The sequence below is a fragment of the Micromys minutus genome (assembly GCF_963924665.1).
Source record: "Micromys minutus genome assembly, chromosome: 8".
Classification (NCBI taxonomy): domain Eukaryota; kingdom Metazoa; phylum Chordata; class Mammalia; order Rodentia; family Muridae; genus Micromys; species Micromys minutus.
Window position 1 is genome coordinate 19431039 of NC_137977.1, and position 121714 is coordinate 19552752.

The 121714-nt window shown below is 42.9% G+C and overlaps 2 protein-coding genes and 2 pseudogenes across 4 annotated transcripts; 3 read left to right on the forward strand and 1 right to left on the reverse strand.

Annotated features, from left to right (window-relative positions):
* The first annotated feature begins 22803 nt into the window (after positions 1-22803).
* Positions 22804-92377, forward strand: SAP130 (Sin3A associated protein 130). Its single transcript, XM_080920329.1, has 21 exons — positions 22804-22875; positions 23312-23429; positions 30893-31125; positions 31965-32123; positions 33486-33597; positions 35780-35904; positions 37368-37492; positions 49507-49654; positions 49789-49879; positions 50069-50173; positions 51014-51155; positions 54673-54794; positions 56847-57149; positions 58475-58652; positions 64674-64778; positions 72827-73185; positions 85086-85334; positions 85480-85605; positions 88609-88712; positions 90375-90488; positions 91535-92377. The coding sequence occupies exons 1-21, from the start codon at positions 22822-22824 to the stop codon at positions 91691-91693; spliced, it is 3231 nt and encodes a 1076-aa protein (XP_080776455.1). The 5' UTR covers positions 22804-22821; the 3' UTR covers positions 91694-92377.
* Positions 38192-38700, reverse strand: LOC308423555 (large ribosomal subunit protein eL21-like; annotated as a pseudogene). The gene has a single exon. The product of its transcript is annotated as a large ribosomal subunit protein eL21-like (transcript).
* A 3640-nt stretch (positions 92378-96017) lies between the features above and the next one.
* On the forward strand, positions 96018-96244 carry LOC308423756 (small ribosomal subunit protein uS14-like; annotated as a pseudogene). Its single transcript has one exon. The product of its transcript is annotated as a small ribosomal subunit protein uS14-like (transcript).
* A 7459-nt stretch (positions 96245-103703) lies between these two features.
* LOC308423792 (alpha- and gamma-adaptin-binding protein p34-like) lies at positions 103704-104464 on the forward strand (the record flags this gene model as incomplete). Its single annotated transcript, XM_080920558.1, has 2 exons — positions 103704-103904; positions 104024-104464. The coding sequence occupies 2 exons, from the start codon at positions 103704-103706 to the stop codon at positions 104462-104464; spliced, it is 642 nt and encodes a 213-aa protein (XP_080776684.1).
* Positions 104465-121714: the final 17250 nt, after the last annotated feature.

Consider the following 121714-nt stretch of genomic DNA (forward strand, 5'->3'; position numbering starts at 1 on the left):
CATCTACTTGGGCTTTATTCCGGCCCTGTTGAGACAAACGCTTGCCCTCACTCTTGCACAGCAAGTGCTTTATCCCATGAGTCCCTCCCATGATCCCTGCACCAGATACTCTTAAGCAACTGGGATACAGTGTTAAATAAGCTAGACCTATGTTTAAAGAGACAAATAGCAGGCATTGTACACATGCATACACAAAGTGTCAAATAATGGAGTAAATAAAGGTAATGCCAAATGATGCTTTAAAAAACAAAAAAGAGCAGTAATTTAGCCTTTATAAATTAGTTGTTCTAGAAGATAGTCCTCTCTGAAGAACTGGCCTTTGACCTGGGGATTGAATGAAGCAATGGAGTGAACCATGTTTAATTATCTGGAAGGAAAAATTCTAGGCCAAACTAGGAATGTGGTACCAAGCTAGGTAACAAAATGAGCAGAGCCAAAGGGATTTTTTTTCAAAAAAGAGGGATGACAGTAAAAATAATCAGAGGACGCATTAATGTATTGTAGGCTGGCACTTTATTTCCTTATTTCTAGAAAACATTGGTGTGTAAGAATGAGGGATTTGTTGGAAGATGAAAAAAACAGGGCTGATGGAACTAAAGCCAGGTTTCACAGGAAAGATGGATAAAACGGATTACACTGAGGTTTTCCAGAGAGTGGAAGAGTGATGTGGCCTTGGTGGTATTTAGGACCTAGTATTCGTATGGGGTGGGAGTGAATGCTTTCTGTGTTTAGTTACTAAGCATGTGCTGCTGTGAAAATGTACCAGTAGCTTTATCTACTGTGATGAAGGCAGCATGAGAAAAGATGAGATTTAAGGTGTTTAAAGGCCATCATAAAATAAATATTAACTGGCATTAGAATTATATGTTAAGTATCTACCATATGATTTCACATTTTAATAATATATTAATAAAAATACAATAAAATGGTAGGCGTCAAAATGTTATGGTTATATCTGGGTGTGGGTAAGCAAGATTTTATCTTTTTACTTGCATATTCTAGTTGCTTTAAAAAGCTTGGGCAGTTTTCCAAAGAAAAAAATTATTTTAGTAAAAGTGAAATTAATACAGCAGATCCAATTGTAAACAGGCACAGCAAAAAAAAAAATCCTCTTGGATAATAATGTTTGCATTAGTTAATCAACACACTCCATGGTATTATCAAGGTTCTGTTGTTCTATATTTAATCACAATATTTGTTAATGCTGAGATGACCCAAGTTTTATAAATTCAATACATTGGGAAGCTCATAATACAAACCAGAAACATGCGTTTTAGAAATTGTCCAATATACATTATATGAAATTACTAGTAAATTTATTTTTATTAGTTACCCAGGGAAACATGAAAATTCATTTCTATAACTGACCAGCTCAAAACAACACTAATTACCACATACTGCATAAATGAAGGATTTGGAAGTGACTCGGACTTCTGATGATTGATGGAGCCATTCCAAATTTGTCTGGGTTTGACTGGAACTGGACAATCCATCCTCAGACATCTCCCCCAGGTAGCAGAGAAAAGGATCTTCTATTTCGTAATGATCAACTGATCTCAATTTCTTACTATACAGATCTCTTCATAGACATCCTTCAATGACCTTATGTTATGGACTACTTCCAGAGTGAAAAATGAGGGAGAAGGAGAGACAGAGAGAGACAGAGAGACAGAGAGACAGAGAGAAAACACAGTGTCATTTTATGACCTAGCTGGTTCTGCTACATTATTTTATTTTGAAGAGAGGAAGTAAATCTAATCCCACACTGAAAGGGAAAAGGATTCAACTCTCTTTTGAAAGGAGGAAGTTTTTTTTTAATTTCTTTATGTTTTAAAAGCACCAAAACATTAAACTATCATAATAACTAATGAATAAAAGATAGTTATAGGCACCCAAAATATTATATTAATATTTTAATAGGAAATATTAATAGGAAAATCCTCATTTAATTACTAACAATGGTGCATTAGGGCTTTCTAGAGAAACAGAACTTACACAGTGAATCCATATAGAGGGTGGGAAGGATTTGTTAAAATGACTTATAAGTTGTGGTAAAACTCGTCCAACAATTGCTGCCCACCAATGGAAAGTCAAAGAATCGAGTAGTTGTTCAGTGCATAAGGCTAGATGTCTGAGCTGGTCTTCAGGACCAGCCAGAATCCTGAAGATGCAGGCTCCAATGCCAGCGAAAGAATAGGCTGACATTCACAGGCTAGCACCAAACATCCCAAGCCAGGAGGAGAGACATGTGGGCCAGACTGGTGGAGGATCAAGATGCTTCAGGAAGAATGATTTGTTTGACTATAAATTATTACTGACTATAAATTATTAAAGGCCCTGCAGTGCATAGTGATATGTAATTATCTTGGCCTTAGGTTTATAGAAAAGAAAGAATCTAAGGGCTGGTATTGATTTCCAGTATGGAATACCAGTTTTCAAGTGGAATAAAAACATGTGGTTTCCTGTGCTAGTTTTGTGTGGGTGCTATTGAGGTATATACATGACACGTAAGCATCACCTTTTTTTTTTAATTACTACTTCATTTATTTTATGTGTAGGAGGTGTTTTGATTGCATGTAAGTATGGACTTCTTGGAAATCTGTTTACCACTTGTGTGTAGTACCCTCCCCCGGCTGGGGCCCAAAGAAGGCATCGGGTCCCCTGGGACTGGAGTTACTGCCTATTGTGAGTCTCTTTATGAGTGCTTGGACTTGAACCCTGGTTCTCTGAAAGACCACCTAGTGTATTTAACTGGTGAACCATCTCTCCAGCCTTCTAAACTTCATATTTGGGTGGAATCAGCAGCAATGCTACATGTGGAAAGGCCCATCAGAGATAACAGACATTCTTAGCTTATATTTCGTACGCTTCAATTGACTTATCTTAGGGTTTTTGTTGCTGTAAAGAGATACCATGAACACAGAAACTCTTTAAAAAGAAAAGCTTTTAATTGGGGCTGGCTTACAGTTCAGAGGTTTAGTTTATTGTTAAGGTGGGAAGTATGGCAGCGCGCAGGCAGACATGGTGCTGGAGAAGGACCTGAGAGTTCTACATCTGGATCTGCAGGCAGCAGATACTGTGTGCTACACTAGGCTCATGTAGCTTGAGCATCTAAGACCTCGAAATTGGTAATTTTTGCCAACTTGTCACAAACTAGAGTCACCTGGGAAGAGGGACTCTGTGGTGGAATTGCCTTTGTCAGATTGGCCAATGGGCAAGTCTCTTGGGTGTTTTCTTGCTTGCTGACTAATGTGGGAGGGCCCACAGCAATGTGGGTGGTCCTGGGATACCTAAGAAAGCCTGCTGGGAAAACATACCTAGCAAGGCAGTCAGCAGTGTTGCCCATGGTCTTTGCTTCAGTTCCTCCCTAGAGCTCCTGCCTGAGCTTCTCTTGATGATGGACTGTGTGGCCTGTGACATGAAACAAACCCCCCTCCCCACCCCACCCTTCTTTGCTTTTGGTCAGTGTTTTCTCACAATGGAGAAGCAAAGTGATAAATGGATTTGAGCATCGGGTGGGTCTCAGTGTGATAGGAACTTCAGCTCCTACTGTCTCAGCCACCCGAGACCTGGGACTCCATGTCTCTACCACTGTGGTATACCTGTTTTTAAATTATAAAATGCCTTTACTCTTGAGTTTCATACATATGAACAACAATCATTGTCCTGTCTAGCTACACCCCTTTACCCTAATTTCCCCCAAAGGACCACAACGCAGACCCTCCCAAACTTCCTCCCTTTTGGCATGTCCACTTTATGCTCACCCAGCAATGCAGCTACTGTGTCTGCATTCCGGTGCTTGGTGCACAGTAGAGCCTCAGGCTGGAAGAACTCAACCCACTAACGCTGCTCCTTAAGCCTCTTGCCTGTTCTGCTTGATAAATAAAATACACGGCGAAGGAGAGATGTTTGGGCGCGTGTGGACACTCACCTTCTGTAGGCACTTGCTTTGCACTGTGGGCCAGGACCCTTATGGAAACTGTTAGTAAACAGGTTTTCGAAGAACATGATCTCAGAATTAAGAATTTTCCTAGTGCTGTCAATGCAGGATTTAAAGTGCACAAAGGTGTCAACCTCTGTACAATCTGATGTTGTGTATGTGGTGTGATTTGTGGGAACAGTCCTTTGTTTTATCTTTTATTTATGCAGATGTGAGGCTAAGTAGCTGTCTCTGTAATTCTCTGTAATGGGTTAAGCAGCTGACAGACTGGAGTTGGCTATTAATAAACACAGTACTGCACAGACTGTGTGCAGGTTCACAGATCAAATGCAGCTTTTAAAGGTTGGTGTTTAGTGTTTAGCAACAGTAGTTCCATTTCCCCTGACTAGTGACAGTGGTTTTGTTTTTTGAAAAAAAAATCTTTAAATTAGTGTTAAGTGTAAATTTTAGTTTACCAGAATCAGTATATTTTGTTTCTCTTTTCTTTCTTCCTTCCTTCCTTCCTTTCTTTCTTTCTTTCTTTCTTTCTTTCTTCTTTCCTTCCTTCCTTCCTTTCTTTCTTTCTTTCTTCTTTCCTTCCTTCCTTCCTTCCTTCCTCCCTTCCTTTCTTTCTTTCTTTCTTTTTTCCCAATCAAGAACAAATGCCTGAAAGTCCCAGGCAGTGTCTGAAGAGTGATCTAATAAATACCCATTTTGGAAGAATGCCCAAGAAATGACGCATGTAGGGAGCATGAGTTAAGCCCACCCTCGAGTGATTTCTCTCTAACGCAGCCATATAAGTATGAATTTCTGGAAACCACATAAACAAAGTACAAGCAAATGGCATGGTTCCCTTTTGGACATACACATGGAGAATAAAAGTGATGGACAGGAATCACCTGAAATGCTTTCCACTTGGGACACATTGGCACGTTGTCTTCTGGTCTCTGAAATCCCTGGTGGCAGATCCCCTCCTTCTCCCGCTGATGTTCTCCACCCTTCTCCTTCTGCACTCAAGAGTCACTCTTAACCTAGGCGTGATGGCACAAACTTGTGTCCCAAGCACTGAGGAGCGTAAACCAAAACCACTACAAGATTTTGTCTAACCTGAGCTAAACAGCAAGTCCCCATCTCAGAACAACAAAGATTCTCTGTTATCCCCCATCCAAGCTTTGATTTAAAGGGTAGCAGGGTAGGCATGAGTTTTATTTTGGAATTCCTTAAGATTTTTGCTTACCTATATTAATAATAAAAGATGTTATTAGGATACTAGCCCCAGAAAGCTCTGAATACCCAAGAAACAATTCATAGACCTTATGAAGCTCAAAAGGAAGAAAGGCCAAAATAGGGATGCCTCAGTCCTTCTTAGAAGAGAGAACAAAACACAGGATGAAATACAAGGTCAAATAGAGGATCAGGGATTGAAGAAAATATCATTCAGAGGCTGCCTCACCTTGGGATCCGCCCCATATGCAGCCACCAAACCTATTGCTGATGCCAAGAAGCACTTATTGGCAAGAACCAGATAGGGATGCCTCTTCAGGGACTCTACCAGAGTCATACAGATGCAGCTGAGCGTGCTTGCAGCTAACCATTGGACTGAACACAGAGACCACAATAAAGGTGCTAAAGAAAGGACTGAAGGAGATGAAAGGGGTTGCAACCTCATGGGAAGAACAATATTGTTGACCAACCAAACCCTCCACAACTCCCATGGACTAAAACACCAACCGTTGAACACACATTGAGAGACCTATGGCTCTAGTTGCATATGTAACAGAAGATAACATCATCTGACATCAATGTGAAAAGAGGCCTTTGGTCCATTGAGGGAACATTTTCCCAATGTGGGGGAATGCCAAGGCAATGGAGTGGAGATGGCGATTTAGGAGGGAGTGCACCTTTGTGGAGACAAGTAGATGGGGAGGGAGAATGGGAGTGGGATGGGGGAAGGGAATAACATTTCAAATGTAAATACAGAGAATATCTAATAAAAATATATTATTAAAAATTCAATTTTCAGATATAATTTTCTCAAATATCCTCTCTGTCCCTTTCCTCCTCACTTGATTTCTACTGTACATATTTTATATTGCTAGTGCCCTGATGTTTCTCCATCAATTATTATTCTCTAATAAGTATTTTGTAAAAAGTTTGGTAAAAAATATTTTACAGAAATATTTTCATTGCGTGTCTCTGTGTAGATATTTTCATGTGAGGGCAGGTGACTGCAAAGGACAGAGTTGGAGTTGGGATCCCCCTGGAGTTGGCATTATAGGGGTTACGGTCTGCCTAGTGTAGGTGCTGGGAAGCAGACTCAGTTTCTCTAGAAGTGTTTGGTCTTAAATGCTGAGCCATCTCTCTAGAACTGCCAGGAGTGCAGGCAACTTAAGGTTTTCCCTGACTAGCTTACAAATAAAGGAGACTCAGATGATGGGTATTTTATTTGGCTTTGACAATTACTTGGGGGTCACCTCTAATCTACTCTTCTACCTGCAGGTCTGGGTACCTCCCCAGTGGTGTACCCCAGATACTTGTTGTTTCTCCTGGCCCTGTTTCATCCATCTCCCCTCATGGAGGCTTCTTCTCTCTCCTCCTTTCTTCCTCCTTCTTCTCTTGTCTCTCTTCCTCCAACCAGGTCACTCCAAACCCACCTACCTCTGATCCCTCCAGTAACTGGCTGTAGCTGATTTAATTTAACCAATGGTTTTAACTCAAGAGCAAGGATTGCACAAGAGCTTGTAAACAGGAGAAGTCACTTGTAGGCCCAGATCTTTGTGTATAGAATATAGCATTACAATATATATCATGAACCAAACCTCAACAGCTGCCCATTAATTATAGATAGTCTGGAGGCACACAAATCAGCAATAAAAATCAACCAGGATTTAGATATGGCTACAAGGGACATGTTCTTTCCTGAGGTCGCTGAGAGACAAGATACTCTGATGGGGTTCGAGAGGTGAGTTCATTGTTAAAAGCACTGGCTGCTTTTGTAGAGGAACCAGGTTTGGTTCTGAGCACTCATACCTCGTAGCTCACAAATCTCTAAGAAGCTGCGACTCACCTGGCCTCTGAGGGCACCTCTATGCATGTGGTACATACACTGAGCCTCGGACCCGTATACAAAAATAAAATAAGGTCATTTTAGGGAAACCAGAGTGTCATAGAAAAGAAAACATTTAGATAAAAATAAAGGTGTTGTTGGAGTGTCATACTTGGCATTTAGATTGGAGTGGTGGCTCAGTGAAGTGTCAGAGTCTCTGGCCTTTGGCTCCCAGGCTGGTAGAGGGCTGGTGTTTACCTTGGACTTTGACGTTTGATTTGAGGAGCTTGTGTGTGGAGAATAGGAGCAGCTTTCTGCTTTACCGTCTTCCTACAGCCAGAGGGCGATCCCGCTGAGAAAAGGCAGGAGCCTTGTGCATCTGAGCTTCTCAGGCCATACAGAAAAAGTGTTTGAAGTGTGGTGAAGCTGTCCCCCGCCTCATGCCATACTCTGTGCACAGTAGAGAGCTAGACTCCTTTGGGTAGGAGCAGGGTAACCGGTCAAGCCAAAGTCTGCTTTAGTGAGACCCTGGTGACCATTTGATGCTGTCTCTGCTTGCTCTGGTGTGGAGAGAGAGCCTGTCACGTGTGTGTGCTGCTACTGTTTGTAGAATCACATCCTGTAGGAAGAGCTGAGTACCATAACTGAGTAGCACATTCGCTGGAGGCATGTGGCCATCTTGATGCAATGCCATCTCAAACACTTATTGTCTGACTGGAAAGTTGTTTGATTTCTTCACATCTGCTTTCTGTCATCTATAACAATGGGGATAATGGTTAATGTCACAGAAAGCCTCACTGAGGATAGCGCCAGGCTTGGCTTGGCTGCAGTTCTGGCAGCTGCCGTTGTTGCTACCATGGGATAGTTTATGGCTGAGTTATGCTCAGGGTGGTACTTGAGAGAGTTTTCAGTGCCCGGTGGCTTATGTAGTCAATGTTTATCATTTTTCTATTGTGTGTGTATAGACAACATGTTATAAATGTTTGTAACATGTGCATGTGATTTGTGTGTGCATGTTTGTAACCGTGGCAGGTGAATGAATACCCAGGCTGAGTAGGATTTTTTGTTTTCTTCCCTGAAAGTTACCTAGTAGTAGATGTTATGAATATATATATACATATATATATATACATATTTGTTCACAAACTAAGATGGGTGTATATGCTGAAAATAAGTGCTATGGTTTGGAGTTTGGAATGGAGACTTGTACATAGGGAAGCAGGTGGGTTGTGTCCCACAGTCGTGTGGAAGGATGTCGTGTGCAGGAGCAGCTAATGCTCATCTCCTCCCAGTTCTGTGTTCAGTGGCATCAGGTTGGTGGGTTGAACGTCAGCCCTGATAGCATTATATGAGTAAATATTGAGGCTCACCTCTCTTCCCTGTAGGATGTCTTAATATTTACTGGCATGCATGTGTGTTTATTCATTTATGTGAGAAATTTATGTGCCCACATATTTTGTGGAGAACATTTAGGCAGTAATGAGTTGAGACGTATTGGAGGTCTACGTGAATTGTTAATGATCCTCCAGGATATTGATCCCAGTCATTCTGAGCTCTTTAAGGTCAAAGAGTTCTCTTTGGTGTTGACTTTGGACTCTTCTTAATGCTGATAGGTTGAGAGATGTCTGTATCTCAGGTGCTGTCTTACGTGCTCTTTAAACTTTCGGTTGTAAGATGTGTCAAATTGCTTACATGATGGCTTGTAGAGTTTATAGCATTCATGGTGTGTTGTCTGTCTGATGGGAAACAGTCACAAAACTGTTCTGCAACAGAGATTTGAATGAACTAAGTCCTCTTAAATATCTGTCCTCTTTGAGAATCATCCAAGTAGCCAAAGTCCTCTTGACTCCTCTGTGACAGAGATGTGTTTCCCAAAGTGTAGCCATTGTAAGCCTTTAGACCTCTATTCCCAGTGATAGCTGCCTCTTTCATGTTGAGTCAGAACTGCAGGGTATCTCAAAGCCATCTGTGCCTTTAGCTTTGAACCAGCATGTCTCCAAGGAACCTGACACTTCAGAAGTTAGACACAACCTCTGAGAGTCCCTTATCCTGAGAAGAGTTGGCTTGTTGGGGAAGTCTATTTTCATTGTTCATGCTTAAAGGAAATGTTCTCACCTCTGCTGTCTCAGAGTCCCGTTAGCTCTGGGAGGCTCCGCTCATCTTGTGCATCCCTGATCTGTATTCCATGTTTCTTTATTGTCTCAGTTTTAGAGAGTCATTGACCTTAGAAGAGTGTTGTATCTCAGAGTCACCCTCAGCTTACCCCTTGATGCCTCCCACTTACATTTTATAAGTCTAGTGCTTTGATGCTAGGTTCCTTTAGGTTGAGTGCCCTTCTGAAGCATACATAGCTAGTCCTAGCAGGCAGACATAGAGAAGTCAATTGGTGAGCTCTGTCTCCCATATCTCCTCAAGAGCCACATAAAGGCATAGCTATTTTTAAAGTTCTTTTTTGTATGATGTGAGTGTGTGTGTGCGTCTTCTCCATTGTGTAATTCAATTGCATGCAGCTGGGGTCAGAGGACAACTGCAGACATCAGTCTTTACTCCAACATTATTTGAGGCTGGTATCCTGGTGATTTTTCCACTAGCTGTCTCGGAAAGGGATTGACCTTTCTTTCCCTCTGTAGGTCCATGGAGATGCCAGAATTAGAAATATTTATGTTCCTGTACCTGTCTTTGCTGTTGGTTTTGTGTCCCAGTTTTCTTCACTTTTCTCACTCCAGAGACTTGTTGACCCCCGAAGGGTGCTGTATCTAGGGTGGTTTCATATGACCTCCTGCGTCTAGCATGTTGATGCTAGGGTTTTCTATTGGTTTTTTCAACCTGTCTGGTTTCTGGGGCAAATGCTTTACTCCCAGTGCCATCCCCTAGCCTGTGTATAGGATTTTGTCCCCATCTAGTGGCCTTATTAGAAGGATTAAGAGTGGGTTTATAGTGGGCTAGGATTAGCATTAGGGCTTGGGGTCACAGGGTTAGAGTTAGGTGGTTAGGGCTAGAGGTTAGGGTTGTAGGGTTAGTATTAGAGCGCTATTGTTATAGGGTTGTGGTTAGGCCTGGAGGGTTGGGATTAACAGTTAGACTAAGTTAGAGATGAGGTTAGTGTTAGAGGTTTAGGGTAAGGTTAGAGTAAGAATTAGGTTTAGAAGGTTAGGTTTAGGGGTTAGGATTGGAGATAGAGTGTTAGGATTAGTGTTTGAGAGGTATAGTTAGATTTAGCATTAGTGTTAGGGTCAGAATTAGACAAGGTAGGGTTCAACTGAGGATTAGAGTTTGGGTTAGATGGTTAGTTGATGAGATTAGTTATAGTATTAAGGTTAAGGTTATATGGTTAGAATTTGTGTTAGATGGCTAGAGTACTGGGGTTAGAGTTTTAAGGTTAGAGGACTAGTATTAATATGTTAGAGTCGGAAATAGGAGTTAGGGGTTAGTGTCTTGGTTAGGGGATTAATATTAGGGTTAAGGTAAAAAGTTAGGGGATTAAGGTTAGCAATGAGTTGGGTTAGAGTGAGAGCTTTGGTCTTAGATGGAGTGTTAGGTTTATGCTTATGGTTAGATGCAGTGTTAGGTTTATGTTTATGGTCAGGGGAGAAAGCAAGTTGGTGGGAAAGAAGGAAAGAGACAGAGTGCAAACTTGTACAACCACTCTACAAATCAATTTGGCAGTTTCTCAGAAAACTGGGACTAGTTCTACCTCAAGACCCAGCTATACCACTCCTGGGCATATACCCAAAAGATGCTCAAACATCCCACAGACTATATTCACAGCCACTTTATTCATAATAGCCAGAAACTGGAAGCAACCTAGATGTCCCTCAAATGAAGAATAGATGAAGAAAAAGTGGTACATTTTCAAATGGAATACTATTCAGCTATTAAAAACAAAAACATCAAGAAGTGTGCAGTCAAGTGGATGGAACTTGAGAATATCATCCTGAGTGAAGTAACCCAGTCCTAAAGGGACATGCATGCTATGAATTCATTTGTAAGTTGATATTAGCCATAAAATACAGCTACCATATTGTGCTCCACAAACCCAACTAAACAAGAAGGAACTAAAGAAGAAGGAAGGCCCAGGTGAGGAAGCTTGAATCTCACTTAGAAGGGGGAATAAAATAGTCATAAGAGACAGATAGAGGGAGGGAACTTGGAATTCGAAAGTATGGGGGATGGGAGGGGAATAAGAGTTCGGGATCAGGTGAGGGAAGAACTGGCGAAATGGCTCGATGGCCATAAAAACAATGGAAGTCTGCAACTGACAGAGGTGAAGAGTGGGGAACATCTCCAGGATGAGACAGAGACCTGGGATTAGGGAGGTGCCCAATGGTGGTGACCTTAGCTGTGACTCACTACACTGAGGATATGGAACCTGAAGAGGCCACCTGTTGAAGCAGGAACCCCAATGGAGCAATAGAAACACCAACACATCCACAAAACTTTCAACCCAAAATGTATCCTGTCTACAAGAAATGGAGGCACAGCAGAGACTGGGGGAATAGCCAACCAACAACTGGCCCAAGTTGAGACCCATCCATTGGCAAGCACCTAATGCTATTAATGATCCTCTGTTATACTTGCAGACAGGAGCATGTTGTCCTCTGAGAGGTTCAACCCAGCAGCAGCTGACTCAGACAGATCCAAACACTCACTGCCAAACCATGAATGGAGCTTGGAGACTCATGGGAGAATATGAGAAAGAATTGTGGGCCCCAAATGGGGATAGAAACTCCACGGGAAAACCAACAGAGTCAACTAACCTGGGCTCTTAGGGATCTCAGAGACTGAACTACCAACCTAAGAACATACTTGAGCTGGACATGTAACAGATGTGTAGCTTGATCTTCATGTGGGTCCTGAACACCTGGAATGGGGGAGAGGGGTTTTCTCAAAGCTGTTGCCCAGATGTGAAATATGTTTTATTAGCTGGACTGCATTATCTGGCCTCAGTGGGAGAAGAAATTTCTAGCCTCAAAGAAACTTGATGTGCCAGAATGGGGGATACCCAGAGGAGTCCTCAACCCACTGAGAGAAGAGGGAATAGGTAGTGTATTGTGGGAGGAGTGGCTGAAGTGGGAAGGAATATTGAGTGAGATGTAAAGTGGATAAGTAAAAACATAAAATTAAATTTTGGTAAAAGGAGAGAAAACGGGGGTGAGATATGAGAAAGAGGTGCCGGAAGAAGGAAGAAAGAGCAGATAGAGGGAAAGAAGATAGAGGAGAAAGACACAGAGCAGTTGACTAGAGAATAGTAACCATGGGGGAGGGAGTTAGAAAGAGATAGAGAATAAAGGTAGTGAGGGAGGGGAAAAGAGAGAGACCAGAGAGTGGGGAAGCAATGGATGGGAGAGGGGGAGAATGAACAGGAGGAGAGGAGCACAAAGATAGAGACATGTGAGGAGTTTGTGTGAGTAGAAAGAGGACAGAGAGAAGTGAGCAGGACACAAAAGTGAGAAGGTGAAAGGAGGTAGATGGGAGGGAGATAAGAGAGGAGCAAATGAGAGAAAGAAGAGAGTGTTGTAAGAGAGAAGAGAGATGCATGGCAAGGGGGAGAGGGAAAGAGATGAGAGAAAGACGGGAGATAAGTGAAGGAAGTGGAGCAGAGGGTGAGAGGCAATAGAGAGAGAGCTAAGAGATAAGGGAATGAGTGAGGAACAGGGATGTAGAGAGAGCTGAGAGTGAGGTACAACAGAGACAGGAGAGGAAGAAGAAAGAGGGGTGAAGGGAGAGATAAGAATGAAAAGGAGGGAGAAGAGAGGGGAGACAGATAAGAAAGAAGAAGAGGACGGGAGACAGGAGAGTGGAGAAAGGAGAGAGAGGACAGAAAGAGAGTGGCTGATGAGTGAGGAGAGAGTGTGAGAGAAGAGGCAGAGAGAGGAAAGATAGAAGAGAAGATACATGGAGGGGGAGGCATGGGAGAGAGAGCAGGGACGTAGGAGAGGGTGGATGGAGAGAGATGAGAGACACAGGACAAAAAGTCACACAATACAGCTCAGTGAGAAAAAGTTGGCAAGGAGGGAAAAGAGATATATGGAGAGAGAGCACAAGCTAGGAGAGAGAAGAGTGTAGCGAGAAGAGAGAGGAAGAAGTGAGTGCGTGTGAAATTGAAGGAGAGAATGTGAAGGAAGAGGAATGAGAGGGATGAAAGAAGGAGATTGTGGAAAGTGTACAAGAAAGGAAAATAGAGAGGAAATAGAGAGGCAGGGGAGTAAGAGAAAAAACAGGACAGAAGAGAGAGAACCAAGAGACCAGGTGAGAGGAAGGGGCTTCCACTTCTCTCAGCTCAGAGGCCCCATTGGATCCAGACCCCCACAGGCCCTGTGCCTTCTGCCACAGTCTCTGAGTTCATATGTGCACCAGCCCTATTGTGTCTAGGAGACCTTGATTCCTTGGTGTCCTCCATTCCCCTCTGGCTGTTAGACTTTTTCTCCTCCTCCTCCTCCTCCTCCTCCTCCTCCTCCTCCTCCTCCTCCTCCTCCTCCTCCTCTTTCTGCAGAGTCATGAGAGGAAGGATTTGATGGAGATATCCTGTTTAGGTTCCAAGGTCTCCCTCTCTGTGTGTAGTCTGCCTGTGGGTCTCTATATTTGTTGCAAGAAAAAAAATTCTTTGATGATGGCTGAGCAAGGCTCTGGTGAGTAAAACAAAATGTCATTAGTAGTCATTTTATTGTTTGGGTTTCCCCTGGTCCTTGGCCATTCAAGCAGTGTCAGGCATTAGTTTTACCTCTTAAGTCATGTCTTGGTTGGTTACTCCCAACATTTTGTGCCACAATTGCACTATTGTTTCTTAAAGCAAGTCGTTAATATAGTACAAAGGTTTTGTATACTACTGCAAGAGCACAGAGACTAGATCTCGTTGGTGGAACATGAAAGGCAGGAATATCTTAAGTAATATGCATTATCAAATTTCAGCTGGACAGATGATGGAGAAAGGACATGAGAATGAGCAAAACTGAGAGGTGAAAGAGAGGAGAGAGGAGAGAAAGGAGAACAAGAGAAAGGAGCAGAAAATGGGAGTGAGGAGAGAGGAAAGAGAGAAGAGGTGAGAGAAAGACGGGAAAGAGAACAGTGAAAGAAATAGAAGAGAGAAGGCATGGGGGGAGTAAGAGAAAGTAGAGAAAGGGACAGAAAGAGAGGAGCAAGGGGTCAATTGGCATGAATGAATCTGTGGAAGTGGCAAGAAGCAGAAAGAATACTGCTAGATCTTTAAAGTATTTCTCTAATGACAAGATAAAATTAGCAAAGGCCAGCAAAGCGTGGCAAGGTGTACCAATGCGGGAGCATCAGCAGCCAAGACCAGTGAAGTGTTGCAAGGTGAACCAATGCAAGAGTGTCATTAGGGTCTACTTCTACTCTCTAAACTCCACTCTTTACAAACATCACATCCTTTCAAGTGTCTGCTTCAACAAAACAGACATCCTCTCATGAAACAGCTTCCAGAAAAACATCACATGACACAACCGAGTCTCCAAAGAAACCAGAAATTTCCACTCCACTCCTCCTCTGCTTTCTCCCTCCTGCTTCCTCTCCTCTCCCCTTCACTATCTAGGTATGCTGCTCTAATATTGTAATGTGCTGATTTCTAGTAAGTCTGTGGTCGGTGCTGTTCCATGACAAGTTTATATGGTACACTAGTGGTACAAGCATTCTTGCTGCTGAACATTTCCTTCCATTGCACTGCGCACTTGTCCATCTCGGTACACAGCTTCACTCCTCAGAAGGTGTGCTTTCCTATTCCAGTTCAGGCATGTGGGAAGTGGTACAGATATATCCCCATGCTTTGGTATCCATACACATCATTTTATGCTGCACTAAAAATACATCTAGATTTGCAAAGGCACTGTTGTGTGGTGCTTCTGTAATGAATGCTTGTGACCTGCTTAATAATATATTCAAATGGGGTAATGAATTAGTATTTTTTTGTGTGCTCCTTCCTTTTCTTTTCTTTTCTTTCTTTTTTTTTTTTTTTTTTTTTTTTTTAAGATTTATTTATTATGTTTACAGTGGTTGGTCTGCCTGCATATATGTCTGGGAACCAGAAGAGGGCACCAGATCTCATTATATATGGTTGTGAGCCACCATGTGGGTGCTGGGAATTGAACTCAGGACCTCTGGGAGAGCAGCCAATGCTCTTAACCTCTGAACCACCTCTTCAGCTCGTGTGTGCTCCTTTCTAAGACTATCAGGTATGCTAATATCATATACCCATGAGTCCTGTTGTAGTATTACATTTCTGTCCTAGTACATATGTGTAAACCTATCCACAGACATACATGTTTGCTGTACTACTACAATATGCATGATCACTCCTATAATACTGAATCTGGTGTACTCCTTCACTTGTATTCCATGTATAGAGTTCTACTAGTTAACCTGTGTAGACTGCTGCCAGTTAATATCCATGTGCTCCAATGTAAATAGTAAATACGTAGACACACCACACATAGGACATCAGTGTGTAGTGCTCTAACCTCCTGGTGCACTGCTAGTATATAATCTCATGTGTGCTTTTCTTTCAGTGAATCTGTGGCCACATCCATTTCTGTACACCAAGGGGTGTTGTCTTGGCAGTATAACCATTCTTGTTTTGTATCATTACTTCCAGTAATGCTTACTTGTCTATCCCATGGCACTGCTGTTATCGGTCACACGTGTCCATACCCATCCATCTGCTTTATTGTAAGTGTCCATCAGTTGATGCTGTGGTAGTAGTGTAGCCATTTTTCAAGGATGCCATTGTGTAGTGCATTAGTAGTCATAGCATATATGCTGCGCTACTAGTACAGTAATGTGCAGTGATGTAGCTGTATATCCGAGTGCACTCCTGTCTAGTGCATCCATGAATGCTGACACTCATTCATCCATGAGACCTGCCGAACTACTACATTTTTTTTTTGTGGATACTCATGTTTTCTAATAAGTATATGGACACTAAAAGATCAGTGTATACTACTCTATTTCTGCCTGAATGCATCTGTATCTGTGGTGGCTTGAATTCAATTGGTCTAGGGAGTGGCATTATTTGGAGGTGTGGCCTTATTGGAGTGGGTGTGGCCTTGTGGAGGAAGTGTGTCATTGTGGGCACGGGCTTTAAGATACCAGGTGGGAGTCAGTCTTCTCCTAGAAGCCTTCAGATGAGGATGTAGAACTCTCAGCTCTTTCTGTACCATGCCTGCCTGGATGCTGCCATGTTCCCACCTTGATGATAATGGACTGCACCTCTGAACCTGTAAGTCAGCCCCCATTAAATGTTGTCCTTATAAGAGTTGCCTTGGTCATGTTCTGAGTCTTGCTGTGTCTGTTTACAGCAGTAAAACCCTAAGACAGTGTCCTGTGCAGTACAATAATAGTATCTCCTTTTAGTAGAGAATGTTTGTACACTGCTGCTCCAGTAGGTTCATGTGTGGTACAGTCCTAGCACATCCACGATTGTTGCTGTGCTAATAAGTACATTGTGGTGTACCAATCTACTCTACAAAGGTGTGCACTGATGTTCTAGCACAGACACGTGCATTGCTGTGCCGGTACATCTGTGTGCTCTACTGGATTAACAAGTGCACATCTGTCTATGCTGCAATAATGGCATATCAGTTTTTGCTAAGACACCAATGTGTGTAGTGTAGTAGTTAGTGATAAATGTGCATGTACCAGCAACATCACATTGCCACACAAGCATGCCTGTTTATGTGTGTTCCATGTCCTAGCACCATCCTGTCATGATGTAGGCTCACTGATTTGCACACATGTTGTGTTCCAACACTGTCACATGGTGAAACCAGCATTTCTGTTTATGCATGTGCCATGTCCCAGTTCAATTCCTTGGTGGCATTTGTGTGCTTATACACACACATACCATATTCCAGCGCCATCACTTAGCAATTGTCTTAGGGTTTTATTGCTGTGAACAGATACCATGACCAATGCAAGTCTTATAAAAAACATTTAATTGGGGCAGGCTTACAGGTTCAGAGGTTCAGTCCAGTCAGTATCAAGGCAGGAGCATGGCAGCATCCAGGAAAGCATGGTGCAGGAAGAGCTGAGAGTTCTACGTCTTCATTCAAAGGAAGCCAGGAACCAACTGAGCATCCTCAGGCAGCTAGGAGGAATGTCTCCAAGCCCACCCCCAGAGTGACACACTTCCTCCAACAAGGCCACACCTTCTAATAGTGCCACTCCCTGGGCCAAGCGTATACAAACCATCACAGCAATATAGGCATGCCTATTTACATTCGTATGGTTTCTTGGTGCTTTCTCATGGTGGCTTGGGCACCTGTATTCACACACATACCATGTACTAGAGGTGTCACATGGAAGCATGGACACACCTGTTCACACAGTGCCATGTCCCACCACCATCATGTGTTGGCACAGGTATGCCTTTTTACATGTATGTTGTATCTCAGATCCATCCTGTGGGGACATGGGCGTGCCTTTTCTCATGTGTGTTGTAGCCCAGATCCGTTTTGTAGTCACATGCACGCTGTACCCCGGGACAATCCCACGGCACTGTGGGCATGCCTGATGGTATGCATGCTGTGTTGCACTGTCATCGACGACAAACTCATCTGCACACTCACGTGCTGTGCCCCAGCACCATCGCATGTCTTCACAGTCATGCAAGCTGTCTCCCAGTGCTGTCATATGTTGGAGTGATCATCCATGTTCACATGGATACCATTTCCCAGTCTTGTCATGTGGTTGCTGAGGCATGCCTTTTCACAGATATGCCCGGCACCATTCCATGGTTATTTGGGCACACCTGTTCATGCATGCCATGTCCCAGCACGATGACACAGCAACTCAGGCATGAGTGTTCATAATGTGTCATGTCCCATCACTGATATGTAGTGGCATGTACGTGACTGTTCATATACATGTCGTATCCAGTGTTATCCTGTGACAGTGTGGGCACTATGTCCCTTGACTGTCAGGTGGTAGTCTGGGCATGCCTGCTCACACACACATGTGCTGTGTCACATTGTTGTATATGTAACTTTGTTCTCGTGTGATGTGTAGCAGTAAATTAATTAAACTGCTGCACCTACCCAAAAGCTCTCTGGATTCTCGAATGAAAGTCATACATACGCGCACGTGAGCACAAGCTAATTTTGAGATGCCTTGACTAGCTCAGTGGGTGGACACTTCCAAACCTCCCCACCTGCCTTAACACCTTCTAAATCTGTATTTTATCTTTGCTGCCCTGTTACCTCTGGGCAGCCTCCCAGCCCCAGTAAGGGCTACATTCCCTTTCCACCTATATATATCGTAGGATGCTTTCTCTCCTGCAGCTGTTAAATCTGAACCTTCTCCCTCCAAGTCAAGGCTGCCTTTCAGTTCCTCGTCTGTGCAATCTAAAAGTCCCGCCCTGAATCCCTGCCCAGCCAATTGCTGTACAGCCACTTTTTATTATCAGTTAAAGGCAGCTGTGGGCAGGGATCCTCAGGTCTGGACGAGCAGCTTTTGGGAACCAAAATAAGACAAAGCATTACAACCAATTGCCAACAATCCATATCTCTGCAACATTGTGTACCAGTCTGTTCACATCTGTCATATCCCAGCAGTCAGTGTTGCACACACATGCTGTGGCCCAGCATCATCACATAGCATAGGAACACTTGCTCACATGTGTTCTGTGTTCCAGAAGCCTCAGTGGTGGAATTGAACATGACTGTTTACACACATGCCATGTCCCAGCACCATCATACGGTGTCAGCATGTTGGTTAATGTGACATTACATGTGACATGTCCAGAGTGGTCCCATGGTGGTGTTGTGTATATACATCCCTGTTGGCACATGCCATGTGCCAGTACCCTCCATTAATGGTGTGGGGCATACCTGTTCATTAAATGCCATGTCCCAGCAGCACCATGTGATGCTGTGGGCATGTCTGATCACATACTACCTATTTCCCAGCACTGTGTCACGGTGGTTGGAACATACATGTTCACAAATAAAGCAATACTAGTATTATTATGTGGTAGTATTTGCTTGCCTGCTCACACATATGTCATAACCCAGCACCATCAGTGGCACCATATGCCATATTCCTGTGCCACCAAGTGTTGCACCGGGCATACCTGTTCCCACACATGCCATGCCATGGTATTGCATTTCATCATGGACTCGTCTGTTTACACAAACTCCTTGTCCCAATGCAATCTTGTGGCAGCAAATATACATGCCTGTTCACACATAAGCAGTGTCCTAGTTCGTCCATTTGGCAGCATGGGCATGTGTGTTCTCATGTGAGCTGTGTCCACCATGATGTGGTAGCTTGATCATGCATGCTCATACAGAAGCCACGTTCCAGTGTAGACATATAGCGTCACAGGCACATATGGCCACACACGTACTGTTTCTTTAAACCATTGTGTACCTGTCACAGTGCCATGACAAAATAATCTGAACATACGTGTTCATGCATGTACCAGGTCCCAGTACCATCATATTTCATCATAAGCTAACCTGTTCACAGAATGCCGTGTTCCAGTTCCGTCATGTGACAATGATGGTATACCTATCTGTATGCCGTGCCCCAGCTCTGTCACGTGGTGGTGTGGGCACACCTGTTTACACACAGCAGTGTACCAGCTCCATGACATGATGGCTCAGAGACACATCTTCACATGTACGGTGTACCCCCACGTCCGTTGTGGGGATGGCATGGGCATACCTATTTACAGGCATGCTATGTCTCATCCCCGTCATGTGGCAATGTAGGCACACCTTTTCCACACCAGTGCTATCGCATGGTGATGTTCACATACATGCTGTTTCACACACCATCCCTTGACAGTGTGAGAACCACTGTTTACACGCATGCCAAGAAGTCCTAGCACCCTTCTGTGGTGATGTGCACATGCCTGTTGGCATGCACGTGGTTTCCTAGTGCCGTCCTCTGATGGCATGGGCATGTGTGTTGACATACAAGCTGTGGCCACGTGCCATTCCATGACAGTGTGGCTGTGCACACCTGTTGATACACAAGTGCCATGTGCCTGTAACATCCCAATGCCACACAGGCACGTCTGTTCACAGATGTCCTGTGCCCCTGCACCATCACATCATGGTGTCGGCACGCCTATTCACATGCATGTCATGTCTCAGCACCACTGCTGTGGAAGCATAAGCATGCCTGTACACACACATGCCATATCCCAGCCCCATCCCATGTCTACAAGGGCATTCCTGTTCACACGAATGTGGTGGCTCAGCACCATTCTGTGGTGGCATGGGTATATGTGTACACACAAAAGCTCTCATGCAGGTATACCTGTTCACACATATTCCGTGTACCCCACCATCACATCATACTGTGGACATGCCTATTCATACATATGCCATGTTCCAGTATTATTAGGTGGTGGCACAGTAATGGCTATTCATATGTATGTGGTACCCCAACACCATCCCCTGGTGGTGTGGGCATACCTACACAACTGTGTGATTCTAAGAGCCCACTTTGGGTGCTAGGAACTGGTTTGGGTCCTCTGCAAGAGCCATACGCTCTTAACCACCTCTCCAGTTTTTGATTTTTTTTTTAACTTTCATTACATATTTATTTTGTGTGCAAGTGCCTTTACTTGCTGAACTATCTCATCAGCTCCTTGAGTAGGTATTAGTAACCTTAAAGGAGTAGTTTGAGACCAGACCTCAACAAGATGTAGACACTAGTCAGGGGCAATGGTACAAGCCTGCAATCCCAGTTATTCTGGAGACTGGGGCAGAGGAAATGCAAGTTCAAGGCCTAATAGAGATACAGATTAATTTCAAGGCAGTCTGGCCAATTGAATGAACACCAATGAAAATTAAAAATTAACAAAAAGTATGAGCTCAGAAACCACCTAAATAGAGAGCAGGCTGAAGTATGTCAGTTACTTAGAAACCAGAGAGTTAAAGGATGACGAGAGAAAGGAAAATAGCAGGAGGAAGGGCACTTCAAACTCGGGTAGCAAGGAACTACTCTCTGCTTCCCACGCCTGTCACAAAGAATCGATTATGATCTTCATTTATTTTCTAACAAATCACAAAACTCTAGTTCTAAGTGTCCTTCTGAGAAGAAGGGTCCGTAATCTATTAGCAGACAAAAATTTTATAGCACCATCTCTGGCAAAGACATAAATTCTATAAACTTCCACCATAAGCAAAACAACACCCCACCCCTCTCTTTGTAATCCGGAAGACTTCAGCGAGAGTAGAGCTGCCTTATCCAATCGTGTGCACTGAGCACGATCCAGGCGGATGTTTGGTTCCAGCGGGGTCCAGCCACCCTGGTGATCGATCCCACGATGCTAAGACCCAATCCTACGTGCATGCAGCAAGGGGAGACGGGCCCAATGGGGATACGGCTGGGGGCAGCCACAATCATCCTCCTTCGCTCTTTACGCGTCCCAATGCTTCCACCACCGGGGTAACGTTCAACCGAGTGCTTTCTCGCTGAGGCGAAAGCGTGGAAACCTTTATCGTCCAGGTCCCCAAAAGAAATGGCAGAACAGTTAGTTAGTTTTCAGACTCGACTGCGGAAGGACAGAGAGTGAAGCCCGCGTCCAGTCGCCCAGGCCCCGCCCTCTTAAAGCTGATGACTACATTTCCTAGAGGGCTCTGCGGCTCCAAGAGGCGGGACCGACTCCTCTATAGGCGAGGAGTGGCTGCCTGGGCGAGGGGCGGGGTTTGTCGCAGCCAGTGAGCGAAAGTCTCGTTACGGCGGCGGAAGCAGCCCCGCTGGAGTGAGGGGTGGGGGACAGAGTGCTTTCGGCCCGGCTGCGGGTCCGTAGCAAGAGGACATTAGCCCTAAAGGCGGAGAGCACACAAGAGCAAGCTATAGACGGCGTGGCCGCGCCCAGGTAATGGCGGAACGAGAGCGGAGAGGGAGAGGAGGAGTCGAGGGGGCGGGACTGCATGGCCAGTCCTGGTGCTCGTCCCTGGGGAAGGACAGAACCGCCACTGCTCTTGCGGTCCTTATTCCAGCTCTTTAGAAAGCTAGGCAGAGCGGTTGAGTCTGCAGCAGGGTCTGGATGACCGGTGCGAAGGAGGACGAGAAACACCGAGGGGTAGGCAGCTCCAGGCGTGGGGGCGTGGCGGACGCGGGCCTCCGCAGGGAAGTCAGCGGGAAGGAGGACGGCCTAGGGAGTTTGGCTTCTAGAGCAGTTTAAAGTGACTCTCCACATCCGGGCCCTGCGCCCGCCGCTTTCAGACCCTTGCCGGGGCGGGGCCTCCCGCATCCCCGCCCTCCTTGCCAGGGATCGCCTATCTCTCCCTTCTATTGGCCCAGCCAAGGAGTTTAGGCTGCTCCCCGCCCCCAGCATGACTGGCGTCTTATTGGCTGGCGGCCGGCGGGAGGGCGGGGCGGGCCTAGAACGCGCAGGCAGCTGCGGATTGGTGCTGTATACAGTGATGCACCCCACGCCTAGCCAATGAGCGGGCGGGGGAGGCAGGGGTAGGTTGGGTGGTAAGAGGACTAGGAGCGGAGCCTCGGCTGGCCGTACGGTGAGTGTGGCTGGCGGGCTGGCTGAACTGGGGTTGGCCGGAGACGCTTTCCGAATTGCGTTCCCTCTGTGCCTGCAGAGCCCCTCGATCCCTTCGTGGCGGCTACATATAAAAGGGCACACTGCTTATCTTGCCGAGAGGGACGTTTTCCCCTGGAGACAGAGCCTCGACACCCGGAGTGTCTGGAAACGTGTGTGTCCTGGGATCTCGGAGAGTAAATGGGGATAACCGGGGTAGACGGGAAATCGGCGAAGCCTGACTCCGAAGGAAAAAGTGGAAGACAATTTTAGAGACCGTGGTTCTAGAATCCTACCCGTGTCTCGGGTTGGGGAGGGGGGTTATCCGTGATGAGGAAGAAAGGAAATCCTTAAATGGAGGCCTTTACGGAAAAGGATTTGAGGATTCCACAAGCATCGGGTCTTAATGTAAGATTTCCAATCCTTTCTTGGGGCTGGGCATTATGACATACTAATTATGGTTCTATTTACCTTGGTGTGAGGCTTTAGTATTTAAAGGAGCCATACTATTTTCCATAAAAATTTTACATTGATAGCCTATGGTTATGGTAATAACTTCCATTTGGCGGCTATATAACATTCAGTATCTTTTTAAATGTAGCAATCTATAAGCATTTTGGGAGGTTATAGTAGCCTCCAACATTTGTATAAAGTCTGTCATTTTTAATTTAGCCTTGGAACATAAAAAGACCTCAAGAGTCTGTGCCATTGATCATTACTGTTTTAGATACTTGGAGATGTATTTGTTTTTCTGAGAGATGTCACTGGTACTAAAGATACTTTGATCTCTCCATGTTGGTTCTAATTTCAGAATCTGGTAATCATAGCCTGACTTGTTTTGCAGGTGGAAATGAGTTCTCAGCAGTTTCCACGTTTAGGAACCCCTTCCCCTGGGCTTAACCAGGCACCGTCACAGATAGCAAGCAGTGGTTCCACAGGATTGATAAACCAAGTTGCCACAGGTAAGCGATGTTTTTTTGTATTGCTTACTGTTTAAAGAATGTCACTATCTTTAAATTAGCAAATTCCTTCTCATAATTACTATGTTATTGACTTTGAGGAAAGGATGTGTGGATACACTTTTAAAATAAGGCATTTCCCTCTTTTTTTAAAATCATTTATATATGCTAGGATAAGTGTACAACTTTAGTAAACTGTGCTTATAAAAACCTTTCTTTTATTTAATTTATTTTATGTATATGGGTATACTGTAGCTGTCTTGAGACACACCAGAAGAGGGCATCAGATCCCATTACAGATGGTTATGAGCCACCATGTGGTTGCTGTTAATTGAACTCAGGACCTTTGGAAGAGCAGTCAGTGCTCTTAACCACTGAGCCATCTCTCCAGCCCATAAAAACCATTTTTAAATGTATTTGTATGTTGCATTTAATTCTCTCTTGGGGTATAGGTACGTTGATGGTGCCGTGAGAGAACCCAGCAGTGAGTGTGAAGATGTTCTGTGTGTGTGTGTTAATGCGTTCATGCAAGTGTGTTTTTGAAGGCCAGAGGTCAACCTCAGATGTGCTTCCCCAGGAACTGTCCTTGTTTTTTGACACAAGGTGGCTCACTGGAACTCTGAGGAAGCTAGGCTGATGGGCACATTATTGAGTGAGCTACTACTGCCCCAGCCCTGGAAAGGAGGGTTAAAAGGTGTATATATACACTTGGTTTTTATTCGTAACATATCCTTTGAGTGCTGTAGATTGTGATTCTCAGTGATAGTCTATAATAATCGGCAGTGTCTAGAGACACTTGTGATTGTCACAAGTGAAGTACTAGACATCCTCAAATGCACCAGATAAACCCCTTCCACCCTCAAAGAATTATCAAGGCAGTGAGCAGTCCTCAGGTTTATTTTCACGCCATATTAAGCCTACATTGGAAGCCGACGTGAAGTCCTTCCTCATCTGTTTCTTATTTCCTGATGGCAAGCGCTGCTGTTCACTCAAGGCTCAAGCCAAGGCTGAGGCTAGGCGTCTCTAGTTGTCATTGTTTGTATTCTGTCTCTCACTCCACCCCCACCTTGGCTCATACTGTAGCTCAGGCTGGCCTCAGGATCCTCCTACCTCAGGACAGCTCTGGGATCACCTTCATCCCACCATACCTGCTGGTTTTATCCGCCAGTGAGATACCACTGTGGCCCTTAGATACCACTTTGGGCTCATTCCTGCTGCTTTGACTACTTCATGCTAACTTAGTTTTTAATTATAGATTTATTTGTTACTTTAAGCTACTACACCTGCTGCTGGACTGGTTTTTCTGCATATGGTGTTTCTAGTATCCATGGTCTCAGGATTTTCCCTATGGCACAGCATTTTTTCCTGTCCAGATTTTTCTTCCTTGAGGATTGATCCTCTCATTTTCTGGATGTCTTTGCTGACTTTATCTTCTATAACATTACAGATCCTGTGCATCTCTTGAACCCTTGTATGCATCCACTTGCCATAGTGGGTCGCACACACTGTAGTCAACTTCTCAAGTTCTTTATTTCTAGTTATACATAGTGAACTCGGCCTATAATCCTAGCACTTGGGTAGTTGAAAGCTAACCAGTTTAAAGATGTGTAGCTCAAGTTTGGCTACCAAGCAAGTTCAAGGCCATGGGCTATGTGAGTGAGACAATTCTTCCCCCAAGTTTGTGACAGTATTTTGACTTTGGCAAATGCACACAATTGTAATTTTAAAAGATGGAGTTAAGAATATTGGTTTCTGAAGGAAAAGAAATGAGAGTTCATTATGGAAAAAAAGAACGGGAGATCATTGTTGGAGCTTTGCTGTGAAGGTCTTGACACTAGTCAAGCCTGATCTCTTCTTTCCTAGACAGTTTTCATAGTTTGCTCCCACGCTCCTCTACTCTCTACAGAGTTCAAGACCCAGCTCAGATCTTAATAATTTTTTGAAAGTTTTCATGAACAGTCTACCTCTTCATTTTTAACATCAGTATTTTTTGTCTTATTTTTTCCTTTTTATTTACTTAAGTAAATCAAATTTATTCTCCAAAAAATATGAAATCCGGAACTAACCAGTCCAACAGTGTGAAGTCTAGGACTGGCTAGTCCGACCCGGTGTGAGAGCTGTATGACCATCAGAGATGCAGCTCCCTTCTTCCTGCAGAAGCTGACAGTGCACACTCACTTGTCAGCGTGCTCTCCGAACATACTGATGCACTGGCTTCCATCCCTAGCACCACATGAATGGAATAAGGTGGTACATGCTTATAACACAACTCTTAGAAAGCAGAAGAGCTGGAGTCCAAGAGCATCCCTTAGTGCCCAGCATCTTCTCAGCCATCCTGGAGTACATAAGACTCTCAGCACAATGAAATAGGAGGCAGGAGGAAGAGAGGAGGTTTTCACCTAAGTAGTCACATAGGGCTTTGTTTCACAAGAGATAATTTGGGGTCCTAAGCATGCCAGGAATTAAAGTGTATGTTCAAAGGTAAGGAGTAGAAATAGCTAATGCTTCAAGATTCTGTTTTGTTGAAGATGTGAAAGCATGGTTGGAGATGAGCTCAGTGGTGTGGTGCTCATCTTGAATGTTCAGATCTCTAGGTTGGATCTTCAGCATCCCCACTCTACCCACCACCACAATGATTCCCAAAGAGCCTAATAGGAAATGATTGATACATTTTAGTTTAATAGTGTTGTTAAAAATTAATCTACCTGGGCCAGATGGACTTTGGAAAGCTTAAAAAATTGTCTGGTTTCTTAAATTTTTTTACTAGGGATAACCAGGATAACAATCAATAGAAAGTAGAAAGGCAGAAATTTAACAGCCCTTATTCATAAACAATGCCATCAGTATATATATATAGAAAATCTTAATCCTTTTTTGAAAAGTTGTCAGAGTAAGTGACATTAGTAAACATAGTCTATAAGATCAATGTGCAAAACTTCATTATATGACTAAAACTAGCAATAAACAATGAATTTTTAAAATAATGTATGTGTTTCTGTGGGTGATATGTGTGCCAAAAATCAATGTCAGGTGTCTTTTTTGGTCAGTTTTCATCTAATTTTTGAGAAAGGGTTTCTCACAGAACCTGGAACACATTGATTTAGCTACGCTGGCCAGCCACTGGCCTTCAGGAATCTTTTTCTGCAAACCCCATGCCCACCAAGTGTAGGGGTTACAGGTGTGTGCTATCATGCTCAGCTTTTTTTGGGCACTGGGCATCCACACTCGGGTCCCATACTTACATAGCAAGTAATCTACCGACTGACCCATCTTCCCAGCTTAGACATGAGATTTTTTATGTTAATGTTCAATTATAATAGCTACAAAAAAATCGAAGTAGGATATGCACTTAAGAACATGTAAGACTTAGTGAGGCGGCACAACGTTTGATCCCAGCACTCAGGAGGCAGAGATAGGCAGATCTCTAAGTTCAAGTCCAGCCTAGTCTACATAGCTAGTCCCAGGCTAGCTAAGACTGTATAGTAAGACCCTGTCTCAACAAAAAGAGGGTTGCGGGGGAGGAGAAAGTTTGGTTAAGATGTGAAGTAGAAGTGAAGACCAAAGAAAGACTTGTGACATTGGCGAGAGGTCAGAGAACTAGGTAAGTGGAAGATCCTGATGGTCACAGGCTGAAGAACTTGGTCTTCTCAGCACTGAAGCTTCTTCCCTACGTGATGAATATATGTAGAGAAATCATAGTTAACACCATTAGGCACTTTTTTTTTTTTTAGAATTGATAGCCCAATTCTAAAATTTACTTCAAAATCCAAGAGTTTAAGGATTTCTAAAGCAATTATGACCAGAGAGAGGAAAATCATCAGTGCCTTACTTCACAACTTATCACAAAACTTCATAATCAAGACAGTGTGGGTATTGGCATACTATAAATGAATAGAATAAAGCAAACTCCTGGAATAGCTTTACTCCTAGATGGATAGATGGCCAGGCTTTTTTGGTTTTGTTTTAACAGAAGTGTGTGATTAGATATGGAAATTAACTTCAGTAAACATACTAATATGGGTGTAGGAAAATAACTTTTTGGGTTCTTTTGGTTCTTGTTGTCTGGGATTTTTTTTTGTTGTTGTTGTTACTTTTCCTCCTACCCTGGGACCTGGAGATGAAGCTCTCAAGTCATCAGACTTGCATATCAAGTGCTTTTACACACAGAGCCACCTTGCTAGCCTCAGTGCAGAATGTGGGGGAAAATAGACTTTGACCATTACTTTCTTCTTAGGTAAAAAAATTAATTCAACAAGTACCATGGAACTAAATATAAGTTTTTTTAATTTCTAAAAGAAAACATAAAAGAAACAGTTTGCATCTGCGGTAAGCAAAAATTTCTTAGGTCAAAAGAAATGTATATATGTATGTATGTATGTGTATATATATGTGTGTGTGTATATATATATATACTAATTATGAAAGAAACAGTTGGGCCGGGTGGTGGCGGTGCACGCCTTTAATCCCAGCACTTGGGAAGAAGTTTCTAGTTAGTCTGGTTTACATAGTAAATTCCAGGACAATCAAGTTTACACAGAGAAACCCTGTCTCGAGAAAACAAAATAAATAATAGTTGATATAAATTAAAAACCTTATTTCAAAAGACATCATTACCAGTATCAAAGGGAATGCCCCAAACAAAGGATATAAGGGTATTTTTTAATAACTGTATCTGTAGCGACTCATATCCTAGATGTAGAAGAACGCCTATAACTAAATAATAGAAAGATAAACAGCCTACTTTTTTTTTAATTGTTAGAAACAAATGCTGTCTACTTAATAGATATCCAACTAATAAAAACTGTTAAAAGAAGTACATGAACAGCTTTCATCCTCAAGACAATAAAAATTCAAGCCATGTATATCCCCTAGAAGAACTAAACGGAGAATGGAGAGCATTCTGCCTTGGTGTGACTGTGAAGCAGTAGAGCTCTTAGCAGTCTAGTCAGTTTGGAAAACAGTTTGGCAGAATCTTAAAAAATTAAACACAACTACTCAAAACTGACCAGTCTTGCTCTTTCAGCATTTAATCAAGTGAAATGAAAGTGTATGCTTATCCAGAGATTTGCACTCAGATGTTTATAGAGGCTTTGTTCCTAATAGCCAAAGCCTGGGGAAATGCAAACGTTTGTCAGATGGTGACTAGATAAGCAAACACTGTTCAGTGGACTGCTCTCATGCAATGCCAGAGCTCTAGTGGAACGGCAGCACACTTGCACAGAGAGCACAGAGGAAAATTTTCTGGCTCACGCAGTAGTGTACATCAGTCATGTGTGTAGGTAATGAAAGTAATGAAAGTAAGATATGTTTGTCATAAGTTTGGTTATATAAAGCTCAAAGTAGTAGCCAGTGGTGTGTTGGTCTTTAACTGGGTGTTGAGTGACTTCAGTTTGGGAAAGTTCATTGAACTGTATCATTAACAGTTGCTTTCTTCCAGTGACTTAGCTCCTGAGAATGCCTCTCAACTTTGTACTTGAGGAGGAGGGGTCTGTGAATCTCCTCAATTCCAGGGAATTCCTAAAACTTTTGAATTGTTTACTTCCTGAACTTAATAAGATGCAGGGTGGAATGTTTCACCTCCCATAAAACATCCTATGTCTTAAGAGCATCTCTTAAAGATGAAAGGTTTGTCTATAGGAAATTACTACACAACATTGAGTTAAACATTTTTGACTAAACAAATGAAGTTCATCTTTTATGTGTAATATTGAATTTGTCAATCTTGTCAGCAGAATAAATTTACATTTAATGATGCATTAAAATGTTGTATTGAAAAAACAGATGTAGGGGCTGGAGAGATGGCTCTGAGTTCAATTCCCAGCAGCCACATAGCAGCTCACAACCATCTATGATGTGATCTGATGCCCTCTTCTGGCATGCCGGGAGAGCACTCAGATATATTTTTTTAAAACAAAACAGTCTTTTATAGGAAAATATGTCAAAAACAGTGTTTTTCAGAGTTCACAGGATTTGTTTTTCCCTTTATCAAAATGAATTTTTTTTTCATCAATGGATTCTGATTACAGTCCTGCTACTCCTCCCAGTTTCTCCCCACCTACCCTTCCCTCCCTTCCAGATTCATAGCCTTTCTGTCAAGTTTTTAGAAAACAGAAATCTGAGGAATAATAATAAAATAAATATGAAACAACCAAAGAAACAGAGTCAAAGTAAAAGTACAAGAAATGCATATAGATGCAGAGAAACATTCACACACACACACACACACACACACACACACACCCACGCACTCACGAATCATCAAAACCTGCATACTTTATATCCGCAGGTGTCAGGAGCGGGGGAAGCCTTGACTTAATATTATGAGACAGCCTATAAAGAGGCAATTGAGTCTCTGTCGGCCATTTACTGTTGGACATAGAGCCTAGGCTCAGGAGTGGCTTGTTTTCCAAGTAAGACTACCTTGAAGAAAACTTGCAAGTATCTTTCAATTGGAGACAGCTTCTGGGTTAGGGGTGTATGTGTGTGTGTGTGTGTGTGTGTCCACTTCTTTCAGCGGTAGAACCCCATCTGGTGCAGAGCCATGAAGGCTCTGTGCATGTCCGTGCATATGCCCGCCACAGTCTTTGTGAGTTCGTATGAGTACCAGGCCTTGGTTCCTTGGTGTCCTCCATCCCCTCCGGCTTTGACACACTCCCTGCCTCTATGTCCATAGGTTTCTTTATTCATCGGGTACGTGTTACTCCAATGTAGGTATTATGAAATGGTTAGATGTCTATTGAATGTAAATATAAAATATCCAAGATTTTATTAGATGCATTTTAAGGAGGTTTTTTTTCTGCTTCTCAGCCTTAGGGGAGCGGTTTGATGGTTTTATCTTATTTAGAATTCAGTATTGTAAGGTCTCATTCTTTATACTGTGGCCATGGGTCTCTGTCTTTGTTCCCATCTACTGCAGAAGCTTCTCTTATGATGTTCTATGAGTTTAGCAGAATGTCATTAGGAGTCATTTTATTGCTATGTTCCTTTAGCAGGGCAGTCGTATTTGATCTTCCCTTAGTCCCTGACTATCTACCTAGTCTCAGGTTCTCGGCCACCCAGGCAGTTGTCATCTAATGGAGTGAGCTTTAGCTTAAACAAGCTCTTGATTGGTTCCTTCCACAAGCTCTGTGCCATTGTTGTACTAGCATATTTTCAGGCAAGGAACTCTTAAGATTGAAGGTTAAACATCTCTTTTTACTGCCAAATATATATAACTTTTGACAAGCATGGTGGTACATACTTGTAATCTCAACACTCAGAAGGCTGAGACAGGAAGATCATAAATTAGAGGCTTGTCTGGACTTCAGTAGTGAGACCCTTTCTCCATTTAAAAAAAAAAAAAACAGTGTCACAAGGATTTGGTCACTTTCAACTCTAAGCTTAACAGCAAGGGCTACTCTGTTTTCTACTGATTAACCTTAGAAAAAAACTGTAATATTCCTTTCTCATCTTGATGTCTTCACTAGTTAACGATGAGGCTGGCCGAGATGCTGATGTTGGTACCAGGGAGCACGTGGGCCCTAGCAGCTCCCTGCCGCCCCGGGAAGAGAAGCAGGAGCCAGTTGTGGTAAGGCCCTATCCACAGGTACAGATGCTGCCCGCACACCATGCTGTCGCCTCAGCCACTCCTGTCGCAGTGACAGCCCCGCCAGCACACCTGACACCAGCAGTACCTCTCTCTTTTTCGGAAGGACTTAAGGTAACAGAGTTCAGAGTTCACAGTGAAGCACAGCTGAAGACAGCCTGCCCTTGAACAAAGCTAACCGAGTCTTGGGTTGTGTCCTGGGGCGGTCATCAGCTTTCCCCCGGCGGTCAGTTCAGTCTTCACTGTAATGTAGAGGTTATTATTCTGCAATGATAGGACTGTCCTGGGCACTTGGCATCACAGGAGTTTTCTGTTACCCTTTTTTGTTGATTTATTCTTATCGATTTGCGTATTTGTTTTAAAATGAAGTTTAGTCCAGGCTAGCCTGGAATTCCCCATGTAGACCAAGCTAGCCTCAAACTTGGGACAGTCTTCTTGGGTCTGCCTCCCACTTACTGGGATTGTAGGTGTATACCACCGTATGTGATATAACCTGTTGATAATTGTTCAGCTTACATACATGCTAAGTGACTTTTATCTTGGAACTCTTCTCCATGGTTTGCTTTACTAGCTGACTCAGTTGGGGGTGTCTGGGCATCTAATTCTCTGTGTTACTTGGGTTAATGTTTTAGTTACTGAGAGTTCTGTTTACTTCTGCGCAGATGTGAGAGGCAGAATTGTGTAGAAGACAAGGCATATAGTGTGAACAGTACAAGTCCAGGCTTTATTCCCAGTTCTGCTTTGTACTTTCTGTGTGTCTATGAGTAAGACATTTAGCTTGTTTGTACATTTCGTCCTCTGTACTATAAAACCAGTCGTTCTGCAGAAAATGAGCCATATGATGCCTGTCTCATTTCGTATGCCACTCTGCGACTGGACTTGTGTGCTGTTAAAGTAAAACGCACCTCTAGAGCAAAGCTATTGACATGTCTCCTGTCCTTTTCTGTTTGCAGCCACTCCCGAAGCCCACCATGCCGAGCCGTCCCATTGCTCCTGCACCCCCTTCTACCATGTCACTTCCCCCAAAAGTTCCAGGACAGGTTACTGTTACCATGGAGAGCAGCATCCCTCAAGCTTCAGCCATTCCTGTGGCAACAATCAGTGGACAACAGGTCATTTTCTCCTCCCAACTTGTTAGTTTTCTAACAGCAGCTGTTTGATCATTATGTATTTAACTGTAGGGATGCATAGCAGTGTCCTAAGTAATCCAATGGCTACTGATGCCCATAGCACTGAAGTCAAAAGGAGCAGCGCCCAGGCCGCTTAGTTCCTAGGCTGTGTCTGCTGAAAATGTCTGTCCACCACTGTACTACCTTCCTGGTAAAATCACAGAGTTACAAAGAGTTACATTCCACATGTGCCTGATTAAAAGGAGGCTGTACTGAGGAGGCGAGACTGCCTCGTATTGTTGGGAGCAGCCTAGGTTTTCTTGGAGGATAGTAGATGTGTAGCAGGTTTTCTCTGCCCTCTGTTTGTGAACATTTACATTAAAAGCTCCTGCTTACGCCCTGTGGTTGCTGGAAGCTGTTGTGCAGGTACAGCTTTCTAGTGGATACAAGGGGCAAGAGAAGTCCTTTGATTTATGCATGGGAGCTGTGTCTTCTCAGCAGCTGCCATAGCCCGGTCATTGGCACATTATTTTTTTTTTTTAAAAAGGTCCTGTTTTAACTTAGAATTTTAATTGTATTCCATTATTTATAGTTGATTTATTTAGCACTTTGAATTATAACACGTATTTGTGAAGAAACAAAAATTTTTAAATTCTTTTCCTTTGTGTTTTCAAGAGAAATTAATATTTAAAAAAAGATGGTGCCATGTCTTGTTCTCAGTTTCACACCATGCTAAGTAGTTTCCAGAAGTCTAGAAATGTCAACTGAGATGCACTTACCTCAGTGCGCTGGAATACTTACGGAGTGAGCTGAAGGCCTTAAAGACAGTGTCTGTTGGATTAACTCACATGTATTTAGGAACTTTCAGAAATAAAATAAAGAGTAATGAATATAAAGATCTGTTTTTTAAAAAAAGAAATGGAGGTGGGGTGAATGAGCCTGTGGAAAGGGAGAACAAGTGTAGGAAAGTCTGGTACAGATTGGGGTTACTGCAAACAGACAGATGTTTATCTGGTACTGGGGTCTAGTAACTAGTTGAAGTCTACTTACTTCTGACCTGCTCGTTTACAGGGGTCATAAGTGTAACACAGTAGGTGAAAAGACTCCACTCCCTGGGATACTCCTAGTTGAGATTGGGTGTGTGCGGGGTAGTATAGCTGTGGACAGTAGACAGTACCTGACTCAAGGCTGTACATTAATTAGTCTTGAATCATACATGCTTTTGCCCTGGAAATTCCCAAAACAGCAAAAAGGAAGGGGGATATTTTCAAGAGCAACCTGACCCAGTTTGAAGGAAACTGACTTTCTGTAGGCAGTAGCTAAGACCAACCTCATAAAAATTGTCTTCTCTCCTGTTTCCTCCAGGGGCATCCCAGTAACCTGCATCACATTATGACCACAAACGTTCAGATGTCCATTATCCGCAGCAATGCTCCTGGGCCCCCTCTTCATATTGGAGCTTCTCACTTACCTCGAGGTAACAAATGCACATTGCCCCAGTTCTGGAAATACAATAGCAAATAGACATTGGCTGGAGGACAGGCGGACAGTGTATACACAATCAACCTAAAGTTACAGGGCAGTGGAGATAAACCTATAGCAATACCGACTTTCAGCATGCTGTGTTGAGTGCTTCCTACATTAGAACAAGGAAGAGAGTTTCTTGTCATTTTGAGGCCATCTTCCTAGGTAACCCTGGCTGGTCTCAGACTTGGGCTTCTCCTGCAGCTTCCTCTTAAATGCTGATTGCAGGTACACAACACCCTCCTGGCTAGTTGTTCTGTGTTGTGTTTGTGACAGTGTATTGCAGTGCAGGCATGATGTACCTGGAACTCGATGGCATGCTGTCCTCCAACTCTCAGAACTGTTCTACCTCTTCCTTCCCATTTCTGTGATTACAGGGTTGCACCCACACCTGCCTTCTAGTGATACATTCACTGATAATGTTTATTAAATGCTTATATCCATTGCAATAAAACTGACTTATTCTTCTAAGTTAAAATAAGTTGTAATAAATTTAAGGAGTCTTAATCATCAGTTAGAAGGCAAAACAGTTGAAAATGGTTGAAAAAAAAAAACAAACAAACAAATAGAACCAGGTTTCCTCAGAGTTCTACAACCTAACCTAACAGCTCATAGCGATGGTTCATTGACTCTTAGGAGTCTGGGATATCAAGGCTGCCTTGCTAGAAATGCTAAGACACCATTTGCCTTTTTACACTGAAGATGTCTGCACTGAGATCAGAAAGGCAGCATGAGAAGCTGACATGTTACTAATGATTGATGTGTTTACAGCTTAGACACAGTCTAGGCATCGACACCATACTGTGCTGCTCTTGAGGCAGCAACCCAAATTATTTGTGTACTAATCTAAAATGCATAGGAACAAATTTAAAAACAAAACACATGTTCCTTGAATACACATTTTCTTAATTTTCTTCATGATAAAGTGAGTTTAGGTATGTAGTGTACTGGAGCTGATGGAGTCAGTGTGTGTGGTATACTGGAGCTGATGGAGTCAGTGTGCAGTATACTGGAGCTGATGGAGGCAGTGTGTGCAGTGTACTGGAGCTGATGGAGGCAATGTGTGCAGTGTACTGGAGCTGATGGAGTCAGTGTGTGCAGTGTACTGGAGCTGATGGCGTCAGTGTGTGCAGTATACTGGAGCTGATGGATTCAGTGTGTGCAGTATACTGGAGCTGATGGAGTCAGTGTGCAGTGTACTGGAGCTGATGGAGGCAGTGTGTGCAGTGTACTGGAGCTGATGGCGTCAGTGTGTGCAGTATACTGGAGCTGATGGAGTCAGTGTGCGGTATACTGGAGCTGATGGAGTCAGTGTGCGGTATACTGGAGCTGATGGAGTCAGTGTCTTCAGTATACTGGAGCTGATGGAGTCAGTGTGTGCAGTATACTGGAGCTGATGGAGTCAGTGTGTGCAGTGTACTGGAGCTGACGGAGTCAGTGTGTGCAGTGTACTGGAGCTGACGGAGTCAGTGTGTGCAGTGTACTGGAGCTGATGGAGTCAGTGTGCAGTGTACTGGAGCTGATGGAGTCAGTGTGTGCAGTGTACTGGAGCTGATGGAGTCAGTGTGTGCAGTGTACTGGAGCTGATGGAGGCAGTGTGCGGTATACTGGAGCTGATGGAGGCAGTGTGTGTAGTATACTGGAGCTGATGGATTCAGTGTGTGCAGTGTACTGGAGCTGACGGAGGCAGTGTGTCCAGTGTACTGGAGCTGATGGAGTCAGTGTGCAGTGTACTGGAGCTGATGGAGTCAGTGTGTGCAGTGTACTGGAGCTGATGGAGGCAGTGTGCGGTATACTGGAGCTGATGGAGGCAGTGTGTGTAGTATACTGGAGCTGATGGATTCAGTGTGTGCAGTGTACTGGAGCTGATGGAGTCAGTGTGTGCAGTGTACTGGAGCTGACGGAGGCAGTGTGTGCAGTGTACTGGAGCTGATGGAGTCAGTGTGTACAGTGTGCTGGAGTTGATGGAGGCAGTGTGCGGTATACTGGAGCTGATGGAGTCAGTGTGTGCAGTGTACTGGAGCTGAAATCCACATGCAGACCGGGCTTTGGTAGATATGCCTTTCTCAGGAAACGTAATTGACTTTATTAAGTAATGCTTCTGTAGGCCATACTGATTATTTTTGTCTTTTCAGGTGCAGCTGCTGCTGCTGTGATGTCCAGCTCTAAAGTAACCACAGTCCTGAGGCCAACTTCACAGCTGCCAAATCCTGCTACAGCACAGCCAGCAGTGCAGCACCTCATTCACCAGCCAATCCAGGCATGTTGGGGTCAGGGATGCTCAGCCAGCCTGGCTTCAGTGCCTTCCCTTCATGCACTCTGCCAGAGGCCGAGGCGGGTTCACAACCTCGGTTACTTCTCTCGGTCGAGTTCTTAAAGCTTTGAAAAGTTTGGAGGATGCCCTTTGAGCAGTGCAAGTGTGGAAGGAGGACAATAAGAGTTTGTTGGGAAAGTGACAAGTAAGACAGCTGATGGTAGAGAAGTGAACGGACACAAGGATGACAGTGGTGGCTACAGTGCTGAGGAGAGGCTAGCCAGAGTAGAGCGGGATTGTACCTCGGGTAGAGCTCTGTGAGCACATTTTATACACAGAAATAGATGTGTCCCTTTTCAGTTAGCTTTCAGCTACTAAATACGTCTCTGGTAGTCCTCCTCCCATCCCCCCACCACACACACACACACACACACACACACACACACACACACCTTCCATATTGAGAATCAAACTCAAGACCTCTTGCATGCCAGGTAAGCACTGTAGTAGCCGAGCTTGAACTTGTTTATTTTTATTCAAGGAATTCTGTAGTCTCGGTACTAATAGTTACGCTGTGTCAAAGGAGATGCAAGTTCAGAAGAGATGGCTGGGCATTTTATGAGAGGATCCCGTCTGTTCTCAGTACCCACATGGTGGCTTCACACAACTACAGTGTACTCATATACATAAAGTTAATAAAGAGCTGTTTAAAATATTTATTTATTATGTATACACTGTAGCTGTCTTCAGACACACCAGAAGAGGGCATCAGACTCCATCATAGATGGTTGTGAGCCACCATGTGGTTGCTGGGAATTGAACTCAGGACCTCTGGAAGAGCAGTCAGTGCTCTTAACCACTGAGCTATCTCTCTATCCCTAAAAAAAATTTAAAATAAAATAAATTAATTATTTCTTAAATTTCATGGGCTATCTAAACAAGATAGGAAAGTGTGTGTGTGTTGAGACAGTCTCATTATGTAGCCTGGGCTGGCCTGCGGTGCACACAGACCCGCCTGCCTCTCCTTTCTGAGGGCTGTGACAAAGACTTGTACCTCTATGCCTGCTATAACAAGGGTTTTCCCTGCCTGCTTGGCAGTGCTGGGATTGAACCGGAACCTTGTAAGTGCAGCGCCGCTTTCCTCCGCTCAGCTGTGTGTCCTGCTCTGGTGTCCCTGCTCTCTCCCACTGTCACCCCCACTACGTGTTTGGTTTCTGAGACAGTTTAAGTTGTCCAGATAGACACGGTTCCTGTCTGAGCCGCGCAGGTGCTAGGGTTATAGGCACACGCCACAGGTCCTGGCAAGGTCTTAGAGTAACGTACCTAGGAATAAGTTAGACGATATCCTTTCTTCCAGGCATGGACGCCCGCATGTGGAGACCGAGTTTCAAAGCTGAGCTTTAGTATTTGGCTTGCTGTATTCTCTTTTGCCTTCTACTTGAAGTGAAGTATGTTTCCTCTCTCCACAGTCTCGTCCACCCGTGACCACCTCCAGTACGATCCCTCCTGCTGTCGTGGCCACAGTGTCGGCCACCAGAGCACAGTCTCCCGTCATCACTACCACGGCAGCACATGTGGCTGACTCGGCGCTCAGGTACAGGCGCCTCGTGTCGGCTCTCTCTCCTTTCGCTTTGCTGAAAAGTGTGCTTTCTAAATTGTACTCTAGATCGGGGCTTCTTAAACAAGTGCACAAACCAAACATTTACTGATAATAAATCAAAGGTACTGGCAAGATAGTTCAGCAGTTACAAGTACTTGTTGTGAATGAATGAATGAATGAATGAATACTTGTTACTCTTTCAGAGGACTCAGTCTAGTTCCCAGCACCCACATCGGACAGTTCACAACCACCTGTAACTCCAACTGTTGGGTACCTAATCTCTTCCTTTGATTCTCAAGAGGAACACACACACACACACTAAAAATACATCTTTAAAAAACGTGAAATGTATTTTAAAGCAACTCTTTAGTATGGACATAATAGTTTTCCATTTATTAAGATAAATGCATTTTCCACACAGCAGTGAGGTGCATATGCTATTTATTTTACCTAAGGAATTACCTCTTGGCTCGGTACTCTTTCAGCTGACACTGAGCCTCTTCAGCACTTCACAGAGCTGGTTGCTGTTTTGATTTTATATTGTCAGCACATATTTATATAATGTGTATTACAGAGTGCCTAAATTTTTAGGACTATTTGCAAAATTGTTGGAAGTTCTATTCTAATTTCATAATTTTTTTTTTTTTTTTTTTTTTTTTTTTGTAGTCCGGGTCCTTTATTTCTGTTTGTACATTAGGCCATGAATTCATAGGGAATGGGCTCCAGCAGCTCAGGCTCTTTTCCATTAGTCCTCACAAAGTGGGCTTCTCTGGGTGGTGCAGGCTGGCACTTCAGCTGAACCCAGGTGCCCTTCTCCTTGGCTTTCTTTTTCTTCTGATCGTTCTCCTTCACCGCTTCAGGAAGCCGTCTCTGCTCTTTGAGTGCTTGATGTGCTCAATCCCCACATTGATCCTCTTAGCCAGAATCTTGCCCTTAACTTGCTTGTTTACAATGATGCCCACAGCATGCTGGGTGACATTGTAGACTCTTCCAGTTTTTCCATGGTAACACTTATGGGGCATTCCTTTTTGAACAGTGCCCATTCCCTTGATGTCTACAATATCACCCTTCTTGTAGATTCGCATGTATGTAGCCAAAGGAACAACTCCATGTTTCCTAAAAGGCCTAGAGAACATATAGCGAGTGCCTCTCCTCTTTCCTTTTGTGTTCGTCATGTTGGCGAGTTAACTGGAAGATGGCTGCCGGGGCCCTAATTTCATAATTCTTAACTATAATTCATTTAATTATTTTTATCATGAAATTCAAATTAGAAACAAACAGATTTTTATATTTGTTTGGTTTTGTAGATTTTTCTGCTTGTTTTGTGGAATATGTTTTGCCCACATGTATGTATGTGTATCACATGCATTCCTAATGCTTGTGGTAGTCAGAAGAGGGCATTGGGTTCCCTGGGACTAGAGTTGTGGATGGTTGTGAGCTACCCCTTGGGTCCTGGGAACTGAACCTTTGCAAAAGTAGGCAGTGTTCATAACTGCTGAGCCACTTTTCCAGCCCTTTTATTTGTTTTTAATTAGCATACAAGGTGGTGGGTTTCCATATGGCTTTTTCCACACACAGTGCCTGTGTATCTGAATGGATAAGCATACACCACAGCATATGGAGCTCAGAGGGCAACCTCAGTGTCTGTCCTAACCTTCTATCTTGTCCTGGACAAGGGCTTTTTTGTTCTCAGCATATCCCAGACTAGCCCATGATCTTCCAGGCATCCTCCTGCCTCCGCCTCCCATTTCTGTGGAAGCACTGGATTCCAGTCCTCACACTTCATCTTCTGCTTTTATGTGGGTTCTAAGGATTCAACCTTGGCTCCTTGTGCTTGCACAGCAAGTGCTTTCACCCCAGCGATCTCCGTAGCCTTTGCTTGGTTGTAGGGACCTTCCTCTTCTCTCTCCCCGTCCTCCCTCCTCCTGCCTACCACTGGCCTCCTCCAGCCTGATTAGTTTCCATTCCACATTAAGTCACATGTGTTCCATTGTCCCTCCTTACTCTAGTTTCAAGGTCTGCACACGCGTGTACACACACACACACACACACACACACACACAAATGAAAAGCAAGGATTTGCAATTGAGAATTTACCTGTTGGTTGAGTCTAGGTTACCTCACTTAATGATTTCCAGATCCATGCAGTGTCTTGAAGATTTCATTTTTATTACTAAATAAAACTCCATGTGTACGTGTACCACATTTTTGTTGCCCATTTTTCTGTTGATGGGCATCAAAGCTAAGTCTTGGCTCCTTACTACTGTGAATAGAACAGTAATAAACATGAGCATACAAGTGCCTCTGTGTAGGATAGGGGTCATGGGAATATGCCCAGGGGAGCTTTGCCTGGGTCTCATAGTAGTTGTACATTTAGTTTTTTGAGAAACTTCTACTCTCTGTTACTCGAGTTTACTTGTCCATCTTTGGTGAATGGGGGTTTCCCTTTACCCACATCTTCATTAACAGTTGTTCTCTTTCTTTATGTATGACTTATTTATGTGGCTGTATACATGCCAAGATAGACTTGATACAATCAGAAGGTAGCTCTGGGGAGTCTCCTGTCTCCTCCATGAAGGTCCCAGAAATGGAATTCAGGCCATGAGGCTTGGCAGCAAGCACATTTACTCCTGAGCTGTCTTGCTTGTCTGTTTTCTTGACAATGATCATTGTGTCTGGGATGAAATGGAATCTGCAAAGTTTTAATTTGTATTTCCTTGATAGTCATTTCTGTCTCTTCTGAGAACTGTCTGTTCATTCATTAGGCCATTTATATATTAGAAGTTTCATTCTGTTTGCTGTTTACTATTTGTAATTCCTTATATATTTTTTTATATTATCACCATGTTAATGTATAACTGACAAAGGTTATACATACAATATATAAATATAGATATAGTATAAAAATATAAATTATTTATATATAGTCATATATAAATAAAATATATAAGCATAATATATAAATGTATACCTGACAAAAATTTCTGCTCTTTCCCATCTGACAAATGTTCCTTATGCTATATAGAAACTTTTTAATATTATATAATGCCTTTGGGCAAGTCTTGAGGTCATCAAACTGCAGTTTTCAAATCAGGCACTTCACACAGTATACTAAAGAGACATCCTCATTTGATACTTAGATGCTAAGGAATGGTAAGAAAGTATTTAAAATCTTCACTTTTTATAATTAAAGTATGTTTCTGTAAGACTAGAACAGTAGGGTTCTCAGCATGCTTCCTTGTATGTAAACCAAGGTATTTCAGGCCTTGTTCATGGTTGTTGCCTGGGAGTAACCACACAGCAGTGCAGAGTGCAGTGCTGTGGTTCAGAGAGGCTGAGGAGGAGTACATGGGGGGTGAGCATCCATCTACACTGCAGGGAGTATAAACTCCAGAAAAAGATGGAAGATGCAATGCAAGTCTTTTGCTGCAGACAAATAACAAGTTCAGTGGGTACAATGGGATGATAAGGTGTTGGAAAGGGGATGCTAATAGAATGAAGAAATGTGTAGAAAAGCTAGGTGTTGTAGTGTACGCCTGTTGTCTCAGATAGCCATGAGATTAAAATAGGGATCACTTGAGTTCAGGGGTTTGCGTCTAATCTGGGTAACAAACTACCAAGCCATAGAGGTTAAGTCTGGTTGGTAAGGGATAGCTGTAGAGCCTTTCTGTTAGTGAATTTTGCTTATTTTACATTTATTTTTAATATTTCTCAATATGTGTGTCTGTATATAGGTGTGTGCCCATGAGTGTAGTTACTTGCAGCGGCCAGTGGGGTCAAGTACCCCTGGAGGTGGAGTTAGAGCCGGTGTAACCCACATGATGCTAAGACCTGAGACCCGGAAGAGCATCATTTGCTCTTAGCCACTGAGCCATGACTTCAGTCCTGAATGTGGCTTTTATCTGTGAAGCAACTGAAATTGTTGTCAGTGGGTGGTTGAAGAGACCCCTGTGCTAGAAGTCATGTACTTAGAATTTATTAACATGTGGACTATGTCTTGAGTATATCTAAGATGGATAAAATGAAGAGGCCTAGAATAAAACTCCTGAGGAATTTTCAATTGAGATGCAGTGCTTAGGACTTAAGTTTCCTACTGTCTGGGTCACTGTTCTCTTGCTGTGAAGAAACAGCATAACCAAGGTGACCCTTAGAAAGAGCACATTTGATGACAGTCCTCGTAGCAGGAAACATGGCAGCACACATGCAGAACTGGTTCTGGCAATGCCAGGAGAGAAACTCTGGGCTGGGCGTGGGCTTGTGAAACCTCCCATTCTTAGTTCCCCTGCTAAGACAGATATTTAGTGATGGTAAAAATAGATTGTCTAAAGGACAGAAACAAGTGCCCAGCATAAACTTTTGTTGTTTTAATTTTATATTACCTATAAATTTTTATTACATTCAAATGATAGGATGAAATTTGATTTGAATATACCAAGGATAACTAGGTTTAGGGCCTTTTTTAAAAATCAAGTTATTAGAGTATCTTTTCCTGTGTGTTTCTGAGTATTGCAGTAAAATGGCCCTTGGTTTTGCCAAATGAATGTTGAATATTCACACAGGCTTTTGAGTGCTTCCTCTATATTAGGCACTGCTCTTGGCATGAGAGATACACTGGCAAATTACACAGGCAAAAACTTAATTATCAGGGGTTTTTTCTACTTGCATCTGTAATTATAATAAATTCCTAATACCCAGTTTCTTTGTAATCTGGAGATAGCAAGTATAAACAGACCAATTTCTATGAAAGAAGTAGAAGAAAAGATTCAATGCACTGTCTCTCAGACAACAACAGGCCTGTGTGGTTCCATAGAATTTCCTGAACTCTCAAAGAAGATAAAATATAATGTACATAGTTCAGAGTAAACAGGACATAAGACTCCAGAGACAAGAGGTGGGGAGGCTTCCTCCTGTTAAGTACCCCTCCTGTTAAGTACTCCTCCTATTAAGTACCCCTCCTGTTAAGTACATTCATTACTTTATCTCCATCCTTTGACCAGTTTCTTTCCTCTAACGTGTCCCTTGATTGATAAAATGTTTTTCTTCACAAAGCAACCTTATGTGTGTGTGTGTGTGTGTGTGTGTGTGTGTGCACTCACACCTGAGACTGAGTCCAGGCCTTGAAACATGTCTTACATACTCTCCTAGTGACTGGTTCTCCAGCTCCAAAGGACTTCTTCTCATGGAGGAGCAATATTGTGACTTTCATATGCTCAGATTCATCTCCTAGATACCTAAGCCTTGGTTTAGTTGCTATATTTTTTCTGTATTCTGGCTGGCTTTCTGTATTTTTGTTCCCTGTTTCTATATTGTCTCTCTGAGTACTTCCTAGGTACTTGTCTTCTAAAGCCGAATGGTGGCTCTAGAGAAGTCTGGGGCTAAGCTTGGTCTATCTTCTAACCTCTCTAAAGACTTTAATTACACATGTGACTTATTACACTTGTCACTTTATGGAGCTCAGCAACTTTTTTTTCCAGTATTGATCTTCGAGCCTAGGGCCTCAGGCATACAAGGAAAGCACTCTACCACTGAGCAGTAACACCATCCCTAAGATATGAGTTGTTGTGACAGTTACCTATAGTTCATTTTCAATCTGTAACATACAGTGCTGTTTATAAAAAGTTTTCTTAGTTAGGCATGGTGGTGGTGGTGCACACCTTTAGTCCCAGCACTCGACGCAGAGGCAGGAAGATCTCTAAATTTGAGGCTAGCCTGGTCTACAGATCAAGATCCAGGACAGCCAGAGCTGCACAGCTCTCTTGGGAAGAAAAAAGATGTTATTTTTTTAAAATGCTTTCTACATTATTTTTACTGCATTTTATTTAGGAAGTGGTACCCAGTTATTTCTATATTGGCTCTTCTTAAATAGCTTTTTCTCTAAGTTTTGCTCGTAATCCTCTTTGGTTTAGTTTGGTTTTTAAGGCAAAAGTTTCAATGTGTAGCTTTGGCTAGTCTGAAACTCAACAAGGGTCTGCCTGCCCTGCTTCCTGAGTGCTGGGAATAAGGGCATTGACCACCAGACGGCCCTCCTTCGTTTCTTAACTGGTTTGAGATACTGTCTTGCTTTTTTGCCCAGGCTGATCTCAAACTTCTCAGGTCAAGTGTTTCTAATTCAGCCCAAAGCAGCTCAGACCACAAGCATGCAGAATTGCTCTGTACTTCTGTCTGTATTTACTGCAGCATTCGTTCCCACGTTTACCTCTTAAGCGTGTCATCGTTCCTGAAATAGCGGAGCAGGTGCTTCTGTCTTGACCTCTGAGCATTGATGCTTGTCTCCTTCCTGTGGGCGTGTATTTGTCTTGTTTTTGTTTTATGGATGCAGTTACTTCCATGAGTTTCAGTAGATTTCAATTTCCTAGACTCTCTCTCTCTCTCTCTCTCTCTCTCTCACACTCTCTCACTCTTCTGATCCTCCCCCAGCCATCCCTCCCTCTCCTCATTCTGTAGGATCCAGACTAACCTGGAATTTATTTTGCTACTGTCCTAGCCTGGAACTCGGCAATCCCTGTGCTTAAGCCTTTCAACTGCAAGGATCTTAGGTGTGAGCCGCCATGTCTGGCTTTGAGTTTTCACTTTGATTTAATTTTGTTTATTCTAAATGAACTATCTATAATTTGTTCTTTTTATAGCCAAGGCAATACACTGAGTTAAGACCCAGTGTCCTATGTTCATTTTCTTGGCCACTACTATCCTGCAGTTGAATAGAAATAGAAAAATAGGACCACCGCAGCTTATTACATGTGGGACTCGCTGACCCATTTCTCAATTCCTTGTTTAGCCCTATATCCTTGGCTTCTAGCCCTCAGAACTATTCTGCCTCTGATTTTTTGAGCACCGAGAAGTCAGGAGGCTGAGGCAGGAGGAAAGTAATTCCAGAGCTGGCTTAGGTTATATAACATGCTTGAAAGCAAGCTGAGCTGCAGTTAGACCCTGTCTCAAAACAAAAGAAATTTTGCTTTCCTATGGAACTTGGGAGGAAGAGAGAAGTCGACCACTTTACTATTTAATAATAAAATATCAGAGAACTTAGCACGTTATGGAGCAGTTTCTGGCTGGAAGGACTGCCTGTCGAGAACTCTGCACCTCTCCTCTGCCCTCTTTTTCTCCCCCACTGTCCTTTTGGTAACTATTCATCTTTGGGCACTTCTTTTTGATATACAATACCACAAGCTCACTTACTTTATCTGCTTCTCTGGTTTTGAAAATAGCAGTCTTTCCAGACATGCTGTGTGTAGTGAAAAGACGCATCGGCACCTAAGGACCAGGTTCTGAGGTGCTGGTCATTCTAGGGTGGCATTCCTTTGAGTCTCTTTCTGTGAACCAAGATTTTCCTTTCTTAGATTTAAAAAGCTAGAATAAGAAGGTGTATGTCTGGGCGTAGGCGCCCACATACAGAGAGTGTAGGACAGACAATCTTGATTGTCAGGTACCGTCCATCTTTCCTTTGAAACAGAGTCTCTTGTTAGCCAGCAACTGTGACATAGGCCAGGCTAGCTGGCCTTTCATGCTTCCGGGGATCTACCTGTCTGCCTCCAGCCATCACCTGGGTCACTGGGACGTGAACTCATGTCCTCGTGTTTGTAAGGCAAACCAGCTGAACCATTTCCTGGTTTGCTTTCCTAGATTTCATGTCTATGTATCTTTTCCTTACACTAAAAATGTTGCTTCCTTAAAATACTGACCCTTGTTACTTGCTGTTCGTCATCATACAATAATCTATGATCTACTAAATCACAGCTGTGACTCTTGTGGTAACCTAGTCCTTCATAGATTATTGCAGCCAACAGATCGCTGAATGATCACTCTTTGCTCAGACTGCATTCCACTAACCAGAGGTAGAAGTGTTCAGAAGTCACTTAACAGTGATTCTTTTCTCTGTGAGATGCAGGACCAGTATCTTTTTAAAATTATTACTACATTTTATTTGGATGTTCATACATGTGTGCTCACCTACATGTCATGGCAGACATGCGAGTCAGAGGACAACTTGCAGGAGTTCTCCCTCATTCTACCATGGGAATCCGTGTATCTAACTCAGATCCCGGGCTCTCCTGGGCCATCCTTCACTCAACTGGCTTCTCTCCTAATTCCTACTTGCATTTTTATAAACCAAAATACAAAGGTTTAGGATGGTATACGGGGAACAGTGCCACTCTTTGTCTGATACGTGTTTGCAGGTTCCTTGTGTTTCTTTCCTTTTGCAATGCAAGGCAACCTAATTTCGTAGTGCATTCTTGCAGTTTATTATAATTTAACATAAAGCTAGATTTGCTTATCTGAAATTGTTCAAGGACAAAGTTTCACAAACATGATGTACTGGCTGGTTTTGTGTGTCAACAAGCTGGAGTTATCACAGAGAAAGGAGCCTCAGCTGGGGAAATGCCTCCATGAGATCCAGCTGTAAGGCATTTTCTCAACTAGTGATCAAGGGAGAGGGCCCAGCCCATTGTGGGTGGAGCCATCCCTGGGCTGGTAGACCTGGGTTCTATAAGAAAGCAGGCTGAGCAAGCCAGGGGAAGCAAGCCAGTAAGTAACATCCCTCCATGGCCTCTGCATCAGCTCCTGCTTCCTGACCTGCTTGAGTTCCAGTCCTGACTTCCTCTGGTGATGAACAGCGATGTGGAAGTGTGAGCTGAATAAACCCTTTCCTCCCCAACTTGCTTCTTGGTCATGATGTTTGTGCAGGAATAGAACCCTGACTGGGACACATGGCCTTATAAATTTTGTTTGCTCCACATTTTGTGTGCTCTTGGCAGGGTCCCTCACTGTCCTCACTGATACTCGGAGGTTCCAAATGTAAAGACATAAAAAGGTCCATAAGAAGCATTAGCTGTCCTCAGCTCTCATCTACCCACTTGCTTCACTTCTTTCTCCTTACCTTTTTTTTAAACTTTTATTTTTAGTATGAGTTCTATTTTATTTTATCCCCTGGATGGCAGTTTTCAGTGCTTAAGAAATGGGGCAGTACCAGCAGGTCTAACTTGGGATGTGACTGTTCACACTTTGAGCTTCATAAAATTGATTCCCAACCACATGGTTGTGAATAGCACAATTCATACAACACTGTCTGTTCAAACAGGTTGGGAAGCTCGTGGGATTGCGTATGCTCACTCCGGAGATGATACTGGCACCAAACACTGGTGTTTTTCATCGTGGACGTCCTTTTTTCCCTCCTTAAAGACTGGTTTATTTTTTCTGGCCTCTGCTGGGCACGCATGCATGTGGTGTACAGATATACATGCAGTGCTAATACACATAAAATAAAATCTAAAACACACACACACACACACACACACAAAACAACAACAGAGCACTTACTGTATTTTGCTAGACACAGTGGACATTCCGGCAGTCGGGAAGCAGTGGCAAATCTCTGAAGTCTACATAGTTCCAGGACAGCCAAGGTTAAGTCGAAAGACCCTATCTCAAAAAGATCCTTCATGTATGTAGGTGTTTGTATTTGGGGAGTGGGAGGGATGGTGTAGCAGTTAATAAGACACAGGTTTACTTATTTCTACTTTGAGTATTTTTAATACAGAATTCCTCAAAATTTGCATGGTGTCTTATTCTCTTTTTTGTTCCAATTTCCCTAAATGTGCTGCAGAAGCAGATGTGTATGAATATAGCGTGTGTGTGTGTGTGTGTGTGTGTGTGTGTGTGTGTGTGTGTGTGTGTGTAACTACAGTTGAGAGACAGTTGTGAGATGCCATGTAGGTGCAAGAAACCAACCCAGAGTTCTCTGTAAGAACAGCAATTGCTCTTAACCACTGAGCCATCTTTCTAGCTCCTCTTTGGGGGGGGTTGATTTGTTTTTTTGAAGGTGAGGGCTCATATACAAAGTTGGGTTATAAATGTAGCCGAGGATGACCTCGAATTTGTAATCCTCTAGTCCAGACATGCACCACCACACCATGCATACCGTTTGTGCAGTGCTAGTTACTGAGCCGGGAGCTTCGGGCACACCGTGCCACCTAAGCTGATCCTCAGCCGTGTTCTTTCTAGACAGCCTTTCACAGCTTCTAACGCAGTCTTCCGGTGTTTGTGCGGCTCATACATTCAAATTCGAATAGGTTTTTATTTTATCCCTTTTACCCCTAAGAATATTTACTTCTTTCTCCTGCTTCACGTTGAAAGCTTTTCATTTCAACACCTACTATTCTATCACAGTTAGCAGCACTATACCAGGCCTTTGTAAGTGATTCAGGGTGTCTCATCCCATACTATCATAGATGATGTCATAGTGTATGTGTGTACATTTTATACTGTGCCATTTTTCATTTGTACAAATACATCTAACATAAATTGCAAAAATTAATCAGAGAACTAGGTACTTAGAATTGTCTATAGCTAACATCTGATTACCTGTCTTAGTTTATACCAGTTTATACCTCATACTTTTAAATATTTGATAAATGAGCAGTAATAACTGTTGCTTGAGATGGGATCTCCCCTTCTGCAGCTACAGCTGCCTGGAGAGTTATGATCCTCCTCCCTCAGCATCCCAAGTGCTGGGACTATAACCATGAGTCACCGCTTCTGTCTCTGAATGGTAAATATTTATGTGATAGACTTTGTTTCTGTACACTTCAAGGCTATCTTCAAAGACGGTCCTCCTGCCCTTGCCTCCTCAGTTGCCGGGTTGTAAACATGCTTACCCATAATCGTGCATTCCTTCTTGTTTTCTTTGTATGTTTGTTTAACCCAAATGACCGAATACTTAAAATGGCTTGAACTCCTGCTCTTCATGCCTGACCTTCCAAGTGCTAGGTTTGCACATGTGTGCTACCACAGCCTGCTTCCTTTTTATTCTCTCCTCCCACTATGTGGGTCCCTCATGCAGACTCAGGAAAGAGCTCGCCCATCTTTTCTTTATGTATATTTTTAGTTGCCAAGAGTTTTTGATTCTTTCAGTATTTGTCCTGGTAGACCATGAGGTACAAGATCCAAATTTTTCTTCTCAAATAGTTAGTCTCCAAATATGCTTGCTTGTTTGGTTGGTTCTTTTATGAAGCAAGGTCTTAGTATACTGTTTCTCAGGCTGGTCTGGAACTCCTGGGCACAGACGGTCCTTGTGAATCCTGTGCCTCAGTTCTTGAGGCATAGAACTATGGTGTGCCCCACGCCACCACTCAGTGCATTCTATGTAACCTCCCCTTTCTTTGAGAAGCCAGTGAGTCTAGCGTGCCCTGTGTGCTTGAATCCCTTTCACTAGTCAGTCATAACCACAAGTGTATATTTCAGTGAGGTTCTTCCACTGAGTACAGATGTTATAAAACTAGGGGAGCGGTCAGGACGTCAAGTGTCTCCGAAGACCAGTCATAGTTACTTGTAATCTTTCTTTAGGAAACTTATCAAAAATTCATAACAAGAAAACTTTATTGTCTGTCTTTGGAATTTTCCACAACAAACTGATTGTTATAAGTATGTTCTTTCAAATGTCATCAAGTACAATAGAGTGCACCCAAAATCCTTGAACTTTAAAGGCAACGATCTCAAGTTCAAGGTCAGTCTGGGTAACTAAGTAGAACCTGTCTCAAAAGGCCAAGGACCTCAAATATAAATAGTGGTAAAGCCCTTGTTAGCATATTCAAGACTCCCTTGGGTTCCTTCTTTAGCACTGGGGCAATAATGGTGGGCCAGAAAAGTGGTTCAGAATGTGAAGTTTCCTCTAAACCCTGAGCTTAATCCCAGAACCCACGTGGTAGAAGAAGAAAAACAACTACAAATTTTCCTCTGATCTTCACATATGCTCTGTAGCACGTGTGTGTCTATATACACAGATAAAAATTTCTTAGTGTTAACTACATCATGATTACAAGCTAATTTATACATTTTTGAAGCAAGATGGCAGCCAGCCACAAGAGAAAAAGCCAAGGGCCATTTATTTCAATATTGTTTTAACTAAAAATTAAGGTAAAATTTGTATGATCATAAGGACAAGATGCCTTCCTTGATTACCTTTGTTGTGTCGTGGAAAACTTACAAGTCACATGGTACCTTCTTCTTCACAGTCGGCCCACATTGTCTATCCAGCATCCGCCATCTGCGGCCATTAGTATCCAGCGTCCTGCACAGTCTCGAGATGTGACAACGAGAATCACACTGCCTTCTCACCCTGCATTAGGGACGCCAAAACAGCAGCTCCATACAATGGCTCAGGTAAAAACAAGTGAAGCCACCTATGGGGTAAATTAGAATCGTGCTGACAAGGGCCAGTGAGATTTGTCAGCACTTTAGACCAGCTAGAATGGGAAATATTGTTGTGTCTAACTGTGTTGTGGGTGCCCTCACAGAAAACCATCTTCAGTACTGGCACACCAGTGGCTGCAGCTACAGTAGCACCTATCCTGGCAACCAACACGCTTCCATCAGCAACCACAGCTGGTAAGTCAGTCAGTGACCCTGCTCTTCAGTGCACCACACAGAAGGAAGGCAAGTGCTGAGCTCACTTTCCATTATCCACCTTCAGAGGAAAACTTTTATCTTTCCCCAAAAGCTTCCCCAGGTTTTTAAGAGTCTGCAATGTGTGCAGGGAAACTGCTGTTAAGGATTTTTTTTTAACCCTCTTTTCAGGATCTGTGTCGCACACACAAGCTCCCACAAGTACAATTGTTACCATGACAATGCCCTCCCATTCATCCCATGCTACTGCTGTGACCACTTCAAATATACCAGTTGGTAAGTGTTGGACATTTCGCACAAAAGTCTTTGAGGAATTTGCAGTCCATATGACCAGGCCTTCATGTCAAAGGTGATAGAATTGTTTCCTTATTGTTGATTTTCAAAGCAACTCTGAATTTGACTTTTGTTTATTCAAGTGTGTGTGTCTGTGTGTCTGCATTCATTATGCATGCATACCACCTCAGTTTTTTGAAATCGTGTCAGTCACTGAACCTGGAGCTTTCTATTTTGACTAGGCTAATTGGCCAGTAAGCCCCAGGAATTTGCCCATCTCTGTCTGTTGGAATTACAGGCACACAATGCTGTGCCCACCCCTTTTCCATGGTTTCTAAACCAAAACTCAGGTCTGCATCCGTCACAGTGAACCCTTTACCAAGTGAACGAACCATCTCCCAGGCTCCAGAATTAGACTTTTATTTTATTGTTTATCTGTTTGAGTTTATTCAAATCACTGATATGGCTTAGCCTTTCTTTCCACAGCATCATAACCATTCGCACTTGCTTCTGCATCATCTGTTTTTAATAATTTTTAATGTTTTGAGACTAAAATACATCATTTATTTTTTCCTTCCCTTTCCTCCTTCCAACCCCTACCAGGTACCCTCCCCTTCCTCTTTGAAATTCATGGCCTCTTTTTAAATTATAAATTCTGTTATGTGGTTATTAACGCTCACCCTTATGAAGAGCATTTCAATGAAAAGGAGCAAGTTAAGAAAAGCCAGGCTGAAAGTAAAGGCCTGGTGGGTGACAGCCAAGTGTAGGCATTTATAAGAATACTACTCACTGTGACTGGCTCGCCCATGAGTAGTAATGAAATTGATTCTTTATTGTCTTTAGCTAAGGTGGTGCCCCAGCAGATCACACACACTTCCCCTCGGATCCAGCCTGATTACCCTTCGGAGAGGAGTAGCCTGATTCCCATTTCCGGTCATCGGGCTTCTCCAAATCCTGTGGCCATGGAAACCCGAAATGACAACAGGTAGGAGGCAAAGTCTTAGTCACCCTCATCTCTCGTGGTATTGTTTTTGCTTTCCCCTCTGAAAATATCTGAAAAACACTGTCGTGTATAATGAAAGTGCACAATTGTTATTAAGCCATTATTATTCTGGTGGATATCCTCCTATTGTCAACTTCTTGACTGTGTTAAGTTTTGTTTTATTTCTGGGTTTGTTGCTTTTTAAAACATTTTTTTCCTCTTTCAACTTTATTTTTAAAAAAAGAAAGACATGTACAGATTTTTAAAGGCATAACACTATATGAATATATTTTTGTCAGTACTTAATTCTTTTAGAAATTTGATAGTATTTGTTGAAATCTTACTAGTTACCATAAGCATAAAGTACATGTAGAACAGAACGTAACATGGAAACAGTCAGTTTTCTTGGTGTGTATAGATTAAACATAATGATTTTTGAAAACCAAAAATTGCCACAAAGCTATATTTTTAGTTCTTGAATTATTAATGATTTAAGGTCCAGGTGTACTACACTCTGAGAGGGTGCTATACACTTATTTTTCTTCCTCAGAAGGACTGAGGTTTTCACTTTTTGGCCTTTGTTTTTCTTGAGCTTCGTATGGCTTGTGAGTTGTTTCTGGGGTGTTCAGAGCTTTCTGGGGTTAGTATCCAATTATCAGTGACTGCATATTTTGTCTGTTCTTTTGTGACTGGGTTACCTCACTCAGGATGATATTCTTTAGATGCATCCATTTTCTTAAGAATTTCATAAAGTCATTGTTTCTGATGGCTGAGTAGTACTCCATTGTGTAAATATACTACAATTTTTGTATCCATTCATCTACTGAAGGACATCTGGGTTCTTTCCAGCTTCTGGCTATTATAAATAGGGCTGCTAGGAACATTGTGGTACATGTGTCTTTATTGTATGTTGGAGCATCTCTGGGGTATATGCTCAGAAGTGGAATAACTGGGTCTTCAGGTAGCACTATGTCTAATTTTCTGAGGAACCACCAGACTGATTTCCAGAGTGGTTGTACCAGCTTACAACCCCAGCAACAGTGTTAAAACATTTTTAGAATATGAGTTGCAGGATCATAACTTTATCCATGCATATTTAGTTGCGATAATTGTGTAGCTATTCATTCTCCTTTGTACACCTTCACTGTAGCACTGACAAGCCAGTTAGATTGTAGAATAGCAGTTTGGTATGGTCATATTGTGTCCTCACCATTATTAGATCGAGGCAGTTTTAGAGTGGTTCTTCCTCACCATTAGAAAGTATGTGCTGGCTATTCGTCCTGTGATTCCAGCTTCATTGTGGTTAATGAGGGTGATGCTATTCATCAGTCATTTGCTAGCATGGAGGTGGTTGGGTTTGTTTGTTTTGGTTTGGTTTTGGGTTTTTTGGTTTTTGTGAACCCACTGAAGAAGTACTAGTTGGTTGTTGTTGCTGCCGTCATTGATTTACTATTCAGAACTGGGTAAGCAGAGTCGATATGCTACAAGGAAACAATGGACTCGGGCAAGATGCTTTAGAGCCTGTGGAAATACTGAGAAGGCTGGGTGTGGTGGCACACCTGTAACCCAGAACTTGGGAGACATAGACAATCAAACCAGCCTGGTCTACATAAAGAATTCCAGGACAGCCAGGAAGACATAGTGAAACCCTCTGTCAATAACAAAACAACAACAGCTTTGAGACTTTGACTTCTTATTCAGTCTGTATTTTCTGATAATTCATGGCTGTATTAGTTGTGATATTTGCAAAGGACTGACTTTTTCTGTTGCTTCTTCCATATCATGGTTGGCTTTCTGAGGTGAAGAAACTTTCCTGTATATATTTATTTATTTGAGTTTTTGTTTGTTTGATTTTTAATCAGTCTGAGCCTATGAATTCAGTTTTATTAACTAGCAGTGTAGGGACTTAGTTTTATTTATTGCTGCCCTTTGTTTGGAGTTAAAATAGTCCCCTGTGGGATACCCTAAGACCATACTTGTGGGATTCACCGTCTCTCTGCACCAGCCCTTCCTTTATGTCCTACGACACATATATCCTTTGAGCCCAGGAATCTGCTGTTTTCCAGGGGCCTGTGGATCCTTTGAAGACCTGCATTTCAGCCTTTGCTTGGCTTTTGCTATAGATTGTTGGTCCTGCATGCCTTTGCTGCAGGCAAAGGTCAGAAATGTGAAGACATGCTGACACCTCCAGTTTAAACCATTCCACATCTGGATTCCTTTCCCCACAGTGTAAATCTTTTAGAAATACTTACGGTTTTACTTAGTATCTTGCTTTAATGTGCATCTAAATGTTCTTCTTAGTTCTAAAACTCTATATGTTCTCTTAGATTTCTAATGCAAGCATTCACATTTCATCTCCAAATGGGCAGGACAGTTGTTTGTTTGCTTTTTTTGCATATAGACAATATCTTTTCCTTTTTATTTATTTTAGGAAGTAGCCAGAGTTTTCAATATGATGTTTGTTGCTGGGGTGGCTCGGAAGTTAGGGGCTGGCTGCTCTTCAGAGGATCTGAGTTCAGTTCCCAGCACCCACATGGCAGCCTTCAACCATCTCTAACTGCACTTCCAGGGAATCTAAGACCCACTCTGGCCTCTAAGGACACTGTACACAGGGTACACTTATATACGTGCAGACCAAACACCCATACACATGAAGCAAATAATAAAATTTAAATACAGTGTTAGTGGAGATCGTGAGCATCCTTGTCTTATTCCTGCCTTAAATGGCATTCTTTGATAGATTTCTTCCCATCCTATCTGCAGTGTGATGAATAAAAGTTCCTTTTCTATTTTAAGACTTTATTTCATGAAGGGTAGTGTACCATGTTATTGAAATTTTTAAAACTGCTTCAAATAGTGCTTTCTTTGAATTTTTAAATATGTAAAGCATGAATAGAAACTATGACTGAGTTACTCTTTTCTTCCTTGACAAACTTTGATTGTAATGGACTGTTTCTCTGGGTAATTCAGTTTTGTGTACAATTCTGTGGTCTAAGTAGAGAGTAAAATTTGTCGTCTTTTCTCATACTGCCCCGATCATTTTTGATATCAAAAAAGTATTAAGTTCAGAAAAACAAAGTAAATCTCATTTTTTATTTTCTGGTCTCTGAATTAGTTTCTATAACTTAGGGGGCTTTATACATATTTGACTAAATTTTCTAACAAAAAGATATTAACTGTGTTTCAAGTGGAGTAGTTGATTGGCTAGAGAAGGGAGCTTGCTGTGGTGCCATGGTTGTCTCAGACTCTTGGACTCAAGTGAACTCAATCATCTCCTGGGGTTTTGTCATTTGTTTTGGTAATTGTGTTTCTCAGAAAACATCCATAAAGTTTTTAAAAAGTCATCTGTAGAGACTGTTAACATTGATTGACGTGGGCACTAACAGTAACCACATACTTGTTTACAGTTTCTTCATTTTGTCCTTTGATGTACGGTGGGGACATAGTTGGGAGGATCTGTATGGTGATGTGCAGGATGAAGGAAAGAACTCTGGCTCATGTCTCTGTGCTGTATTTACAGACCTTCAGTTCCTGTTCAGTTCCAGTACTTCTTGCCAACCTACCCACCCTCTGCCTACCCACTGGCTGCTCACACCTACACCCCCATCACCAGTTCTGTGTCCACGATCCGGCAGTACCCAGGTATGAGCGCATGCTGAAGCTTTTACACATTCTCAGTTTTGTCAGCAACAAGAAAGGAACTGATCAGAGTATTTCAGTAAGAGATGTTATATTTCTAGCTTCTTGCCAGATTCAGATCATGTAAGACTTGCAAACACCTTTAATCAACGTGTTTATGATCTATGAAGGATAGTTTATTTGTGATATTTAAGTAGTTTTAGCCTACCCTGAGTATAATCGTGTGCCTTAAAATGATATCATAATTTCTATAAATAAAGCTATATTTTACAGGTTGGTTTTAAGTCTTGGTATGTTTTAATTCGCCAACCTGATTTGTAAATACTGATTTATCAGATAGTCCTGTGGACTTATTTGTTTGGGGTTTTGCATTTTGGGGATGTTCAGGAGGTTGTTTTTGGTATTTTGGCTTTTCAGTCAGAGTTTCTCTTTGTAACAGCCTGGCTGTCTAGAACTCAAGATCATCTTGGGTAGACCAGGCTACCCTTGAACTCAGAGATCTGTCTGCCTGTGTTTCCCAAGTACTGGGCTGACATGCTGTGGGATAGGAGATGACCCTCAGCTTTCGACCCTCCCCCTTCGGTGTGTTGGGATTGAAGACATGAACCAATGCACTGGGTGTCTGGTCTATTTATTTTATTGATTTAGTCAGTGAGAGATGGTATTTTTAAATGTGTATTTCGTTATTTACTTGCATATTTGGACATTATATGTATGTGAGCACAGGTACCCAGGGAAGCCAGAGGTGGCTTCAGCTCTTCTAAAATTGCAGTTACAGATGGTTTGAGTCACCAAACATGGAACTGGGACCAAACTGCTGAGCTGTCTCCCCAGCCCCCTTTCCTATTAGTATTTTTATTTTTAATGATGGGAAGTGAGGTGGCTGTGTTCCTGTGTGAGTGCTGGTACCCAAGAAGTCCAAATCAGGGCATCGAGTGCACTGGAGTTTTATTAGAAGGGGACTGTGAGCCAAGTCCCATGGATGCTAGGAAGCAAACTCAGGTCCTCTTCAAGAGCAGTGTGTCCTGTTCACCATCTCTGCAGCTACTAGAAAACTGAAAGTTGTATGTGACCTTATTCCAGTTTGAACAGTACTGGTTTCAGATTTCAAGCGCTAAAAATACTTAATAACCTTGGAAATAGATTCTTCCCTTTCATGGTTATTCCAATAATAACAATTCTCTTGGGATGGAGAAGTGGCTCAGCAGTTAAAAGCACTGACTGCTCTTCCAGAGAGATCCAGAGTTCAAATCCCAGCAACAACATCATGCCTCAAGCCAACTGTAATGGGATCTGATGCCCTCTTCTGGTGTGTCTGAAGACAGCTACATGTACTCATATACATTAAATGAATAAATAAAACTTAAAAAAAATTCTCTGGAGCAGTGGCTCAGTAGTTGAGTGTTTACTGCTCTTGACCGAGGACCCAAGTTTCATTCCCACAGCCACGTCAGGCAGGCAGCTCATGTCTACCTGTAACTCTAGCTCCAGGGAATCGGGTGCTTTGGCCTCCAAGAGCACCCACACATATGTGCACATACCCACACAGACACACATAATTACAGTGCCTTTGGCAGTGCTTCTGTCAGTTAACTCAGATTTTTGGCCTGGTCAGCCTGTGGGTTTATTTTACAAGTTTTATGTTATCCTTTTAGCACTCTTGTTTAGCTAATATCTGTAATTCTTAAGACTGACTCCTAAAATGTAGCCCAGGATGGCCTAGAATTCACTGTGTAACTTAGACTCACCTAGAACTTATAATAGTCCTCCTGTCTCATCCTCCTAAGTACTAAGATCCCAATTATAAGCCCAACTTTCTAATTTTATTGTATTCCTGATAATTTTGCAAAAAGAAGTTGGTAGGTAATGAAAAGAAAAACAATTGGTAGTAGAGAGTTTCCTGTAAGGAGTATAATAGCAGCTGAGGACTGAACCCTGAGCCTTGTTCTCTGCTAGGTCTGACACACCCCACCCCCCAACCCCTTCGCAGTGAAGAACCTGTTCGCTTTTCTCTTATCTCTGTGTGGATCTGGAGCTGACCTGTGTTATCTTCAGTTTCAGCTCAGGCCCCAAACTCTGCCATCACAGCTCAGACTGGCGTTGGTGTAGCATCTACAGTCCACTTGAACCCTATGCAGCTGATGACAGTGGATGCCTCACATGCCCGTCATATTCAGGGGATCCAGCCAGCACCCATCAGCACGCAGGGAATCCAGCCAGCCCCCATTGGGACATCAGGGATCCAGCCAGCACCAATTGGCACCCAAGGAATCCACTCAGCAGCCCCAATCAACACTCAGGGGCTTCAGCCAGCAACAATGGGTAATCAGCAGCCACAGCCTGAAGGAAAAGCCTCAGGTAAATGTAACTCTTTGTTGGAAAAAGGTGTGGGGGGTAGGGGCTGTACAGATAGAGGAGCTAATCAAAAGCCAGCTACACAACCTGGAATCCGTCCTCAGCAGAGTGAGAAAACCACATGAGCACTGATGTTTTGTATGAACACACAAAGAGAAGTGGGTTTTAAAACACGTGGATGAAAGAAGTATGCCTGGGTTTTAATCTTGACCCGACACTGTCAGGCTTTGTAACCTCAGGTAATTCTTTTTAGTTTCACCTTTGTAAGATGAGTTGCTTAGACCTTACCTATAACTTCATGTTAAAAAGTAGTATGTGTGAGTCCCAAAAGACGGTGCACACCTTTAAACCCAGGACTTGGGAGGCAGAGGCAGGTAGATTTATTTCTGTGAGATCAAAGACAGCCTGGTCTACATAGTGAATTCCAGGACAGCCAGAGCTACATAGTGAGATCCTGTTTTGTTTTGTTTTGTTTTTTTTAAAAAAAAAAAAAACACTGAGAGATGGCTCCGCAGTTCAAGCATTGCTTGCTCTTCCAGAAACCCGGGCTTGTTACCCAGCCCCTGTGAGGCAACTAACAGCCCTCTGTAACTTCAGCTCCAGGGGATCCCACTCCAGCCTCTTAGCTTTGGTGGGCAGTGCACACACGGTTTATATACACACAAAACACCTACACAGGTAAAGTGAAGATAGGAAGAAATCTTAGAAATAGCATGTGTCAACGTCCTAATTCGCATTTGCACTCAGCCAGGAGCGCTCTATCAAAAGCTCAAGTTAAAAGAGCAAAATACCTTACAGTGTTCTCATTTAATTTTTCAGTTTCTTCAGAGTTGTATTTAAGCAACAAAACCTTAATGTTATCTTAACATTCATGACAAAATACTAGTAGAATCATCATAAAACATCATTGTGCTTAAAGTATTGGTTAGTTGGGTTTATCTTTTTTAATGTATTTTCAAAAAGATAAGAGTATAGTACTATATACCAGTCATAACAGTAGCTGTAGGACTAAAGCAGTCATACCTACAGGCTAAAGGTCCATACACATGAAAAAACAACACATGATGTTATCATCTGCATTGGTAGACTTGGTGACTTTTCCCAGTGTGCCCTGTAAGCAAATGAGCCTAGTGCTGTTTCTTATCTCTTGAGAATAGGGGTTTTCTAAGGATCAAACACGAGACTTCATATGCGAAGCTCCCTTACTTCTTGAATCGGGGCATTTGGGGCGTGAATACCTAATAGCAGGTGTCTCCATGGTGTCTGTGTCTCATGTGGCATTTAGATAAATGTTCTGCTTCTCTCTCCTGTCCTCACTTCTCTTTCAGCTGTGGTGTTGGCAGATGGAGCTACCATTGTAGCCAACCCTATTAGCAATCCATTCAGTGCTGCTCCAGCAGCAACCACAGTGGTCCAGACTCACAGTCAGAGTGCTAGCACCAGCACACCAGCCCAGGGCTCATCTCCCCGGCCAAGCATACTGCGGAAGAAACCTGCTACAGATGGGTGAGTAGGCTCAGATGTGTACTTGGCATAACAGTAGATTCTTACATCCAGTGCAGGAAAGAACCTAATTTCATCTCTTACACTTCTAAGTTTTCTCCAGGGTTGAGAGAGAAGGCACTGCAAGTCACAAGCATGTCTATTCTTATAGAGGGCCTTGGAGAACGCACCCATACGGCGTAGCCACAGTGACAGCCACAGTTCTGTGGGATCTGCTTCTCTCTTCTAGACACAGGCATGCATGTGGTGCACATGCATACAAGCAAGAAAAACACTCGCAGACATTAATTTTATTTTAAATAAAAAAGGTCTCCAAAACAATTAAAGTTAGTAAACTGCATCCTCCTCAGACTAGGACATTAAGACTCTTCGGGTCAGTAGATGACTATCCCAAACATATATTGTGTACTTTACACTTTAGGGGTTCTCTCTAGCTCTAGAGGTTCCAGTTTGCTTCTGTTGCTATGGCAAAGACCATAACTAAATCAGCTGGGAAGAAAGGATTCCCTTGGCTTACACATCACAGCCCGTCTCGAAGGAAGTCAGGGCAGGAACACAGGCTGGAGCCTGGCGGCAGGAACTGAAGCAGGCCGTGGAGAAGTGCGGCTCCTGCTTGCTCAGCCTGCTCTTACACAACCAAGAAAATGCAGACTTGCTTATAGGTGATTATTACACAAGGTTTTTACAACTGAGGTTTCCTCTTTGTAAGTGACTCCAACTTTTACCAAGTTCACAAAAACACCTCCCTCCCCCCCACCCCAAAATAAAAGCACAAAGTCTAATCCTGGAGCTGTTAATATAGCCTGTAATTAACTCTTTGGATGTATCTTGGGGTTCTCTCTAATGTGAACCTTTTATATTTTATCTCATCAAACATATTGTTGCTAAGGACAAGCACTTTTCAAGCATATTAAGATTCCTTTTTAGTGACAAGAGTATTGTGCGCTCTAGATGCCCTCCCGTGTAGGGGAAGCCTGTACTGCAGAATTCAGTGGGACGTGAGCACTCCTGTTTGCCACGACGGTGCCAGCAGCACTGGGAAAGTAAAGTTCAGAGCAGGCTTGAATGACTGCAGTGAGGGTCAGTGAGGGCTTTAAGCTCTAGTTGTTTGCACAGACCAGAGTTACTGGCTTTGGTTATTATGAATGCTTTGTAAAGATCTTTTTAAAAGCTCAGATCAGCCCATCCTGAGTAACCATAATAAAAACAAAAGACAGGTGGAGAGAGATGGCTCTTGCTGAACTTGCTCTTTACTTTGAGAAAATGGAATTGGTTAAGAGAATACCCTGCTGGGTGTGGTGGCACATGCTGCCTACAATGGCAGTCATGAGAACCCACGCATGCCACAGCATTCAGATTTTTACAAAGGATCAAGGGATCTTAGGGGGTCAGGTGGCGACAGCAGTAAGAGTGTGTGTGGGGGAACCATACATCAGTCTCAGTTAAACAAGAATAGTTTATTGAACAAACACCATAATACTGGATGTCCAGGTCCACAAGAAGGAGAAACCTAATTGTGGCACCAGTCTGTCCTCAGGGGCAGGCTTTTTGTAGGAAAAACCAGGCTTAAAAGTTCAAAGGCAAGCAGTGAAGTGGTAGAGCATTTTTGGCTAACTAGAGAAAGTATTATCAGCCAACCTTTAAGCTGATTGGTCCTGAGGGAGGTAAGAAGGATGGTGGACAGGTGGTAAACGGGGATTTCAGAAGATTAAGATAACAGGGTACAGGTGATTCAACCTAACTTTTTGCTTATTGTTAACATTTTTTAGTGTCAGCTATTGATAATTATTTCTGGAAAGTAAAGTCTAAGAATCTGAACTTAATTTCACCTTTTGAACAGAGCAGAGACCGAATACAAAATGGCTACAGTTATGTTAAAGTAGCAGGCCTCAAACATCTGCCACCCACAATATCTAGTGCTCCTCTGCCCTAATTTTTACTCCAGAGAACACTCATGTCTCCTTTCTGGTGTGCCCACTCCCCTCCTTTGTTGCCTGTAAAGAGTAGGGCTATACAAGGGCTCTTCCTCACTCGTAAATCATTTGTTTTTATTTCTGAGGGGAAGGTGCCCGGACAAGGGGCCTTTCAAGTCCTAGAAGTGTTCCAACTCTGAGCTGTATCCCAGCAATTGTGTGTGCTTGCATTGCTTTGTTTTTTTAAAAATCTGCTGATGGGAGTTGGGTAGTGGTGGCTCACACCTTTAATCCCAGCACTGTGACAGCCAAGGCGGGTGGATCTCTGAGCCTGAGGACAGCCAGGACTACACACTGAAACCTTATCTCAAAAACACAAAAGCAAACAAAAACTCCTCTTGAACCTGTGCTGACTCACTGCCTGCCTGGTCCCTTTTCACTCCATGTAAAGTAAATGAGGGCCATCTGTGTTTGCTAGCCACTTCTATGTGAACATTTTCATTGAGTAGAAAAGACCCACAGAGACAGCCTTCATATCAGCTGCATATCAGAACGAACAAAGCTGCTCCCCGCAAAGGGAGCAAACATTATTTCAAGTTTTGACCCAGTAAATAGAATCATACTCAATACTGTTTGTTTTTATGGGAATCTATTCTGTTTGGCCAGTTTTCTATAATGTGTGCACGGGTATTTATGACTTTCTTATTGCTGTCTAAAATACCATTGCAGTGCTGGGATTAGTTCACCACTAGAATTCTGTCTGACATTCATGAAGCCTTAGGTTCATTCCCTAGCAACACAAAAACAAATATTTAAAAAATATATATATATCATAAAAGTTCCATGGTTTGTCTAGGTGTCTAGATATGTGTCCTGGCCCATTTTCTGTTGCTCTAATTAAACCGTGACTAAAAGCAGCTTGGGAAAGAAAGGGTTTATTTTACCTCAGAGATTAGTCTATCGTCATGAGCGGTCTGAGCTGGGAACTCCCTGCAGGAAGTAGAGCTGGTGAGAAACTGCTTCTTACAGGCTTGTTACTCATGGCTTCCTCAGCCTGCCTCCTTGTACCACCCAGGACTACGTAGCCAGGGGTGGCACCACGCACTGTGAGCTGGCCCTTCCCAATCAAGAAAATGCCCTGAACGCTTGCCACCTACGGTGGAGCATTTTCAAAATTGGGATTCTCTCCCCACATTACTGTGTTTGGGTCACACTGACAGCCACAGAACAGGACAACTGGCCCCTTGGCAGCTTGACACAAGAAACAGGCAACCTTTCCTTTCTTGTTCATTCCCAAGATCTCCTAATAATGTAACACTGTGAAACCTAAAAACCTTTAAAGGGCCCACAGTCTTTAAACATTCACTTTGAAAGTTGTCTCTTTAAAGTATCTAAGTTTCTCAAATGTGGGCTCATAATAAGTATCTTCACGCTTTCTTACTCCTAGAGGGAAAAACCAAGGCACAGGTACAGTCAAATGAAAACAAACCAAAGTCCAACTGTCAGAGACTCTTACTACAAATTTGAGAACATGAGGTTCAACTCTGGCCACTTTGGGAACACAGCTTCTGTGTGCTGGCCCTGATGAAACTCTTTCCAAAGGATTTTCCCCAGAGTCTTACGTATCCCAGGCTGGCTTCAGACGAGCAAAGAATGACCTTGCACTTCTGCTTCCTGGTCAGGAGTGCTGGGAAGACAGGCATACACCACCATTTGATGTATGCGTGCTGGAGATTATCTATATCCCCAACTGTCCTATTCCCCCAGTTTCCTTGGTGCTCTTTTGTGTCCCTAACTTCAAAGTCCCTATGTAGCCAAGGACAGCCTTGAACCCTAGACCTGCTTTCACCTCCCATGTGCTAGGCATATGTCAGCATACTGAGCTGTTTGGTTAGCTCGTTGGATTAATTGAATATTGTGGTCTATGTATTAAATCTAGAACCTTGTGTATACTAGGCCAGGGCTATATCATTAGGCTGTCCCCAACCCTTGACCAACTATCTTCTACCATATTAGTTTGAAGTAAATTTTAGTCAGCACATTGCTTTATTTGTATGTATTTTGCAAGTGTCTTTTAGGATACTTATACTTAAAATTAGGGGAGGGGAAAACAACTTAGTAACATTATCCAGTTGTTCAAATTTCTACTGGCTTTAAGTATCAAAATTTTTATTTCATTTGTATGATTTTTTAAAATCAATGTCAGCTCTTGTTTATTTTGTTATTTGGGGTGTTTTGTTATTTTGTGTAATGGTTTTGGTTTTGTTGTTTTTTAGAATCAGTCTCTAGCTTCAGGTTGGCCTTGAACTAACCTCCTGCCTTAGTCCCCCAAGAGCTGGAGTTATAGATGTGTGCTGCCGCACCCATCTGTCTTATAGTTGACTTATCAGAGAAATCTGGTTTCTAATCCTCGCTGTGGGTGTTTCTTAGAGACTGTCACTGTTCCATAATAGCCACAAATTGCACTTTCACACTGGGCTCAATGGTTAAGAGCACTGACTGCTTTTCTAGAGGCCCCAGGTTCAATTCCTAGCACGGACCTATTGACTCACAGCCATCTGTAAATCCAGTTTCAGGGGATCTGATGCCCTCTTCTGGCCTCCCAGGGCACTAGACACAAATGTGGTTCACAGACACACGCAAACAAAACACTCATGCACAAAATAATAACACTAAGAACCTGTTCTCAAGTAAAGTTAAATTTACATGTAGAAAGATTAAGGATTATGTATACGTGATCTTTATTAGTTCAACTGAACACACGTAATCATGTTTTGTTTGTTTTGCCCCTATGCCTATCATGGAAGTTGTTACTTTTATCTAAAAGTTTGGCAAGGACCAGATAGATGGCTCAGCAGTTAAAGGCACAACTAATGATATTAGTTTTATCGTTGGAACAAATGCATATGGTAGAAGGACACACGCTCCATGGTACATATATGTGTATACACACACATAATATATTTTTTTAAACCACAATAGTATAAAAATAAAAGGTGTTTTAGATGCAATTTTTATATAGTTAGTACTTTTTTCAGGAAGAGTACTTCCTATGCAGATAATTAGTCTCTTCCCGGGAACAGGCTGATGGTTACCCTTTGTGAGATGGCAGTGGCTCAGTGACCAGGTACTGGAAAGGATAGACTCAGATTCTAGCCTTCTCACTCCTTTTATTTCTCACATCCACTCTGATCTGGCACTTGGTCCCACCACTGTTTTCAAACTAAATGTATTAAAGTCACTTCTGACATCCATACCACTGAAGCCCAGGATATATTCTCAGCCAGAGCCTTATGTGGCCTCTTTTATTTGTCTTATGTGAGCACACTGTAGTTGTCTCCAGACATACCAGAAGAGGGCATCAGATCCCATTACAGATGGTTCTGAGCCACCATGTGGTTGCTGGGAATTGAACTCAGGACCTCTGGAAGAGCAGTCAATGCTCTTAACCACTGAGCCATCTCTGCAGCTCCTTATGTGGCTTCTGTTGCACAACACAGGAGCTCTCTGATTCTTTCATGGTCAGGTTCTTTATGGGGCCTCCAAAAATTTGCTCTCATCTCTCTCAGCATAGAAGACATAATAATGATTCCGAAAACCTTAAAGTGGGTTTTAATAATTACAAACGAGAAAAGAGCCGTCACATGGTAGAAGTGACATGTTCGCTATGTGGGTGCCCTTTGGAGTTTATAGCAGGAAGTGAGTAGGGGAAAGGAACTTGATACATATTTTGGTGACACACATCTGTGACCTCATTTTCTTGGTTAAGACGGGAGGATCCAGAGTCCAGGGCCACCCTAAACCACCTAACAAGACTATCAAGAGGGAAAAAACTGAAAAAAAAACAAGGCAATTGAAACATAGTTGATGGGTGTGATGACCTGCATGTGTAATCCTGTTATTCAGAAGACAAAGCAGGAGGATCAAAGCAAATTTGGGGCTACCCTGGTCTACATAGTGATGCCCAGGCCTGCCAGGGTCACATATAGAGACCTTGTCATTGTACCGTTTAGTGGATGTGCTGGGCAAGTTCATTCTTGCGCTTTCAGAAGGTGTGTTTGGCAAATGTTTCTTGGACTGCTATTTTCTGGATTTTTCTCATTTCTTTCAGAATGGCAGTTCGGAAAACTCTCCTCCCTCCTCAGCCTCCTGAAGTGGCTAGTCCTCGAGTAGAAAGCTCTATGCGGAGTGCTTCTGGGTCACCTAGGCCTGCAGGGTAAGCTCATCTCTTATCATCACTCTTACTTTAAATCACACATCATTGTATAGCAAAGAGTTAAGTATGAGCAACTCTATATGGGTTTGGGGGTTTTGGTGCCTTTTTCTTTTTCTTTTTTTTCTTTTAATTATTTTATGTATATAAGTACACTATTGCTGTCTTCAGACACACCAGAAGAAGGTGCCAGATTCCATTGCAAATAGCTGTGAGCCACCATGTGGTTGCTGGGATTTGAACTCAGGACCTCTGGAAGAACAGTCAGTGCTCTTAACCACTGAGGCATTTCTCCAGCCCCCTTTGGTACCTCTTTATAATAACGTTTCTAGTTTCATGACCTGGATACTTCCTCAACCTCACCAGTTACCATTTTTAGTATTTATAAAGTGAACACACTCCAAATAGTTAACATCTACCCTAGAGCATTCTAAGTGTTTAAGTGAAATGTGTAAAGCACCTAACACAGAGCCTGCCTCATAATAAACACCCAGTTGTTTTTTTTCTTTTTCTTTTCTTTTTTTTTTTTTTAATTGCATCACTGACTGAGTTCTGATCCTCAGCAACCGTGTAAAAGCAGGCACTGGGTAATAGATAGGTGGATCCCTGAGGCTTCTAGCCACCAGTGAGCTTCAGGTTCTGTGGAAAAAAAACTGTATTATTTGTCTCAAAAAAAAAAAAAAAAAAAAAAGAATTTCAATTGCTCACTAGCTAAATGCTGATGTTGCTCTTGCAAAAAACCTGAGTTTGAGTCTCGGCCCCCATTTAAGGTCACTTGCAACCTCCTATAACTTCAGGAGGCTCCAAGTAGCAGTTCCACTCAGATGCATACACTCCCACAGAGAAAAAGCAAATCCAAAACAAAGTATGGCTGAGTTTCCTGGGGCACACCTTTAATCCCAGCACATGGCAGGCAGGTGGATGAGTTGAAAGCCATATATAAAAAGTCTCAGACCAGCCAAGACTAACTACACAGTGTCGCCCAAAAAAAATTTTTTTTTTAAACCTGAAAGTTGGGATCAGGATGGTGCTGGAGGGATTTTTTAACATGTAAGAGCATTTGCTGTTCTTGAAAAGGACCTAGGTTTAGTTCCCAGCATCCACATGGTGGTTCATGTCCATCTGTAACCAGGTTCAGAGGATCCAGTGCCTTCCTCCCGCCTCTTTGGATACTCACCAGCCAATCAATATGGTACATTCACATATATGCTGGCAAATATTTATACACAAAAAAATAAAGTTTTTCTTAAGATTTATTTATTAAATTTTATTTATAAGAATGCTCTATCTGCATGTATGCCTGCCTGTATGCCAGAAGAGGGCATCAGATTCCTGTATAGGTTGTGAGCCACCATGTGGTTACTGGGAATTGAGCTCAGGACCTCTGGAAGGGTATACAGTGCTCTTAACTGCTCGGCCATCCCTCCAGCCCCAAGGAAAATATTTGTTAAGTAAAAAGATAAGAGATGGCAAGTGATCAGAAAGGACACCTGATGTCAGCCTCTGTCCTCCACATGCTCATGTGCTCATACTGTCACATACATGTATGTGTACCCTAAGCATAGACCACACAAAAGATGGCATCATAAGCCACACACACCTCTAATCTCACACTCACAGTGTGACAGGAGACTCCCCACCTTAACATAATTCTAAAAGCAATAATTGAATTTTGGGACAAAATAATCAGACAAAAGAAAAATAGTTAAAATATTAAAGAAAATCAGGTACAGTTCCAGACTTAGTTGAGACCATGAGTTTTAGACCAGTATGGACAGCCTAGTCACACTGTATTATTTATTATTAGACCAGCATGGACAGTGTAGTCACACTGTATTATTATTAGACCAGCATGGACAGTGTAGTCACACTGTATTATTATTAGACCAGCATGGACAGTATAGTCACACTGTATTATTATTAGACCAGCATGGACAGTGTAGTCACACTGTATTATTATTAGACCACCATGGACAGTGTAGTCACACTGTATTATTATTAGACCAGCATGGACAGTGTAGTCACACTGTGTTATTACTAGACCAGCATGGACAGTGTAGTCACACTGTATTATTTATTATTAGACCAATATAGACAGTCTAGTCACACTGTATTATTTATTGTTAGACCAGTATAGACAGTGTAGTCACACTGTATTATTTATTATTAGACCAGCATGGACCGTATAGTCACACTGTATTGTTTATTATTAGACCAGCATGGACAGTGTAGTCACACTGTATTATTTATTATTAGACCAGCATGGACAGTGTAGTCACACTGTATTATTTATTATTAGACCAGCATGGATAGTGTAGTCACACTGTGTTATTACTAGACCAGCATGGACAGTGTAGTCACACTGTATTATTTATTATTAGACCAATATAGACAGTCTAGTCACACTGTATTATTTATTGTTAGACCAGTATAGACAGTGTAGTCACACTGTATTATTTATTATTAGACCAGCATGGACCGTATAGTCACACTGTATTGTTTATTATTAGACCAGCATGGACAGTGTAGTCACACTGTATTATTTATTATTAGACCAGCATGGACAGTGTAGTCACACTGTATTATTTATTATTAGACCAGCATGGATAGTGTAGTCACACTGTATTATTATTAGACCAGCATGGACAGTGTAGTCACACTGTATTGTTATTAGACCAGCATGGACAGCCTAGTCACACTGTATTATTTTAGGGTAGGATTTATTTTTCCTCTTGTACTGATGGTAAAGCTTTATAGTTGAGTGCTTTCCTGTTATAAATGAAGGCCTGACTTTGACCCCCAAATCTCTCAAAAGTTAAGTTAATAAAACCCTAAAAAATAAAAGCAGGGTCAGGGAGGAGTCTCTCTGAGTAAAGGTACTTGCCGTCACAGCCGATGGCCCACATTGTTGCAGGTTGTCTTCTGATGCCACATGTGCACCATGACACACGGTGTGCCATCTCCCATAATAATAAATGAAGTTTAAAAAAAAATATAGGTTCTGGAGAGATGGCTCAGGGGCTAGGAATACTTGCAACTCTGCCAGAAGTCTGTTTGCGTTTGACACTTTTTGGCACACAAACACATGCACAAATAAAAAATAAAAATTTTTTAAGTTAAAAGTAAAAGCAAATTAATTGAAATTTCAAGATGAAAAGTTGGGGGTAATGATTTTTTATTTATGTCTCTGTATGTATGTATTTAAAGTATAAAGCCAAAATCATTATCTGGTTCCTCACCCACTTGCCAGTCCCATCCTACAGTGATGCTAATTAATAGCTTCTAATGAGTGATTTTTCTGTCCATGCATATAAATAAATTGGTTTTAAGTTGGGGTCTTGATATGTCTCCCAAGCTGGTCTCCAATGGATGGCTTTAAATGATCTCCCTACCTTAGCCTCCCAAGGAGCTGGGCTACACACATCTACTACCTCTTGCAGACATTTCATAGGTTTTTAAAACCAAAGTTATCTCATTAGACTGTTGGGTATTTACTCTAATAATAACATGCCATGTTTCTGAATTCAGATATGCTACTTAAACCTCATTTAGTAATAAACGCCTTGTTTATGACTTTTATAAAGCATGGTCTACTAGCTAAAATAGATGTGCTTACTTTCCCTCAGCCTTATCTCTATTGCCTATGAAAGATATGAGGACCCTACCTCTCCCTAACACCCTAAAAGCAGCAGTTAAAATGGAGACAAGGTGGTAGAATGAGTAGACTTACAGAATGGTTTACAGAAAGGTTTCTGGAGCACAGAATTTAACAAGTAAATAATAATACCTATATGCTCCCTGGTTTTGAATGTATCGGGAAGAAGAAAAGGTAGGGCCAAGATCGGAGGGGATTCTAACAGTTGTCATTGTGTGCCTTTGTCCGGATTATAAACATGTCTAGGTCAGAAGAGAGGATTTTGTCCCCTAGAACTGCAACTACAGACAGATAGAAGCTATCTTGTGGGTGCTGAAAACAACCCAGATCCTCTCTAAAAGCAAAGTACTCTTTTACCACTAAGCCATCTCTCCAGCCCCTTTTTCCTTTTTTTTAAAAACACATCTTTCAGGGCTGGAGAGATGGCTCAGTGGTTAAGAGCACTGACTGCTCTCTCCCAGAGGTCCTGAGTTCAATTCCCAGCAGCCACATGGTGACTCACAACCATCTGTAATGAGATCTGATGCCCTCTTCTGGTGTGTCTGAAGACAGATACAGTGAACTCAATACCAAATATAATAAATCTTTTTTAAAAAACACATTTTTCATTGTCTAAGTATATATACATATTTTTTAAGTAATGTGGCTATTAGGCTTTTGTTGCTGTTGGAGTTTTGTGGGTAGTTGTGCGTGTGTGTGTTTGTGTGTGTGTACGGTTGGTTCTTTCCCTTTGTTTTATGACAGGATTAGGGATTAAACCTATGGTCTCAAACAGCACAAGCCCAGACTCAGCTATAGCCCTAGACATAGTTTTAAAGTCCTGAAAGTCTGTCTAGTTCTCAGAAGTGACGTGCCCTGAAGAGCAGACAGAGAGGTCTGTGTGACATCTGTCTTGTACTAAGCATGGTGTGGAAGTTGTGGAAGTGAAGCCCCATAGAGGCATGCAGAATGGGTTCTTGGTTGGTTTTGGTTTTTACTGGTTTGATTTGGATTGGTTTTTGTTTTGGTTTTGGGGTTGTTGTTGTGTTGTGTTGTGTTTTGCAATCATCAGTCTGGTTCTGTGAGGTTTGCCAAGAAGAGAGCAGTTTAGATGATGGAAAAACAGCTGGAGAAGCAGGCTGCCCACACTCACACACTGAAGCAAAGGGAACGTCTGTAAGTGGATGGCTTAGGGATACATAAATATGTGAAAGAGATGATAAAGATGACTACATTCTGAGGACACGGAAATGAATGGCACACCTGGGACAGGTGCTTGGCAACAAGCCTAACAACCTGACCCTCATCTAGAATTCACATGATTGAAAGAAAAGAAAAGCAACACACACATACACACACACAAAATAAGCAAGTACATTATAACTAAAATATTTCATTAAACAAAAATATTTAATAATTTTCTAATCACTACAAACACCCACAGAAGAACAATTAAATTTGTAACAGAACACTCAGGGCTGGTAGGCTGGCTCAGTTGGTAAAGCACTTGCTTTCATTTCAAGTCCCAAATCCATGTTTTCAAAAACCTGGGTGCTGTAATGCCAGCCAGCGTACCTAATAGGTAGCTCCAAGCCAGTGAGAGACCCTGCCTCACAGGACAGTGACACTCAAGACTGTCCTCTGGCTTACACACACACACACACACACACACACACACACACACACACACACACAGACACACTACCATACCCTATTTTATTCCTGCCTTGTTTCTGTTTTCTGTATTGAGGTTTGGTTTGTTTGTTTTTGAAATCCACTCTTGTTTGGAGACCAAGGGTTGGTTATTTATTTATATATATGAATAAACCAAACAAGCTCTCCTCCCCAGGTTGAGTTCAGTCAGTATTTTATTGTACAGGTGCAGATGAGGTCACTTACTCTAGCCAGTTTTCTTCCCCTTGTACTTCTCACTTTATTTGGGCAAAGGCGTGTGGTGCACGTGTCACGGCATGTATGTGGAGGTCACAGCTCATGGCTTCCACCATGTGGGACTGAGAGATAAATTTCAGATCATCAGACACCCCAGCATCATACCAGACCAACATCCGATTGTGTTTTACCAGTTTCATGGTGGCATTATGTGCTTTCCCAAGTGTTAAGATTACAGAATTCTTTATGTATTCTGACAATGACTTACTTGTCAGATATCCTTCCATTTTTAAAAAAAAAAACCTCCTGAGCCAATTATTGAGCCTGTTTGACAGTAGTTACCAGTATTAGTCTTATGCCTAATATTAAATACACAAACATCTTCACAAACTAAAACTCTATATTCATTACATGCTAATTCCTCCTCTTTTCTGGCTGTAATCCTTGACAGCCATTTCTATGAATTACTAATACAAATTTTGACTACTTAGAAAATTATATAATCAGAATTATATAGTGTTTGGTTTTTTTAATTTTTTTGAGATTATGATATAACATTCCCTTTCTTTGTGTGTGTGTGTGTGTGTGTGTGTGTGTGTGTGTGTGTGTGTGTGTGTGTGTGTGTATGTGTGTGTGTGTTCCTAGATATATAAATATATATATCCTGATTGGTCTATATAATTTTACTTGTATATTTTTCAGGGCTCACTGTTTTATATTGGTTAACTAGTTGGTGTGCTCTTCCATGGGAAAGACATTCTCCTGCTTTGAGCATCCCTTAGTTGCCTGTAGTTCTCCTTCTAGAGTTGAGGCCTCATGAACTATCCTTCCACATTAGTTTGTCTATTAGTGTTCTCTTTAATCAGGGCATATTTAGGGAGCCATGTTGGTGAGACTTTATGGTGAATGGAGCTTCTCTAACATTTTTGGGAGATATAATCTCACAGTAAACTTTGTGTGTCTCTGGCTCTTACAGTTTCTCTCACCTCTTCTGTAATGATTCCTGAGCCTGAATGCAAGAGTTGTGATGTAGGTGTATCATTTGGAACTACAACTCTACATTTGATCATTTTCCTATAATGGTCTCCATGTATTGGGGAAAAAAAAAAAAACAAAACAAAACAAAAAAAACTCTCCTTGATTTGGATGCAGGTTAAGAACTACATTTATCTTTGGGTAGAAGGATAAATATTTAAAATATAGTTAGGGATTATGCAAAAAATTGAATTCAGGTTCGCTGAAAAAGCAGCTATTCCCCAAATATGACCTCTTTTTTGTAATTGAATTTTACTTACATGTAATGTCCCCAAGGTTAATCTTGTTAAATAGTATTTTTTTGACCTGTCATAACCTTATTTACAAAGCAAAATCTAGGGATCTGAATTTGGATCCTCAAACTTGTACAGCCAGTTCTTTATACACTGAGCCATCTTCCTGCCTTCTTCCTTTCTTGCTTTTAAAGTAGGGTTTCATTATGCAGTTCCAGCCAACCTTGAACTCACGGTCTTCCCAGCCTCAGTTTCTCTGATACTATGATTACAGGCCAGAGCAGCAGTGCCCAGTGCCTTGGACTTTGTTTATCTGCAACTACTAATTGATCCCAGGACCTTGAACACTCTGTCTTCTTTTGTATCTTTTTGGAACTTTGCCACCTCTTTATAAAACCATATAAGAAACTTATGAGGGCTTGAGAGAGAGCCCAGTGGTCAAAAGCACTTAATGCTTTTAAACAACCCAAGATCAGTTCCTAGTACCCAGGTTAGGTGGCTCACAACTGTCTAATGCCAGTTCTGAGGGATCTAGTGCCCTCTTCCAGCCTCTGCAGACACTGGCACACATGTGCATAGACATACAGGCACACACTTAAATGAATAACAATAAATCATTTAAAAATATCGATTACCCATGAAATGTCAGTATAATTGTACCTTAACGGTAAAAACTCCCTTTTTGATTGCACAGTACTAGGGAGACAGATGCAGCAGCGTCTCTACTTTGGAAGCCAGGCACAAGTACATAGCGAGATCCTGTCTCAAAGAAATAAAAGCTGCAACAACATACATATTAAAAATTTATAGTCCAGGTTCAGTGACATGACTGCAGGAATTTCTTTTTGGATGTTTAATTAAGTTGAATTGTTGCATATAAAACTTGGCAGGATGGGAAATTTTTTTAAATTTCTTTATTTGTTTTTGTTGTATAGGGATTGAACCTAGGCCTTGTAACATGCTAGACAAGCACTTTAGCTCTCAGCTGTATTCCTAGCTTTATAACACAGGCTGGAGTACAGCTCAGTGCTACAACGTACGCCTAGCATTCCTAAGGCCCTGTATTCAGTCAATGGCATAAGCAAATAAAGAGTTGATTTTCTTTCAAAGTGAACTTGAAGATGAACATGTAAGATTAAAGAATAGACTATTCATTGTGTATATTCTTGAACAAGAATTGAACAGCCCTCCTTGGAGATGTTTCACAGTACAGCAGTTTCATCTTAATTGCTACATAATGCTCTCTTTTTGTGTTTCAGTGCCAAACCTAAATCCGAAGTGCACGTGTCCATAGCCACTCCAGTCACAGTGTCCTTGGAGACCATATCCAATCAAAATGCCGAGCAGCCTACTGTTGCTGTCCCTCCAACTGCCCAGCAACCTCCACCAACCATTCCCAGCATGATCACGGCCGCCAGCCCTCCATCCCAGCCAGCCATTGCTCTGTCTACCATTCCCGGAGCTGTGCCCATTACTCCACCCGTCACCACCATAGCTGCTGCACCAACACCATCAGCCCCTGTGGGCGGCACTCCTTCCACCGTCCTGGGGCCTCCTGTTCCTGAGATCAAAGTGAAAGAAGAAGTGGAGCCAGTGGACATCAGCAGGCCTGTCTCCAGTAAGTTCATCCCCAGGTCGTAGTGGCCCTCCCTTTCTAGTTCTCTCTGACTATCAGCCCGGAAATCCACCTCCGCTGCCGAGGTGCTCCGGACCTATCAGGTATGTGTGCCACACCTGCCTTCTCTTCATTTCTAAGAAATAGAAGTCTACTTTTAAAAAATACTTCTTTGTCTTACTCATTTCTGCATCTGTGTATGTGGGTATACCCGTACCATGGCACGCTTAGTAATGGCAAAGAAAACTCATGGGGGACCCAGGAACCGAACTCAGGTCTTCAGGCGTGGCTGCAGCCATTGACCCGTCTCATAGATGACTTGAAAATCAAAGGCATTTTAATGCCTCTTGTACTTTTAATTCCTGGCTATAATCATAAATTTCACCATGCTTCTCTTTCATATAGCTTCCTTGTTCTGATTAAGCAAGTTATTTTATTACACAATATACAGCCAAACCTGATAGAAAGTATATTATACATTAACAATACTTAGCTAGAATTGCTTTTAAAAGTACTGTTTTAAAATACTCTGTTCGTACAAAACATGATTAGTAAAGTCTTAAAACTGTTCCCATCCCTTCCCTCTTCCTAGCTTAAAGTTTCCAGTTGTGAAAGTCTGGTCCCTTTTTTATTCTAAGTGGATGGATGTTTTGGCTGCACGTATGTCTGTGCACTGCATCTGTGCCTGGTGCCCTCAGAGGCCAGGAAAGGGCATCGATCGTCTGGGACTGTTGTAAGCTGCCATGTTGGTGCTAGAAATTGAATCCCAGGTCCTCTGAAAGAAAGCCAGTGCTCTTACCCACAGAGCCACCTCTCCACCCTTTAAAGCTTTCCTAGTTTGGGGTGTGTGTATATATGTGTGTGGTTTGTTTTTTAATCATTTACTCTGGGATCCTGTGTTTTCTGACTTAAAGTAACTTCAGAAGATGTGTAACATTAAAAATAGAAACTTTGTTAAAGGCGGGCAGAGTGCTGCTTGCCTTTAATGCCTGCACTGGGGAGGCAGAGGCAGGGAGGTCTCTGAGTTCAAGGCCAGCTTGGCCTACAAAATGAGTCCAGGGCTACACCGAGAAACCCTGTTTCAAAAACAAAAAGAGACTCTGGTGTGAAGTGAATGCTGTGGTAGCCTGGGTGTGGAAAACGCCTCTTATCACATTCTCTGCAGTAATACCGGTGCTTGTGCTGTCTATAATAGTTTCTCAGACTTGCTGCTTAGCCAAGCAACCTCACACTCATGACTCAGAAGCTAAAGCAGGAGGATTGCCATGAGTTTACGGCTCACCTATCATATCAGTAAGTTCCAGACTACCCTGGGTTACAGAGTAAAACATCATCTCATAAATAAGAAAGGGGGGTGCCTCAGTACACCAATTATAGATGTTCTGGCTAACCCTAAGAGAAAATAAAATGGTCTCAATTCTGTCACCTGACTGTTGACACGCTTGCATAGTTCCTGCCACAGTCCTGCATCAACCTGTTAGATTCTGGGAATTATTCTCAAACCAATAGTGCAACTTGATAAAATAAACATCTCCACGCTGTCCTCTAGCTTCCGTGCTGGTGAATAGGACAGAGTGTAAAAACACAAGATAAATACTAGACTTTGTTCAGAGGCATTCTGAGTGCTCTGGAAAAACAAAACAGCATCCAGAAGTCAATGTGTGGGTCATCACTGGGACCAAATTCCCTCCCAAGACAAACAGTTTGAAGGGGGTTTGCTCTGGCTTCTGGTCTCAGATGGTTCATCCGTAATAGGAGGGAGCGTATGCACAGCTTGTGCCATGGCAGTCCGGAGACAAATGCCTGCCTTAATGAGATTTGTCCTTTCCCTCCTTCCTTTCCCCATCCTGGCCCACCAGCTGATGGGACAGTGCCATCCATATCCAGGCAAATCTTACCTCTTAGCCCTCTCTGCTTCCTGGCTTCTGTATCACCATACTTGTGACCTATATATAATGTAGAAACAGTGGGGCTTGCTATACAATTGTGAGTCAAAATAAAGCCCATGGGGTGAAAGTGTGACTTAGGGGTAAAGCATTTTGCTTAGTGTGCACAAGGCCCTGGATTCTGAACCTACACAACCAATAATAATAACAGTAACAGTAATAACACCTGCCCCCTTAGGTGTTTTGTCATAGCAGTGAAACTAACACAGGAAGTTAGAAAGGATGTTAGGAGCCTCACTGTGGGGCTGGTAAGATGACTCAGCTGGTAGCGTGCTTTCTGCCTGTCCTCATGACCTAAATTTAATCTCCCAGACCCACCAGTAGGTAGTAAGAGAAAACTGTGCCCTAGCACATGCATGCACACAGAAATAAGTAAGGGAAGAGGAAGCCTCGTTCTGGAGGTGACCCTTGAATCATGTGAAAGAGCTAACGTGCTGGCCCCGATGAATCCTGGTGAAAGGGCACTCCAGGCATAGAAAGCAATAACAGCCTGGGATGTACCAGATATGCTTAAAATCCGGGAAGAAATGGGGAGTGGGAGCCAAGTGGGTCGTGACTGGTGAATCTCAGACTCTATGACTGGCTCTGCAGTTCATAACCCCCACCTTCATGTCTCACATGTTGCAGTCACATACATGCATCACCCTAACCATAAGTTCCCTTCTCCTTGCAGTGTAGCCCAGGCTAGCCTCAAATTCACCATCCTCCAGCCTCAGAGTTCCATGTCTGAGGTAAGAGTCACATTCCACAATAGCTAGCATTATGTGGTTTTTACATTTTTACTTTTGAGATGGTCACATTGTGACTCAAGCTGGCCTTAAACTCACTGTTTAAGGATGATCTTGAGTTTCCTGATCCCTTACCACACATCCCCCAAGTGCTAGGATTCCTGCTTACCAATCGGCACCTGTTCTGTTTTGTTGTTTTGTTTATGCCCTTCGGGGGAATTCAGCCTTGGGCTTCTTTCACGGTAGACAAGGACCCTATAGACTGAGTAATGTCTCCAGCCCTTAGACTGTTTTGTTTTCAGGCAAGTCTTGTTGTGTGACTCCAGCTGGTTTTAAACCATCTGCCGGCCCAGGCCAAGCAAGGCTTTGGAGAAGTTTGTCATAAAGGGTACTGCTGTTCTCTCACACAAGACACAGGAGAATGCCACCCATCGGAGGCCAGATACAGCCCTCTGTTCTCCCGCAGACTAATGCCATATAGCAGGGTGTTTATAGACCCCCAAAACAAAATTACATCTGTGGGGTGGCGGGTTGCAAAGTCTCAGTTTGATTCATTAAAGCTAATTGTTTTATGTTGTAAAGCATTGGACCTGAGAAGCTGCAGGTGCAGCTGAAGGAGAAGGTTGTACTCAGTAGGTTTCACTGAGCGTGGCCTGGGGAATAGCTGGGTGAAGTACAGGCGTTCGACTTAGGAAAGAGCCAAAGCACTGACTCTTTACACAGATACATAAATTTAACATAGTCAGCTAGTAAGCCAGAGACTGTTGGCCTCTTTCTCAGCAGTTAATAGATGCAGGCCTTTTACAAAGTTGTAAAGCTCTTTTTTTTTTAAATATTTACATTATCTTCAAGGACTAAGTATTATTTGGATGCATAGATGAACATAACTCATTAAAGAAATCAGATAATTTTTTCAGTCCTATTATTTCTAGATATAGTAGACTAATAAAATCCTTTATGTCAGAATACAGTCCTGGGGAAATGCTGTGGCTAGCCCTATAAGAAGCATTATGGCTGATATTACCATGAGTCCAGAGGAGGACAGGCCACCATAAACTCTGTCTCCAAATGTCCAATATTGAATTCTTCAGGCTTAGGCCTGTTACCTTCCAGGTTTGCAACAGGCTGAAGAGCTGGTCACCTGTCTTCTCTGGGAAGTGCCCCGAGCAGCTGCTCTGAGTGACCCTTGTAGGCCAGGACTCTTAGCACCACAGGCACTGTTGCTTTCTTCCCGTGGGTGTAGTGGGTCCACACCTGCAGCTTAGTGTTTAAATGAGTGTCCACACTGCTGGCTGACCCTCCAGCAGAGCCTTGTCTTAGATTATTTAAAACTGTCTTGAGGGCTCCTTACACAATCAGGTATTGACTTCCTGGCTCTGGAATTAGTTTTGCTAAGAGAAGAGGAGAATTGGGAGCCAGGGTAAAGGTCATGGCATGTTGAGCCAGCAGAGATACCATATTAAGTGATAGGCGTGTGTGCCAGGTTCTCTGTTCACAACACCCTCATATGTCAGGTCAGGACCCAGTGAGTGCAGAGTAATTGCTGTGTGCCTCTTTTTTGTTGAGACATCAAGGATGTGGGTACAGAGCACTGAGATTCTCCACTGGACAAGAGAATCCATCGCTTGTCATGTAAGACTCATCCTCCCTATAGATAAGGAGGTGTCCTGGTCTGACCTGCACAGCCAGAGAGAAGAACAGCAGACTCTATCCTGTAAGGGCTAGCCTGCAATTTACTCTGATGGGGTCAGTGTCCTGTCCAAGGGGAACAGGATTACTTGGGCCTGGGGAGGACTAGCTCTAAAGTGTATTATAAATTTAACCCAGTTTACTCAACTGTTGAATCTCCATGACCATTTTTAATAGAACTGATTTTGAATATTACATTAAAAAAAACTTCAGGTTTGCTTTTAAGGTTGTTTTGAGTTGCCTGCTTTAGGCCTGACTTCAACAATATATGTAAAAGATGCCTTAATCGTCTTTGTTTCTCAATAGTTTACAATAAATTAATAAATCTCACAAGATTAGGGCTTTATAAGCTAGGATAACTTATCTCTACTAAGATTTTGAACCTTGGAACTGGAGAGATGTCTTACCAGTTAAGAGCACTGACTGCTCTTCCAGAGGTCCTGAGTTCAATTCCCAGCAACCACATGGTGCTCACAACCATCTGTAATGGGATCCAGTGCCTTCTTCTGGTGTGTCTGAAGACAGATACAGTGTACTCAACATAAAATAAATAAATCTTTTTTAAAAATGTTTTGAACCTTAAAATTTGCAATTATTGAATTGAAAACTCTTAATACCAAAGTAATATTTATTTTTTAATGGTTTATTTTTTTAATTTTATGTGCATTGCTGTTTTGCCTACTTGTGTGGGGGGATGGGTTGGAACCTCTGTGTCAGGTTAACTCTCTGGAGCTAGATATATACATATAGTTGTGAGCTGCCATGTAGGTGCTGGGAATTGAACCTGGATCCTCTGGAAGATGCTCTTAACCATTGAGCCATCTCTCCAGCCCCCAAACTAAACTTTAAAATATAAAAACAGACTATTGAAAAATTGGGAACCTCAGTTTCCTGAGTCTGTGTAGTGTACCTTTACAAAATCAAGTTTTGTAAAATCCATTTATAAGAAGATATGTGGAGCAAAACAGTGTGTAAATGGTCTTCTTAGGACTCAGCATCTGCTAAAGCATTACAAGGCTAGCAAAGACATAATGACTAGATACGCATCTTTATATCAGTCAGCATGAGTTACAACTGTTACAGCCTTAGGAAATGGTAATGAGTATTTATATTAAAGCTTCATCCTCCATGGCCCTGTGTGATATATATTCAGACTTCTTGTGACTTGGCCGCAAGGTTTTATGGTTTCATTTTTATTTTTACTTACATAATTTATTGTACCTAAAGTAATTTAACCCATAAATAAATTTGTACAGTATATTCTGCTTATGTTTACTCCCCCAGGTCTCTCCGCCTTCCCTCTCACCCAAATTTACATCCTTGTCTCATAAACAAATGAGCAGCTAAAAAAGAAGAAAGAAAATAATAATAAAATAGGACTTTAAAAAAAAATAAACAAGCAAAGTTGAATAGGGCAAAACAAAGAAACAAGAAAAGCCAAAGAAAAAGAATAAGAAATGTGTATAGATACAAACACAAAAGTCTCATAAAAACAAAATTAGAAACCACAGTGTATGAACAAAAGACCTGTTGGGGGTTGGTGCGAAATTACTGTTGAGTTAGTTTTGTGTTAGTCATCTACTGCTGGGCCTTGTTCTTAAAAATGGCTTATATGCCCAGTGAGAATATGTTGGAGAAAACTAATTTTTTTTCTTTGCAGAAGTCACTAGCTTCTGGGTTGGGGATGGGGGCTTGAGCTTAGACATGGGCATGCTGCCTTGGTCTCTGAGGCCCCTTGGGCATCTGTCCTGTTGTGCTGAGAAGGTATTTACATGATGGAGACATCCCATTTCTAAGGCCTCTTACTCTCCCATCTCTACAGGAGGAAGCTTTTCTGATGATAAAGACATCAGAAAAGGTGTGAGAATAGCAGAACACCTTTAGGAGTTATTTTATGGCTGCATTGCCTTTACCCAGTGTCAATCATAGCTTTCCCATAGCTGCATAGGTGGACACACACTCCTTAGCTTCCACCCTCCTTCTTCGCCTGTAGTTTCTACGGAAAATCTTGAGACCTTATATGGTTAAAGCCTAATCAAATATAAGCTGGGAGTTGAGGGACAGACTACTCAAGTTAGGGGCCAGACCTTGCCTGTCTTCCTGCTTTCCTAAAGGAATATTAACATTCAGCAGGCCCAGCTGGAGTTACAAAGATGGAAGTTGGTTCTGCCTCAAACAATTATCAGCCTGCAACTGCTTACAGCCAGGGGGCTGGATAGTTAGAGCTGCTGCATCACAGGGCAGCAATTCAATTAAATTCTGGAGAACTGGGTCAGAGGTTAAGATCTTCAGGAGGAGCAGTGGTCCATTCCCAGCATCTCCAGCGGTGGCTCACAACTGCCTCTTAAGCCCAGCCACTGGGCTTTTACATCCTTTTCTAGCCCCCATGATGTACTGGGTGCATACACACAACATGCATCCAAATACTCACACATATAAGAATGGAACCTTTTAAAAAATAATTCTGGGCTTTTTATATTGTCTCTGAGACAAGATTTCCTGTAGCCTCGAACTTATGTGGCCAAAGATGACCTTGAACTCCCCAGCCTCCTGTTTCCACCACCCAGGCAATGAGTACAGGTTTGCACCATGACTGGCAAAGTTAAATGCTGAGACACTCCAGTACTCCAGGAGACTAGTTTAGGCTAACTCACAGCCATCCTCTTGCCTCAGCTGAGTAGCAGAGATCACAGATGTGGGGCACCACCTTAAACAGTGAACATGCTTTTTTCCAGCGTAAAAACAGATTCAGATCACCAGTCATGTGAATCTAAGTAATCGCCAGTGGTCAAGGAGTGCTGAGGTGGCATTTCCCATCGGTGTGAAAAGCTGAACACTGGAAGTAGCCCAGGCTGGCCTTAAACTCCTGATTTTCCTCTCTCCGGAGGGCTGAGATTACAGGCCTAACCTGGACCTCCCAGTTAGCTGGGATGATAGCTCACCCACTCACCTCCGAAGTCAGTCTGTGTGTCATGAAGAAGGCTCCCTCCTCCTGTACTTTTTGTTTCACTGAGATGACGTCTCGGCAGTGACCAGTTCTGTCTTGTGAAGAGCCTGCCTGGCCTTTCATGGGCAATGCATCTTAATGAAAGAGGGATGGGTCCAAATTATACATGTAGGGTGATGTAACAAATTAATATTATATGGACATACTAATAAACCATCTGGCCTTATAAGTGTCTGGGTAAAACTTACAGAAAACATAAGGCAGTGTTGATGATGTATATAGCATGTAGAGTTATAATTTGCACTAAATTGATGTTTACAGCATCTTAACAGAATTTAGCTGACTATGATACTGGAGATATTATTGAGAGATTTTAGGCAGAGGGTCCCTTTAATCCTTTTCATGTGTGAGTAGCTCATTAGTTATTTTTATTGTAGACATCTGTATACTATAGATAAATAATAGCATCCTCTTGTGGAAATAGTTTACCTCTTGGCTGTTCTCAAGAGTGCAGCACCTTCTTTCTGAATTGTGTTCCTCTCCTGATCACAGAGCCAGGGAGCCTGCCTAACCCAGCACAGGCTTTGGAGGAAGCTTTGAGACCATCATGCTTGGATCTGAGCTTGGCTTTGTTTGTATTTTGTTGTTGTTTTTATTTTACTTTGTAAACAAAGGCAAGAGTATCCAGCCTCAGTGGGACAGAAACAAAGGCAGATCACAGGCAGTGATTCAAAGAATACAAAGACTTATCTCAGTTAGAAGAGGCTGGCTTGGAATTCAGTAAGAACCCGCATGGCTTCTGTCTCTAGTCCCCACCCAAGCAGTGGGGTCTCCAACATGCCTTTGGCCACTCTGAGATATGCACCTGAACTTAAGCAAGACTTCCAGGATGACTGGGGTCTCTGCATGGTTAAAAGAGAAAATACTGATCCCCTCTTGTCTGCATACACTACAACTCCTCTGCTGACCCATGCAGCCAGACAAAAATATTAAACTAACTCCTAAGACAGTGGTTCTCAGCCTATGGGACATGGCCCCTTTTGGGGTGACATCTCAGATATCCTGCATATGAGATGTTTGCATTACAATTCATAAAAGCAAAATTAAGTTACAAAGTAATCTTATGGTTTGGGGGGGGGGAGTCACTACAACATGAGGAACTTTACCAAAGGTTCACAGCACTGGGAAGGTTGAGGACCAGAAGGACTCAGTTTTGTGTTAGGAAACAGCAGTCTTTCCAGGACTCTAGGCCTGGTGTAAGAATCATAGGACACTGGAGTATCTTGGGGAGCATCTTGAATGTCACAATCCGCCAAGCAGGAAAGGCCCAGAGCCAGTCTAAGCCCCTTGTGGGACAGAAATCTCTCTGGAGCCTTGAAATCTCGTTCCTACTCAATACAGAGAATCCCGCCCAATGAAGGTCAAATTGGGAGTCTATTTTTTTTTTTGCTGGGGGTGGGGGGGAGGAAGAGCAAGGGTTTTCAACTCAAGGAAAGGTTAGGTAGTGTTTATAATTAGTTCAGTTGATTGAAACAGTTTTGTTTTCTGCTGTAAGACAATGGACCTGCTGAAGCTGCAGGTTCAGTCAGATAAGAACGGGCTGCCCGGTATGGCGTCCTCAGCAGGGGCTGGGGAGCAGTTGAGTGAAGCCTGAGGTACTTACCTAAAACTAGGACAGAATGGAGTGACTTTGGGCAGTTCGGTAGGTAAAGGAATGATATCCCAGAGAAAGGTTCTGGGTTTGTGGGTCTAAGAATTAACTTCAGAGCCTAGCGTGTATGCTCTAGGCTAGCAGCCTACTGCTGAGCCATGACTTTTCTTAAGTTGTTTTCAGTGAGGTGGTAGAGGCTGCTTGACCTCATTTTGTTGTACTTACAATGAGGCAGTAAATCATGACAGGAAGGTTTAGTGGACGAAATCGTTAAATCTGTTTGGCCATGAAGCAGAGGAAGACCTTCCCAAGGAGTTATACTTTGGAACCTGCAGAGGGTTGGAGTTGGGCAATTTCTGGGATACTGGCGCAGCATTTTTATGTTGGCCTTATGCAGTGTTTTTTCCTGGAGTTTATTAAAAGATTTTGATGTATTTTAAATATCAGATTAACAGAGAAAGTAGCTAAGAAAAAAAATATTGTATCTTCTGCCAAGTGTGGGGTTCCAAACATGTCAGGCTTAAGTGACTTTATCATAACTTCAAAGTAATAGGAGATGAAGTTATGTCAGGAAGTGGCTAAGTAACTAAATGATAGTATGTTGGTTTCTGTGCCTTAGATAGGATAACAGCTAATGAGGTAAAACCCTTGATGTGGGGGGCGGGGGCGTTTAGACTAGGTTTGGTTTGGTTTTTGCTGGGTTGGTTGGTTGGTTGGTTTAAGACAGTATCTCACTATATGGCTCTGCTGTCCTAGAGCTCACTGAACCTCTGCCTCCCACATGCTGGGATAAAGATGCACACGACCACCCCTTCTAAGATCTATTTTCATTAATGTCTTTGCTACTGATATGGGGGACACAGGTCCTGCCTATCGAGAGGGAAATCTCAACCCTTCTAATCTGAGTGGTAAGAAGCTGCAGTTTGGAAAAAGGCCCATTCCGCGCTGGTCTAAGCATCTAACCATATAGACACAATTGCTGTGGCTGATCCAAACTGTAACCCGGTTAATATAGCAGAGCTTCTCAGCCGTGAGATCCCTAAAATATGTGTCAGTAATACCAACACTCAAGAGGCAAGGGCAGAAAGATCTCTTAAATTTGAGCTAGCCCGGTCCATATAGTGACATACAAGTCAGCCTATACATCAGGCTAAACATTGAGACCTGTTTTGTTTTATGTTGGTTTTTTTAACTTTATATACATACTGTGTGTGTGTGTGTGTGTGTGTGTGTGTGTGTGTGTGTGTGTGTGTGTGTGTAGAACAAGCAGAACGAATCTATACCTGTAGGAAAACACCAAAGAACAATTTTAAGAATCTAATGATGATGAGCACTGACTGATCTTCCAGAGGTCCTGAGTTCAAATCCCAGCAGCCACATGGTGGCTCACAACTGTCTTAGTTGGGGTTTCTGTTCCTGCACAAACATCATGACCAAGAAGCAAGTTGGGGAGGAAAAGGTTTATTCAGCTTACACTTCCATATCGCTGTTCATCACCAAAGGAAGTCAGGACTGGAACTCAAGCAGGTCAGGAAGCAGGAGCTGATGCAGAGCCATGGAGGGATGTTGCTTACTGGCTGGCTTCCTCTGACTTGCTCAACTTGCCTTTTTATTGAAACCAGGTCTACCAGCCCAGGGATGGCACCACCCACAATGGTCTGGGCCCTCCCCTCTTGATCACTAGTTGAGAAAATGCCTTACAGCTGGATCTCATGGAGGCATTTCCTCAACTGAGGCTCCTTTCTCTGTGATAACTCCAACTTGTGTCAAGTTGACACAAAATCAGCCAGTACAACTGTCTGTAATGGGATCGGATCCCCTCTTCTGCTGTGTCTGAAGACAGCTACAGTGTACTTATATAATTAATAAATATATTTTTTTTAAAGAAAGAATCTAATGATGAAGTAAATGAAAAGAAAAACAATATGAAGTTGAATTTCATTGGCTGTGCCATCAACAGTGCCTAAAAGGAAAACAGAGACAAAAGACAAATTACAAAATAGGATTAGAACTGCTGTTAGATGTATGGATAGAAGAAATTTATTCTTCCTAAGATATCTGCTCAAGTGGCTCACTGCCTATAATCCCAGCTACTCTTTTAACAAGAAGACATAAATAACTTAGTCTTTTAATAGTTTGCAGGTATAAATGGCTTTGTCCTGATGATATTCTTGAAGTTGTGGACAAAGGGCTTTATTCTAGAAAATCACTTCTTAAGTTGTTTCAGTCTGGGCAAAGTAAGCTGTCCGTCCAGCAGTGTTTCAGAGATTGTCTGAAGCTGTCAGCCTTTGTTGGAAGGATGAAAAGGAGCATGGCTTTTGGCATAGATGCTTTGCAAGGCGAAGTAGCATTGTAGTTATCTCTCTCTGATTTATATGTGTACACGGAAGGATGGGGAAGCAGTTAAGGTTTTTCTGAGTGACATGAAGAAGGAGATCTGAGGCAGATTGCACTTATTAGTGATGGTGGTGTAGGATGTGGTTTTTCGAAGTGAGTAAGGAGCTGCAGAGATGGCTCAGTGGTTAAGAGCACTGACTGATCTTCCAGAGGACCTGAGTTCAAGTCCCAGCAACCACATGGTGGCTCACAGCCATCTGTGATGGAGTCTGATGCCCTCTTCTGGAGTGCATGAATACAGAGCACTCACATACAGTAAATAAAACTTTTTAAAAAAAAATAGTAACAGAGGTTATGCTTTGTAAGCCCAAGCTGTATGATCCTTTCATCCTAGTTCAGATTAGTGTTAACTTTCCCACTCCAAAGGCATTCTATCTGCACACAGTGTCCAGTGAGCCTGAGTTAGAGTGTGTGACACACTGTCAGGTCCACAAGAAACCTCTGTACCTGTTAGCCCTCCAACTGTCTTCAGACGTGTTCTTCTGGATTCGAGGGAGGCCTTCCAGTGTTTGAGAGCTCATTGGTGTGCGTGCTCCTCCCAACAGCAGTCCCTCCTCTGGCCACCAACACCGTGTCTCCATCTCTCGCTTTACTGGCAAGCAACCTGTCCATGCCTCCAAGTGACCTCCCGCCTGGTGCCTCCCCAAGGAAAAAGCCTCGAAAGCAGCAGCATGTGATCTCGACAGAGGAGGGGGATATGATGGAGACAAACAGCACTGACGATGAGAAGTCCACTGCCAAAAGTCTCTTGGTAAAGGCTGAGAAACGCAAGTCTCCTCCCAAAGAGTATATTGGTAAGAGCACTAAGACTCTAGTTAGCGCCTTCCTTCCCCTCAGCTTCAGACTCACCTGCATCTCTCTTACTACAAATGAACTTCGAGGATCATCTAAGATGTATGCTGTGACGTTTAATGTCTTCTCGGTTCTTCCTTTGGGCAGATGAGGAAGGTGTGAGGTACGTCCCAGTGCGACCACGACCTCCCATTACTTTGCTTCGTCACTACCGGAACCCCTGGAAAGCTGCTTATCATCACTTCCAGAGGTACAGTGACGTTCGGGTCAAAGGTTAGTGTCCTCAGAAACACCTAGTGTGGTCATGTAATGTATAATACATAAGTAACATAGTCAGAAGTGTGATGTGCTTTCTACAGTGCTAAAATAATTACATACACTTAGATTTTTTTCCAAAAGATCTTTTATAACACATATGTGGAACACTTAGAATGACCAGGGGGAAAGGCTAGAGAGATGATGCAATGGTTAAGAGCACTGGTTGCGGGGCTGGAGAGATGGCTCAGTGGTTAGAGCACTGACTGCTGTTCCAGAGGTCCTGAGTTCAAGTCCCAGCAACTACATGGTGGCTCACAACCATCTGCGCTTAATTTATTGTGTGTCTCAAAAAAACAAAGCACTGATTGCTTTTGTATCAGACTCGGTTCAGTTCGCAGCAAGTACTCGGTGGCTCACAGCTAGATAACAAGACAACTGCAGTTCCAGGGGATGCAGTGCCTCTTCTGGCCTCTGTGGACACCAGGAATTCATGTGGTTCTTAAACATAAAGTAAAAATGAAAGACTACTCCAGGGTAAATGCTTGTTATTTTGTTTTGTTGAACTGTAGTATTTTTTAAGTATACATTGGTGTTTTGCCTGTGTGTGTGTGTGTGTGTGTGTGTGTGTGTGTGTTTGTGTGTCCGTCCGTGTCCTCTGGAAGATCAGCCAGTACTCCCAACTGCTGAGCCTTATCTCTAACCCTAGTACAACATTTTAATAAGCCCACATTTAATGAAAATGTTTGATAACTTTGAAAATATTTCTACTTAGTGGTCTTTTAAGTATCATTCACCTCCAATATAATAAATACATGGACAGCTGTGCATTTTCAGAAGTTGATCACACTGTTCTGTTTTCATAACTTCAACTTGGAAACTTCCATGATACTTTTCTTGGTCTCCCAATGAGTCTGATTTGAACAGTTTACTATCTTATGTCAAAGATCAGCGTGCCTCTAAAAAAAAGTAATCTAGTAATTTAGATACTTTGTGGTTTTTGTTAGGCCACATTCATAGCTAATATAGTGTGCATGCCATGGTCTGGATACACTTGCAAGGTCCCATAACCTCTGAAACAGTACCACTAGCTGGAGACCAAGTGTGAGCACATGAGGCCTGAGCTGAGGGCTGGCAGCGTGCTTGTGGAGTCCAGTCTCCCACGCTGAGAAAGCCCAGTGTGGTCGGTGCTCACATTCAGAGGGCCAGTCTTACAGTGGAATTTTCAGAGGTCAGAGTTGATCATCAGAGAAAGGAAACACTTCCTCACACCACAAGAACTGTGTAGCTGTAAATGTTCAGAGTCGAGCCTGGCAGCATTTTAATCCATACTAAAGAAAGACTCCCTGATTGAGCCTCACTTTTAAAAAGCTATCTAGTGGGAAACACCTTGACAGATGTTGTGTGCTCCCTGGCTCTCTTTGACCATAAACCACAGTCACCATACTAACTCACTCCAAGTCTAACCAGATAACAGGATCAAGTCTGATTATAAATAAAAGCTAAGAAAACCAGTGAAACACACAAAAACTGAAAAGAATAAAGAGATAACAGGAGCAGGAATGAAATGGTACAAGTCGTGTACCCATTCAGAGCATAGCCCTTCAAAATATAGAATCTAGAAAGGGAGTGGTTTTACACTGAAGACGCTGCTGAGAAATGCCTCGGTGCCAAGTGTGGTGAGGCACACTAATGGTTAGTTCCAGAGCATGTGAGGCCCTGCTGGGTAATAACTAAGCTTTTTTTTATTGTTTGAAGCACCACCTGGCTTGTATCCTAGACGAGACTTGAACTTGTGACCTGCCTCAGTCTTTCAGGTATTGGGATTTCAGGCATGCACAGGTGCCTGTGAAAGGCCAAGACATGGCTCATGTCTGTAATCCCAGTGCACAAGAAGCTGAGAAGGATCGTCAGTTGGAAGCCAGCCTGGAGGGCTTCTCCTAGGTTCTGGGCCAGCCTGAGTTCAGTTCCCAGCACCACTGGGAGGCAGGTGGAGTAGCACACCTCTGCAATCGAGGACTCGGGAGGTAGAGGCAGGAGGATCAAGAGTTGAGGGTTATTGGTATTTGGATATTTGCCAATTAAACAATTTTAATGCAGTGTTTAGAACAGAGTAGGTTCACCTCAAAACTGACCTTCAGAACAGAGCTCTGCACAACCTCATTGATTCCCCTCCCAGCATCTTGGCCTATGAATCTACACTAGATAAAAGCCCCTCTCCACCATCTTCCCTAGGAAACTGCTAGATAGAAGGCCCATTACAGAGTAAGACTAAACTCACCATTTGCAGATAGCCCTCAAACCTAATCTTTCGATCTGGTGATAACATATATTTATTTTATTTAGTTGTGTTTATTTTACATATGATTTTAAAGAATATCGTGCTACCAGAAATAGTTACTCAGAAAAAAATGTCCCCTTATTCCAAGGCAAGAAAACACCTCTGTGCTGCCCAGTTACTATATCTAAATCATTTGTCTCCTCTCAAATTAGAAATACAACCCCCACTTGGTATTTTTCTTAAGTTATAGCTAACTCCAAAAAAGCTTTCAGAATTTTTCTTCAAAAAAGCTGCACATAAACGGGCCCACACCTAGCACCGGGCTCAGTTTCCCTGAAGACCATTTCTCCTCTAAGAGATTACCATCATGGCTCGCTGTCCCCCAGCTCACCCTACTAGCAAAATGGGTCTTCAAAGCTTTCTTGGGGAGCAGGCAAAAATACAGAGGAGAAGCTGGAATAGTGGTTCCCCCTGTAAGCCCAGCACTCAGGAGGGACAAGCCTGTGGCTCTGTGGGTGTGAGGCCAGCCCGGTCTACAACAGCAGGCCTCGTGGGGCCACATAACTAAGACCTGTCTCAGAAAGAAAACAGTTTTATTTGTGCTCTTAATTACCCCTGTTTAACAGATGTTTGAGGAAAGAAATTCTGATAAGATACTGACACTTACGCTGCTTGAACCCAAGTGATTTTGTTTTTATAACAAATGAAATATGCTTACTTTGATCTGTATGTGATTTCAGAGGAGAAGAAAGCTATGCTGCAGGAAATAGCTAATCAGAAAGGGGTGTCCTGCCGTGCCCAAGGCTGGAAAGTCCACCTCTGTGCTGCCCAGTTACTACAGCTGGTAGGTGCTCTTCTGGCTGCTGTTCTGTCATGCCAAAGAGGTACCCAGTAGAAGCCTGCCTGCAGTTCGTAGGCCCTGGTTTGATCCTCTGCGCTGCCTGAAGTGGGGTTATAAAGGCACACAGGCCTGTGATCCCACAGTTAAAGCAAGTTTTATCGATTGCATGGTGATTATAATTTGATAGATTTGAGTCAGAAAACAGCTCTTAGAAGTAGGTTCTCTCCCACCATGTGGGTCCTAGGGAATCAAACTCAGGTCATGTGCTTGGGAGCAAGTGTTTTTACTCAGTAAGCCATCTGTCCAGGCCTAAATTTGAATTCTGATTCCCAGACCCAAAATATATAAAAGGGTGTGGTGTAAGACTCGAAGTTGAACTTGAATGTCATGTCCTGAACTAAGGAGAGCCCTAAGTAGCTTTCCCATGAGCCTCTTCTTACCACTCTGCTTCCTCAAAGAAGGATCAGTGGCCAACCAGCCCTGTCACCCTGAGCCACCATACATTTTGCTTCTTACCAAATAACAGACTTCAATGACCTACCAGCTCCCAGTAGGACACACAGACCTGAGCCATCTTGCTTTAGAGAACAGGCAGGAGTCCTTTTTACAAAGCCTGCCTCCCACAGCCCTTGCTCACTCATTCTGTCCCTGTGAATATGCCATATTGCCCCCAAAGGTGCACTGTGCCCTATTCTCCTGGCTGATGTAACTACCTTCTGTCATTTTTCCAGTGGTAGAGTTTGCATGACTCTCCCTACCCCCACTGGCACAACCCTGGGACAGGAATCTCGTCACCTGAGTGAAGGGAAAGCAATCAGAGTAGCCTCACAAAATGTTTTCATCCTTGAGGGTAACAGTGATCTCAAGAGCATTTTCTACTGAATCTCAAAACACATGTGGTGGCACACACTAGAATCATAGATTTATTTGTGAATCAGAAATAGAAAGTCTTAGGGGGCTGGAGAGATTGCTCAGTGGTTAAGAGCACTGACTGCTCTTCCAAAGGTCCTATTTCAATTCCCAGCAACCACATGGTGGCTCACAGCCATCTGTAATGAGATCTGATGTCCTCTCCTGAGGTTAAAAAAAAAAGGCTTTTATCTTAGAGGCCAGCCTGAGCTACCTAGCAAGGTCCTACCTAAGGAAAAGGTGACAGTCGCTGTGTACCATGTAACCATTAGCTTACCTAGAATGCAGGGAGGCTTGAGTTTGGTGCTCAGCACTGTGCAGACCAGATGGAAAGGCACAGTCTCTTAGTCTAATCCAGCGGGATCAGTTTAGTCATGCTTGGTTACATGGTAAGTTTGAGGTCAGCCTGAGATACATGAAACTCTTTGGGATAAAAACACCATTATATTTTGGCTAGGGTTAAATTAATATAAAATTATATTTCTGTAAAAGTGATAGCTATTTTTCAAGTGAATTATAGATTCAATGTAATATTTCAAAATTATCTTTGAAGATGATCTATGATCTATGGCAAACTCTAGCATAATATAAAGTATTTGTTGGTTCATTCCTTTATTGTTGTTTTATTAGTGCCTTAATCCTTGCAAGCAAGGTCTTTATCACCAGTGCACACCTACGGCAGCTCTCCAGGGCTTTGCTTCAGACTGACACAGAAAAGTGTCTAAAGTCACAGCATTTCCCTCTTGTGTGTTGCAGACAAATCTAGAACACGACGTTTATGAAAGACTTACCAACCTACAGGAGGGGATTATCCCAAAGAAGAAGGCAGCAACGGATGACGACCTGCATCGGATAAATGAGCTGATCCAGGTGTGATGATCCTCCGTCTTCAGAGCACTTACCATGGGGCTGCTGCTGCTGCTGCTGAGGCTGCTGCTGCTGCCCTTTATCTTTCCTTAACGTGTTTCTACCTATCCTATCACAGGCATTCCGTTTGTTAGTTGTTTATTATTAACTTTTAAGATTGTGTTTTAATTACATTTCTGTCTTACTTTTCCTCTAACTTTACCATACTATTCCCAAAAACAGGGTGCCTTTTGTACAAATTTGTAAATTTGTTTGCTTCAATGTGAATTAGTAGAGGTACTTAGCCATTTTTTTATTTACTTTATTTTTTAGGTTTTTTTTTTTTTTTTGCTCATGCACACGTGTGTGTGTGTGTGTGTGTGTGTGTGTGTGTGTGAGATAGCTTCTGAACCATCTCTCCAGCCACTTTTTTCCATTTCTTTTTTCTTTATGTTATCTTGTTTTTGTCTCACTCCTTCTTCCTAATTAGTATCTTTTTTTTTTCCCACTAACTCCTTGAGTTTTATTAGAGTTGTTCATAAGGAACATGGGTGGATGTTTGTAAAAATCTGTGCATCTTACCAGTGAGCCTATGACCTCCCCAGGCTTCTAGTCAGGTTAACGGTATCAGATATGGCTTCCCTCCTGTGGAGCCAGCACAGATCCAATCAGAAGCAGTTATTTTCCTATAACAGACTTGTCACTGTGTTATCACTAAGCTCATTTTGTCTGGGCTCTTGGTGTTGTTGCACAGAGTCCACAAAATGTGTAAGACGTCAGTAATGGAATGTTGATGATTCTCTCAGCACAGTAAGGCCTAGCCAGTAAGAACTAAGTACACTTCCAGCTTGAGTTCCGTTTTTCTCTTACCAAGTCATTCAGCATCTTTAGCAATGGGGTCTTACAAATTAGTTCTAGTTGGACCCTCAGGCCTCTCCAGAGTTCCTCAAGAACTCAGAATGATAGTCTAGTCAGCCTCAGTCTCTGTGAAATGCCTCTGCCCTGTGCAAACAGTCCTCTAAAAGTTGTTTCCATGACATCAGGTAATGGCGTGTCTTTCTCTTTCTCAGGGAAACATGCAGAGGTGTAAACTAGTGATGGACCAAATCAGTGAAGCCAGAGACTCTATGCTTAAGGTTTTGGATCACAAAGATCGGGTCCTGAAACTCCTCAACAAGAACGGGACTGTCAAGAAAGTGTCAAAATTGAAGCGAAAGGAGAAGGTGTAGGCCCAGAAGAATCAGGACTTGGAAACAATTTATGAATGATGCTGTGGGGCGGGGGGAGGGCTTCGTTACTTTGACAGTGCGGCATCGGAATGTAGGACACTTTCCTTCGTTCACCTGAGGAAGCATATCTGGTGGCACTGAAGGATCAGAACTGGACTGACCGCTGAGTCCTCCTTCCTCCAGGCACATGCCCGTTACACCTCAGTTTTCAGGGACTCCAGATACTTGGTGACACAGATGGCCAGCTGAGTTTTCAGCCTTTCGGTCCGTAGACTGTTTATCTAGTGGATTCCTGCAGGGCCTGAGCTGAGCCGGGACTGAAAGTATCCACTTGGACAATCTCTCTCTAGACTAAACATAAAACCTCTTACCCAGTCAGTTCTCCTGTGACCGTCCAATGCCCCAATTGGCCTTCTACAGTGGTGCCACAGCACCCAGAGAGCCCTGCCACCACCCCTCACACGAAAGGACTCCAGTGATCAGTTCTTGTCATTATTTTCAAAAGAACCCTTTCCAAGTGATACTGTTACTTTGTCCTGCCTGTGTCAGAGCTGGATTCGTGTGGAGATTGAGAGCAGACAACACTAAACTGCTCTGGAATCCTGTTCTAGAGAACATTTTCAGTTATCTGTACTTACTGCTGTGATGCTGTTAATCATATGTACCACGCATCTCCAAACGTTAATAAAGGACTAGAAAGGTTTTTGTAGATGAGCAGTTTGCCTGTTTCTCACGTGCACTTGAGATGTTCACTCTGCTTCACTTACGGTATGCGTCTCCTTGGCAGAAGCATTGTTCCACATTGAGTTCCACTTAGCCCAGTGGTCTGATGGTGTTTTTAGTGGTAAAGTCTGCAGGCTCTAGTTTGTCTTAAGTAAGCCTGATGTAATGCCAGGCACACCATTAATCCCACTACTGGGGAGGCAAGGGCAGGGAGATCTCTGTTTGACGATAACCTGGTCTACAGAGTTCCAGGACAGCCGGGGGCATGCAGAGAAACCGGTCTTAAGCAACAATGATGGTGGTAGTGATGATGGTGATAATGAGATGAACCTAATATAACTTGGTCAACACAAAGACTGTTGAGGCTGTGGTGCTGTCGATGGAGCCCTCTGGTGAGTAGATTTTCTCACCAGAGGGCTCTGGTGAGGATGTGGAGGAATCTGGAAGGAGTCTGTGATATGATAACCAATCTTGATTTCTCTGTTCATTTAGGGAGGGTACAGGCACTTGCCTGTGTATTGAGGTGTAAACCAGAGATGAGCATCACATTAGACACCTTCCTATTTCATTCTCCACTCTTTCATTTTGGTTTCTCTATGTAGTTCTGGTGGCCTTGAATGTGCTCTGTAGACCAGAATGGCCTCAACTCGGGGATCTGCCTGCCAATGTGAACGACCATGTTCAACCACATATATGTATTTGTATATACATATATATCCTCAATATAATCTGTCAAGTTCATGTGTTGTATGTTTGTTTTCAGGGATGACTATCTGGCACTGGATGACCAGTTGATGTGCTTTTCCCTGGGGAAAACATGCGAAACCTCGAGTTTATCTGTATAGGATTGAGGCCTCATGAATTTTTCTCCATGCCGTTCAGATAACATGTTCAGCTCATGCATGAATGGTCAAAGGTGTATACTCTAAAAAACAAATGATCAGAAACCACCTTAATGCCAGCTGCCATGGCTTGTACCTGTAACTCCAACATATGGGAAATAAAAGAAAAGGGGTTAGGAGTTCTAGGTCACCCTTTCAGACACAGTAAGCCTGAGACCAGCAAAGTCTACATGACATGCATGTGGGTAAAACACTCAAAAAGAAAATGAATAAAGAATGAAAATTATTCTGCAGGGTATGGCATTACTTATCTGCAGTGCCAGCCTTCAGGAATCAAGAAGTAGAAGGAATTTAAAGATATCCTGTACTATGAACCAACGTACTTTCAAAAGCAGTCAACCAAAAATGTATATTTCTACACAAAGCATGATAGTGCGTGCTTTAATCCTAGCCCTCAGGAGGCACAAGCAGGTAGATCTTTGAGTTCAAGGGCAACATGTTGTGCAGAGCAAGTTCTAGAACAGTTTTATAGGACTATACAAAGAAACCTTGTCTCAAAAAAGTCTATATTTACAATAATGTGGTCTTTGTGTAAGGAAATCAAATATACATATTTACCACATAAGCCAGAGATTCTATCCTAGGTATAAGAACATTTCCTGAAACCCTGTACTGTGTCACTCGGATATATAAAGGAATGGAGTTCTGAGGGACCCAGTGGCTTCTCAGAAAGAGGCAATGTGGCAGAGGGTGGGCGCTCGGTATTTCCATTTAGTTAAATAATGAACTTTCCCAGAGCAACTCATTGGGGAGAGGCTTTAAAAAGTGGTTTCGTGGAATTAGAAAAAAAGATGTTAGAGAAGCAGGATCCATGATGGAGGGAAGGAAGCAGAGTCAGCAGCAGCGTGGCGGTGATGGGCGTGGTGGTGAGCAGCTGTGGTGGACGAAGGAGCCATGCAGCTGTCACCACTGCTGGGTACCGCAGCCTAGCCCTCTCACGGTCCCCAGACATGCTGCCAACCCCGACTCTGAACAAAATCTCTGAAATGAAGAATGGTGTTGTCTCAATCTTCTGAATTACATCTCCAAAGACTTCCAAGGTTCATGCTACCACCAGAGGCCATCTTGATGGTTTATGATGTCCAAGGTCCATGCCGCCTCTGAGGATCTGGTTGCAATCTACAATCTGAGCTGCCGCTGGACACCTTGTTGAAATCCGTAATCCATGCTGCCACTGGAAATCATGAATAAGGGAGAAGGCAGCAGCCCCACCACAGGTACAGGACAGACCCAGAAACCAAACTCTTATCACAGAGAAGAATTTACTACCCTAGAGTGCCAAGCAGGGAGGGCTGCCTCTGAATTCTGCAGAGGCAGGCAGCAAGCAGGTGTGTTTTACAGGAGTGTGCTTTTAAGGAGGAATTTTGATTGTTGAACCTCGGTGTTCTGTCTCAGGAATGAACCAGATAAGGGGATGGACCTGGGGGCTAGCTTTAGGAATGAGATCTAACAGTTTTTAGAACATTTTTATTTCAAGTCACTTAAAAGATGTTTTGTAGAGCCTCTTTATCAAATCATGAGATAAAAATCATTGTCATCCTGGCATAGAGGCAGGAGAATCTGGAGTTTAAAGCCAACCTGGGCTATGTGACCCAAAGGGGACCAGGGGTAGAGACAGGATGTAACTCCGATGATTGAGTTCTCTCCTAGCACACAGGAAGGCCTGTGTGTGGTTCCCAGCTCTGAGTAAAATCAGTTGTGTTGGTGCACATCTGTTAGCACTAATAATGCAGTAGTCATAAAAGGTTCAGAAGTGCAAGGTCATCACTGACCATATAGTAAGTTTGAGACCAGTTTGGACTATGTGAGATTCTGCCTCAAAAGAAAGGAAGGGGGAGGGAAGGAGAGAGACTGGGGTGGGGGGGAGGAAGGAAGGGGAAGAACAGAAAAGGTTACATTTAAAATCCAAGCATAGGAAATCACATCCTCAATCCCAGCACTCAGGAGGTTGAGGCAAGAATTGCAGTGAGGTCAAGGCCAGCCTGGGCTACAGAATAAAAACGATCTCAAAACAAAAAGGAAGGTGAAGAGACAGCTTAGTGAGTAACATGATTGTTGTGATTCCTGAGGACATGAGTTTAGGTTTTCAGTACCCATGTAAAAGCCAAGCGTGGGTCACAGCTTTTGTTCCAGCAGTTAAAAATGGAGATAAAGTCCCCCGGGGGGTTGCTTTGGTTTTTCAAAACACATTTTTCTATGTAGCCCTGGCTGGCCTAGAACTTGCTTTATAGAGCAGACTGATCTCAAACTCAGAGATCCTCCTTCTCCTTCCCAGGTGCTGGGATTAAGAGTACTCCAACTATGCTGGGCTACGAAAATCTCTTGGACCCAGCAAAGATGAGCACCACCACCTTCTCTACAAACACAAAACCACAGCAGTCTTCTGGGTGGCAAGCAGTCACTGTCCCCTGTAACGTGGACTGTATCTTCAGTTCCTTCTTTGCTGAAAAGCTTGAGGATACAGATATCAGGATGGGCTGCCTGGTGTGTCAACCCAACACAAGCTACAGTCATCAAAGAGGAGGGAGTCTCAGTTGAGAAAACGCCTCCGTGAGATCCATCTAAAAGGCATTTTCTCAATTAGTGATCAATAGGGAAGAGCCCAACCCACGGTGGTGGTCCCATCCCTGGACAACTGGTCCTGAGTTCTATAAGAAAGCAGGCTGGCCCTTTATCCTCGTTACGCGTCTAAAGGCAAGATGGGACACCAGCAGCTCTACTGCAGTCACCCACGGAGGCTCCGCCAGGGCTCTCGCTCTTGCCACGTCTGCTCGAACCGCCACAGTCTGATCCATAAATACGGGCTGAACGTGTGCGCCGTCTGTGCTTCCGGCAGTACGCGAAGGACGTAGGCTTCATCAAGTTGGACTCAGCCACCTTGAATGGATTATTCAACTGCCTACCCAGTGAAACCGGATCATGCTAGTCTTTGTGCACAAAGAATTAAAAAGTAAAGACTTCAAAAAAAAAAAAAAGAAAAAGAAAAAAGAAAGCAGGGTGAGCAAGTCATATGAAGCAAACCAAAAAGCAATACTCCTCTATGGCTCTGCATCAGCTCCTGCCTCCAGCTTCCTGCCCTGTCTACCTCTAAGGATCAACTATGATATGGACGAATAAATCTTTTCCTCCCCAACTTGCTTCTTTTTTTTTTTTTTTTTTTTTTTTTTTTTTTTTTTTTTTTTTTTTATGGTCGTGAAGTTTTTGTTGCAAAACGTATTTGTATTTGGCTTATAGCTCCAAAATGTACAAAGCAAAGTTGGCAGAACTGAAACATAACTTTCCATATTAACACACTGCAGCATCCTCTCCTCCTGGTGACTAAGATAACTAGACAAAAGAACAATGGGGGGGGGTCAACAGGTAAAACTACTTTCTGCATGAACTTGACAACCTGCATTTAATCCAAGGAACCCATGAAAGGGTGGAAGGAGAGAACCAACTCCTAAAAGTTGTTATCTGAAATCCACATGTACTGGCCATGTAGATTGTCAGCCTAGTGTAACAGTTATCTTGCTTGTCAGCTTGAAGAGATCTGTTAGTCTGAGTAAGAATGGGTCCCATAGGGTTCAAATATTTGGATGCCTGGATACTTGGTCATTAGGAAGTAGCCTTGATAGAAACTGGAAGTGTGGCCTTGTTGAAGGAAGTTATATCACTGGTACCCACACCAAGCCCAGGTGCACGCTCTCCCTCTCTCTCTCTCTCTCTCTCTCTCTCTCTCTCTCTCTCTCTCTCTCTGTGTGTGTGTGTGTGTGTGTGTGTGTGTGTGTGTGCCCCCTCTGTCTGTTGGTCTCTCTCTCACACACACACACATACATCACAATCATTGATAATAAGGTTTTTTGTTTTTTGAGGTATGGTCTGACTATTTAGGTCTGGATGTCCTGGAATTTACTAGTAGACCAGTCTGGTCTTGAACTCAGAGAATTCAAGCTCCTAAGTCCTGGGATTAAAGATGTGTGCCACCACAGCTACCTAACAATAAAGTTTTGAAGATCAATAAGAAAATGCAGACATTGAACAATGCTGTAAGTCAATCTGATCTAACCCACATACATAGCACGCTCAGAGGGAGCAAAAGGGGACTTATTAGATTGGCTTACATGAAAGGTCTGAATAATCCACCCATGGCTACTGGAGAGGCTGACAGCACAGCACTGCTCAGTCTGAGCTGGTACCTCAGCAACCACAATCTGGTGCTGAAAGTCTAGAAGCTCCCAAAGAGTTACTGGCATTCAGTCCACATTGCAAAGCCAAAAAAACTGGGTATCAGTGGAGGATGGCACAGGATAAACACATTCATAAGCAAGAAGCAAAGATAAGCACAGGTGACCCTGCTTTTCCCTCAGACCCCTTGCCATCTGGACAACCCCGTGAATGATGCTACTTGCTGAGTACAGACCGGCCCTTTAGTTAATCTGCTCTGGAAACACCCTCACAGGCATACCCAGAGCTTCTCTCCTAGGTGACTCCAGATTGTCTTGGTCACTGTTCTGTTGCTGTAGAGACAACATGACCAAGGCAACTTATGGTTAGAGCGGATGCTGCTTTTCCAGAGAACCCAGGAATGTTTGCTTCCCACCACCCGTATCAGGTGGCACACAACCATCTGTAACTCCAGGGTGAGTCAAGGAAACAAGACAAAGAGCTAGAGGGGGACACCTGATAGCTTCCTCTGGCTTGTGCAGAGGAAGCAATTAAACACACATGTACATATACGACACACACCACACACATACCTACCCATCTCAACACACACGTAGGCTGAAAGTAAATCATTTTAGGTTACTGAGATGGCGTGGCACGTGATGTACTTGCTGACATGTTGGCTGACAATATGAGTTCAATAATCCCTGAGACCCATAAAGGTAGAGGGAGAGAACTGATCCCCAAAAGTTGCCCCTTACCTCTTTATGTGCACGCCAACACATATGCCACCTACACACACAATTATAATAATAAGTATAAAAATCCATTTACTAGATGAGCTCTATTATTTTTTTGTGTTGGAGACTAGACCTACAGCCCCTTCACTTGCTAGGCAAGCAAACCCTTCTGGGGTTTTCATGGTTTTGTTTAAAGATTTATTCTCATTTTATGTGTATAAATATTCTTCCTGAGTGCTCGAAATCGTACTACATCAATGCAGTGCTTATAGAGGTCACAGGAAGGTTTGGGATCTCCAGTAGCTAGAGTTACAGATAGTTTTGAGCCACCATATGGGGGCTGGGAAGCAACACCAAGACCTCTGCGAGGGCAGCATGTTCCCTTCATAGTCATGAGCCACCACTCCTGAGCTGTTATCATATAAGCAGCACTAAATTCCATTTTCCTTAAATCTAAACAGATGATGTCAGGAAATTAATAACCTAACTGGGGGACTTACTGAACATTATTGGAAACTATTAGGTTTTGTTTGTTTGTTATTTGGTTTGGGGTGTTTTGTTTTGTTTTTTAACTACCACAACCAAATTGTAATCCCAGCAGTCGGGAGATGGAGGGAGGAGAATCAAGAGTCCCACATGAGCCTGGCTAAAGAACTAGAAACAAAATCAGTGCAGGGGCATGCCCATGCGGCCATAGGACCTAATGGACGCAGGAAGAGCTAAATCTGAGGTCATCCTGGGCTGCAACAGAGTTCACGTCCAAGCTGTACCCAAGCAATACAAAACAGAGGAATGGAAAAGCTGACTGTGGCACCCCGATCCAATCCCAGAACTTCCGAGGAGGCAGGAGGCCAAGGCTTTCTCACTTCCACAGTAAGACTGAGATCAGCCCAAGCTGTATGAAAGACATGAGGGGTGGGAGGAGGGGAGGAGTGTGTTTCATCTTAAAGACACAGCACTTTCCACCATGCCTGAGGCCGAGTTCAGTCCTAGGCCTAGGGAAGGTTTGGGCTAGGGTGAAGTGTAAAGATCTCACCACTGCCAAGTTGTGTTTCCGCTTTGCCCTCTGTCATTTTACCACTTCCTGTTTCCTCCACCCTCGTGTTTACCCAAGCTTCCCTGTGTCCAGCTCACTTCCTCCACCCTTGTGTTTACCCCAGCTTCCCTGTGTCCAGCTCACTTCAGAAGACAGAACTAGGGGGAAGAGATGGCTGCAATTATTAAACTTGTTTCCCAGCACCAGTGTCAGGTGGCTTGCACCTATCTGTAATTCCTGCTCCAGGAAATTCGACACCTTCTTCTGGCCTCTGAGGGTACCTGCACACACACAGCATAGCAACACACACAAACACACACACACACACACACACATACACACACACACACACACACACCTTAAAAAAAAAAACTCTGAGGTTTTTTTCTTTTTGTATTTGTTTGTTTGTCTGTTTGAAACAGTTTCATGTGTCCCAGAATAACCTCAAATTCACTATTTAGCCGACGTTGACAAACCTCCTGTGTCCATCTCCCAAGTGTGAGGACCATATAAGCATGTACTACGATACCTGGCTTTCCGTTTTAAAGGCCAGGATCTCTAGTGTAAACATGTGGAATGTTAATGTAAGTTTAACATGGGCTTGAAGTTAACAAAAGGAGGTGCCTGCCAACCCCCAAGTAAATTCACAAAATCTCTCTCTTTTAAGGTAGGATTTTATGACTCTCAGGCTAGGGCTGAACTTTGTTATACAGCAGAGGGTGATGTCTAACTCCTGATCCTCCTGTTGCCACGGTGCTGGGGTTTACAGACTGGTACCACCTGCCTGTTTTCTGGGATGATAAAGACCTGAATGCCAGTTCCACGAATGTCAGGCAACTACACTACCAACCAGGCCCCAGCCTAACAACATAAGAGCAATTTTTTGAGCCTAGCTATTACCCATCAGAATGCTATTGCCCGTCAGAATGCTCTCTCTGAGCACCTTGATTTCCCCTCCATGCCCAGGAAGCACAGACTCTTCCAACAGCTTTCTCAGAAGTCCTCCTCCCTGCAAAGGCACAAGTCAGATGCAGACACTGGATCTGCAACACACTGAAATGTTGCTTCCCGAAGTCCCTGCTAAAGCATGGTATGTTAGGTGATAAAGCTGGGTAAGTGATGCCTGTCTCGCCAGCCATCTTATGCTGTTATTACTGTCACAAAGAAAGTTTCTAATGTGCTGTTACTACTGTGACTAGGAAACTTTCTCATGCCCAAGTTGATTGCATATTCTGTTATGTTCTGTGCTTTGGTGTTCTTGGAAACCAATCACAACAGAGGTCAATTGGAACTGCTTTGTATAGTGAGCCACAGTAAGCTTGGACCTGAACCAACTGCCAGCTTCCTGCACCTGTGTATGATAAGCTGCCTCCGGGATGGAGCCCAACATAAGAGAGACACCTGCACCAATATAAGAAACCATTTGGAATAAGACTTCCATTTTGAGTAGAGGTTGAGTACAGTTGGCCTTTTTTAAAAGATTTGTTTATCTATTTATATATATGAGTACACTGTAGCTGTCTTCAGATACACCAGAAGATCCCATTACACATCAGATCCCATTACAGATTGTTGTGAGCCACCATGTCGTTGCTGGGATTTGAACTCAGGACCTCTGGAAGAGCAGTCAGTGCTCTTAACCATTAAGCCATCTCTTCAGCCCTGAATAAAGTTTTAAGTTCCCAAGATCTCCCTGGGAATTGACACCATACTTGTAAACATGTGGAATATTCATGTAAATTTAACTTGGGCTTGAAGTTAAAAGGAAGTGCCTGCCAACTCCCAAGTAAATTCATAGAATTTTTTTTTTGTTTGTTTTGAGGAAAGATTTTATAAATCCCAGCTAGGATTGAACTTTGTTATACAGCAGAGGATGACATTGAACTCCTGATCTTCCTACTGCCTCCTATTGCAGAAAGAGTCATGTATGTGGGTAACTGACATAATGATTGGCAAGTTAACCAATGAATGTTAGGTAAGGCAAGTCCCCTACAATAGTTGAATACTCCAACCAATGGGAACACGTTAAGTGTACCTAAGGAAGCCCTCTACCCCTACATCCTGATTGGTGAAATAACTTGGCACAGATATTTGTGGTTTCCAGGCTTAAAAGCTCTGTAGGGTTCTGGCTTGTGTTTGTAGTCAGCTGCTGAGTCTGCTCTGTGACCCTGATTGATTGATTAGTCCTAGGGCAAGTATTCAATAAGTTATCCCTTTCTGACTGACATTGGTGTTTGTGTAGTTTGTGGGGTGACTGCCAACATCAGAGTCTAGGGAGATGGCTCATTGGTCTGAACAGCGTTTGGATCTCATCACACACATGACAAACCAGGAGCTCCTTGGATGGCCATAACCTCTCTAAGGGGCAGAAACAGGAGAATTGCTAGGGCTTACTGACTGCCGGGCTCAAGTCTGCTTCAGAGGACTGGGTAGAGAGCTCTAAAGGACATCAGATGCCTCTTCTGGCTTCCACGCACGTTCGTGGCATTAAAAACTAAACAAAACCTAGTGGGATGGTGAGATGACTTCGTTCGTCTCATAAACCCACCCACCTGAGTTTGATCCCGAGGAACCCAAAATGGAAGTAGAGAGCTGAGTCCACAAAGTTGTCCTTTTACCTCATGTACATGAGTCCCTCAAATACTCATATCATGCACACACAAACGTGCAAAGGTGCCCTTGCACAAATGAACACACATAACCATTTTTTAAAATATGACATGTGGCTTCTTCCACCTGACAGAAACTGTGACATGAGAGAAAATGGATGACTCTCTTCTAGCAGCTAACTATTAGAGACTATTGACTTTTTGGTTTTTTTTTTTTTTTTTTTTTTTTTTTTTTTTTTTTTTTTTTTTTTTTTTTTGTTTGAGACAGAGTCTTACTAGGTGGCCTTGGCTGGCCTAGAACTTGTTGTGTAGATCAGGCTGGCCTTGAACACAAAGAAATCTACCTGCCTCTATTTCTTAAGGGCTTTAAGAATAAAGATGTGTGCCACGAATCCCAGATTCTAGAAACAGTTGAAATAACACATGGGAAGCTCCTGCTGCCATGTTTGTTCTATAACAAGGCCTGTTATGTAGACTGTTAGTGTGTGTGTTCATATATGTGCACACATGTGCTTGTACACACACATGAATGTACATACAAATGCATGCACACTTCCTCACTTCCTCTTATTTTCTGAGAGTCTAGAAATCAGGCATTGGCTAGACCACCCAGACAACAAACTTCCAAGATTCTTGTTTCTTTTCTCCTAAGCACTTTGGTTATAGAGACATACCACTGCCTCTGACTTTTAAAATTTATTCATTATATATATAAGTACACTGTAGCTATCTTCATACACACCAGAAGAAGGTATCAGATCTCATCACAGATGGTTGTGAGCCACCATGTGGTTGCTGGGATTTGAACTGAGGACCTCTGGAAGAGCAGTCAGTGCTCTTAACCACTGAGCATCTCTCCAGCCCTACCCCTGACTTTTTAATGTGGACACTGGAGATCTGAACGCTGGTCTTTATATTTGCATAACAAGCCCCTTAACAACTGATAATCTTCTTGGGGCCACTGTCTGTCATCATGATACGTGTGGATGTGCACTTGAAGCCTGCTTCCATGGGAACCTAGTTGTACATGTGTACCTGCTGAATGAGCAGGAGGCAATAGAATATTCACAGATATAATTCCCTGCCAAGTTTCCTGGATGAGACAGAGGCACAGGCAGAGCCAAAATCAACTCCTGTTGGCAGGTCAGAAGTAGGAATGGTTTCCACAAGACATAAGGTTGCCATTAGCTTAATTTTTAAGGTCATTCTAGAAGACTGTATTTGGCACAACTGTCTTGGCACGGCCATGACCAGCAATAAGCCTAATGCAAGTTCATGGCTGTTGGAACTGTGAGTCATTTCCCTGAAGTCAATCTGAAAGCTTTTCTTGGAGGGTTGACTTTCTAGAGCAACTCTGGAAGCAGCAGCCAATTCATGCTCTGGGGTCTGGAAAATCTTCAAGAAAACCTGCTGACTGGCCCAGTTTGATCCTACCTGACTGATGGTTTCTATATACTTAGTCTGGAAGGGGCACTATTAGGAGGTGTGGCCTTGTTGGAGAAAGTGTGACACTGCAGGGGTGGGCTTTAAGACTCTTGTCCTCCCTGCACACTGGTCACCAGCTGCTCTGCCACCTTCACCAGGGACCGGCTGGTGCAACATATCCTTGGAACAGAAGATGCTATTGTGGAAGCGACTTCCAGCGATGCTGTGAGATTTTATCCCTGGACCATTGATAACAAGTACTATTCCGCAGAGGTCAACCTGTGCATGGTGCCAAGCAAGTTCCTGGTCACTGCCGAGATTGCTGAGTCAGTCCAGGCGTTTGTGGTTTACTTTGACAGCACACAGAAATCAGGTCCTGACAGCATCTCCTCATGGCTTCCTCTGGCAGAAACATGGCTACCCGAGGTGATGATCCTGGTCTGTGATAGAGTGTGTGAAGACGGAATAAACCGACAAGAGGCTCACGAGTGGTGCATCAAACATGGGTTTGAGCTGGTGGAGCTCAATCCAGAGGAGCTGCCGGAGGAGGAGGAGGATGATTTCCCTGAATCTACAGGCGTAAAGCGGATTGTACAAGCATTGAATGCCAATGTCTGGTCCAGTGTTGTGGTGAAGAATGGCAACTGGGATGAACTGAAAAGAAGCCGTCCAGAAATTCCTAGAGTGTCTTCTCCCATTGTCGCAAGAGGGGTGAGTTCAGTACATGGAGATGTCTGGCGAGAGCGCAGCTGTCCCACAGAGCTCTTTTTAAAGACAGGAACCAGGGCTTCAGCCTTCTCAACTCACTGACTGGAGCAAACGGCAGCATTGGATCAGCAGAGAGCTGTCACTCTGAGCAGCAGGAACCGTCGCCAACAGCTGAGAGGACAAAGTCCCTTCCTGGACAACGCAGTGGTGCATGTGGCTCAGCACACGCACAGGCTGACAGTATTGTCGACCCCATGTTAGATCTGGATGTTCAAGAATTAGCCAGTCTTACCACTGGAGGAGGGGATCTGGAGAACTTCGAGAGACTCTTCTCAAAGTTAAAAGAAATGAAAGACAAGGCTGCGACGCTTCCTCATGAGCAAGGAAAGTTGCATGCAGAAAAGGTGGCCAAAGCCTTCTGGATGGCAATAGGGGGAGACCGGGATGAGATTGAGGGCCTTTCTTCTGATGACGAGCATTAAGTTCTGCTGGCTCAGTCTGACGGACACTGATACCAGCGCTGTGTGTCCCAAGTGCTTCCCTTCTAACTGGGTTCTGCTCTGCCAAGACTGCCATTAGCATGCTGGCCACCTGACTGGTTTTTGGGTTTCCCTTACCTGAGTTTTTAGAAGGGTGCTAAGGAGAAACTTTTGCTCCTGCCGCATAAGTACTGAAATGACAGTGAGGAAACCCTTCAGATCCACATTCTTCATCTTAAGAACCTGGGTAATGAGTCTCAGAGATCTGTAATGTAGGAAAGCCAAGTGTCAGAGAGCACAGTGATCCCAGCACTTGACAGGCTGAAGCCGGCCTGGGCTCCATAGGGAGGCCTGCTTCTCTGCTGAATTGCCAGCACCCACACTGGCTGTAGGTTGGGAGCTTATGCTCTCTGTAGCATATTGTTCCTGATCCCTGCTGAGAGCACAGCTCTGACCTAAGCTGTAGACCTAGTATGTGCCTAGGGGTCAGGGGACCATGTGACTCATGGGTTTGTCTCTTAGCAAGTCTTTATGGACATTTTTAAGTTCCGTGTCTAAGTTCCTGCCACAAAGAAGTAAAAGACGGGTGTGTGTCCGTAAGAAACAGAGGCAAAGGTTTCCTCCTCTGGGGAGCGGAAACTACCCCTCTCCTCAGCTGCTGGACAAGGGCCCTCAGTTCAGTCATGTGTGGACCAAAGGAGCAGCAGCCTTGGTTCCGAGCACACTGCTGCTCACACTGGTAACTGCTCTCTGACCGAGTGCTCCACCTGGCTGCTTGAGGTTTCAGAGCAAGTATCCCCTTCTTTCTGCTTGGAAGCTAGGGATTACTGTCAAAGCATCAGTACCAAGCAGTGGAGGGGATAGGTGAGCCTTCCAACAACCAGGTCCTGAGCCACCACCATGGTTTACTTCCAGGGCTGTTGGCTCTTCTATACTCCAGGGCCCAGTCCCAAGGAAGCTCTGTCCTTCCTCCTGTGTTGTGTTTGAGTGGGTCACAAAGCAAAGTTTTAAAGGAAGAGAGGAAAGTACAGCAAGGTCCTTACTTCATCATCACAGATACTTCTGTGAGGCAGGCGTGAGTCTCCATCATGGCTGTCAGTGTCTAAGCAGGGGCAGTTATGATAGATGGCATTCATTGTGGGCTGAGAGCAAGTCCTGCCTTGATGTCAAACATGAGTTGGGTCATGACCAGAAACAAGATGCTCCTGCTTAGGTACCACTTACAGGACCTGAAGCATGCTTGGCCTGGCCAGAAACAACAGGGAAGAAGCATGAGTCTGGTGATGGTAGTATTCTAGAAATACTGGGTGCTGGTTTGCTCCGGGTCCCGTGCTCCCATCTCCCCAACCCCGACTCTGATTCTGTAAGCTTGATCTTTGAGTTTGGGTTTACCACTACCCTTTCAGAGGGACTATTGCTTTAAGGTGAGTGTATTAGCACTGGTTAAGAAGGGAAATTAGGGAAGTTGACTGTGGGTTGCCAGAAAGGTAGAACATCCTTTTCTTAAAATGTGGACAATTTTAGAAAATATATTAGGTCACATGATTAGGGGAAAAATAGACTAGAAAAGGCTGTGGACCTGATTTTGCTGACTAAACAAAACCAGGTAATTAAAAGATGAATTATTTATTTAAAAAAGAAAAGACTCTTTTCCTGGAGCTGGAAAGATGGCTCAGCAGTTAAGAGCAATGACTGCTCTTCCAGAGGTCCTGAGTTAAATTCCCAGTTCACAACCATCTGTGATGGGGATCCCATGTCCTCTTGTGTGTCTGAAGACAGTGACAGTGTACTCACATCATGAAAAATAAATCTCAAAAAAAAAAAAAAAAAAAGACCCTTGTTCTAGTTGCCTGGAAGCCAGTCTTCTCCTATCTGACTTTGGATGAAGGTGTAGAACTCTCAGTTCCTCCAGCCCTACATCTGCCTGGACACTGCCATGCTTCTGCCTTGGTGATGATGACCAAAGATTTGAACCTGTAAGCCAGCCCCAAGTATCCTAAGAGTTTCCTTGGTCATGGTGTCTACTCACAGCATTAAAGCTCTATCAAGACACTGGTGCATTCAAATCTTTGTCTAGCCAAGGGAACAAGTTAGACAGTTCATTATATGGCCATAGTACCCTGGTATATTTCTTGGGAAGGGGTGCTCATCTTGGACTTGAGAAGATCTCTACCCAAGGTCATATACCTTACTGAAAAATCTCTGAGGACACCAAAGTGTCCTTGACAGTTCTGCATTCCAAGGGCTCCATCTAGGTGAGGGCTCCATCAATAATGTCTAACACAGTCAGGATTTCCAGTTAACCCCATCTCCCAAGAACATAAGCAGAGTAGGTCACTGGACTCCTACAGAGCAGCACACTCTAACTTAGACAACTAGAGAGCTGGGCAGAGATTTCACTTGTGACAACAAATCATGCCACTTCTAGGCCAAGAATCACAGCAAACTGGACCTCATGAGCACTAGGGAGGAAGGGTGAGAGAGGACAAATTGACAATCTACACTGCTGGCAAAGGTGTGGGAGTTTAGTCACTCATCTGCTCAATCACTTCCCACACTGTGGGCTTGGGTTCTTGACCTATGAACAGCTAAGTGTAGGCACGTCAGTGTAGATTGATTCAATGAAGGGAAGACTTGCTCAGCTTTCTGTTTCTTGAGCTGTTCTAGCACATAGACCTGGGAGCAGTCCTAAGTCTCCCAAAGTACAGAAAAGAAAGCAATATCACCCTTGCTTCTAGTTAAAGGTGGGACGTGCCTAAAGTTCAGGTGGAAGCCACTCTGCCTGAGCTAGGAGGGAAAGTTCTGTCTCTTTCTAGGAAAGCTTCATGGGCTTCCCTAGGCGTGGTGGTGCACACCTTTAATCTTAAAACTTGAGAGGCAGAGGCATCTCTGTGAGTTCAGACAAACTGAACTACAAAGAGAATTCTAGGACAGCCGGGGCTACATCAAGTACCCCTGATGGGGTTAGCTGTTTTTCCAAAACCTACATAAAAACTTGAAGCTTGTCTTTGCTCTTTTTTAGAGCTCTTAATAGAAGATCAACATTCTCCTGTGAGCTCTAAGGGAGCGCCGAAGATGGTAGGAACAATCAGCGTCTCCATTGGCTGGACTGTCCTGCAGATGATATGTCCCCTAACATCAAGTCGCCATAAGGTGTGCTGGAAAGAGGGATTGATTTCAAAGAAGTTGCAATGTATCTCCTTTTGTTTTACAGTTGGGTAGACATCAGCAAAAGCTCTCCTAGAGTGTGTCCTGACCCACTGAGATCTCTTCGATCCATGGATGTTAAGAAGGTAATCACTTGACTAGGTGTGGTGATGCATACCTTTAATCCTAATACTTCAGAGGCAGAAGTATCTCTGTGTTCAGACAACTGCTCTACAAATAGAGTTCTAGGACAGCCAAGGCTACATAGAGAAAAGAGACTCTGCCTTTTTAAAAGCCAAATTTAAGATGGTCCCCATGTGCTGGTTAGTTTTTATGTCTGCTTAACACAAGCTCAAGTCATCCCAGGGGAATGCCTTCAGGCAAGCCTCCTTGACAATTTTGTTTATTTTTTTTTCCTCAAGACTGTGATTCTGTGTAGCTTTTAGGGGGTAGGGGCAGGTTCTGGAACTCTTTCTCAAACCAGACTGACCTCAAACCTCAAACTCAGTCTCCCCAGTCCTAGGATTAAAGGCATGCAATGCCCTCCAACCCCTCTCCCCATGGGCAATTTCTTAATTAGAGATTGATGTAGGAGGTCTCAGCCCATTGTATGTGGTGCCATCCCTGGGCTAGTGGTCCTGGGTTCTACAAGAAAGCAAGCTAAGCAAGCCATGGGGAGTAAGACAGAAGCAGTACCTTTCAATGCCGCTGCACCAGCTCCTACCTCCAGGTTCCTGATCTGGAATTTTTCAATTTTGTTTTACTTTTTTTATTGAAAAAATATATTTTTCATACATTATATTCTAATTATAGCATTCTCTCTCCCTACTTAATATTCATCCCTACCTCCTCTGCCACCAGGACTCACACACCCTTCCTGTCTCTCCTTAGAAAACAAGCAGATATACCAAGACAATGAGGTGGGAGTGAGTGATTGGGAGAGAGAGCACCTTCATGGAAGCAAGAGGAGGGGGCAGGGGATGGGAGCTGTGGGAAAGTGATGATGTTTGAAATGTAAATACAGAAAATATCCAATAAAAATGAAAAAAAAAAGAAAACAGACAACTAAGAAATAAGAATAAAAGTAAATCAAAATCAAACAAATCAGAGTCTAACAAGACATTTGAAATATAAATACAGAAAATAACCAATAAAATGAAAACAAAAAAAACAAAAAAAAAAAAAAAACAGACAATGAAGAACTAAGAATAAAAATCGAACAAATTAGAGTCTAACAAGACAACCAAATGAGAAAAAAGAGCCAAAAAAAAAAAAAAAAAAAAAAAAACCCAAAGGAAATATATAGGTACAGAGATATTCATGTTCACACACACACACACACAGTGTTGGCATTAGGATAGCCCCCTCCCCCAGCAATGGCTCCACCCACAGGTGACAGGAACCTAGCACATCAATTGCCATGGAAACAGCCAAAGCATTCCCAGAAGACATCAGTTCTAAATCCCATCTCCACCTGGGAGCAAGTGACGTCACTACCCCTACAAAAGACCAAAACCCTTCCTCCTCTCCCTCTTTCCTCTTCCTCTCTTCGCCCGGCCTTGACCCCTGCCCTATCCCGTTCTATTAAACCTCTCCACGTGGAACCGTGTTTGGTGTGGTCTGTCTGGGCCTAGGCGAGAAATCTAATTTACAACACACAGGAATTCCATGAAAACCCAAAACCAAAAGGCATAATATATGCAAAGGACCTGTAAAGTTTTCTTTTTAAATGCCCTGACTTAACATCGTGAGACAAGTTCACTATCTCTTGGCCATCTACAGTTGCACATTGCCTACCCTTAAGAGTGGTTTGTTTCCCTAGTGAGAAGGCCATAATCCCTTGAAGAAAGATAACCATTTGCAAGTGGTTATCAATTGGAGATATTTCCTGGGTTAGGGATAGGGATGTGTCCACTTCTCCTTTCAGGTATAGGACCCCATCTGATGTAGACCCAGACAAGTCCTGTGCATGCTACCACAGTCTGTGAGTTTATGTGTGTACCAGAGAATTCCTTGGGGTCTTCCATCCCCTCTGGCTTTTACATTCTTTCTGCCTCCAATCCCAGAGTTTCCTAAGTCCTGACAGGATAGATTTGACTGGAGTGAGTGTTCCAAGGTCTCTCACTCTTCATCTTTCATCCAGTTGTAGGTCTCCATATTTGTTCCCATCTACTGCAAAAGGAAGCTGCTCTGTTGATTGGCTGAGCAAGGCACTGATCGATGAGTACAGCAGACATTGTTAGAAGTCATTTTACTGCTACGTTCCTTTACCAAAACAGTAGTATTTGTTTTCCCCCCTGGTCCCTGAACTATGTAGTCTCAGGTTCTTGGCTACCCAAGCAGTGTCTGGTTCCATCTCATAGAGTGAGCCTTAACTCAAATCAGATGTTGGCTAGCTCTTCTCAAAGCTTTGTGCCATCATTGCACCAGCATATTTTGCAGGCAGGTCACTTTTGTAGATCAAAGGGTTTGTAGCTGGGTTAGTGCAGTGTGCCTTCCATACCATAAATACTAGTCCATAGGGATGAAGGCTTTAGGTAAGCACTGTTGAAAGATCCTGGGGAGTCTTAGCTCAGGAGTGCAACCCACAGAGCACAATTAGACAATAGACCACTGTAATAACAAGAGGTTTCTATTCCATGTACATGGGGTTGTTCATCCTCACAGGGAGAGTCAACCACAAACTCAAAAAGCATATATCTTTTATACTTTTTTGTGAGTGGGGTGAGCTACTATTTTACCACTGGTCAGCAGTATAATTTTCAGAAAAAGGAGAGGAAGGAAAGAGAAAATGGGGGAGAAACTTTGGCAGGAAGGTTGTTGACAATTTGTATTCTCCTTGAAATTCAGTACAGGGAGGGGTAAGGGAGCTGTTTTGTCCTAACTCAGCTTGGTCAGCATAGCTTGACCTGTCCACTAAAACTTTGTTTTTATATTTTCAGAAACTTGTTTATATATTTCAAAACTTTGAGGGGTTTTGTTTCTTAGAATTGGGTGATTAGAGCACGAGTTAACTATGACATGAATCAGGACCCTATCCAGGTCTTTCTAGAGGGCCAAGTGGCTATCAGTCAGTATATTCTGTGTTTTTTTTGTTTTTTTTTTTTTTCTGAGAATTACTCTGGGCCATTGTTTTTATTTGTCAGGCACAGGTGGGATCTCATAGCCTTGAGATGACTGGAAAGTCTCTGAGTCTGACTTGAACCATTTCTGTGTCTTTAGGGTCTCACATTCTAAAAATGGGGTGTTTTGGAAAACTCTCAAAGCCCCTAAAAACTTTGTTTTTTACATCAGCACCACTTCTGCTTCATATGCTCAGTGAATCATATAGGTGTTCAGCAATAGGGCCTTACTATCAGTTTGAGGAGCACCACCAATAGCACTGGTAATACCACTGTCAAGGATCAGCCTCGGCCTAGACCAGGTTCCTGAAGATAGGGGAGTTCATTCAGAAGCTGGGAAAGAACAACTTGAAGTCAATAACAGGTACAAACTGACAGCTTTGTGTTCTGCTTAAGCTGACTCTCTAGCTATGTAGATAACTCACCTCCAGCAGATCAAAGTCCAGACTTTTATTTATATGTCAATTTAGTCATTACTCTGGGTTCCCTTTTGATTATCCCACAAATCAGCATTTTATGACCTTAGCCCTTGATTCTTAGAAAGAGACAGGAAGTACTTTTTTAAAAAAAACATAGCAAATGAACTTAGAGATCTTGCCTACCTTTGTAAGCACAAACAATAAGTTTAGCTGGGTCAAATCACATTCTGAGATCAACATGAAATTACCATCCCTGGACCTAGATTTGCTTTGTCCTAGGTTGACCTTGAACTCAGATATCTGCCTGACTTTGTATCTTTCTGACAAGCTGACTCATTAGTGCATCTGCATTTGTCTTTGTTTTTTTATATCTGTGAAACCCCTCATACAATTGATATTGCATCCTAAAATATTGCATAGTTGAGAAACTATACATTCTTGAACTCATGTTTTCTGAGTTCTTTCCCACAGCCTTAAGAGCTGTCTTGAAGATCACAGTGTTTACCTTTTTTCTGAGGAACACAATATATCTTCTTGGGCTTATGCTGTTTCTGATTATTATGGAATTAACCTTATCATTCATTAACTTTAACAGGGAGAGCATTCCCTGAAGGAGAAACATGAAATTATGTACATTATTATACAAGCAAGCCTCACATCCACAGCAACCATCAACACTGTAACACTGTAGACCCACATCCTGCTGGCTGTGCTCCAGGGGCAGGAAATCATGTTACAACATCCCTTCCACCACAGCCATGAAGGATTCATAGCAGGGTTGTTGGGGGTTTTCATTGGATCCCTTTGACTCACGTCTCAATTTTTTTTTTTTTTGTAACTTATTCCCAATACTGGAAGCTTAACTTGGTGATGAGAAATGTGGCTCTGTCTCTCCATTATTTAGCAATTTCATTTAGATGAAATATACATATATCATAGGAAGCTGCTACTGTACTAGGTTTCCCTTCAAGTGGCCCTTAGTTTAGCTGTCCTTTCCTGTATTCTCTCTCTTCCTGCCCTCTTCCCTCTCACTCCCTGTTTGATATCTCAACTCTAGTCCCCACCTGACCATGTCTATCCATAACTATCTATTCATTTCCCATTTTTAGTGATACCAATCTCTGCCCCCTAGTTCCTTACCCTCTCCCTAATCTTTGTGGTTGTGGTTATATGGTTTTAACCTGCTTAGAATATTACTGAATTACATCTAACTTTATATATGTGCATGTTAATTTATTATACAAGCAAGCCTCTACACTAACATATACATAAAAGTGAGTACATATAATATTTGTCTTTCTGAGTGAGTTACCTCCCTCAGGATATTTTTTCTAGTTCCATCTATTTACCTATACATTTCATAATTTCATTTTAAATAATTGATTAATATTCCACTGTGAAAATATACCACATTTTAAAAAATCCATTCATCCATTGACACATCTATGCTGTTTCCAATTTCTGATTATTATAGAGCAGAAATGAGCAAGTGTCTCTGTAGTAAGATATAGAGTCCTTTGAGTATATGTCCAAGAGAGATATATTTAAATTTATGTTAGATCTATTCCCAGCTTCCTGAGGGATCACCACACTGATTTCCATAATGACTGTACAAGATTGCATTCCCACCAGCAATGGATGAGTATACAGTTTACCCCACAACCTTGCCAGCATGAGCTGTCATTTTGTTTTGTTGGTCTTGACCATTCTGGCTGGTGTAGAGGAAATCACAAATCAGTTTTGATTTGTATTTTCCTCCTGACTAAAAATGCTGAGCACTTCTGCAATGGCTATTTCTGGTTGTCTACTTGACTATATGCAATGAACTGTCGTCCAGAACTGCAGGGCTCACCTGTAATCCAGATCATGAGGCTAGAAGGAACACATTTCTGACCTGGATCTTGACGTGGAGATCTTGAGGCATAGTGGCCATTAAAAGACTTAGCCCCAGGCAAGGTAGTGCATGCCTTTAATCCCAGGAGACTGAAGCAAGAATCTCTGAATTCAAGATCAGCCTGAGACAAAGCAAGTCCCAGATTTCTGGCATGGTGACACATGCCTTTAATCTGAACCACACATTTAAGGGAGGACTACATAAGGACACATAAGGACACTGGATCAAGGAAGATTCGCTAATACAACTTTTTCAGCATTTTAAGTTTCCTCTTTTGAGGATTCTCTGTTTAGATCTCTACCCCAATTATTTGTTTGTTTGTTTGTTTAATGTAATGAGTACACCAGAAAAGGGCAATGGATTCCATAACAGATGGTCATGAGCCACCATGTGGTTGCTGGGAATTGAACTCAGGACCTCTGGAAGATCAGCCAGTGCTCTTAACCACTGAGCCATCTCTCCGGTCCTCTGCCCCAATTTTTAATTGGGTTGCTTGTTTACTTGATGTCCAGGGTTTCGTTTGTTTGTGAGTCCATTATATATTTTTGAATATTAGCCCTTCCTCATATATGTAGTTGTAAAAAGATTTTTCCCCATTCTTTGCCTGATGCTTTTCCCAGATAATGGTGTCCTTTGTTGTACAGTAGATTCTTAGTTTCATGGGGCCCATTTCTTAACTATTGTTAAGAATTGTTCTTAACTATTGCCTATGCTATGTCCTAGTCAGGAAGTCTTTTCCTGTGCCACTGAGATCAAGGATATTTCCCTTTTTTTTTTTCTTGATTCAGATTAAATGTACCTGGTCTTATGTTGAGGTATTTCCATGCATTTGTAGTTGACTTTTTTGCAGGGTGATAGGTATGAATCTATTTGCGTTCTCTACATACAACCATTCAATTTGACCATTTGTAAAGATGCTGTATTTTTTCTAGTGTGTATTTCTGCCTTTATAAAAACAAATCAGGTATCCATAGGTATGTGTACTTATTTTGGGGTCTCCAATTTGATTTCATAGGTCTTTGTGTCTCTGTGACAATAAATTGCTGTCTTATTGCTAGAGTTCTGAAGTACAATTTGAGATCAGAGATGGTGATAATCTCTCCGTAATCTTCCATAATCTTGTAACCTTGGACTATTCCTCCTGTCCTTTTTGTTCCCCCCAAATAATGACCCATGACCCTGAGACTTCTTATATATGAATAAATGCCTATGCCATAAGCTCTGGCTTGTTCCTGCTAGCTCATAATTCAGTTATTCCATTTATCCTATTAAGTCCTGCCATGGGATTAGTTGCAGCTCTTTAGGATGGCTAGTGCCTATTTCCAAGAGTCCCCTCTCTCCCTCTCCTTCTCTCACTCTCCTTCTCTCCCTCTCCTTCTCTCCCTCTCTCTACTGGATGTCCCACCTTCTAATCCTGCCTCAGCTCATTGGCCATAGGATTTTTTTATTGAAAGGTGAAGCTTCCACACAGTACATGACTATTCTACCTACATAGCTCTTACCATTCACGATGGTTTTAGCTATTTTGGTTTGGTTTTGTTTGTTTTTTGTGGTTTTATGTGAAGCTGAAAAATGTCCTTTCAAGTTCTCTAAAGAATTGTGCTAGAAATGTGATAGGAATTGCATTGAATCTGTAGATTGTTTGGTAGGATAGACATTTTTATTATTAATCCTACTGAGCCATGAGCATGGGAAAACTTTTCATCTTCTGATCTTTTTCAATTTATTTGCCAGTGTTTTAACATTTTTATCATATAAGACTATGAATCTGTGTACATTGAACCATCTATTCATCTTTGGGAAGAAGCATACTTGATCATAGTGGATAATCTTTTCGTTTTATTGTTTTGTTTTTTGAGACCAGGTTTGTTTGTGTAGCCTCAGCTGTCCCAGAATTCACTCTGTAAGCCAGGCTGGCCTTGAACTCAGAACTCAAAGATCTGCCTGACTCTGCCTTTTGAGTACTGGGATTAAAGATATGTGCCACTGAAGGCCCCTATGGGCTTTTGCCAACTCCACACCCACCTTTTCTGGTCAAGGCTAGGCCAAGTTCTCCACACACTTCTCGGGAGGATCAGGAATATTCCTTTAAAAAATGCAGAATGTACTCACTGATAGTCTGGTCCCAGATAGTTTAAATTTGTGTCATAATCTACCCATGCTGTGACCTTGCTGATGTAACCTGTACCCCTAAAAAGTATAAAAACTGCTTGTTATAGCCACTTGGGGTCACCTTTCAGTCACTCACCATGAAGGACTGGAAGCCTCTTGCATTTACATCGAACTCTGGTTCTCCTTTCTCACTTGGGGATGGGGTGGGGGGGGGTTCCCAGTAGTTAAGACTCACTTTGAGTCTTACACCATCATCACCTGGGTGTTTAATAGCCTTTTTTAAAATGTGATCTTGGATCAGTTTGCAATATTTTACTGAGAACTTTTAAGAACAATTAAGGATAATTGTAATTGTTTATTGGGTCTTTACATGGTTTTGTTATTAGAGCAACTGGCCTCATTTTTTAAAAAATGGGAAATATTCTGTTTCTATTTTGTGCAATAATTTCAGAAGTATTGGGATTAACTCTGAGTATTAGGACAGGTGGTATATATCAAGAAAAATATCGATTTCTTTTAAATTTTCCAACTTGGTGGAATACGGTTTTTTTATGTCCTTATTCTCTGGATTTCCTCAGGGTCTGTTCTTATGCCTCCCTTTCATCCCTAATTTTTAAAACTTGGATCTTTTTCTCCCTCCCTCGAGACCCTGTTGATTGACTTAGCTGGCTTGATCATCCAAGTTTAGTTTGGCAGCTTATACCTCCCCACAACTTCCAAAGATTCAACTGCTCCCTACCAACTGCCAACTCTGCATATGGCCCGGCAAAGGTACACATATATATATTTGTGTGTATTTTTATAATATAAATATATATACACTATAATATATACTATACTATATAGTACACTGCTATATAACATATACCATAAATGCATATTATAATATGGTATATAGTATATACCATAAATTTTAATAATATATACATACCCTCCTTTTAGGTAAGGCTTTTCAGGTGTGGCCAGTTGGAGGAAGAGTGCTACTGCCCCTAGTAATTCCTCACCTATGTTCTGTAAGGAAGCCCAATAAACTTATTGGTTTTCCAAAATGAACCTTAATGGAATTGTACCATCCAAGAACCAAATGGAATCATTTCTCATTGGGTAGGAGGGCTAACTATGGCTTATGTCTGCTCCTAGGAAGGAATTTTAGCAACAGTCTGTGTTTGCATATGCAGGTGGCTTAAAAAGCTAGACATGAAGGATTTTTCCTGAAGCTAAGGTTAATACAGGTACTTTTGAGCTGCCTAGTGTGGTGCTGGGAATTGAACTTGGTTTGTATGCAAGAGCAGTATGCAATTTCAAGCACTGCAGATACAATATACAATCTGGTTGGCACAGTAACAGTCTGTATGAAGCAGGAAGGAAATCTGGTTCAACAGGGAGTTAGTTAGCCAGTGTTTCAAACTTCTAGACTCTAATGCCAGGAATTTCTTTTTTGACATAGTTTAATATAGTACAGCTTTGAAAAAAAGTTTCCCAGTGACAATGATCACGGTAAAGCTTAAGATATGACTTCTTGTCAGACTTATCCAAACTCTTTTGCAAAGAACAAGTGATCTCTTTCATATAAGAATGGGTACTGAGAATATACAATAATAAAAAGAATAAGATACAAGGTTAGAGACAGAGTCTGGGATGAAGGTAATGGTCTGGGAGATGTGGCCTGGCCCTACAAGGAGCACAGATTACCAGGCTATACACTGAGTCCATTCCTAGGTTTCAGAGCAGAAACAGTTATGTGGGTCTCCATGCTCTTGTTGCTTATTGGCTAATGTGATCCATGAGGGCAGCAGGAGCAGAGACACCCAACAGGGGGTTCAGAAGCCCTGAGAGTACATACGGTAAATAAACTGCACAGGGACCCACAGTCAGTAAGCACAACTTTACTTAGGGTGATTCAAGGCTTATAAAGTTTTGGGGGACTGAGGGTCCAGGATGGGCTAAGGTAGGGTTAGATCCTAAGTCTGAGGTTCATGGAATGCCTCATTAGCATGGGATTTCAGGTTAAAGGAAAGTGGTCCTATAATCTAATTGAGGTTATGTGACATTCCTCAGTTAGAGGTGTGTATTGGGGGGTTAGGATGCCCCACAAGGTCAGAGACACCAGCAAGTGAAGGGAGTCTCCCATAATTCGTGGGAGGCTATCTGGACTTTGACATTAATTTAACATTCTTAGTTTCCCAAGTGATCCTAGGTCTGCATTTTCTAGTACAAGTCTTCTTGCTTCATGTCTTCCTTTGTTTCTTCTCCTTTTTCTGACTCACTGAGTCCAATTAGGGCTTGCTATTGTAATTCTTACCGACCTTGTTGACTTGGTCTTGTGCAGAGATCACCACAGTGGCAGTGAGTACATGGCTGCAGGGATCATGTCATGTCTAAAGGACAACCTTTCACAGCACCCTTTCTCATCTTCAGCTCTTATGTCCTTTCCACCCCTTCTGCAATGGTCCCTAGATGGAAAGAGGGGCGGTGACATACATGTCTGTTTTTTTTTAAGACTTATATATAAGTCTTATATATAAGTACACTGTTGGTGGCTTCAGACATACCAAAAGAGGGCATCAGGTCCCATTACAGATGGTTGTGAGCCACCATGCGGTTGCTGGGAACTGAACTCAGGACCTCTGGAAGAGCAGTCAGTGCTCTTAACCACTGAGCCATCTCTCCATCCCTAACATGCATGTCTTATTTAGGGCTGAGCATTAAACAGTAACTTATTCTCAGCACTTTGACCATGAGTTTCTTTGGCAGCACTAGTCTATGGGTAAAGGCATAAGCATTTAGAATACAGATGGGGGAGCCCGGAAACATGGCTCAGTGGTTAGGACACAGGCTGTTCTTCCAAAAGACCAGGGTCCAATTATCAGCACCCACGTGACAGCTCAGAACAGCTGTAACTTCAGTTCCTGGGGAGCTAATGCCCCCTTCTGGCCCCTTAGACACCAGGCACACTAACGGTAGATAGACATGCATGTAGGCAAAGTAGCCATATGTACCAATTTGACAACAGTGGTAGTAAATCCCCTGCTACCCTGTGAACCTAATGTTGACCACACTGGGCCTGAGCTGGTCTGCAATGATCCTCCTGCCTCAGCCTCCTGAGAAACTGGAACTATAGTACTCCCCACTGCCCTGCTGCTCAGGTTGCTTTCTCTTTGGGTGAAATGTTCTGTAGGCTCAGTGCTGTAACTTCCTGGCCTTTCACACTGGCTGGTCCTGCACACCAGATGCATTGCTCTGGTGGACAAGTTGGCGGCTGCGAAGCCTTTTGCAGGAAGCCTTGCTGCTGTCAGGCAAACTCTCTTCTTGGCCTTGATGTCACCCCCAGGTTTGATCACTTCTATGACTTATAGCATCTGTGATAGACATTCAATCTACTTCTGTCCCGGAGAAGCCAGTCCTATTTCTGGTGGTTGGGCTCTGCACCAACTTTTTCCTGGTTCTTGGCTTTTTACCCAAGGAACAGAAAATCAGTGTTGATGCAGATTTTCCAAAGTAGCAAGTTGATACTACAAATTAAAGAGGAGGCACTGTAAAAATTGACAGTGAGCAACATGACCTCAGAAGCCCTGGTTGTCGTTCCAGGCCTCTTTTCCAGGGGTTCTTTATTGGTGAGAGACATAATGGAGGTGGCTCTCTATTTTAATTGATAGTGTAGGTCATGTATTTGTTTTTCTTATTGTATATGCCATTTCTCATAATGCATCTGAGTTAAGTCAAATGCATACCTACATATGCATAAACATAAGATGCTAAACAGGGAATTCTTCCTAAAAAGTTCACTTGAAGGAAGTGAATGGTTTGCCTCTAGATTGTCTCTAGGTGCAAACAAAAAGCCTGTGCTTCAGAGATGGGATGTGATTAGAGGTCAGTTTTTTATTCGGCTTCACAGTTGCCCCCATCTGATAGGCATGCCAGCATCTCGAATAGACAGGGGCTGGGGAGGAAGCCCTTGTTTGCTTCCCTGGGCTGTCCTCTCTGAGAACCATAACAACCTCATTGTCCTTGTAACAGCTGTGAAGCATTAAATCTTGGCCTGTAGCCTACCAATCTCAGAGAGGCCAAGAAAAAAAAAGCAGCTGACCCTGGATCCTTTCTTCCTTGGCATGTCTGGATGGCCATGGCATTAGGAACCAGAAATCCAGAAGCACAGTAAGCCCCAAGCTGCCAGGCAGTTCAGGGATGATGACAGCTTTCAGTAATCTTGGGAGAAAGCCCAGAACTTCTAAGGTTTCTACCAGGTCTAGAAGGAACGGTACCTAGCCTGTCTGGTAGAGCAGAGGCAAGCTCACCTCCTTAGACCTTTCAGTGATGGATATGTCCTTATTTCTCTATTCATACAGAACAGCTTTCTCGACTTAGCCCTGGCTAGCTGGGAAAAAAGCTTTCAGGGTCTGCTAATGCTAAGAGTAGAAGGTGGGGAGAAGTGGCTGGAGAGATGGCTCAGTGGTTAAGAGCACTGGTTGCTCTTCCAGAGGTTCTGAGTTCAAGTCCCAGCAACCACATGGTGACTCACAACCATCTGTAATGAGATCTGATGCCCTTTTCTGGTGTGTCTGAAGCCATCAACAGTATACTTATATGTAATAAATAAATCTCTTTTTATTTTGTGGTGAAGGTGCAGTGACAGCCTCTCCTCTGGAAAGGGACCAGGCACTCCCCAGTGGTCTCAGTGCTACCTGCTTGGTTGTTTCCTCAAGTTGCTCATTTGAGGAGGTTACTGTAACAAGGCTCAGACCTTACCACAACGGAGTCCATGATGGAAGTGCCATTCAGGCCATAAAACTCAGACACATAGACAGTACTACTGGCCAAAACAAAAATAAAGACCTGGTCTCTAAATATACTACCAACCGTGCGTTTTGGCTTCTGTAGTTCCACTTCTGGCTAACTGAAGTTTGTCACCCAGAATATGGTTTTCATGCTTAAAAGTTCACCCTGAGGGGTTGGACAGATTGCTTCAAGTTAGAAGCATTGGCTGCTCTTCCAGAGGACCGGGTTCAATTCCAAGCACCCACATAGCAGCTCACGCCTGTCTGTAACTCCAGTTGTGGGAGACCAGACACTCTCACACAGGGAAAACACCAGTGCATATAAAATAAAATTAAAAAAAAATTAAGCTCACCGTGAGAAAGGCTTCGAATTGCACTGGGATCTGGGATACCCAGTGTAGTCACTGGCCGCTAATAAATACTTCCTAATGGTTTAAACCCGTCCCCAAGCACTCGCCGCTGATGAACAGACACCCAGTGACAGTTACTCCACGTCTGCTCCATTCTTTCACGTTCCTCTGAGTTTTCTGAGGCAGGCAGTGCTGCGTGTATCCCAGGCTAGTCTCAAATATGTAGCCAGGAATGACCTTGAATTTCTGATCTTCCTACTGAGCTGACTGCTTAGGTTATAGACATATATAGCATTTCTGGTCTGCTCAGTAGTGGGGACACCACCTACCCCCTTGTCCACATTGGGCAAGCGCTCTACAAGCTGAGCTACAGCTTAGCTCCCCCACTTTGTTCCTCTTGGGGTCTTTTGCTTTGTAAGATTACTTACATGCATGAGGCTTGCCCTCATACCTGTCCTATGAGCTTGCTTGCTGCCAGAGGCAATCAGAAGGAACCACCAAGGCCCCTGGAGCCATCATGTCTGTGCTAGGAACTGAACTTGGGTTCTTTGCAAGAATAGCAAAGTTCTTAACTGCTGAGCCGTTTCTCCAGCTCCCTCTTTTAGATGCGTCACATCTGTGTGACCAAGTCTTAGAATTAGATTTCTTTTTATTTGAAAGTAGATAATTTTGCCTATACATTGTAAGAATTTTTTTTTATCATCGTGGTGGCTATACCTTGTAAGAAGCTTTATTAAGATGGCTAGCCCACAGTATTCCTCATCTTGTAAGACTTTTATGAATTTATTATTCTAGTCTTTGAAGACAGGGTTTTCTATGTAGCCCTGGATACCCTCAGACTCAGAGTCACCTGGCCTTGCAAATATTTTAAACTCACAACCACCAAAACATTCCTTTAAGAAAGGATCCCGATGCCAAGAATGGTGGCACATGCCTTTGGTCCCAGTAGTCCAGAGACAGAGGCATGTGCGTCTCTGAGTTCAAGAATAGCCTGATCTAAGGAGTTCCAGGATAGTCATAGCTATGTAGAGAAACCCAGTTTCAGAAACCAAAAACAGTAACAAGAAAACAAAGCGGGGGGGGGGGAAGAAGAGAGATGAGGGGTGGCGGGGGGACCCTGGTACAAAGTAGCTGACCCTTTCCCTTTTCCTTTCATGTGCCTTTCTGAATTAGCCAATAAAAGATACTGTGAGTTTTAGGGATAGCCTAGCTACCTCTTGCTTTAGGGATCAAAGACAGAGGCCATTTTGGCTACCTATCACAGGGTAAGTCAGTTTGGTATATGTAGTATCTTTTTTATTTTTAAAAGATTTATTGACATGAGTATATTGTAGCTGTCTTCAGACACACCAGAAGAGAACATCAGATCTCATTGCAGATGGTTGTGAGCCATCATGTGGTTGCTGGAAATTGAACTTGGGACCTTACAAGTTA

Bases quoted from the DNA above. Each gene is read 5' to 3' on its own strand.
- SAP130 (XM_080920329.1), top strand. From the start codon at position 22,822: ATGGAGGCCTTTACGGAAAAGGATTTGAGGATTCCACAAGCATCGGGT. The intron at 22,876-23,311 runs GTAAGATTTCCA...CTTGTTTTGCAG, and splicing joins CACAAGCATCGGGTCTTAAT to GTGGAAATGAGTTCTCAGCA. The intron at 49,655-49,788 runs GTAAAAACAAGT...GTGCCCTCACAG, and splicing joins AGCTCCATACAATGGCTCAG to AAAACCATCTTCAGTACTGG.